A 144179-nucleotide genomic window follows, 5' to 3' on the forward strand; every position below is an offset into this window, starting at 1 on the left:
ATTCAAATATATAAAGTTAAAAGTTCAAAAGATTTTCTCCTAAAGGAACTCTTTCTCTGCAGTTCATATCTTTAAAAAAAAGCTTAGTGCAGCTTTTGTTTCAAGATCACTTCTTACAAAGGTTCAAAAGAGCACAGAGTAGAGTTAGCAATAGATGTTTTCTCGTAGGTTGCCTGACATGTTACTATTGCTCTTTTTTTATTTTATCAAGTTGCTTTTTCAATGAAAGCTTATTACTGAGGCTGACAAGAATGATGGATTTATCCCTCTCAGAAGATGTTCAGTTTAGGAGGAAGGGGACAATCTTAGATGGCTGTAAATTCTATTAAACTTTAAGATTTTTCAAAAATACAATAAAATTTGAAAGAGAATTAGGACTTTTAAAAATATGAAATATTGCTTATTATTTTACTGTGGACCAAACCATCCTTTGGATTAAAAGGTGTCTCTACTTTCCACATTTGATGTAAGATGGTCTTGGGGAGTTGGGATTGAGGGGGTAAGGGTTTCCAGCCTATTTTACAGAAGCTGAGAGACCACGTATCGATTCTATTTTTTTTTTTTTTTTTAATAAATTTAGTAAACTCAGATAAGGATAGCATCCTAATTTCCTTCTCTATAGGGAGACAAAAATGGGAGGAGTTAAACACAAAGGACAGACTAAGTATAACCTATTTGAAAACTTGTTTTAGGAGAAAAAATACGCATTTTGTTGTATAAGTTTCAGAGTTTAAATAGGAGAAATACATTTTTTTCTAGCCTACTCAGTAGTTTCTCCATTTGTCTGTTCATTTTCTTCTGTAATTTAACAGGCATAATTTTTAGAATCTCATATAAAGTAACACTTCTTCCACACTACGTAGATCAAATATCAGATCAGATTGTGTCTGGCTACATTGGCAATATGGATAATATTGTAAGAATAAATTGTGTATGCCTGGCAAACTCTCATGAAAGGCTTGTTTATCTTCTCTGCTTTTAAAGGTTAACTACATGGGCCTAATTTTATCAGGAGTAATCTAAATGGTTATATTTTCTTTTAAGGATTTGTATAAAGTAATATTTACCTTTCTTTTCAGATTTCAGACTAATTTCTAGTTACAACATTTTTAATAATAACAAGTAATAAGTGGCTGTTGAGTGGAGACAGTGCTTATACACATCTTTTCTAAGAGAAGCAGTGATTGGAAAGATTGATTTTCTTAAAAGATTCTTGAAAATTCTCTCAGCCTACACTCTTAGCCTGCCAATATCCAAGTGTGGGACATTATGTGCAAGTGATATGCAAAACAAGGAACAGCAGCAATTCTCACACAGCATGCTGTAGGATATATTCATTTTGTAAAAGAATTTATTCTGTCATCTGCGTTTTCTATTATCCAATTCCTTGAGAAGGAGGTTTCTAAATTTCGGAGTAGTGGGTCTTAACAATATTTTTCCACTCAGACTAATGACTCAAGGTCTAACACAAGATATATTTAGAAGGGATGATGTTGCATGCAAGAGCATTTCAAAGCTCCTTTCAACTCTGATTCTGTGATACTGTGCCACTCCATCCATAGCAGACATGAGAATGATTTGTTTTCTTCCTCTTTGCAGCTTGTCTGACAACTCAAAGATTCAAAGAAGGCCATCACTGTGATCTTTGATCCTTTTCTTTGCTCTCCTTTAGATTTTCCCCTGCTAGTCAAAATCTTTTTTGAACTGTTATGTCCAAGATAGGACAAGTACTGGCCTGGCCAGCACTACATAATTTGAAAGGGCCACTCCATTTGTCTTGCAGTTACATTATTTATACACACTGGTATTATTTGCCTTTTCTTAGCAGTGCCGTATCTGCAGTTCACATTCAGCCTTTGCTCTGCTAAAAATTGTATGTCCTCTTCAGCATAACTGTAATTTAGACCCTTACAGTCCTGTGAGAGACAGCTGATTATTTCTGCCTGTCAAACTCTGCATTTGTCCTTGTTGAACAGTATCCATCTTTCCAAGGATTATTGGTCCAATGTTAAGATCACACTGAATTCCAGCACTGTACTCAGATGTATGTGCCTGCAGTCACTTTCACTGGTGAAGCCTGTGTAACCAGGGTCTGTATTCCATGAAACAGCTACTAGTGACATTCTTGAATATCTTCCATCCAGATCTTTGTGAAATCCTACTTAGAATATCCTTCTAAGTTGACAAAGAACTTCAGAACTTGGTTTTATCCATCTGCATGCTCATCTTATGGCAGTTTCAACTAGCCATGCAAGATATTGTTAGAGATCTTAGTGAAGTCAGTTTATATGACAGAAGCTCATTAAATGTCTCAAAAGAAAAATAGATGACACCTGATTATAACAACTGCTTGGTGGTTCTTATTTATTACCTTGTTATCTTCTAGGTAATCAGAGATAATTTTTTTATTAAATATTTTTTCCAGGAATTAAAATTAAGCTAGTCTATAATTCATCAGTTTCTCCTTTTAAAAAGATCTGTCCCCCATGAGCACCTTCTTAAAGATAATTGTTAATGGACAGAAGGCAGCCTAAGACAATCCTCTGAGTATACTAGGGTGATTAAGTTTCTACCAGTCAGGCTAAACTGCAGTCTGTTGTCCTTTATCTGTGAGTTGAGTCTACAGAGTTGGCACAATCTACTCGATAGTAAGCGTGGGAATTGGTTATAGTTCAACCAGGAAATGATAGAGTTTAGCAAAACCTAATTTACTGCCCTCGTACAAAACTCTGTGCTGCTGTGGCTGTAGTACTGATGCGATAGCGGTCTTACACCTGGCCTGTGGTTCTGGTGTTCGTAGGCACTGATGCAAAATAATCCTGACTCAGTAGAAGTGTTCCCATGGCTGTCACAGGGACCTTTTGTCTAAAACTTGAAACTCACAATGTGAAAACTGTGTAAAGGAAATTCAAAGCTATTATTTACTTTACTTCTTTTGGTTTATTTGCTAGTACTTTCTGCAGTCCTTTCCATTAAACTCTATCTTCCAGTATAATTTTGGTGGTATTTTCACTAAGAAGAGAAAAAAATGTACAAAAAATGTGTACATTTGCAAAACCATCCAGTAGTAGCAGAGCAACTCAAAAAGACATGACTGTCTTGACTATTTTACAGTGATTAAATTTCAAACTGACAACATTTATTTTAAACCACACCTCCTGAAATTTTAGAAATCCATACTGGTGTCCTATGAAATTTTTTAAGGAGAATTATAGCACTGATGATGGTCATGTTGGAACAAGCTTAAAAGCATAAATAATGCTTGTTTAAATGCTTCAGAAATGATGTTAAAGTGTGAGCTAAAGTAAAAGGAAATAAAAGTTTTTCCACTCATTAGATACTTGCTAATTTTTGAAATACTAAAATGATACAAAATCATAGAATCATAGAATCGTTTTGGTTGGAAAAGACCTTTAAGATCATCAAGTCCAACTGTCAACCATGCCCACCAAACCATGTCCTGAAATGCCTTGTCAATGCATTTTTTTGAACACCTCCGGGGATGGTGACTCAACCACTTCCCTGGGCAGCCTGTTCCAATGCCTGACAACCCTTTCAGTAAAGAAATTTTTCCTAATATCCAATCTAAACCTTCCCTGCCGCAACTTGAGGCCATTTCCTCTCATCCTATCTCCAGCCACCTGACAGAAGAGACCAGCACACACCTCACTACAACCTCCTTTCAGGTAGTTGTAGAGAGCGATAAGGTCTCCCCTCAGCCTCCTTTTCTCCAGACTAAACAGCCCCAGCTCCCTCAGCCGCTCCTCATAAGACTTGTGCTCCAGGCCCCTCACCAACTTGGTTGCCCTTCTCTGGACACGCTCCAGCACCTCAATGTCTTTCCTATATGCACTGTGGGTTTGCAGCACCATTTATTAAGACTTTACCTATTTATATAAACTGAAAAAAATTCCAACTCATGTATTATGCCTGGGTAAGAAGTGCTGTAGCAAGGACAGTAAGAGAGGGCACCTTACTAGACCTGCCTGGGTGAGGCAGGAAAGCAATGGTATCTAAACATGGTTACCACTCTGCTCAGTAACACTTACAAATATCCCAGGCTTATGCTCCGCCAGAACCAAGTTTGTGAGGCATCCTAGAGGTACTTAGAAATTCTGGCTTCTACCACCTGCAGCCATTTGCAGAGGACCTTGAACAGCTCGGCTGAAGAGGAAAATCCCATCATACCCAGACAGAAAAGCCTCTTCCAGTGTCAGAGTTGGATAAATCAGCTAACAGTCTTTGTCCCAGACATGCCAGGAGCTTGCTATCACTTCCAAGGCCATAAGAAAATACATAAAGTAGCTTTCACTTAACTGTTTAGCCTTTACAATTTTAAAGACAAACAAGCTTAAAAAAGTAACATTCCTGGTGTACAACTCAAAAGCAGCATAATGGATTTTTAAATTAAAGAGTATGGTCACAAACTTCGAGAATTATAATAGTATAGTATACACTTATTTTAATACAGTGAAATTGCACTTTGCATCAAATAATACAAGAATTGTATTAGTTTATTCAAATGAATTGTCTGATCACACCTGGTATTCTGGCCACAATGTGAATAGTTTTAATTTACTATAAAGGAATGAATCTTGCTGTAACTTAAGTTAGTGGGCATGAACAAGAAGTAAATAAAAGATATTCTTCTGTTCTTCCCTGAGAACTTTCAAATCTGCACCTTATGAAAAGCAACCTGAAGGATAGAAGGTAGGAAAATGAATAGGTTATATATAATTGGCATGTTTGAACATCATTCACTGTGCTGTCTGATGGAAAAAAAATCAGTTGTTTTCCTTAAGGGGAGCATCTTTGAAGAACACAGGGTCTGCACAGCTCAGTAGTTTTCAAGTCCATCTGTCTGACAGAATACATGGAGAGTAGCAGCTCCAGTCCCTGATTTGAATTGCCAAACACTTAATGTTTCCTATTGTGGTGACCCCATCTTTGAATGAGCAGGTACAAAAAATCTCAGTGCAGAAAAGGTCCTTTCAGTCCATTGCTTTGTGACATTTTAAATTAGGAAAAATGTCTGAAACAGACATACCTAAAGGAAAGCTTTAGTATTCATATTCAGGCACCTAAACAGGTTGACTGTTTTTTCAGCATTACCCAGCATCTGCAGAAAGCAAATCAAATTGCTTTAATTTCTAGATAATATGTGACTATGAAACAAGAACATTTAGATACAGAATGAGTAGTGTATTTATCAACTCTATAGGCAAAGTAGGCTTTCTAGCTGGCCTACTGGTTTCATTTTAGTCCTATATCTCTTCTATGGATTTTCTGTTATGACTGAATGCATTAGCCCGCTAAAGTTAAAGCTGACATTTTTGACTAACCTTTTCACATGGCTGCTCTTGTTCTGCTGCCAATGTTCAAGACTCGGCCACTAAACACATACCCTGTATAAGCTGTGATGACATATGAGAAAAAAAGCTGAATATCCTTATTTAGTTTCCAGGGCTATCTTTATGCATAAACAATTAGGGGATACCCATAAATATATTTGCAATATTGTCCTTTTCCCCTGAGCTTTCTTGCCAAACTTTAAATGGGTGACTTAGCTGGAAAGATGACCCACATCTCTCAGTTTATCAGCTGCTGTCAGGTCGCTTGTAATGGGTAAGAACCCTAGCTGCAAATGTTAAGAAGAATTGTGTGTCTGAACTGAAATCTAGCACTCCCAAATTTAAGGTGTACAACCTTTCCTCACACAAGTAATTAGAGAATTGCAAGCACTTTATCATCCTTTATCAACCCTATATACACCATTACTCAAGAGGGCTCACTTTTAGGTCCAGAGTGAGATTCCAGGAGTGTGGTGTTACCCATCCATTCCTTCACCTCTCTCTGGAGATTCAGGCATGCTTATATCCCTACTGTTGCCTTGTGAATTGTACACAAGCTGTGAGCAGTTCAAGTAATGACTCTCATCTAGATTTCACACATTAAAAGCACTCCTTAGATTTCAAAATCCATGAGCAAAATTCCCCCCCCCCCCATCTGTACAGTGACTAGAATGCTGGAAATATAAGGGTCAGGGATACATCCATGCTAGAGGTAAATGATAATAACATATTCTTCCCCTCATATTACAAGGGAAAAAAGAACAGTGCAGATAGATATGGTGGACGGTTTAACTCTGAGAAACTCAAGTTGCTATGTTTGAAATGCAAACACAAAACAAACCTTCTCTTGATTACTGTTTGTTGGATTTACATGTGTAAAGGTCTATCAGTTTCAGCCACTGCACTACATTAGCTTCTCTCTTTATATACTCACTTCAACTGTGTACTGTGATGCTGCAGGAGCCAGGCTGCACCTGGCTGGAGAGAAAGCAGTAAATGAGAGAAGCCACCCAAGAAAGGGAGACTATATTTTCATTCTTTTTTCAGTCCAGATTTGTACACCAAACACATTGAAAAATTTTGAAAACACATAGACAGTTTTGGTGCTCTTTTAACCGAAATTGAGATAGCAGTTATCTATAGAGGATGCAGGACTGGAAGCGTCTTCATGGGGATGGACACTATTTGGAACAAAAGCAGAAAATGAATTGCTACGTCAGGTCTTTTCAAGTCAGTTGGTGCTAAGCTAACAGATGGTGGGACCAGGACCTCACACAACTTCTCTGCCATTGCTTACCTCAATGTCACCAGGTCCGTTCTCTTCCCATCACAAGAAACCATGACATACATTATATCATATTCATAACCTCAAGTTCCACGTAAATGTACTGCTTTACTTCCCTCTAATCATTCTGAAGGATTTTCTTCAAAATCTTTTAATTTCCCAATTAAAATAGCCACTTTTTACCTTCACTGAAGATGGGCTGCTCACTGTACTTGTCTGTGGCAATGGCAGATAGCACTGGAATCCCTCCCAGTCTTCTATCTAGTATGCTTTGATTTATTAATTCTCTTCTCATAAGGTAAATAATTTATTCACCCGATTATTTTAATGACCCTTTTTTGAATTCATTCAGATTTGGATTTATATTTGTTATGTAACATTCACTGCAACTGCCCACAGAATTCCAGATCAGAAATCAGTATTATAGCACTGGTACTTCATTATGTATCCTTGAAATTCTTAAGATATCACTTTTTTTTGCAGCCACAGCCTGTTACTGGCTCACTATAGTCTTACAATCAATTAATATTCCCAAATATTCCTTCCTGCTGTCAACTGATGAGAATCTTCCATATTTTTGCATGTTTCCTATGTCTAGAACATGAAAAAACAGGCTTTCACCTTTTTTTCATAGAGAAAAGGTGATTTTTTAAAATGGAAAGATAAATAACTAATAAGTAACTACTAAAAATAAATTTCCCTTCAGAGTATTATTTCTTTATTTAGCAAGAAACTAAATCAGGATCTAGTTCTGTGCATTCTATGGCATTTTTATGAAGTTGTTGAGATGTTACTGAAACTAAAATTGAAATCACAGTTTTACTGACATAAAACATACCCAGAGATTAAAAACATACATTATACCAAATTTCTTATATGGATTTGTTTCTCTATTTTTCTCTGTGCTTACAATAATTCATATGAATTTGAATGTTCTTAATGACTCATTTAGTGTAATTACTTCTTTACAAAAAGTCATCACTGGTTGGGGGTTTTTTTCAGCTGTTTATACAGTGGTCCAATCCTCTCATTTTGTGATGTATTTATTCAGTCTCCTTCTTGGAACAATTAGGATGTTTAATCAAAATGTTCCTTATCTCTGTTATAATTTGTCAAAATTTCTCGTCAATCTTCACAGCTTGTAAGGCAGGAAATAGTGTCCATCATTAAAGCAAACCACGGAACATTCTTTTGAAAGAAGAAATGATTACACAGACTTAGTCAAAAACAGAGTGCCGCTAGCTGACAATTTAAAGATCAAGAGACTAAGACATCTGGTTTTAATCTCTACACATCCATCACCTGCATTTGTTACACAATTAAGAACTCATAAATATCCACTGTGTGAAGAAGAGCTTTTCAGTTTCATAATTCAGAAATAATACTCTATAAACGAGTGCTTCTTGGTTTACTTCTATAGGCTATACATATTCATAAACACCCAGACTCACACAAACATGTGTAAAAATGTGTAAAAAGAAAAGCAATCTTTAATTGGGTAATGAGTAACAGAATGATTTACTAATTGGGTGTATTACAGAAGTGTGTTCACACTGCTGTACTGTAGTTAAAGACCTTGCCAGTGATTCTAGCAGAAGCCCACTAATTTAAGAGCTTACTAATTTGTGATTGTATAGCTACAGAAAATACAGTAGCTCTGATCTGAAAATTACCATTTGATGTAATTAGACAGTAATGCAGTCTAATTGCTTCAGATATTTTGTACATTTTGTTAAAAAAGTGAGCTGATTATCACACTAGACTAAGCTTGAAAAAGAGGATATTTACACATACACAAAAAAGCATAGCTGGCTAATATTCAAAAAGGTTTACTGTTTTGCAGGAAATTGATTTTGAATTGGAGTTCTGCTGTTATTCCATTTATATTTCTCTGTTTGATTTTCTAGTAAAATAGAAGGTAGTGGAACTGAGTATATTTTTACTAATATAGATATATGGTTTGGGGACTTTATCTCTCACATGTTGGTTTTTTTCTTGGACATCCAGTATCATGCCTCCACATTTTTGGGGGTGCTATTGGTGCTAGATATTCCCAGGAGAAGCTTAGAAGAACCAGCTTGTTAGTGATCACAGCCTGATTCTGTGAAGAAGCCACTCTTCAGTTCTTAAGTCTTATGCATGCCCACAGTTTTTCTACTTACCTGTAATCCTCACAAAGGAACTGCAGCACCAAACAGGACACAGTATTTCAAATTGTTAGTTTGTTTTCCCAGCAGGACAACTAGATGCCTTTAAAGGTATAAGAAGTCCAACATTTCTTGGTCTTATACTGAAAAAATTGGGAAATAAAAATGTCAAATAAATACAAATATTTTTCAGAACAGACAACATTTGATACCTAATGCTTTCCTTGTATCTTTAGAGGTATGTTGGATAATATAAACAAAGCTGTAAAGGACAGTAAATACAAGAATATTATTCAGAAGAAAATGTGTACAAAAGTAGTTTCAGAGCATGAATAGGTTTTTCAGGACAGCTTAGTTTGCTGGACCCCAATGTTTGCTGGGAAACCTGCATGGCTGGTGAAAAGGACTGAAGGCCACATATGCTTGTATATCATTCTTTCAGTATGCAAACAGGCTAACAGGTGTCTTAGAAGCCAGTCTAGATAGCTCAGATATGATCAATGAGGTAACTTCTGGAAAATGTGTACATCATTTACCTTTGGCATTTAACACTTGAGAATAAATAAAGGATTCTAGCCAGTATACCTTCAGCGAATTATGTCCTAGTGTCAGATTTCAAGCAAAATTGTGATGTCCAAAAGAAATTATATGGCTTCCCATGTTACCCCTTCCCACAGTGGGTGAGTTCTGCCCTCAGTCATGTTTTATACACAAGGAGAGAGTCCTGCTGGGATGTTACAGCTTCACCTTGTCTCTAGTGTAGGAATAAATACTCAGGTTGCATCATTTAACCTATTTAAACAAAAAGTTATCACTGTCAGTTAGTGCCTGTGTCTGTTCCTGGAAATCTATATAATCTGCCAGAAGTTCTTAAAACAAAACCCCCAGGTTTTGGTCACTTCTTAAAAGGTGAAAAAAACCAACCCGAAAACCCTTTGTGTATTTAATCTATTTTTTTCTATTACCAGTAATGTCTGTGGGTGTATAAGAACTGTAAATCAATATGCTGATGCAACATGGTTCAGTGCTTTCCTGCCTTTTCTGATATAGCAGTGATATAATTTAAAGTGGCACCATTAATCCACATTAAGCTGCTCGGTACCCTTTCCATTCTTAACCACACAAGAACAGACCAAAAGTCCATCAGTCTGGCACCTTGCCACTATGAGCAACCCCTAACAATGGCTTCAAAGGATGGTGTGAAATCCTCAGAATGAACCTTGCTAGATAGACTGTTTCATCAAGGAGACGAGAAGGCAATAATTCTGTTTCATTCCTTGTGGCAACTATTTTATCCCCTAAATCTCCTGGTTAAAGCTATTCTGATATTAAAGGTATTCTGATTTTTATCTACTTCTTTTTATCTATATTTCTAAAATAGCTATCACTATAACGTTTAAAAATTGTCATTATAGGAGAGAACCTTCACACTCTAGCAAATGTATCATCCATTCAGAAGACAAAATTACTACTGTATCTTGTTTTACTTATTTCATAGAGCAATTCAAGGATTTCAGATAGTGCCTGAAAACTATTTATTCTACATTACTGACAAACAACATGCAATATTTTGTTGTAAAAATCACTCACACCATCACAAAGCCAGCAATCACTCAAAGACAGCCAGCATTTATTGTTTTTCACCTTTATATTTTCCAAAGGGACAGCTGAGAGTTAAAAACAAAATTTTAAAAAAATTAAATTGCTTTTGAGCTAAGCACTTGTATGCCAAGTCTCAGCATGGAAGGAATTTTAGCTGCTGAGCAACCTCATACAATAGTGCTTTAGAATAGAAATGCCAAAGAACAGACCCTTAACTACAGTATTGTGGCTCTGGTATGGGTGCCACTGTGATGAAAGTACTCTGATATAAAAGTGTCTGCCATGAAAATAAAGACAGAGAGACGGCTTTGTAGGTGGAACTTGGGTTCTTTTATGTAAAGACTGACCCAGGCAGTCAGAAGGGGAGAGTAAGAGGGCAAGGACCATATTATGTGGGCACGTAGCCGCCTGAGTGGGGAGTCAGGGAAATAAGTGTTGTGCAAAAAGGGAATTATTCCAGGATCATTTCCCACACCTGTGGTAACATTAATGATTTTTCACAGCTTTTCTGTTTTTTTCAAAGATCAGAATAAGGTTATCTACATTGTTTTAAAACCTCTTAGCCTTCATGCAAAATGTTCAGCGTGGTACTTTTAGAAATACTATAGGCCTTAGCCTAGTAAAAGACGACTGAAAGGCATGATGTTTTAATAAAGACAAGTCCTTTGTCCTTGAGCAGTGTGGATGATGTCACATCAGCCTCATGAATGTATGTAGAATTACCTACTTAAAAAAACTTATGTGGAAATACTTGTGGCTTTCATGGAAATAGGAGGTTTTAAGAAGATTACAGACCTAATGAAGAGAAACCTCAGATGTTAGATAAAACAGTGACTCTAAAAAGGAAGAGTTTAGGATTAGCTGAGCCACTTATCACTTATTTTCCAATATTTTTTCAGATGAGATCTGTTTAGTTAGAAAACACAGTTTTAAAGGGAAAGCAGTAGCAACCACAAAGTTCTGTTCTGTTCTATTTAGCAGAGTAATCATGGAAGTATTTGAATTATTAATGAATATTCCAACCTTGCATATTCTGGATTACTTACAAAGTGTATTGTTTGTATCTCACATAAAATAACCCTAACTATATTATCAAAGTAGTAATGCTATTCATTGCAAAACTTCTGTTGGGTTACTGGAAAAAAGAAATTAGGTTAGTCAAATCTTCTGTTGTTTTTTTTAAGGAGGGGAGAATGAAAATTCTTATTAAGAGTTGAAGAACTTTTAAAAAATAAATTTATACCAACTGCTGAATATTTCTTTTTGTTGTTGTTGCCAGGTTTGTCGCTCAGTGCAAGCCAACTTCCTATGAATTCAGAAAATGATTTGTGTAAATGCGTGCTGTATTGCCAAAAAACAGTGAACCTATAAAACATCATCTGTGATTCTTTATGAATACATTAACATGCTTCACTTTCATAGGGCTTGGTACACTACTGTTTTGAAATAGAAATCTCATGCCTGAATTAATGCAAATATATGAGAATTCATGCAATTACACTGCCTGTTGATAGTCCCTATCTAGGGATACCAGGAAGTATGTGAAGATTTTGCTAGTCTTGTGAAAGAACTAGAAGCGAATACTGTAGGCAAGAAATTAATCAATCCACATAGGCTAAAAGCTAGACAACCTTTCGCGTTTGGGAATTTCTTTCTTGCCCCTGTTCTTGTCTTGCAAAGGTTATAGTATGTGATTTTAATTAATTTTCTTACACCATTTTAGGATTAGGAGATATTTAAGTTCATCTAGAGTGTCAGTGTCTGAACCAACGGGCTGTCTTCTAGCAGGGAATGTCTAATATCAACCACTTTAATTTTTACTGGGTGGAGTTTAAATTTTGCCACTTGAGGGCATCCTGTCATTATGTTCCATTATAGAGCAGCATGTCTAAATTTCCATAAAAATAATGGATTTCTGCCGAAACAGTGGTATTTGCCAAAAGTGCTGATGAAGCAGTGGAAATGGTAATTTGCCATACTAAATAGGCATTTCCAAGACCACAGGTCAAATAGGGTTGTATCTGAGGAAATGCTAAATCAACAGAGAAGGAGATGTACCACAGATGCAAGTAGATGGAATTTGGCTGGCAGATATCAACATAGGCTTCACAGATATGTAGAAGTTTTGACTAAACTTGCTTATGTCAGAGATAGTTTGACCTGTGGTTGCATGCACAGACAGCAGCTGGATTTACCTCTGTTCTTGCTAATTCATGTATATTTTAGCTTTCAGTAGTGAGAAAGATGGCAGGGGTTTCAAACTGAATGAGACACTAGACTGAGCTAATGCAATAAAAGGAACCACTTCAGTTAGTTGGGATCTTCAGTACTCCTGTAAGTGTAGATGTATGACAATTACATATAAAATGTCAGCTCTTAGGTGCTTGGAGACGTGACCATGTTTTGACCAAATTCTGTAGAGTCTGTCACATCCATCTCATGTTATGTATAGTTCTACTCTCTGGTGATATTCTAATTGTATCATTGTACAGATTTATACTAAAAACATCACAGTAAATTTTTTGCTGTTTTCTTTCTTCAATTTTTGGTCACTTACCTATGTAAAAGAATCAGTTTTAACATACAAGGTTACCTACAAAACTTGCAGTTCTTTACGCCTTTATTATATTTGGCTTCAATGGTATCTTAACACATTTTCTTTGTGCTGGCCTGCAAGTTTTGAAACTTAGGTACACAGAAGTTGCAGTCACCTGGGGTTTTGACTATAATCTGATAACAGATCCTAGTCATGAATTTACTAGCCTTGGTGGTAAAGCAATGGAACATGCCACATTTCTTTTTCCTCTCTGCAACAGCTTCCTCCATATTAAATAAGGAGTACTGATTATGAGCTGTGTCGATGTAAGATTTCCTCTTTCCATACTTGGCCCTCAGTCAGACTTTTTTCTCTCCCACCTTATAACTTTTCCCCACCTAGGTCAGAAACCACATGCTGTCCCTTTATTAACCTGCTATTTAATCAGCCCTTCTCACTAGGCCCATAAACACAACCCTCACAATAAAACTTTATGTGCAAGAAATGTGCTTCTATTTAACAGTCAGTTTAACCTCTCCTACCTTTCGTTTTTCTTTCCCCCTTCAAAAAATACTCGCATGGGGAAAGAGACTCATTCACGCTCTTTTCCACATGTTCCTTTCATTTCCAATCACACTGTTCAACTGACTGAAGTCCTCCCAAGGAGGATCTCTGACTGCCGTTTTATTCAGAATCCTCCAAACCACCCAACTACTTCCCAGTCTCCCCGCTAAAACCCCATCCCACAGCTGTAGATTGGCTGCTCCCTTTTGCTGTGGTCTGTTCCACATTGCTTGTGTTCCTACAGAAAAGGGATTCGGGAGAGCTGCTGCCAGGACCCTTCAGCTCTCTATGCAAGTGGAAGTGTTGACAGTCTTGCCAGTGCTGGGGTGAGGATAAGCTATTGTCAAGTTCCCATCTTCCACTGTGAAATGCCTCTGTCCTCCACCCTTTGCTGGGATGCAGAAATGGACTTCCAGCTCCACCACCCTACTGCACCATGCCATCAGCAAACCTCTTCTTCTTGGTATGAACCTGTCACTTGTCCTCTCTGTGGAGCACAGAATGCAAACGAAGTTAGGAAGTCCTAGGTTGGCACCTATCATTTAGATTAGGCCTTGCAATCCATGTCTTTAGCCTCTTGGTCCATGAGGTCATCCACAAAGTCTAGCTCTTTCTTAAGGCAAGCACATGCCCAAAGAGCTGTGGTATTTTCTTGTGAATTCTTGCACCTAAGACTTTTGAAAAGGGTATCCTGAAAGTTCAGGATATATAGCACTGCTCATATGAAAGCAAGCTAATATATAGTTCATTCGTCAGGGACAGCCTTGTGACGGTGCAGCCACTGTAACATCACCAACAGGGGAAGAAGGCTGTGGAAGCATCCTGGGGAACTCTCGCAGACTGTTCATCCCCTCCTCATTGCTCTTCCCCAGGCATCCATCACTGCTCACCATTGGAGAGATGGATATTTAGTATGGCCTTATTACAGTTGGGTTTTTTTCCCAGTGAAAGGAGGGATTGGGAAAAAAAAGTAAAATTATGCAGACATAACTTTCCTGATAAGTCAAGAGAAAAATAAAAATCACTTTATCTGTTTCAGAGCTTCTTAGCAACAGTTATCTAGAAAAAATGCCAGGGACGATAAGTGATTTCCTTTTTTCTGATGCATTTTATTGTGCACACAGGCAGAGCTTTAACACTGATTTCCTCTTGTTTCATAGATGTCAGCTGTAAATTGCCAAACCCTAGTGTTCTCTCTGTCTCTCGTAGTGGTAGGGTTAACAACATCTCACAGGAACCCTAAATCCATGCACAAAAATGTATATTTTATCATGAGCATTCAGCTAATTACAGAAGGGGAAAAAAACATGCTATTCAATGATATTGTAATGATCTGGGCTATCATATGCTTCCTGTTGCTTCCTTAACTGCCTTGCCTCCTGCTGTAACTGCACTGCCTGCCTAACTTAAGTATATCTGAATAGTGAGAGACCCTGAAAAGCTTTATTTATATAAATAAATGTATAAATATATAACATAAAGTATTAAGATATAAATTAAGATAAGATTTGCATTATCTACTGTCATGATAGGGTCACTCAGCTGAAAAGTAGCCATCCACCTGGGATTCTGCTCTGCCAGTGTCCTGCTGTGTTACCTCAGGAAAGTGTGTACCACAGATGTGCCTCAGACTTCTGTCTATAAAGAATAGGAACTTCTGTCTAAAGTGCTTGGAAATCTATCAGTCGTGAACAATAAATTCAAAATTCATATTATTTGTATGCAGGATCAAGCAGAATCTTGGCTGAAATATGCAATGTTAGTAAAATGGCAAATATCCTTTTTTCTTACCTGTTAGTTCAAGCAGAGTCTGAAGATTCTAAGTGGCAACAATATGCAGCATAGCTGTTGAAATAGATGCGGATAGTTTTGGTTTGGTACTTATTTTGCAGATATTTCTGGGAGAAAGGCTGTCGAGTATACAATAAAGAGTGAGGCAGCAAGCTTATTATGTGAGTTCAGAAGCACCATTATTTAACATTCAACAATGTATTTCGTGCGTGGTTTTCCTGTACCCAGCCATCAGGAGGTCAACAACCTCTTTAAAACAGTGTATTCCTTCTAGAAACATATTCACTCACTTTAAATATGACTGGTAGCAAACAGCAGCTGACTGTATTTAGGAAGGCTTATTTCAGTACTGTCTTCAGCAATTTTTCAAGCTATGAACTTTTCAATACTAGATTTATTTTCCCTGCTCAATACAAGTTTTGCTAAGTCTTAGTTTTTTTCATCTTTTGGATTATTAGAACCTGCAAGAACACCAGGAGAAGGTCACTTAAGGAATGTACTTTGTCAAGCAGTTATTGTTTTGGCTGTTTCTTTTTCCTGTTATCATGACTACTTTAACCTGTCATGACTGCAACTTCTTTCACAGATCTGAAAGCAGATTTCTGCTGTAGGGTGCCTCAGACAAGTGCCTTCACCCATGTAATGATGTGCCTAGATTTTTCATTTCATAAATGTCAGGCTCAGAGGTACCTGTTAGATTCCTATTCAAAATATAGAAAATGACACAAACCATTGGAAGTTAAAAACAAGAAGAAGTGCTGTTGGATAAAATCAAACATTTTACCTTTATGTGGTTGCCATGTGTGAGTGATTGAAGGATATGCTGCAAATGATAAGGAAGAGAGATCTAGTTCCAACCTTATATGCTGCTCTACAGCATGAGAGTCTGGTCCATCCTAAAATTTGAAAAAATATATCCAAATACTTGTAAAAGATCAGGATCTCAGAGCAGAACATTTGTCAAGAAAAAAAAAAACAAAGTTAAGCATGGCTATTGTAACAGCAAAAACAAATCTGCAAATAATGAGTTAATGGTAAACAATTCTTCTTTATTTTAGAAAAAAGTTTGTCTGGCCCATTTAAAACTCATTTAACATATTGCGTAAAAGATCTTTTCTCAGGCATCTTAAAATCTTTTCTAATTGAAAATAAAAAATTGATGAATGAGAATAAATTCTACCCCATCCAAGTAACAAGCTGCTCATTCTCCATGAAATGAAATGAATGCCACGGCCTTTTTAAGTGACGCAGGGGAGCTATTTATTGTGAAAAGAGATGTAGAAATAATTCTGGAACCCAGATAACACCTTTGGCAATAAATACCTTGCTGCACGTGAGCCCTCAGTATCCATTTCCACCTGAAAATTGTATCTCTTGTGTTTAGATATACTCTAAGAAATATGTTTATTCTCTTAAAAAGAAGTTATATACTGCTCTGACATTGGGATTAAGTGTCTCCTGGAATTTAAGGTCACAAGCATTATGTCAATACCTGCATATCTTCAGGAACAAGTGCAGGAACACCTGTTTCCAGCTATGTCATCTTGAGATCTTTAAGAACTGAATAAATAATTTTAAATTAATTTTAAATACTGTGAAGAAAAAAGTTATGGCCATGGTTATACAATGCTTGTATACGTGCACTTAACTGCAAGTGCATAAATAGTCCCACCAGCTGTAGTGTGAGAAGTCACTGATGGAAGTAAATATGACTGTATTCACAAATTTGGACCGCTAGTGATGAAAAGTTGCTGAGAACACGATAGGATTAGACCGCACATTACTTGTCAGTTTATACTGCCATGTGATTCTTCTCCAAACTTTTCTGTTGAGTGACACGCCCTCCCCCACCCCACCCCCATTGCCTGAAATTGGTACCTAAGAAGACTCTGTTCTGTGATGTACTGGCTCTTGCCTTGGCAATGGGATTCAAGTGTGAAAAGGTTAGTACATACTTGAGATCCTTTCCTGCAAAAATATAGATTCACCAGCGCACTCCAGAGAGGCCCTTAGAGTGGTATAAATTGGCTCAGGAACACAATGTGCACCTCAGTACAGCTGCCAAATATGATATAGTAGTGGTCATTACATATCTTTTCACTCACTGCTGACATATGACCTCCTATTATATTACCACAATGGCCAAGAACTAAATAAAAATAAAATGTCTAATCAAAGGCAAAGTGTTTGGTTTACGCCGTTGGTCACAGCATACAGCACTATGAGTATGTTGCAAATCTCATACAAACATGGAAACATTATTCTAGGCCATGTTTGTATACAAATGTTTGCTCTGTCTACAGATTTTCTTACTCTTACGTTTATCTAGAAACCTAAACAAGAGGCAGATCTAAAAATGGATTTTTATTAGTCCAAGGCTATATAGTTACACTAGAGACTGGAAATAGCACCCTATCTGTGAAAAAGCAATTCTAACTCTTCTAATGTATTTTTTTTTTAACTCTTAGTTTTATTAGCCATATAAAAAGAAGAAATGCAGCAAGAGATTCTCTCTTTTTGTGTGCTGATACCCAGATCCATAAGGATACACAATAAAGTCTTAAGAGGGACTGCACTATATGTTAAATTTTAAACATTCCTTTGTAGAGTGGTTTTATATGCTGACATGTCCCAACTCTACTCATCATATGACTTCTTAGGACATCAAAATATATGACTCTAAAATATTTCTTAAAGCAATGACTGTAAAGAAAGGGCAAATTTACAGCCACCTTCTTTTCCTATATGTGCATTATCTGCTGCTTTCTGTATTGCTCATGTTAATCATGAGCTGATAGAATGCAGTGTAAAGTCAGTAGAAATCATTCTATTGACATCAGAAATCGATGAGGAAAATTCCTAAACTCACTTGTTTCTTCTGGAAACACACAAAACTTTGAAAAAAGCGAAGGTCTGCACTCTGTTGAAAATTTGTCCTGGCAGGAGCGCGTGACTGGTGAACCCCATCATATCAACTTCCTCTGTTCTTCTACGTGGAGTTTATGGTCTCTGCAGATTTGATTAGAGAAAGGCATTCAAGTGACACATGGCTTGTTCTCAGAAAAGGCCACTTAACTGCAAGGCCATTGATCTGTTGGGCTTCTTTAACATAATACTTTCACTGTTATTAAATCATTTAATGCAATACAACTTTTCATATCTATCTGCCAGGCATCTATTCTTTATGTTTGGATCTTTGTAACAATTAACTAAATCCCCCTTTTTGATCTCCTGCTTCTGTCACAGAGCTAGAAATGTGAAGAGGACGTGCTTCAGGAACCCATACAAACAGGCTTGCACTCTGGGATGCTCTTTCTCTAAGGACAAAACGTGTTTTCCATGGCAGAGATGGAGCTCTTATCTCTCACCAGGGCACAGAAGACTTCGCTTTTGGTTTCATCCAGGTTCAACATAACCTTTTTTAACAACTTCACCATTCTCTCCAATTTTCCCCATTCATTATCGCTGTGGTAGCAGCATTGTGACCAGAGTATAATCCCAGAGAATCCTTCTGTACAATGCCAGTACCACATAAAAGGGAAAAATAAAAGATGACTAACCAATTTCAAACTGCTTTTTATGTCAGCAAAATTTCTTTGCTCCTTCCCCTTTCCAAATTAAAAAAAATATTAATGGCATGTTAGAGGCTGTTATATTCAAAATATTTTAAGTCACAGTTGCTCTTCTCTGAAGGTTTTTTTTGTTTGTTTGGGTTTTTTTATTAAGATGAAGCAAAAATTTCAACAGAATCCATACAGGAAAAAGAAAGTTGCTACGAGTTCAAACAGTATAGAAAACCTACATAATGTGGCCACTGAGCATGTGAAATACAGTTGTCTTCTGCATCTGGACACAGGCTGCCAACACCAAACCCTGCTTTAAATCCTTAGGATTCTGCTTTGAATGTTTTCTGTCTTGGAGAATAATTACAAATTAAACATAGTGATAGTATTCCTATGTTTTAATACCTTCTAGAGTAAACACCTCATTCGCTATTAAATGGAAATTTGTATTGTATTCATTGTGTATCATAACTGATTGTCTGTTGAACAAAAAAACAAACTCTGCTAGCCATTGATTCTATGCTTTATTTTACTAGAAAATCCACTTAAATCTATGTATGTTAATATCAGTCAATATGTTTATCCTGGTTTTGCCAAGGTGTCTTCCTAGTACCTATTGTGTTTCTAACATTTCTCCCATTTTGCAGTATTATCTAATTTTTCTTTTAAATTTTCTTTTAAACCTCAGGCAATATTAACTAACAGTGCCACAAAGGCCAAGTTCGTGACCAATTTAAACCCCTCTCAGCAAGATTGATTTTGAGAAAAATAGATTAATGACCTAAACAGTGGTGCACACAGTTTGTATCAGTGCAAAATTGTTGCCTTCAGAAGTTGTTGCCAACTACTGGCTTCACTGATCCCCTAAATTATTACCAAGAAAAATCTTGTAAAATGCACCAGTACTATCTGTTCTGAAGAATATAAAAATTAACCTCTCTTCAGTGTAGTGAACATCGTTTGTACCAACTTTTTCATTGTATGGCCTATCTAGCACTGGAAAGCATCTCATGGAATTCCCTTACAAACACTAAAGAAAAAACACTGGTATTATTTAAAATCTCAAAGAAATCACTGTCAATTATATTAAAAAATATTTTCTTTAAACTATTCTGTGATAAATCATAGAATGTAAGTTGTTTAATGTTGGGTTAGCTGAAATGTCCGACTCTCAATTATCAATAATTATGTAAATTATGACTTAGCTTTTCCTAATCTCTTTTTTTTTCTTTTCTTGTTTTTTTTCTACACCCCAGGTATACATCCAGCAATCTACTTCTTTACTAGTTGTCTTTATGTACATTTGTAGTCTCACAGTTTTCAATGCACAATGGATTAACAGAATTCAAGAATGAGCCCTCAAATTCCTTAATTTATAGGGTAATTAAGTACATGTAATAAACAGGGGTTAAGTAGCAGGAACTTGATACATCTGTACTTTCCCGTTACTTAACTGTAATTCCCATAGGTTTCGAAGATCTTCAGTTTCAAGGTGCTCAATCCTTTCAGCTGGAAAATGCAGAAAAAGCAAGTATTGGTTATTACTAAGAAAAAAAAGTATTATTTGACAGATGTGAATAATGTTCACATTTTTTTCCAGATGCCTATTGGAATATAAGAAGTAGATAATTTGGAAGATTACATACATGAATTTCATGACAGTATTCTGTAGTCCACAATTAAAGCTTTGTAGGGCCCACTGTAACGAGGTATTAAATACAGAGAGTTATTAGGGATTCAATCAGATCCTTTTTAGACCTTGTCTACAGAAGACCAATGGGGACATTCAATAGAACTGGAAGACAACAAACATAACACTAACTGGAAGACAGCAAACATAAAAATGATAAAAAAGAACTTTATATAATATATAATTCACCTGTGTAACTAGTACCACAAGATGTTATTGACGACAACAATGTAATAGATTACAGGAAAAGACGAAGTATGTGGATGAATAAAAAGAACGTCCTCAGTTGTATGTGAAAAGATTAAGAAATTATATAAACAATTGCAGACACACTGTGAAACCACTTTGTGAAATGACTGTTTCACTCTTTCATATAAAATCTGAAAGTCCTGGGTGATGGTTTGCTGTACAAGCCTTCTTTCACGCTGTCATGTGGCTCTATATCCTCACTATACTGAATGCTAGAAAGTCATAGCTTTTTCAGAAAAAGAATGGTTTTGGTGTGACAGTTTTATTGTGAAAACTTCCCTTATTCTTGTGAAAAATGGAAACACGCACAAATAATATCTTCAGTATCTACTTACTGATCAGGAAATTGATAGAGATGCATAAGCATCCTTGTACTGTGCTCATAAAATGTAGCTGTAGTGAGAGTACCAATGAAAAACAAACATGCAAATTAGTTTAATTTACCAAATAATGCTTTCTGATAGCATTTAAGTTAGATTTGGTTTGAGAGGAGACTGGTCCTTCACTTGGAATGAAAATGAATTTAGGATTGAAAAGTAAATCAGCTGTTGTTTACTTTTACATCAATAAAGCAGGGCATGTTTCACATCACCAGTTTAACAGTTCGTAAGATAAAAGTGATTGCAGACTAAAAGGGAAATGCCAGTGGAGATTGTTTTCTACTTTTTGGCTTGGAGATTTCAGTAATATTCCTTTCTCTATAGCCTGTGCTCCGCATGTCTCTGCTCTTTCTACAGTTCTGAGGTGAGAAAGACCTTTGCAGAGCATAGTGATCCTTTGAACTTCAGACACATGTGAATTTGATATATAATGCACCTCAGCTCCCCTCTGCTGTTGAACTCAGTGACACTTCTTTTACCATTCCCATACGTTTAGGCTACTGTGTTTCAAACCACTGTCTTCAGTCTCACATATTTTATCCCTGTATGTTTAAGCTCCTCAGGGCAACTGCTATATCCATCTATTTGTTTGCAAGATACCGAGTCCTGTCTAGAGCCCTAGTGTCATTACAACATGCATAAAAAATGGACAGAACTTCCTTCCCTACATTTCCATTTCTCCTTGACACTTTCTCTCTTTCTCCATTTCCCCTCGCTTCTGTTTTCCTTCCTGAGTTTCTGTTCCTAAACTGCCCTGTGCTACAGGACATGAGCCCTGTTCTGCTGCCTGCTTAGCCCCACATTCAGCATCCTGTGATAGCTCCCACAGGATTGAGAAGTCTATTCTCTGACCATAACTCAAAGCCACAATATCTTTCTAGCTCCCTCCCGCTCATTGCTTTTAGTAAAAACAGACTATTTTTTTTTGCTGTACTAACCGCAGTTGTGGAAATTATTAGTATAAGATTAGTCTGATAAAAAGAACACAGGCAAGAGATTTTTAAAGGACCTGAAGTGAATTGTAGGGTTGGATTCACAAATTCAGACACACTTTGTGGTTTCTTTTTAACACTATTGAGAAAGTTTGGCTATCATAAACTGTACTGATTTGCCAGTAACAAATTTCCAGTGGAAGCAAGCATTTTACAGTTCAGCTTTTAAGGTATAATCTAAGGTATAACATTCTAAGGTGTAATCTGGTTTTAAGTTATATATTGCTTATTTATTAAAATGAATAAATAAAGTGTATGCTAAGTGACTGATGTAATATTTTCAGAAATGGGACTCTGATTTTACGGGTGACACAAACTAATAGAGAGTAAGATCAGAAGTTATATTTTATATTTTAGCTGTCACAGATAACCTACAATATTTTTCTGGACCATCAGCCACAAAAAGCAGTGAAGTGTAAAACTTATTTGAGACAAATTTCACATCAAGCATACAAAATAAAAGCCTTATTAAAGTGTGAGATTTATTTATTAATTGAAAGGTAAACATTTAACATATATTCTTAAATTTTTGCTGAAAACCAGAAATTGTTCAAACATTTGTTATTAATTTTATCTAACCTCACATACCTAATATAGGAGCTTTAAGCAAACGTCTAGGTTTCTAATACAGTCATAGTAGAGAAAGCGAGAGTTTGCCATTGTGCTCTGAAGGCAGTGAAACCATTAGCTGAGTTAAAGACTTAAACTTAAAAAGTGTGGAGAGTCCCTGAGGATCCATTTTGGTGAAGGGAAGCATGAGCACACTGGATGGGAACGGGAAAACGTTAGTGGGCAGAAGGACCACCATGAGAAGCAGGCACATGCTCTGTCTGGGAATGTGAGCCAGGGGGATTGGAGCACAGCAAGGAGAGAGAGAATAAAGGCTTGCACACAAATTTCACCACACCCAGATCGAGAGAGATAGCAGCAGCAGCAATACTTAGCTAGAGCATTTTTTACATTCCTTGAGACTCAAAAGCCAATGCTAAAAGCATCTTCTTATAATGTTCAAAGATTCTTATCCTACAGAGCAATTACTTTCACAAATTGGTTTTGCTTCAACTTTTTTTTCTTTTTTTTTTCTGGGTATGTGGTATAGAGTCATTTAACAAGATTGGGTAAAGAGCTACACTAACATAACTGACCTGTTTCCAAAATTGATCTGGCCCTGGGAGGAGCTTATCCATGTCTTCTGGTTCTGTGTCAGAGATAATGAGCCCTCATGGGATCCATCTGGTACAAGTAGAGGCTGTTCTGGTAAGTTTGCACAGTAAGCTTAATTTAGTAACCCAACAGGTAAGTAGCCCATGGGTAAAGGAGACTGGCCATGTGCAGGAGGAATAAAACTACTTCTGATTACTGCAAATGAGATTATTTCCTAAGAAGGACAATTGTTGAAGGAACAAATTTTTACATGTAGTAGATGTAACCTTTGGAAGGGCCGCGAAATATATCCAGGCAACAAAAAGAAAACTCAAAAAAAATAGAAGCCACATGTTATTTTATCTGTATGTGATATACGTCATTTGCAAAGTAGACAAGGTTGGTCATATCAATAGAATGTAAAATCATACAGAAGACATGAAAATTTCCTCCATGTTAACAGCAGAACTTCCTCTGTGGAGATCAGAATCTCTGCACATGTGGTAACCAGGTACTATAAGTCACGGTCTGCTTTGCCATTGTCAAACTATGTTTCAGACAGGACTGGGAACTGCAGCTGTGTTCAAGAAAGCAGACCTCTGAGATAATCAATTCTGTTAGGTAAACTTCTCATATTATTCAGAGTTCTTTGTTGTGAAATATAGAAGAATGAAGGTCATGTCCAAAAAAATCAGATTTGAGGATGGCTGACGCAGTAGATTTATTGAATAGAGACTGTCCAATAGAAGTTATAGTTCAAACAATGGATCAGAGAAGGGAGTCATGGAGCAATTCCAACATGATCATCTTTTTTCCAGATCTGAAAAAAAAAAAAAATCTGAGAACCCAGATGTACTGGACAGACACAAAACAGAAAACATTCTACAAATCAAGCAAAGATCATGTTTATTTCTCGCAGGATGTTAAAGATAACAGAGGAGTCATAAAGTGCACTGGGATGAGAGAAAACAACAGGACTTGAAAGCAGAAGTAAAAATAATCTTCATTTATTATACACTATATCTAATTAGACTCATGTGCAAGTCAGGATGTCTTCAGTCCTGCTTTACAAAAAGTTGGATGTGCCATTTCAGACACTGATAAGCTGTGAGTATAAATACTTAGCATGGGCATGTGCTTATGCTTACTGTGCACTCCAATTAGGTGATCAAAAATGTTCTTTGTTTATTGCTGCTCTTTGTGCAAACTATAACTGAATCACTTTGTCCAAAAGAATAAAAAAAGGCTCAAAATATTGCTGCCGAAAATGGTAGTCCTACACTGTTTTTCAGTGAACAAGAGAGGGGAAATGTTTTTCTGTATCATCTGCTACATGGAATTAAAAGCTGGGCAGATAACACATATGAAAGTATTACTGCATCTGAAGTGTAGGAAGTAAGGCAACCAACAGAAACCAACATCAGTATAGTTCAGCTGCAAAGTATTGGCTTTCTCAAATATCCACTGATATAAGATTAATAGTGCAGTTCAGACCTCGAAAAAAAGAGAGCGCAATGGTTTTTCACCCTGTCATGAGCCTCGCCTGATGTGTGGTGGGCAAAAAGTCTTGGAATGAGAATGGTGGCACCTCTAAAGCCACCAGGCTTAGTAAGTTATAAAGTGCCAAATCTATGAAAATACTTTGTAGTCTATGTAAAAGGAAAATGCCACTCAGAACTTACAGACACAACCAACAGTCTAATATGGGGTCTATCAAATTGTTTCATAGCAAAATTGATCAAAACCTCTTTGTGAAGACCATGTTACATTGGAAAAGATCCCTAATTAATACTTTCTGTGAATCAAATCCCAGAGTGGGTTTTGGAACTGACTTCAAATTTCCTGTCCAAATACATACATATAACTACCTATTTTCTTTTGTAATAAAAAGTAAATAGGCTCAACATTTCTATGAAACAGTCAAACTGACCTCAAACAATTAGGTTGTTTGAATACAATCACATGCAAAATATTGTATATATAGCATTTTGTCCTGATTTTGGACCCTTTTCTTTAAACCCATTTTTTTTAGTGGGACAGAAAATCAATTTTCCAAACATCTCTTTTCGCTTTTGACCCTTAAGCTTCAGTAAAGTGAAAAACCTACAGACAGATTTTTCATCGAACTGAATAATGCAAGACATTTACCCAAGAAGTTAATTGCTCTTTCTTCCCACTAGGACAAGCATTCTGCTCTGTATCAAAATCAAAGGCTTACGATTTGATGTCCTGGCCAACGCAGGACTAAGCTTTCTGGTTAGTATAGGCAATTTCTCTCTTTAAAGTATGAAATTCACAGGAAGCCTAGGCGGCCTGCCCCTCAAATGACCAAGGAGAAAGGTGCATGATGTTTCAACAACTGAGTACACAGAAGCAAAGACCTTGGTAAAATTTGAAGTCTACAATTTCAACATTGACAGATTTGGCAGATACTTTCTCACATCCCAGGTCCCTTCCCACAGTTCAAGCAAATGTCTGATACAAGAAAAAGGTGATTTCCCTTATAAGAAAGCAAGTAATGGTAAAAATTCTCTCAGCCCAAACAGCATTTGCAAGCAATTTGTTCCTGATACCCAAAAGGACAGAGGAAGGAGTATTAATGTGTGATAAATCTGAAAAGACTGAATGCTGGAGTACTATACCAGTACAGGCGTTACAAGATGAAGAGCTCCGTCTCCTAAGAGACACCTCAACATGGGACAACTGGCTGGTGAGATTAGACCTGAAGGATTTCTTACTATCCTGCTGGTGAAAAAATGTCAAAGGTTCCTCCAGGCTTTGCTGGGAAGGAGAACTTTGGCAGTTCTCCAGCCTACCATTTGGCCTCTTGTCAGCTCCATGGTAGCAGCCTTCTGTAAGCGAGGGCTTGGGATAATAGTCTGTTTAGACAACATGCTGACTATGGTACAGAACAGAGAGCTGTTAGCAGCACAAGTTGATTTGGTGAAAACAATTCTCAAGAGCCAGAGTCGCTGAAAAATTACCAGGAATCAAATCTGGCTGCTGCCCAGAAAACAAAAGTTCCTTGGATTTGCAGTCCTGATGTCTCTGCTTCAGAGGCTTTTAGACCTTTCCAGGGTGTATCAGAGAAACTATTTGAAAAGTAAAATGGCTATGAGGAGACAGTCATCTACCTCAGGGGGACAGTTCATGTCAGAGTAATTGAATTTAGAGAGGCAAAAGGCATATTAGGTCATCCCATCCATCTTGTCACAGAGGGGAGGAAGATACTGTGATGTCAGGTTCATTTGTTTCCTTTCTCATCTTCTTTCAACATTTCAGAGTAATGGGCCCACTCCTTTGGAAAGCAATTCTATAACCTTGTTATAAGGTTTTTGTATGTGAAAATTATTTTCTTAATCTCTTGTACTGCTGGTTATGTACACATATACAATTTTCTATGCCCTGTATTGGTTAGCCACAAATTTGTGATAGTAAGGAACACTTCCCTCCCCACATTCATATTTGCTTACTTTCTCTAATACAAAAAAGTTAAAAATGCTGTAAAAAAATAAATTCTTACTTTATAAATTATTTTCTTCACCTTTTCAGCAAAGAAATACAGAAAAGCTCTTGCCATTTTCAATTTTTTTTCCAATTTTTAAAGCAAAATTCATTTTGTGATCAAAATACTGTTCTTTAAGAATTCCCCTTCTTAATAAAAACTTTTGTTTGAAAAATTGGCAGATGCCCTTAAGAATTAAAAGGTATTTACTTAAAAACCTGCCAGCATAAATATAACCTGTATTAGAACAAAGAATATGTCAGTACCTTGCTTTTCCTAATTGCGTCTCTTCATTGCAGTTTTGGTGTCTTCCGTAACCAAAGAAACAGTGACAATAAGAAATTTCAACTTAATATTTAGGTAATGCCACTTTCTATGCAATGGCTGGATTATATCACACATTAAGAAAAAAGTTCTGGAGGAAAAGTTCCTGTTTACACATTGCTCTCTGGATATATGTTGTTAGACCATTCAAGCACTGTAATGTTTTCTGTCCACAAAATTTGGATTCCCATAAACATATCCTTAGTGCCAGAGTAGAATGCTTCTTAAATGCAATTTGGGACATAGCACATAAACAGGGACAGAGAAGAACAGCCCATGACTTGTTTTGTCCTTAAAGAAAATCTGTGAATACTCATGACCTTGGCTTGTTCATTTAGATTCATGGAGTTCTTTTAATGTCCTATCTGGCTGCTGCTTTTAAATGACCTACCCTTACTTGAAAGCCTTGTGTAACAGGAACCAGAATGGGACATGCCTCTGGACCCAGGAGGTTGCCCTCATCAGAGTGCCTAAAAAGATTTAGGGAGATTTAGAGAGCTGACCTAAAGAGAAAATGGTCATACCCTCAGCTGATTAAGATTGGCAAAGCCCTGTTCTTCAGCAAAATGTTTAGAATTTAAAAAGTTGGGAAGAGGTGAAAAAAAGGTGAAGCAAATAGAAAAGCAGAGAAACACAAGCTGAGACTAACATACACACATTTAAGCATTTTTCAGTCCTGTCTAATCTAGTTCAAATAAACCAAAAGTAACAGTATATGAATGTTTGTGAAATGTAAAGTGGGTATTAAAAGCTGGACATCAATGGCATTGCATAAATCCTTTTACATCCATGTAAATTCTTAAAACATTATTTTAGAACAGCAGATATTCAGTGACTTTTTTCAGGTTAAATGCACTACAGATGTGGCTACAGTAATTTCACAGTTTAAGCCTTGGGCACATGGAATTTAAAACAGAACTTTGTCACTATAACATTACACAGTTCTTTCTCCACTGAAAAAGACATGAGGTAGGTACATTAACTCCAAACAATCATTACTTTAGTACAGTACTTCTTAGTGCTAACATTTCTATTTCCCTACTGAAGCATTATGTACTTACGTGGCCCCTATTATTATAGCTCTCTCAACCATTTCTTATGTATTTAGCTGCCCAATTACCCTGTGAGATAGAAAAAACCCACTTATTCCTATTTTATGAGATGAGGAAACAGGACTCAGAGGACTGGTGACTTATCTGAGGTCACAGAGCAGCAGCTTGAACTCAGCCTTCTCAAGCAATAGGCTCAGCACCTTCACTTCTGAATTGATCTGATACCCTGCTTGAAACAGTCTGTGCATGGTATCTCACTAAATATGTTATGAGATCAAAAACCCCTTTGCTCAGATTAGAGCCTTTTCTCACAAAATATTGATTTCAGAAATCCCAATTCTTTCAGAAAAGCAGACAAAAGCTCATTGTCTGGCCAGCAGTATCCAGTTTACTTGGAGAAGTACAGCATTATATAATTGAAAGTCTATCACGCCAAGTAACAGAACAGTAATTATTTACAGCATTAATCCATACTTTTCACTTTTAGTGTCCTTCATAGCTGTACTAGCAATGGGTGCACCAATAGTACCTTCACCCACAGGTTAGTCCCGGAGGGGAGGTGCCTTGTGCCCACGCAATAGCACACGGGAGATTTATCTGGACATCCCCAAAACTCCAGACTGTCCTGTGGCACTGCAAAAGCAGTCCTTTAGTTAATGGTCATTTTGTCCTCTTTTCCAGTGTATAACAACAAAATGTTCTATGTTGTCAGTATTTTCTTGATATTGTTCTTGATAATTATTAACATACACTGTCCTTGATTTTTACAGTATTGTCTTCTTAAATCTCCATTGTGTTATAAACACACTCACCCACCCACCCCCCACACCTCTGCTCCAAAAATTTTCTGTTGAGATCCCCAGCAGCTAAAAAACCTTAGAGCTGCCACTGCTTAAGATGCAAAGATTTCAAGTTTCTATCAGGGACACTATGGGAAAAGCATGGTATCACATAAATTAGTGAAACTACACCTGCTTTACAAGTCTCCATATCTCTCAGAACAATTAGATACAGTCAGTGTGCAACGTGTGCACACACAGGTGCTCATACATACACACATACTCTCTTGTATTTGGAAAAGCAGCATAACAATTTTGTCATAGTCATTACAGCTAATAAGATGTGATGATTTTTCATAATTTAGGAAATGATCTGCATTACATACATTCCTAATACTTCTCCAGTTTCCATACATAAATTACTTTCAGTTAAGAAGACTTTATGCTAGAAATCTTAATGTAGCCAGATTAGATAAGGAAACACAAATGGCTTGTACACTGGGTGAGATCTGCAGTCCCAAATTCTGCCCATGATGTAGAAGTTGGAAACAAATATTTTTCAAAAATCTCCAGAAATTGTCAAGGAATGCTGGAAAGTTCATTCCCAAGTTGAGATTAAACTTTCAGTTTACCTATCTTAAAACCAGGGAAATGAGTTTCAATGATTAAACAGAAGAATTGGAGTATAAATCCACATATATGTAAAAATATGCCCTCATTTTATGAAACTAATTCACATTATCTTATTGTAATGTTCTGCTTTTAGAAGGGAGTAAAAAAATGCTTCATCTTCACAGTTTACTTAAGTGACTCAAAGGCAGAACCAGATGCAACCTTCCTAATAAATGTATAAATTACCAAAAAGTCATTACCAAACCTTTCTAGTTACACTGCCATATTTTCTCTTGTTATGCTTAAGAGGTTCAGGAAGCTCTCTTCCTGGCATAAAAGAGAGGTAACAGAATTAAATTGTCTTAGAATAGTACCTGGCTTCCCTGAGATGCAGAGAAGGTGGGAGGCTTTCTATATGAGTATCACCACTGTTCACAGAGGTGGTGTAATGCTCCCTAAGCACAACAGGGCTCAGGAGGTGTGATTATGGATTAAATTCTCATTCCAGGTTACCCTCTACAACCTACCCTCTAAAAGACAGCTGGCACTCGAAGGCAGAAATCTTCGTGTTTCTGACTGTCTCTTGCTGAAGACTAGCAGGAGATTAAGTCATCCAAATCTAACTTATATGTTAGATTGTTAAAGTGAAATTCCAGAAAATAGAGGGCAACTGAGAAACTGCCAGGCACCCCATTTTGTACTGGGTCCTGTTTTTACTTCTGCCATTGACCTACTGTACATCCTCAATCCAGCTGTGTCACTTGATCACGCCCCTTTTACACCACCAATCCGTCGGTTGTCTATTAGTGTTTGACCAGTTTCATAGTGGAAACCGGTGCATGAAAGTTGCTTTGTAACCTTTTTTTTTTTTTTTTTGCGCCACCTTGAAATACAATGTTTGGTAAAAGACTAAATATAAACCATGAAAAGCAAGATACAGTATAGCATATCTGTTCTGCCATTTCCTTTCCTAATGAGTATTTTCTGAATGTCATTACATCACGTGATATGATTCCACACCAGCAAGAGTTGTTTTCAATTTCGTGCTGTTGTGAATGCAGTACCCTCAAAAGACATTGTGAATGAATACCAATTTGTGGAGAGATCTATTAAATTTGGAAAGTGTTCAGAATATTAACTATTTCCTTGAAATAATAGGCATATAATCTTTCCTGTACAGTTTCTTCCACCTGACAAAACAAATAAGAAAAAAATGAAAAGAAATTATCCCAACTAGGTTGGCTGACCCAGCTCTGATGTGAAAATCTTCAGGGGTTAGTAAAATTCATTAATAGTAGAATTACCATGAGAGCACATTCATCCCATCCAAAGCCATTTAATTATACCTTGAAGTTTTGAATTATATTTGCTTCAAGCAAATTTCAAATCCACTTGAGTTTTGGGTATAAAGTTCATCCTGTGAAATAGAGTGATTTACTTAAGTGTTTGTTTTCCTGGGAAGGTGCTTTGCAGAGAGCCTTCCTCCAAAACAACAGTCCTGTGGAGCTAGCCCTTCTTCCTGGCGCTAGAAAAGCCACCAGTAGCTTTTATGCAAAGTGATATCTGAAAGGCCACACACTGAGTTAGTGACAGAGCCAAGCTTGCTAACATGGGACATTTTTGTGTGTTTGTTTTCATTCTCCCGGAATAAAAAAAAAAAAAAAAGCCTGAAAGCTGAAAACTCCTCCTTGGAAGGGATGAGTAACCATGAGACAAAACTATTTCTCTTCTGCAAAATATTGGATGCAATTCAGCAAATGCTTTAGCCTGTGTCTGTTTTGAAGCAGAGGAGAATGTCAAGAACATACAGAAGGCCTTTTCAAGATGAATCTAAAATAGGAGAGTACAGGTAACATGGAAAAGAATTTGACAAAGCATCTCAAAACACTGCAAAATGTGAATCATTTGAAACCTATCTGCATGCTTTAAGTGTTTGTTCTGGTGTCTCACATTCCAGTATGCTATAAATCCATTGAGCTGACAGCATTGTAATGCTAGGAGACTGTTTACAAATCCATTGCAATGGCATTATGTTATGAATACTATTCTATTCACTCCATACTGGTCTCCAAATTTGCACTTAATTAGAAAGGTGTTTTTGCTTGCAAATACACTTTTGTTAATGTCAAATGAAGCTATAAAGAGATGATGTGCTTACAAAATGCATCGAACACATTGAGTCACTGTGAAGGAGCCTTCTCATTAATCACTACTGAGAGATAGTTCAATTAATGTTTTTAGGACCAGAGCTGCATTTGTAAGAAGAAGGTATGGCATGTGCAAGGCAACGTCTTGAGACATCACACCTGTGATGTTCCAAGACAGGAACAAGAAGAATAGCTCTAGGCAGTCTGAAGTCAGAGGTTGCCCCTACCACGCTCATTGGATCACCCAGTGGTTGCAAACTGCTTGGTAGGGAAGGGCACCTTGTCAATGGCATCTATCCCCCAGGCAGTCCCGTCATGTTCATTACTGTTGTCAGTGCCAGTGAGTGCCCTTGTGCTAACAAGAGGGCAGGTAGCGGGCTCCCAGGCACCAATACATTACACTGCAGGAGGGATCCCTGCTGCCCAGCACTGAAATGCTGACAACTTCTGTGCAGGGCATTTTGTCAATGTTACTGACATCTTGCCTTTTAGGAGTACAGCTGGTGTTTGGGAGAATGTTGAAGAGTCATCACCCAATAACAACCTGGGAAGCTGTCTGATGTGTAACAAATAATAACCTAATGCTTCCTAGACTTTTTTTTTAACATGTAGACACCATACACAATAAAGAGTTAATTAATATCCTATAACAAAATCCTCAAACAAATACAAGGATACATTATGGTCTTCTTGTTAATCATCAATCACTACTGCTTTGCCCTTGGAAGCCAGCTCAGCTCCAGCTGCCTTTTTTCTCACAGCTTTGGCTGACTTCTATTCAGTCCTTGAATTTTAACTCCCTAGACCCCCTATGTTTTCTAACGGAAATGCTATGGCTCAGCTATACCCTCCTGTACATCTCCATCGTTCTTTCATAAGTTCACAAATACTCCGAGCCAGAAAGCACAGTGGAGTTCTGTTTGCTACTCTCAGGTGACCTCTCAAATGGGCTTTCAGAGAGAAATCTTTCACTACAGCTTGTGTTTTTTTCTTCCCTGAAGGCAGAGTCAGGGACTGTGTGATGATGACAACATTAGCATATCCTGCAAGTGCTATCAGCTAAGGGACAGAGGCAGAGGAAATGGAAAGAAGAGCTCCGTAATCCTGAATGCATCTCTCACATGCCCCTGTTTAGGTGGATGTTGAACCGTTTCACTCAGGCCAAATTAAGCCAAAGGGATTTTTATGTTTACTAAAATAATCTGTGCCTAATTAATGCTCTGTAGGTCAATTCATGCGAGTTTACTTTACGCACTATTATCAAGCTGAGATTCACTGCTTAAAAATGGATCATTTGTGCCAAAAACAAACATAAAAATGAAGCTTTCAAAGGGCTAGAAAAGTAAATCCATGAGTATGCCTTTATGCTATTTGGAGAATTAAGCAACTTCTGGAAATGCAGACAGTCAAATCAATGTTGACCTGAAGTTTGCAGTGGTGAGAATTATTCATAAAAGCTTTAAGCTCTCATACTATTAAAATAAATACCCTGATTATTATCAAGCAAACTCAGAAATCCTTTAACCAAATCTTCAGACATGGGAACAGAAAAGCAGTAACCTTAAATCCTTATGTAGACAATAAAACAAGATTGGGATTTGGTTTATCAATTCCTTGCCTTCAGTTGTCTTTTTCCCCAGAAGGAATAGCTGGGAGTGGGATTCTCGCTCCATGCGCAGTGTAGGAGGAGAATTAGGCACCTAAGAAATACTAGCTGATAGAAAGGTACAAGTTCACTGGCATGCCATTTGGACTTAATTAGCAGAAGGAATTTAGGCACTTGAAATGCAGACACCAGCTTGAGAAATATTTTGAGGATCTTGATGAGTCTTGGGATTTAAACTGCTCATTTCCTTAGTTCAACCACTAAACAATATGGGCCAATTTGCTTATGGCCCATAGGTGCTGGACACCTTCAACTCCAAAAGACCACTTTACTTCTCCCTAAAGTATCTGTTTGGAGTTGAACTTCAAACAATTTGTTCAAAAACCAAGAATCTGGCTTGTCAGATGTGACAGTTGGATTGAAATGAAGACCCTTCCCCACCTCAGTAATCTATTTCACTGATATTTAATGTCTGAATTCCTACACCCCCATCCCTGCTCCCTATTTTTTTACCAGCTTAGCAGATATTTCATTTTGTTGTTCACAAATTGCTTTTCTAAATTGTCTATTTGACCATCTTTCATAATCTGCTAAAATTGAGTGCTAATTTTTTTTTCATGTGTACAACTTTTGCTTCCTAAGTAGAGGTAGAATATCTCTAAACAGACAAATTTGAATAATATCAGCCTGAAACTTCCTGCAGATTCGTAGTCACAAGTCTTTCTGGACACATTGTTTTTGGTGAAAATCTTCGCAAATTAAAAAAAAAAAAAAAAAAAAAGCAAAAGCATAAACATCTCTCAAAATAAAAAGTTTGCAAATATCATCAAGGTGATATTATAAATCTGATTTGAAGAAATGTGTATGAAATACTTTCTTCAGTGTTCACTGACCAGTGTCAATTTACCAGTGTCCTGTTTTCTTCCAGTGAGCTGTACTGCACTGAGGTTGGTTGCTGAAATCCCAAATTCTTTGTAAAATTCATCTCTGCTCAGAAACATGATGATCTGATCTCCTGTCTCATTCACGTTTGTGTTGCTCTGTCAGTAAATTAACAGGTGCAATAAAGGTATTATGGTGCACTGCAGTCAACTTCATAGGCATGGCAAGGATGGCTGCTCTTAACCATGCATCTGTATTAGATTTGTGGAATGTGTTGTTATCTTTTCACATCTGTTGAAAAATTATCAGAAAAGTGAATTACACGTTGAAATCATTGTGAAGGTCTCCACTAGAGTGACGGGAGCATAAAAATGAGAGAGGTTTATTCAGCAGGATTTAACAGGTGAATCTGGAAAGTAATGACCACAGATGGAGAAAAAAAAAAAAAAAAAAAAGATAGATTTTTCCATGAAGAAGGTATGCTGGAAAAGCTTGCTCTGGGCATGTTGAACTGGCTCCCATCAGGGTGCAGTGACCTGCTGTCCAAGGGAAGGGATGGGAGCCTACAGCTGGAATCAGGAGGACACCTACATCGTTCAGGCTATTGTGAAATCAGAGTCTGCTGATGGTTCCCCAGGACTGATCCTGAGAGGCTTAGGGACACAGTACTCAAATCAGCATTCCCTCCTCCCAGTACTATTCTCACTTCTGGATTTCACTCTTTTTGTTTAGGACATGTTGGATTCGAGAGCTAGTGACAAAACATTTTCAGGGAGTACTCTTGTCAGAGGATCCCTCAGTCCCGGCTCCTCTCAGTTCCTCTATTTTATCCTGCTTTCCTCCTACTTAACTATGCAGCAACCACAAATCAGTTGTCTGTCTTTTGAAACGACACTTTGTATGCAAATACTCTTGATGGTTCCGCTTGGAGATAGGGACCTTGGCGTCTTATAATATTTCATCTAATCAGTTAGTGGATATAAAATATATGTAAATGCATTAGAAAGATTCCTCTGTGCCTAATGCCTTAGGCAGCTAAAGTTCCTTAATCAGTCCATGGGCTAACTAACCCTATCTAGTCTGATCTGTTTAATTCTGTACATATAAATTGACCGTGGAAAATTAAGAAAACATGTTAAACAACACATATTCCATTTAAGCTTGGGATCTCTGTTATATTACCAACTTACTAAATGGAGATCGTGAAAAAGGATAAAAATATGTATAAGCTCACTGACAATTTGTTTTCCTTTTTTTCCTAACTAATGTTTTCTCCTTCCAGTTTGCTTCGCTTCTTGCTTTGTGGCCACCTTGTTCATTTTTATAAATTGTTTTGTTTCTTTAGGACTTGCCTAATATAAACTACCATGTATGTTCAGTGGATATGTCCATACCCACCCACCACACAGCCCTATTATAACAAATGTAGGCAAATATTAGTTTAGCAGAACCAGTAGCGATGACATTGTGAAAACTGGTCTTTCATTGTTGCACTGGACTGGAGAATCAGTGATGTGTGTACATGTGTATGAGTACATGAATATATCAAAAACTGTTTAGAAAATTTCTAATACAATAAAGGGATCTGTAAGAAGCTATTCAGAGATGTCAGCTGTACAAAGAATTGATAAAGTGTCTGTAATTTCAAGTAGTTTGAACATAATCACATATATAGTTGTGATTTGTGTATAAGAGCAATGTTACCCAAATACCTGTGAATTATTTTTTTTTTAACAACACAACTATGAAAAAAAAGGATGTTGAATATTTTGACTGTTTTCTTTAGAATATTAATTCTAGTTCATGTTTGACTAACTATACTATTAGAGAAAGAAATATTAGGAAGAAACATACTTTTGTTAATGGCAAAGTCTGGCTTGTGTTGAAATAAATACACATACACTTCTTCAATGAGGAGAAATCAATAAGGGGATGTATGTCCTCTTAGGATTCATAATATCTAACCATTTGGAATTAGCTCAGACTTACCAAATGTAAAGGGGTGTATGATCTCTATAGTTTTTTCAGCCGTCAGTTATTTTCACTCTGACAATGACTGGACTTCATTGGGAAAACTGTTTACCCTTTTACCAAGTTTTCATAATTTTTTGTAAGAGCTCTTCCTCTGGTCTTAGCTGCTTCTCACGAAAACAAGGGAGAAGATGCAATTGGTACCATTTTTCTAATTCTTACAAAAAAAAAAAAAAAGAAGAAAAGAGAATTTCAGAAAACTCAAAGAGCGGGATTTGAAAGCAGGCAGAGGAATTAGGAATCCCAAGAAGAATAGCAAGAGACAGAGAGAAGCATTATTGGAGAAGAGGACGAGCAAAGTAATGGAAGGGAAGAAAATTAATAGGAGACACATAAATAGCCATTAAGGGGAAAAAATCCATACATAGGAGCAAACACAAATTTGCTAGTATCCTGTTCCACTGTTAGGTTTTTATTCTAGAATTTTTATAAACTCTGAAGTAGCCCTGCCATTTTTCTTTTTCTTTCTAAACCCTGAGTTGCCATGTCTTGCTTTTCTTCAGTCCTTCTGACAATCCCTTTTTTTTTATGAGTATTTAAATCACTCAGAACCAATGTGTAGAAATAATAAAGAAAATAAGTGGTTCTTCCATGTCCATCAGACTGATCTTACTATTCTTTTCTTAATCTTGTGAAAAGTGTGAGGGAAAAGGTCACCAACCCAAAGAAATTACTGCACCTGGTTGTGCAAAAGTGTTTTCAGTGTCCAGCTTTGCAAAGTAGGGCGGGCCAAACACTGCTGCTGTATGTGAAAGTCTAAGAAAAAAATAATTTCATTAAGTGCTTGTGATTGCCCTTCCAAGATTTTTGATTTGTAAAAATAATGTCTACTATTTAGTAAAATAAATACCTGTAGCCTAGGTTTTAATAATGACCCACTATTTCTGTTCAAAAGTTTATGATTTGTTCACACCCCACACTTTTAAATGTTTAAAATTATGATTTTTTTTTTAGTTCTTTTTTTCAACTCTTTTTCAACCACACAGATGAGATGGTTGAATCTCAACAGACCTATGCAATATAAATAAATTTAATCAATAAACTCAGAGGACTAATTAGCTAAAGATAACTCTAGGATATTTTTGAAGTCTAGAACCATATAATTATGATGTGAGTTTGCTACAGTAATATCCCATGATTGTTATTAAATGAAATACAAACCACTTTAAATAAACAATGTTTCTGGCAACTCTATACATTAGCATCTAATCCTATAATGCCATTTAACTAAATAAATTTTGCCATGTAAAACAATGACCTAGAGGTCCAGAATCTCTTTAGGTCCTTATAATCCTTTCTGGAAAACCTTGCCAAAATATATTATCACTAATATATTTATAATATAATTTGAATGACTATACCTGATTAAGAACACAAATTTTATTTTTTTGAGTAGACTTGAGCGTATGGGGCCACATTTCTGAAATGTTTATTAAGCTTTTGCTTGATTCAGTCTTTTTCTCTATTTAAGTTCCAGTCAACAGTAATTGCAATTTTACCCAAGTAAAGATAAATTCTGACCATGAGAGCTCCTTCATGACTTGCCATAGGCATTTTTTTCTCCATCCCGCAGTACATAAAAATGGCTTATCTGAGCACAGGTAACTCTATTCTAGCACAGAGCATACACAACTTCAGAGTTTATAATGCAGGGATATCACAGGGAAGGAAGCTGTGATCCCGAAATACCAGCTTTTAGATAAATGTAGTTTGCACATTGATAAGAACAAAATTAAGGCTGAAATTCCAAAATGCTGGGAGAATTTTTGTATTTCAGTGTTTAGACACTCATAGGTGTTATTCCCTGTGCATCCAATTAGGGCATGGCCAGAGAAATTATTCTGGTTGCAGCAGATCTGTGTTAAGCCAGTAGTTACCTCCCCCTCCATGCTGCTGGTTTAACTATTCATCTGCTCACTAAACCCCACTCTCTAACACATGGCTTGAAAAATTGCCTTTCATCATCAGCCTCCAGAGATTTGTTGTTGCTGTTGTTGTTAGTGCTGTTCCCTCCTCTGGGTTGTCATCTCACCTGGCCATCCTGAAGGCAGCGCACCTTCCCCTGCATTCCACCAATGCACATGGTCATGAAACCGCTGCAACACTGATCAGCAAAATGACAAGGAACATACTAAATCCCCTTGAGTCTATGGCCATCCAGATCACTGCTGAGGGTTACGTGGGGTGGGGTTGAAGATTTCTAGAAAGAAAGGGGCCTTTTATTGCTTTTCTTCTCCTGATGTGTGAAGAATAACCTAAATATTCTTCTAAACCAGCCTTCTTGCTACTGATTTTTATTAAACAGGGTCCTCTTACAACCTGTCTTGAAGTGAAATGGTATCTTGTGAAAAGCAAGCAACACTTTGGGACAAAACAGAGTTGTGTTTAGACCTTAAAAAATACTATCCAGAACAAGGGAAAAGAATGGCAGGTGCTTTTAGTTATAGGAAAGGATTAAGCCAAGTGCACATTGAGGCAAGAGGAGTTCTGGTTTCAGGGGCATGGCAGATTGCCAGATGGAGGATGTAATTGAGATGAAGAAAGGAAAAGTAAAGACTGAAAAATTTCAGGAGTTAAATTAAGAATGGGATACAGAAAGCAAAGGGAGAATGCCAAAACAGTATAATGATAATTTTAGTCTTCAGTAATACAGAAGGGCAGTTAGATGTCATTTCCCTCCACTGTAGTGGAGGGTCACTACTGTGACTGTAGATAAATTGTTTGATTTCTTTGTGCTGCATTTCTTTGTGAAAGAAAATCTGTCTGCAGGACCGTGAGGATAAATAAGCTGAAGACTATAAGGCAGAGAGATACTCTAATAGTAGGGACAGTATGAGTAATATATCAACAGGAGAAAGAAAGAGATCTATCAGCAGAGCTTGAAGTGAAATCCAACTTGCAGGTCTCTATTTCTAAGCCAAATTTAGCAGTGCAGCTGAGTCTAGTTGGGTAATATGAAGCTGAAATATGTAAGAAGCTAAATTTGGTCAAAAAGATCAGAGGTGGTGCAGGAGTGAGACACTAACTTAAAATTTTATCTAGAAAAATATTTAGGTTATTCAGGATTCCTCATTTGAGGGAGGAGTTGAAGGAAGAATATTTAGAAGAAGCATTGCACTTTATTTCAAAATAATACACTCTTAAATTGCATAATTCATGAATGTATTATCTGCCACTAAACCCTTACACATAGCAAGTTGGATTTTTCTGTATATAATAGAAAAAAAATCCTCTTTCATGAAGCTAAATAAGTCACTATGTTGTGTGAAAAATGGACAGTAGACACTGATATTAAAGAGAGATTCTACTCACTTTCTTGTGAGAAGCCAGAAGGTCTTTACTTCATTGTTATGGAAGTTCCCATGAGATGCTTTTTGTGATCAGCGTATTCACAGTCCCTTTGGGACAACATTTATTATTACAAAAAGTATCACAGCATTTGAAATCAGAAGTAAAAAATTTATTACAGGGTTTATGAGGAGAATATGAATCTCTAGTGAATACAGTATGTAGAGAAGTGAATTTGTTATAAACTGTATAAAGAAGTACTCTTTTGCATACTTAACACACTGTTATGTCTTGTAAGTAAACTTTTCACATTAAATTCCAAAGTCCAGAGATCAGATCAAACTGAACTCAAAGACCTAACCTTTCACTATATCTGTGAATTATGGATTATCCATCTAGGCCTTGAGTCAGCAAAGTATTTCAGCATGAATTCAACTAATTTAAAATTCTTTAGTGAGCTAAAGTAATCACAGCATAATGCAGAATCCTGTTCTATTGAACAAGGTGATAAATAGTAAGTTTATCTGTTTACTTTCTACATTTTTGAAGAAAGAAGTGCTAATAACCAGGTTTGATGCTAAGGTTTTCTTTTCAGACTTTTTATAATAGGGCCTATGGCCCTCCTTTCATAAATACTTAATTAGTCAAGAATATATCCTCACATAAGTACTTTTTGCAAATCAGTAAAACTGTACATCTAAATGAGTATAAGAAATTACTTGTTTAAGCATATTTGAAGGATGAAGATGTAAATCACATGTTGAGTTAAAATTTGACTGTACAAAAAGAGACTAGTACTCTGTTTAAGTACTACAACTAATTCTATTAAGACTGACTGTTCCTGGGAGTATTCAATGGGAGAAAAATGTTAAGGAGAAAGACAGAAAATAATCTCCAAGAAGATGGTAAGTCCCTGACTCTTACAGATGACAATATTGACAGCATCAAAAGAGCTTTTGGATTATTATAAATATGGGATAAATTATGTATTTCCTACCAGAAATATTAAGCTTGCAATGGCCACCAGATGAATTTTCTCAGTGTCTCTCAGCTCCCTACACTGCTCACCTAGGAAAAAATTCTGTCGTTATCAAAATCAATAGCAAAATGCTAATTGTTAGCAGTGGAGACAGGATTTTGCCCTGGATGAAAAACTACATCTCTACACAGACGAAAGTCCTCTCTCTGGGACAAGAAAGTAGGGAAAATATTTCTGAGACTCATATTAAGTCTATGAAAGATATAGCTAACACCTCATGAGCAGATGACCCCATGCTCAGTTTTGCATATATGCCCAGCCAGCTATGCTGCTAAAAGGAAAATTCAGGACATATAGAGCCAGATGTGCTATGACATGAACTAACAGCTGCTTTGGAGTCTGCACTGCCATACCAGATAAAATCTGTCCCATGGAAGTCAGCACAACTGACCTCTGTGTGTGTGTGGCTCACAGTTCTCAGTGGTGAAGCCATCAGAGGTAGCTGGTGTAGCAGCAAGAGTCAAACACAGCAGAGAACGTGGTGCATATTGCCAGTCTTCTCTCACATTTCCGATTCCTTCCCTCTGAATGGGACAATAAAAAATAATTTAATTTAAACAGCAGTATGGGTAGGAAATGCAGAAGAACAGAGCAACGCAGTTTACAGAGTTTTAATATATTGTCTTTGAGTTACTCAGAGGTGGGTGGAACAAGAAAACTGTTCAAAATACAGCACTAGAAAAAGTAGATAGGCAACTGTGCTTATGTTACTGGAGAAAATATTACCCCAGCCACTACCTGCTCATGCACTGAAGGGAAGGACTTTTTAACCTTGCCATATTTTCATACCGTACCGGGCATTTATTTTTACACTAGTGCCTTTATTTTTTGTTCTCAGTATGAATTGAGATAATTTCAGTTTTAGTGAGGGTGAAACCTAAAAAGGTTGGCAAATGAGCTATTTTAGTGAAAGCACTCATAAGTTCTCTTGCTATGCAAACCTCTTGATTGTAAACATCTCTGGGAGATTTCTATAATTCTTTCTGGTCAGATGGTAAATACCATAAAATCAGCCTCTCACAGTGGTTTTCTGGCCTTGCTTGCTTGTGGTCCCAAAAGAGCAAAATGAATAAACAAGCTGACTGAAATTTTTAGACCTCAGGGAAGATTTCCATGAGATTAACTCACAAGAGATATTTGGTGGGTGGAGGGTAGGTTGCTATTTTGGCTCTGACACTTGCTGGTGGTGGAAAGGACAACTCATGGACTTTTGCAGTCCTAAAGCTGGTTCTGAAGCCTTGGGGTTAGCCAGTACTGGGTCGTGTAAACCACTCGCACAAGTTTCTGAGTTTTTTAACAGACATCTTTACAACTTAAAATTCCCTTCTAGAAAAGTAATTTTGGGACAGTGCCTCAATGCACGTTGATAGCTGCTTCTATGCTTCCAGGCTGGTATAAAGCCTTTGAGCAGCAGCCAGAATCTATATCTAGACTGATTCTTCAATTGTTTCCTCCTTCTTCTGTAATCCACAGTTTAGCCTCTGCTGTGCTGGTTTATATTTATTCTGCAGAATGGCTAAACATTCTAATTCTAAAAGAAATCTCCACATTCTCAACCAAACTGTTTGCCAGAGAGGTAAGTCATGAAATAATATACCTTTGCACAGAAGCCAAACATGTGGCAACCACCTGAGAAAGGAGGCTATGAAAGCAAGAGCATGTCCTGCTACTGCAACAAGAGCTTTAAAAAATTACTGTTGCCTTCTGGCCTGTAAAAATAATGCAAGTTTGAGCAATACTCTACAGTAAAAAGTTTGTCATTTTCCCATGGAAGTTTTATAACTTCTCTCTGTTTATGACTTCAAAGGCTCTGTTTGTTGAGCTTCCCAGTGTTTTCATATGCTATAATTTGTAGAATAAAATGAGATTTTTGTGTTTAATGTGGTTAATAATGCCCTGCTAAAAAAAGAGAATATCTGTACTTCCAGTTCAATATTTGTGACAATATCGCATTTTTCAAAGCAATGTGGAAGAATGTTCACTTCCAGTTGATTTCACTGTTAGTAAAGATTACATATTGCATTAACATTTCTCGATGTAAATATCCTGTAACCCAAATCTACAAATTTCTAGTACTGAGATTGTAATCTGCTTTGAAAACGGGGGTCATTCCCTAAATCTTATGATACCTCTCTAAGTAAATTTAACAATGAGTTTTTACAATTAGTGTTATATATGTGAAGCAAAACATTGCCACATTACTGTTATGGTTGCTGCTATTTCTTTGTGTTGTGACAGAAATGGAAAGCATGCATTAAGCTCACCAGGATGATGTTTGGAGGATCAGGTTATGTACTTTGTATTCTGATTATGATTCTGTGTCAATTCGCAAACCATTTGACCGATAGGTCTTTGTCTACATTTGTTTTCCTGCTTCCATTTTGAATTAAAATTCTAAGAGCTGCTAGCAAAACCTGAATATTAGAAGGCTGTTTCTAGTACTGGTCACACAAAGACATCCTAAAAATAGTAGTAGTAGTATCAGTAGTAGCAGTATTACAAGCAGTAATACTAATACTAATGCTAATAATATGGAAAACTGCTTTAGTACATGAACTATTTCTTTGGCAGTAGTCACCTAAAAGTCATCTATGAACACCTGTGGGTGCTGATCAGTGAGAAATCTAATAAAGGTCCTTGGTGGAACGAGAAAAAAAAAGTTTGAAAGTTTCAATATGAGCAGTTTTAATAAAAAGCAGGTACTCTGTCTAATATGATCTTTCTGTCACCTGAAAGCACAGAGACACAAACCAAAGCATTAGGCAATCTATTCTAGGACTTCACTGCCATTATGGTTAGGACATTTCCTTCTACTCCTGGACAAAATCTCTCTTGCAACAATTCAACTCATTGCTTCCTGTCTTGCACTAATGGACATGGAAGACTAATTACAAACCTTAAGACAGATATTTGTAGAGGAAACTTGTGAGGTCCTGCCTTGATGTTTTTATATCTACTTTTCAGTTCTTATCTTTTGACAGCTTATGTAGCCATTCAAGGCCTTTCCTGCAGCAGGTTAGCGTAACAATCCATAGAGTGTATGGAAGAATTTCTTTATGGTAATGTATTTGCTTCCCAACATCTCCAGGACCTTTAGCCTCTTTAGGTCATTGCCATGAACAAAACAGAAAAATAAGGTTTTTATTTGAATGTTTATAGCCTCAGAATGTTTTCTATAAATAGCTCGCCTCAAACATGTTGAGCCATTCTCCACTTTTACTGTATAACTGGGCATTTTTTTCTTGTTAGCTCCTGTCTTCCATTTTCTTATTGGAGAGAAGTGTTCTTACACAGGTAGTATCTCATTAGGATTAAAAAGATGTTGTATGTGCATGTTCAGCGGGAATGGAATTCTTATGTTGAATTCAAAGGGATTCAGCTGACATGTGAAGAGTGTACATGGGCCTGACTTAACATGTATTTCCAACTATGTCTATAAAGGTTTTTCTAAAGGTATGGTGAGAAAATAACTGTCCCACATGAAGCAAGTTGGAGACAACATGAACAAGTACACAGAGAGAGCACTTCACTAAGTAATTCTTCATGGAATAGGAAGCAATTTTTTTTTTTCCTTAATGCATGCTTTAAATACCATGTTTGTTGGCGAGAGCTAAGATGTAGGGGGAAGGACTGTATGCACCACAACGTTTAGTGATAGTATACAGTTCTGTACCTTTCATCTTTTCAGATTGCCATCTTTCATCTTTCTCTCCCCTATATCTTGCTTCTTCAATATTAAAAATCTGTGCATATTCTGTTCCATCTTCACAGTTAATTGCTGCTGTGGAAGAAATAAATCCACTCAAAAGACATGCAGCCAGCAGCACAGGAATCACATGCTTTCCTGAAGAGCTCTACCAAATTAATCAACTATACAAAAATGTGTCATTAGTCAAAAGGCTGAAATTAACCGAGTGTAAGTAGAAAGAATAAATAAAATACCTGCCTCTTTTGGAAACAAGTCAAACCCAAGACCAGCTTCTACCTCTTAGTCTAGATATTGTGCAGAGTTCTTCCAAGCAAACTGGGACAATAATATGTCAGGTTGAAATTCAGTTCAGAAAGATTGTGTTTATGGGGAGGGCAGGCTTTCATACTCTTCTTTGTTTATATTTCTCATTTCTTTTTTTTTTTTCTGTCTGGTTAGCAATATGAACTTTAAGATTTCTAGATGTCCATATAAATCTCATATTACTAGTCATAAGATACACAGAAAATCTACACCTCTTCTTTGAAAAGAAAAATTGGAGATGTTCATTGTACACAATAAAACATGCTGTCAATATTCACCAACCTTAGCACCTGTTTAAATTATTGTAATATAATTAATTATTATTCTACTATAATTAATTATTATTAGCACCTGTTTTGCAACACTAGGATGATAGCAACATGTCCCATGTAGACAGAAGAACTGTAGTCTTTCTACTTTTAATGGAGAAATTGGGGGAAAGTATTCTCTCTTCTTCAGTACTTAATTAGCTCTGTAAAAGTGAGAAACTTCGTTTATTCAACTGGTATCCAAAACCATTAGTCATGGACTAATCCCAAATCACAAGTTTCCACTTGGGACTATAGCTGAATAGTAAATCAAACACACATGACATAAACAAGTGTTCTTCATTACAAAGGCTTTCAAGTATAATTTGCATCATAAACCCAATCTGGCAAGCTGCGCAATTTTGCAGGCTAAGAAAGACAGTGTGCTGTTTATTAATTTTCCTCATTTTAAACAATGTTATTTCTAGAATTATGTGAGAAAAGCACAACTATTACCTAATGACTTCTTTTTTTCCCTAGTCTGTGGGTGTTGAATTACTCCAAACTGTTTTGTCAGAATTCCAGATCTTAGATCTTATCTTTGTGATAATGATACGATATCAGTGTGCAACTAGGCAATACCTTCGGTTTGTCCTGTTGTTTTTCCTGTGTTCTCTGCGTGTTGTTCAGTTACGCATCTCCTCTAGAACATAGAAAATCTTAGACCTTTATACTGCTTCTGGGAACTTGCTGCAAATATACTTGTTATGCAGTCTTGGAATTTCTTCCTAATTTATTCTGCAATCAAGAGGAAAGACAGTCAATATTCAGCAATTAACCTGGAAAACAAGTCAAAATTTCTTTGTTAAGCAGCCTGTAAGTTTAAAAAAAATCAGAGATTCCATGTTGAAAAGAGGTGGCAAGCTGTCTCAACTTCCCTTTGGCTGTGGAAGGACTATGACAGCAGATGTATGTTGTCTGCATGCCATTAATTTTATATTTCCTTGCTTTCCAACATTTGTTTACTTAAGTAGAAACTTCCTCTTGAATGGTCAGGCTTTCCAGCATTTAAAATTTGTGAGGTCTGTGGTTTTGTATTTTATCTATGTGCAATGTCCTTTTAAGGCATTTTCCAAAAAGGTTAGTTTCATGTCTGTTAATAATTTTTCTTTTCGTGACTGAGGCTAAGTAAAGAAGCAACATTCCAACACAGTGTGAAATATTTGGCTATGTTTATTATTAACAAGACCATCTTACAAGACAGTCTTGTTAATAATGCAAGTCACACACCAGTGCATAAGCTTTTCTTCTTGAAAAACTTTATTTCCTCTGATGTCTTTTCATCTTATGGGACTACCTTACAACTGTCACTCCATAAACTACTGCTAAATTATGCAGAGGAGTTTGCAGACAGTTTTACTGTAAAGTAAATTTTGCTTAACAATCAGTTCTGTAACAGTTTTTATGAAAAACAGATAAGAAAACATTTTGTGCATGTTAATGATGTCATATAAAAAAAAAAGTTGTAGGTATTAAGGGAATCACATAGCATAAAAGAATTACTGATTGCAGAGTGCATTACTATACTGACTCATTTATGTAGGATTCTCTTTTGAAATTAGGTCCAAGATTAAGGCCAGAGAAATGCTTTCTGCTTATTTCAGTGGGTCTTGCTTTTGTCAAAGATAGGATCTTCATACATTCATATAAGGTCACCTTGCCTGGTCCTATATCTCAAAATACTTCTGGTCCTGGTACTTTTTTAAGGTATTGTTTTAAGTATTTTTACTAACAAGATTAATAGTGATTGAAACAGGAACATCAAATCTCTACTGAAAAAAAATAGTCACATGGGAAAAGCTATTAAAATACAGTTTCTAGTGACACACACTTAAGTTAGAAATTGGCATACATGCCAGATTCACAAAGAATCACTAACTTTTTTAAGTGGCTGAAAATAACATCACTAGCCTTTGAAATTATAGCCACTGGCCTTGAGTTAGCCTTGTTACTGAATTCCTCAATGATCAGCAAGGACTGTCATTCTCAGCCCACCCTGGCCTGCTCCTGTCAACAACCACTCTGGAAATGAAAGGAGGAACACATCCAGTGCATTGCTGCTGTTTTTATCTTTTTGTCTTGTTGTGTTTCACATTCATATACTTTTCATTATTTGCAGGTGGAAAAACAGTATGCTATTTGAAGATGAAATACAGTTATTGGACAGCAAACAAAAGCACTTTTTTGTCAAGGTTCTTGAGAAAATTCTATGAGGAGTCACTTATACTTCCATACAGCATAAGTTAATCCCACACTAGATGAAGAGACTTGGGTAAAGCAGCAGCAAGACAAGGGATGCTTAGTCTGGCACTGTCAGAAACTTGGCTGACAACACAGATTACAAGGTGCTATTATTATTTATAGTCTTTTGTACTTCATAGTACTTTTCATAGAGGTTTTCTTTTTTTTCCTGTAAATATTGACTTATTGCACCTGTACTGGCAAACACTCTAAATCTCCACATTACCTACAGGATAGGCAAGGTAGGAATTTAAGTAGACACTGGTGATGTGACAGGATAGGAGCCATCGTGTTTATGGCCATAACCGAAATATAATGCAGAGAAGTTTTGGATGGAGATTCATCTTACTAGAGAGAAAAGGGAACTAGAGCTATTATAAAAGGAAAATTCTATTGAACCTTTTTGAAAAAATGAAAAAACTCCTAATTTGATGTATGTATGGTAAAGAAATAAGAAGGAGTCCCCTTGTGCCCTAAAGTTTGTTCAGCATGCAAGATGTGAGAAATGCTCTGTTATCGAGGCAATGGAGATCTAGGACTGTGGATATTCTTCCATCAACACTGGGTCAACATTGTACAGAGCAGTTCCAGATCAGGTTGCCAAGGGTAACAGAGAATGATGCCTTGCTAGGCACAGCTATAGTAGTTAAAAGAAGTTTGATGCAGCATGTAAATTCAGGTCGTCTTTGGCCAGTGATTCATTCCCAGCAAGAGAGATGATAAAGGCACCTCTTGCTCCAGGCATTCTTCTACAACTTTTAATTATTTTTTTTCATGTTAATTTTGTTCCAGCAAATTGATTCCAGTTTAATGATTCATTTATGGTAGTTGCTCACCAGCAAAAGCAATATTCTGGCAAGAGAAGCCTTGGATGGGTCTTCCAAATATGTCAGGTGTTAAAATACTTGCATTGCTTTCACTCCAGCACTTGGCTTCAATCCATACACAGCAGGAAGTTAACTATTCCAACTTTTCTTAAGCCTGTAATTCTTATTAATGATAGAACTAAGCTGTACTGATTTTGTGTGTAGTCCAACACCCTTCACTTTGGTTTCTCAGAAGATACGGAAAACAGCCATAACTTGTATACAGATCAAGGTGATGAATGGATATAGCCAAAGCCAAATATGCACTGAACATGCTGGACTCAGTGTGAACACAACATAAAGATGATTTAATTGTGCTTACAGTGGAAGCAGCAAAATTGCTGCTTTCAGGTTTGGTGTGTTGGTAGGCCTCTGTCTGTGTAGCAACTTTTCTTCAAAGATGACAAAATACTTCAGAAAATATTAGATCAAATCACAGAAGTAACAGAAGATTAGAAAAAGTTTCCTGCTTAGGAAATTGTGAGAGGAACTTAGGTCTTTTATCTTGGACGTCACAAAAAAAGTCAGGACTAGAATTTAATGTCTGGCAATGTGAAATTTGTGGATTCAAGGCATCTTTTTTGTCTTCTTCTGGTTTTGATTTGATTCCTTACATATGCCAAAAGTGCCTTGCTTTTTATCCTGATAAAAGGTAGATCTCGTTTTCCATGTGGTGGTCCAAAATCTGCAGAGAACTTAAACAAATGCTTTACCATGGCCTGATACAGGATAACACCTACAGAATTCAGTGGATGGATTCCTATTCAGCGGATTTTGGAGCACACCCAAGTGAAGAGTCACATTTATATTTTCCTTCTAAAATATGCAAAATGTTAGTGCTTTGATACTACTTAAAAAATCAAAAACAACAAAAAAGCCTTAATATAGCTAAAAGACAATAAGATTTTGTATTCAAAAGCAAAACAATGGAGTCTTACAAGTCTTTCCCCTCCCACCCTTGCTGTCTGTATGTCTATAAAATCAATGAAAGTTATACTGTACCCTTTTTCCTTAAGTATTCCCAATTCTCTAACAAGAAAATAGACCCAATTTTTCTTTTCCAGAAAACATGTTTAACTAGTAGAGATAACCATATTACAAGTGCCATTTTAGTAAGTCTAGGAAGTTGCTTTTGCTCTATATTCAAGGACCACAGGATATTTAGTATAACAGACATAAGAAAAAACATGATTGTTGTTTAAAAATGTGGCAGCTGCATTGAAGTTCACTTTTTATGCTTTGGTTTTTCTATACATTTTTCATGGCAATCTCACTTAGTAATAATTTCTTGTCATAGCACTAGTGTCAAGTCATGATCAAGACCCTTTCACTCCCCCTTTACACACATAGAGAAAAAGAGATCTTTATTAGAAAGAGGTTGATGTGACATCTACTGGCTTATTCATGATTAAGGTTTAAGTGGACACTTCCAAAGTTAAAACTCACTCCTCTCCACAGAAATGTAACTGATTCACACCTTAATAGGCACAAAGGAGGATAAATTACCCATTGAGAGATTGTAATAGTTTAAGTATAAAGGTTAAAGCTGACTTCAGTTAAATCAATAGTAAAATCCATTTATGTCAGGGTCAGTGGTGAACCACTGCAAGTTTCCCATGCAATAACTCACTGGTAAAACTATTAGTGGGAATAGGAGAGTAGAAAGTTTCTGATGCCACAGAAATTTTCAATAAAAATGAAAGAAACCCACTAGCCAAAATTTTATTTCTCTTTTTTTTTCAGGTAAACATCCATTATATTCTGCATCTAAATACAGCTACACTAAAAAAAACCCAAAAACTAAAACCCACAATGTTTTCAACCAATACTGTACCAAAATCCACATAAGTCTCAAACAAAAGGGAAACTCTCAGTGTGTAGTATGAAATGGAATAGTGAGAGAGAGAGAAAAGGAAGTGTTACATTAAAAGAAACAGCAAAGTATTTGCAGCTGCAATTTAAAAATATTTATAGTTAACAGGCAACCTGCCATTTTGCAAATGCAGGAGAATAAAAATGGGAATTACTGGTAGAGGAGTTATATAGAACTCAGGGTTAAGAAAGAGTTTACAAATCTCTCTAACGACAGTTTTCTCCCACAAAGATAATGTAATTTACTGAATGTCTGTTTATCCTCCATATTTTCTTTTCAAAATAGATTGTCAAAAAAGGGTGTTTCATACTTTTTGATGACATTTTATGACCTCAGATACTCTTCTTTTTCTGCTTGAAGGTTTCCAGCACTAAGAATCCCATTTCTTCCTCAATGCCTTATGCATCCATGAGGTTTAAGAGAATATTTTGCAATTGGTGTTGAGAAAATGGAGCTCCTGTGTCATTTTGATTGCTTCATTAAGCTATAGCAAGTGTTCGTCTTTTTCTTTTTTTTTTTTTTCCTTCAGAGTCTATTAATATTTCATTTTTAAAAAGCAAAGAAAACCTTCCTGTGTTTGGAAGTTGCATTCTACTCAATATCGTTTGGAGAGAATCAAATTTCTAATTAGTAATGGAGAGGACGTTAGTCAGTATATACACAAGGCCTGTTTTGCCCTTGGGCAGAACATGCCCTTGATTTAAAGACAGAATAACTGTGAGCAATAGAAAGTAAACTTTAACAAGAAACCTTTACAGTTTCTTATAAAAATCCCTAGAACTGAAGTGTTCACAAAATGTTGTCTGTAAGCTAACAATAGCTGAGCTAATGCTACCAATCTATGTTTTTACATCCCTTAGCAAAACAGATTTCTACCTGTAAACTGGTCACCAAGAAAATGTGAAAAAACAAGGCTGTATCACTCTAACCCCATTTCTCCCTCTTCACCATTAGTTTCATTTAGCAGGTGAATTTTTACGACTCTGATTGTCTTTTACTATATGTTTATATGGTATCTTATATAATGGTGAGTTGATATGATCAGGCTTTTTAGGAATCAGTATTACTAATTAGTATTTATTAGTCTTTACAATTATATATTTACAAGCACTTCCAATTAAGCACAATGCTTAAGATTCTGCATCCCCATAAATGAAAAGGCTTTTCTAGACTTATCTCTGAATAGCTGTTAACATGCTCAGGATGTATTATGCCTGTTGTCTCTGATGCCATAAATTACTGATGTGTCATTAAAGCACTGCTGTCACTTCCTAAAAACACGATTTTCTGGGCCTGTCTGACTGTATGTGTGTGTGTAAGAACAGTGGCTAGCACATTGTGGGTGTCACTGGAATACAAATGACTGTGATTCTATTGCCCAACAACTCAAAATGTTGCATTTATCATTATGATTAAGACTACAGATGTTCTCCTTAGTGAGTATCGCATAGTGGGAAGCCATACTGAGAAAGTCTAGCAGCTATCTAACATCTTGTTGTCAGCTGATCATAAAGGACTTTCCAGGGTTATAAATACCACAGGAGTCATTGTGCAGATGGGGAAATTGAGGCAAAGAAAGATGAAATGTCTTGTTTGTGAGGCTAGTGTTGGAAGCAGCAGGAGAAGAAACTGGAAACTCTTTCAGTAAAACTTTGTTTTAATTTAGATGTTTTAAAAGCTTGTATACTTACTGCAGCATCAGCTTTCACTAATTTATTAATACAGCTACTAACAAGCAGTATTAAATTTGCTACTTTTTTATGCAAACTATAGTACATTATTTTTTAAATGTATTGTAAATATATTTTCCTTAAGCACCAGACACTTAGGGCTCAGACTGACCTCTCTTTTTCCTTGTGCAAATATTATTGCTCACTTTAGAAATTAAAATTAAGTACAGACATCTCTTATTCCTAAAATAATTTTGATTTGAGGGATATTCAGAATTTAGAAGTACAAAATAGAAGAAATACATTCTCATATGTTCTTTACTAGTTTTCTTCAATGTACATTTTCACTTTTTTTTTACTTAGAAATTCTATATAACTGCCATTATTTCTATAGCTTTCTTCTACTTGTGACATATCTTTGCTCTCCGTTTCGCTGCCCCCAGTTCAGCAAAGACATTAAATGCAAACCTATGCCTCAATGACTATAGATGCTTTAAATACAGTCTTAGCTTAAAGCATATGTATAGGTGGTTTTATAGAAGATACAATAGTGCTGCAGGTTTGGAGTCTACATATAAAGTAGCTTTCTGCCCTGGAAATAACAATCTCATCCCCACTTTCTTCTTTCAAATTCTTCCTTTAAATATATTCCGGCAGTGAAACCATCAATTTAGCATCCTTGCAGACAAAGTTGTGTCTGTGAATACCTTTATAAATTATTTCTAAAGAATTACTGTGTCTATAGTCTGTTGGTTTCAGTCATGAGTAATTTAAATTTGTGGCATCATAAAAGCATGGCCATCTGATATAAATTAAAATAGCAATTTTTTTTTTCTACTTTTGTTATTGTCTGTATGTTAATACTCATTGTACCATTTTCTATGCACCTTCCTTATGTATATTTTAACTTTTTCTTTTCTTCTACACTATTTTGGGCTTCTGTGTTTGTTTTCCTCACAAGTAATATTTTCATTAAACATGAGTTTTAAGGCATCATCAGATAGTCTGCTGCTTTACTCTTTGGAATGAAATAATCTACCTAATATGAGACGTTATGTTAAATACTTCTGTCTGTACATTGTATGATGACAGTATTATGCAAATGACATTGGGTGAAAGGCTGTGGGAGGGTGAAGGAAAAGAAGGTGTTACTTATTTTGTCTTTTGCTTTGAAAAAAAGTCTGATTCTAATCATCATGTCCCTTAAAAATATGTGTTACTTTGACTGGGTTATCATCGATGTCCTAATGCAAAGCCTATTAGAAACCTGTAGGAGTCCGTCTACTAACTTTAAGGGCTATTGATTAAACCTCGAGTAGACAGTGTTTTGCAGTACTATTTCTGTCTAGTATTCTGAAAATATCTTTCTTATTACACTTCTTCCAAACTGTTTCTTTCTTGGGAAATAGCACGTGATTGGCACATTCAAGATTGCAATTTGAATTACACTTTTGTGTGGTTAAAGGTTACTGAGAAATCGGTCTAATTTTGACATTCAGGTTGATTTGTTGCTGCATATTTTGGATATTCTTACACTAATTGCTATGAGCCACCACATCTCCTTTCACCTGCAATCTTCAGTGCAGAAAAAGTGACCTTGAAGTAAACAGTAACCTCCAAGCTGCAAGTGAGTATAATCACATGGTATCTACATGTACGTGTGTGGGAATGCACACATGCAAGTACATACCACAGGTTGGAGCCACATTTGTATTTTGGTTCGAGGTAATGTAGTTTGAAATAGTTACAAGCATAAAAATGGAGCTCTGCCAATCATCACTGTGATGAACTGCTGGAGCATTTAATGAACTAGAGGCTCATGTGATAACATTTGGTCAATTCATTATATACCTTTGACTACAATAACTTTGCTGTGAGCACTAATCTATGAGAAGAATTCTAATGTTTCAAATTCCTAACCATTGCTGAACAAATTACTGTTTCTAACAAATAAAGCTCCAAAGAAATTTTTCTTCCTTTACTCAAAATCCACAATTTTTGCCATAGTATGATATTTGCTGATGGCTGAAAGACAGTCATACACAAGTGTGTTTGTTCACATACATGAAATCCTTACTTTAGAGTCAAAACCCCTAAATCGTTGGCATGCTAGCAGAAAAAAGAGATTTTTTTTGAGGGAAATAACAGATTATAATCTTTCCTGTGTGAACCAGTATTGTATTTAACTTCTAAAAAAGGTGCAGGACATTGGGTATTTTAAATAATAACATTAATAAGGTCAAGAAACCTAGTTTGGGATAATTTGGGAGATCTTTTATATTACAATGCATGTTTATTCCTCTTCTATTGGCCTCACGCTAATGAAAGGATGTGGCTTTGCAGGCAGAAAGATACATTAAACAATCCCTATACTTTTTAAAGACTCTCTCAAACAGTCTAAGATAGATTTTCTGTAGCATATGTGGCACATTCTATAGCCTTACTGATGAGCTGTGAAATGAAAATTGTGAGCAGAATGTGGTCTTTGTGAAACGTATTTTGAAAAAGAAATAAGTGCATCATTGTATTAGATATCCTGTGCACCAAAAGTCATGTTGGCATTGGCATTATCACAGCACCACAAGTGCCAAAGACTTATGCTAGCTGTGCTTACCCTTGTCCATGAGTCCTGCTCTGAAGGTTCCTGCCCAGCCCTCTTCCTTAGGAAATGCAACTGCCCACAGTCCCTTGCTGAGGACCAAATCCGCAGATGAGCCCAAACACCTTATTTTACATTTTTTGTGGTTTGGGTTTTAAAGCATCATCTGTTTTCCCATTACTAAGAATAGCATTATTTTTGCCAGCAGCATGACCACAATGGCTTTTACACTAATTCCTGTTTAAGTCTCATTGCTGTTTAAGCACTTTGCTGCTGTTGTTTAGTAGTTATAGGTCCCCATTTCCTGAAATGTTCCAGAAGTACAGTGGGCCATATCTCTAAATAAAATGCATAAAAAGGATTCTGCATGAGTTATGTATACTACATTGCTTTGTGTACCTTCCTAAGTTCTTTTTATAGTATAAAACAATTCTATATGGAATTGTATGTCTAAATCTCAAGTATTATAGTTTAAATCAAAAGAAAACAGTTTCTGAGAGGACAAAACAGCCAGACAATTCATGTCCCAAAATAACTGACCCAGAAACAACTCCAAAACCACCAATGTAGCAGCATCTGGAGATCTGTGAAGAACCAGATGCTGCTGCAAAAATATCTTCCACAGTTTGACATTTGGTGCTGTGACTGACGTCCAAAATACAGTTGTAAATATAATGGAACATACCACCTCCCTACTGCTACTCCTTTTTTAATAGAGAAAAACACTATATAACATGATTTAAGACTTCCAAGTAGTTTGGGAGTGGGGAAATGACAAGCAAAATGAGCATCTGTAAACAAAATAAAGCAATAATAATTAAAGTATCTTGCTGTGTTCTTGAGCTTCTAGTCATTTCCACATAGATGAACTCCCATAGAAACTCTAGATCTGACCCAAAGACCTTGAATTAATTCTCAGGTTTTCTCTAAAATGCCTCATGTCAGGATTTCCAAATACATTTGTCAAATTTCAGAATACCTTGGAAAATGGGCATTGCTTATTGCTATATGTTTACTGGACTTGGAAGTTTAGTTTTAGCTAAAGTCAGTAATTAAAATAGACTTTTATCTTAGCTGGCAATATTTATCACTGGTAATAATTTTTAAGCAATTTAAATAATCTTCCTGTTTTCACTGTGTTCCCTTGGAAATACTCACTTTCCCTTCTCCAGAAGCAGATCTCTTGATGAGGTATACTCTCTGATCTGTTTCAATTTTACCTATCCTGCTTGCTTTCTTCACTTTATATGAGTTTTTTCTTCTATTAGAGTCAATCTTGTGATCTGCTGAGAGAGACAGGCTGAAGGTCACCAAAACCACTCATCAAGCAGAGAAGAAAAAGAGACTGACCTTGATCATATGTTGTAAGGAGTGGTTTAGGTAGAAGAGGCTCAAAGTAGGATGAGAAAAAGCAGAATAGCATGAGCAGGATGAGATAAGCAAGTTAACAAACAGCTGATGTTTATCAGTTAAAAATAATGAGCATGCATACGGGAATATAGAGCCAATCTTCTCTGAACTCATTTGAACTAAGGGTTCAAAATTAATTATTAAGTTTCTGTTGTTTACCAAATTGTCATGCATTAAGTAGCCTTGGTAACCTGTGTATCTGCTCTGTCAGCCAACAACTATGAAATAATTAAAATTATTTTAGTTCAGAAAAAAATATTTACACCAAGTCATATTGTCCTGCCTTCGGTCCAGGCAACAACTGTGCAAACAGGCAGTTCCCATGGCTCAATCAAAGTGCTGTTACAAGTTAAGGCACAATCAATTATGCAAATGTGTAATCACTCAGGTTAGCTTGTGTGTGCTGTATGGACGCTTGTAAGGAGAGGGAAGTGGGGCCAAACCTTACTGTAAGCAGATCAGGAAATCACATTGGCACATTCTTAGCTTTCTTTCTATTAATTCCTGGTTTCTTTAAACCATTTTAGCCTTGAGCACATGCTTAACTTATTCTGAGTGGTTTCCTGAATAGTTAGAGGCCACTCTTTAATTTAGGAAGAGAAGGACTATGGCAACTTCCTATATTTCTAGGTAGCTCATTCATTGTACTCTGACTTACTGAGGCTTACTACGTCAAGCTTAATTGTCTTGCTGTTACTTTGTATTTTCCCCATCTGTTAGTAGCCACCTGTTATATCCCATGCTGATTCCTGATTAGGGCCTCTAGACACTGCTGCAATAAAGAATAAATAGCAGTCAAAATAATAGCAATGATTTTTTCAGGATGCAATGTATAAGTGCATCGGTCCTGCATTCATTTTGTGAGTAAAAAAAATCAAAACAAAACAAAACGGGAGATTTAAGAGAATCCATGTACATTCTTTTTTTTTTTTCCTCCAGTCCAAGAGGTGTTGACTGCCTTGAATATTAGCTCCTCATAGATGGTTGCACTTGGTGAAAACAATGCTAAGATCTTAAAAACTGGCTAATGATCTTTGGTTTTCCACTTGTGATCCTTTAGAGAGTCCTAAATGTGGTCTGGAAAAGAAGAAAAAAGACCCTATAAAACTAGTGCCTAAATTCACTAGCCATTTTTGGATAATCTTGGCCAAAGGAAATTCTCAAAGTAGCAATACATCTTAAGTAAATGGTTTGGGTTTTAGCAAAATCCAAATGTTTTCAATGATGAAATAAAAAACAAGATATTTTCAGGCATTCCTGGGACACTGAGATATGAGAAAAAAATGGAACTGACCTCATAAAACCAGCATATGTGGTTGCTTTAATCCAGGACTGAAGCTGAAGAAATGACTCGCCTCTGCACCCTCTACAATGTGCTGTGACTTAAATGCATAGTTGAGATGTAAGTTTCCCAACCAAGTCTCAGAAAAAAACACAACAGTGCCAAGAACAACTCCCCGTCTGCTGTCTGAACCACAGAACCACATTAAAAGTTTTATTTTGTTTGTTTGCTTGCTTATATTTTGACATTTTCCTTTTTTGTTAATAATTAAATTGGTTTATCATTTGACCATAAATTCATTTTTGCTTTATTTTTCCAATTTTCTTATGACTGAAGTAAACATACTAAAATATAACAAAACCACAATGAGCATTTTTATAAGTACAGCAAACGCACCCTGTGATTCTTTCCTATCTATAATTTGGAAAACTCCAAGTGGTAGTAAAGGAAGAGAGGGCCTGGGCTGAAAATATGATGGGAATTGGATCACCTCAAATTCACTTAGTATAATGGCCAGCATGGCTAACCTGGAGGTGGAAACAGTGGTAACTGAGGCTGCTGTTACAGGAACATGCAGAATGGTTCAAGGCCGAGACAAAAGGGACTTTTTGGTCAGTGTGGTGCAAATGCAATTTTAGAGTTTGAAGATTCCATAGTGGCCACTGGAAGGGTGTGAATCATCTGTCTCAACTGATGTTCAGCAGTCGCCCAGTGGGGAACGGGTCTCCTTCCCTGAGATTCAGGGCTCCACATGTGCTCCAGTTATTTGTCCCCATCTGACAGCTTTCATAGCTCTTTGGATGTTCCCCTTGCATACCGTTGTGCATAAACCTCCCTATAACCAGAATTCACGAAGTAAGTCCATATGTACTGACTCAGGGTGTGGTTTGGAAAATTGTTTTGGTGAGTTGGAAGTGTTAACCATGACAGCTGGTTGCAAGTATGTGGCCAGGTCTTTCTTTCCCAGTTGCACTGGAGGTCTTTGCTCATGCAGACAGAATGCTAAGTGTGTGCTCCTGGTCTCTGCATCTACAAACTGAAATTTGCTTCAGCAACAAAGCTATTGCACCAAGCAACAAAAACCTTGTCATCCCAAGCACATTTTATGAAAGCAGTATGATTAAAGTCCATCTTAATATGGAGGAAAAAGCACATAAGTTTTGTTTCTGAGCATGGTGTCATAAGACTAATATGTTAGGGGAAAGCCAAGAATGTAGTTTATCATCCTATCCCCCGTTGCCCACATGTAGTGCATACAACATCATCATACTTTTCATTTATTTATTCCCGTGTGTCTGCAAGAGAGCTACAGCATGGAAAAGTTATTGCATCCCCTATATATTCCTGCCAGACTGTGTAATCCAAGGCATATATCTCCATATCATTTTGCAAAGTCAAGTTCAAATGGGTAAATAATACCCATCTCTCACATCAGCTCTACTTGTCTTATCATCTTTTCTAGTATCTTACTATATCAATAAAAAAACCTGCGGTAAAAGCTACACAGGATGTGTGAACCTGAGAAGTTTAAGCAGTGCTTCATTCATCACACCCACCTGCAAATTAGAACAGTCATGCAAAATTTATTCGAACTTAGGCAAACCTATTTGGCTTGAAAACTAGGCTGGCAATACTGTGGGGACCAATATATTTTGTGGTATTTCTGACATAGTCACTGCCAAAACCTTGTAGTTCATGAAAATTGACAAAAACAACCAAAAATCTTGAACTTGAGGAAAGGTTCAAGTCATTTCCTATTATATCCAGATGGGATTACTATTCCCTAGTCACCGTCAGTGAACAATAAAAATACAGAATAGCGAGATGAGTAAAAATGAAAATCTGTGTGTTTGGAGAGCCAGATTTTCAGTTCCTCATTGAGGATCAACTCAGTTTCATAGAAAAACATTGTAAAACTTGATCTTCCAATGGTGCCTTGAGTCCCAATTAAGAAAGCTTGAAGGGCTTTTCTTGAAAGTCAAACTGGGCTGTGAGGTCCTGTTTGCCCACCCCCATGCAGTCAATATGGACCATGCAGCCACTTTCTTGGAAGATGTTCCAACTACTTGCTATTCCTCCTTGTAGCAGGATCTTGTATTTAGCTGTGACCAAATGTTTTCATTTTTCCTCTCCTCGTTCTTTCCTGAACTTGTTGGTTTATTTGCTCCCCAACGTGTTCATAAATTTTTCGTTCTGTAGGTGAGTGGCATGAAAATAACAAGATCAGTTATTTGAACAATATCTTGTCATATAGATTCATGAACTAAATTTCTCATTCACCAGTTTTGCTAATCTACTTAGTGAAAAATTCTGTGTTCAGTCAAGCGGTAGACAATATATTGTAACTAGGTAGCAAAGGGAACAGTTTGAGACTTTTCAATAACCTGAGGCTAATACATCACAATGATTTTGAAAATGGTTATGACTTAGCTTATATTTTTGGAGAAAGAAAGACTCAATGACAAAGAGATTATGTTTGCAAAAATTGTTACTAACAGTTAATATTGAATTCAAAATTCTAAAATGCTCCTATACGCTTAAAGCTAGGACAATATAGCAATTAATAGTATAATATTGAAGAAGAAATGAAGAAAATATTTCCAGAAGATTGACTGGTGAGAAACAGAATGGGAAAAGACACAGGAACAAGTGAGAAGGAATCTAAGTTAGAGAAGGTAGAATATCAATCTATGGAAAGTGAGTGAAATAAAAATCCAGAAAAAATACCCAGACATACTTTTAAAATATTTTAATATTCCATAGGAGGCCTAAGAGATAGTAGGACAGTGTGTAGGATGGCATGCTCAAGGGACAGGAGGACATTGTTAAGCAACAAGATTATTTTTTCATGTCAGCTTTCAGCAAAAAGGTGATGAGCTGTTAACAAATCCTTGAGCAATTTTTTGCAAGTATTTAGGTGAGGCTTTGTCAGAGATGAGGAGATGGTATGGGAACACTACAGTTACAATTGTTGTGTTAAATAGGCTGATGGGTCGGGGATGATGAGAACAGGGTGACTCTGAAGCCTTCCTGCCTTATTTTACATGATGAATGTCAGCAAGGCTATGTGTATCCCAAGCTGCCCCGCCACACGCATATTGTCAGAGCTGCTGTGTGGTAGGACTGTCCCCTGACTTAGAATCTCTCCAGATAGCAGTTTTCTGTTACCTTTTTTATCTGGTCATATTTTCTCCTGAGAGTTCCTTCCTAGGAAATATTCCTTATGTGTCCCTCATCTTCTTGGAATAAAAATAGAAACAGAGAATGGCCAAACTTTGGTAAATTGCCCATTACTGCCATTCAATGCCTTTTATTTTTCTAGGATTTATTGGTTCTGGGTTGGATTTTGGTTTGCAGCGTTTACATTTGCATGAACATGGTAGTTTAGTTTCTATGGTTTCATGGGGTTTGATGGTTGAGTCCTCTATGAGCTGTTAAATCAGCCTTAATCTTCACCCTCGGCATCCTTATTGCTTGTTGTCATTTTGGTGGTGTGTAATTTTTTGACCTTCTAACATACTGTTTGCATTGTGTGCTAACAGGATTCTCATTAGGTCACTCCCCCGCCCCCCCTTTCTTTCCCATAACTAATTGCTAACAATGTCTTTTACAAAGCCAGATAGTCTTTTGGTGTTTGTTTTAATTTTGGATTGATATTACAAAGAATTGTATTAGCAAAGTCTTCTATACCAGCATTGAAGCATGCAAACCCAGAAATCAACAACAATGCTGAACTCAAAGATGAATGTAGGTACGTTTGTCAGATATATCAACATTACACCATTCACTCAAGAGTTCCCTTAATTTAATTCTGCAAGCTACTGTACTGTATGGAAAGCCTTGACCTCACACCTGTTTTGGTACTACTTCACTACATTCTTGGATATTTTTATGCTACATACTCTCTTTAGAACATGAAATTTATAGCAAGTGACTTTGCTATTACACATTAACAGAAACATGATATAATGAATGATATTGCTAAAACAACATGCAGTGAGTTATTGCAATAAGTCCTCAGGACTCCTTGATACCCATGTGAAAGTTCTCAGCCTTGCTATGCTCTCAAAATACTCCGATCAAGTGCTGTGTTGGAAAGTGAGAACCCCCCTTCATTGCATGAACCTCTGAGAAATTACACTTACACACTGACAAGTTTTGCTTCATAATGAGGTAACTGATGAGGAAAAATTATTCTTCAGAAGAAAATTTACAGAACACCAAGAAATGTATAAAAACTGTAAAGGAAAACTATTTCTTTCCAATGAGCTCTTTTGAGGAAATAAAAAAAGTGGATAATTAGACTGAATAGTTACAATGTGTTAAGGTACTTTAAATCCTTTTGCAAAAATCACTCACAGCTATGTTTCTAGCTCATTTTCACACAAAGAAGAGATAAAGTGTAGCTATGCACTAGAAACATTAAGAGACATGAAAAATGTGGTGATAAATGACTAATTTTCAATGTGAAAAGATATAAGGGCGCAAACTGGGTAGTAATAGGGACAAGACTGTGTGTAATTAGGTGTGTATATGTAAGAAATTGAGACCATGAGGTAACAAAAGTCATAGCTGAGGTACAATATTTAAGGCAAGAAGGACTGAAAAATTCAGAGAATTTTGCTAAATTAATTAGCAGAACTAAGGAGGATGAAATTAATGTCATCAGTGTTCACCAGAAGGAAACACTAAGCTGCTCTGACATTGATAATCATAAATTAAATTGAACTTGATTAAATTTGAAATTAATAAAGAAAAAGGGTTTTTTTGTGGACAGCTCAGCAAGATATTGTCTTAATAAACTGATTCAGTGCCAAAAAAAAAAAAAAATTAAAAAAGAAGAAGGAAACAGGGGAAAAAATCAGAAATAAATGGGAAATTTGAAAATATCAAATTTAATTTATGCCCAAAAGATAACTAGGAAAGAACAAGAAACATATTACTTAAACACATTAGATCTGTTGAGCCCCTTGTGAAGAAAGGTTTACGAAGAATAATACCGAACTAAACAGTAATAAAATGGTGTTATTATTAATAACTATGGATGAAAGATCTATTATATTGTTTTATCTTACTTTATAACTTCCTCCCCCCAGAAAGAAAATGTCCAATAGAATAAAAATTGCAAATACTTGGGTCTAAATGATCAAATTAACTGTATTTTCCTATTGTATTTTATCTGTGAAAGTAGATTCAACAGTATTTTATTGAGAAAAATTGCTTAGAATTACAAAACTTTTTTTTGGAGGCATATACATTATAAATATTGTTTACGTACAATGAAAATAAATACATTATGTATCAGTTCTGGTGTTTAGGTCACAAAGAGAGTGATAACCGTCCTAGACTGGTGAAAGTATCATCAGATAAAGTACTGTAGAAATCTATTTTATAGTATGTGAAGTATCACTGTAGGAACAGAATAAGAGATCAGGATGATTATTTGACTAAGGTAGCATTTATATTTCTCTAAGTAAGAAGTGGAAGAACATATAGACAATTAAAAGTGTGTCTTCAAGGAAGAGATTAGGCAGATTTTGTAATTGCTGCATTTAATGCAATTGAAGGTATAGTTCTTTCTCTGTCAATCTTTTTAAACATGGATTAGTTTCAGAATTAATGGAATTAGTTCCTTTTAAAAGCATTCAGATTCAACTTATGTCCTTGAATTTGGTGGGTTTATCTGAGTAACAATTAGAAAGCTCCACTTAGGTTTGAGTCAAAACAATACAAAATTATGTGGCCATATAGTTTCAATTTTAAAATGATAAATACCTTCCAGGCTTACATAGACCTTCACAAGTGTTTGTATTACCCTTGTCTCAATGCCAAGTTGATAATAGATCTGTTTTGTTGCAAACATTTCAGACAGTTTACATAGTCAAAATGAAAAGCTTTTCAGGTTTTCCAATCACAAAATTTATTTTTGAATTGTCATTGTTTAGCTTCAGGATTGTACAATGCCTAATCATGTTTGAATGTATGAAGAAACATCCCAACAGTAACAGATCTTAGGAGGATCTGACTGTTACTGCTCCTGTGAAATCCTGATAAGACTCCTGAAAAGGCAACACACGCGCTCCTGCGAGCAGCAAGGTACTATTTCCCCTATTGCAATCTCCAGCCTGGCCAGCAACTAAGCAGCAATACTGGATCATCATTACAGCTGCTGCCTGCCTGGCACATTTTGTTATCTCTTATCCATGTCCCTGTGAAATGGATATGAAGGTTTCTTCCACCTAAGTAACTGAGGAGGAGGAAAGTTTTTTCTACTTAAGTGACGGAGGAGAGGCCAAGATCCAGTGCTTGTTTAACACAGATATATTAATACAGGTATACTCCTTAGAGTTAAATTTAGAGCATTGTATTTAAAAAAAACCCAAACCACAAGATTCTGGGGCAAATAATTTTAGAAGCCAATTTACATGGACCTACTCTGCAATTAAAACATTTATTTAGTCCATTCTTTTTTCAATTTGCTTTTTCCTTGTTTTCATTTTCTTTTTCTTTTGTTTTCTCTTCCTTTTTCTCTTTCTTTTGCTTCTTCTTTAGCTTTTGATTTTTTATTCACTTTAATTTTCCCTTTTTTCTTCTCCTTTTTTTCCTTTTCCTCTTCCTTTTTTCTTTATTATTTTTTCATGTTTTCTTTTTTCTTTTGTCTTTGCTCTTCTTTCTTCTTTCAACTTTCTTCTTTCTTTTTTTTTCTTTTCTTTTTCTGCAGCTGCATTTTCAGTCAGGGATTCATATTTTACCATTATGCTAGGATAATCCATCACAATTTTTCTGTATTCTATTTTAGCTTTTTGCTATAAATACAAAAATCATTAACATGTCACTATGAATCAGCCCAAGTCCAGAAAGACTGGACTGAAAATTGCTGCAACGTTATACAAGATCATACACTTTCAATAAGGACAGTATGGGAATGGTTATATTATAGCTATACTGTATGTATTGTAGACTACTAAATAAGAATATAGACATATGTTTGTTTCACATTGTAAGTTAGGTAAACTACTTTGTTGGCCTTCCTGACCAAAATCTGCTTTATTCATTTGTCATCCTCTAATTTGATTTTTCTTATAAACAGAAATATTTAGTTTTGCCAAAGTTTGTTTGAAATGAATAATTAACTGTCTGTGAAATAAATTTGTTTTGAATGAGTCCCAACAGATGTGGCTTGCTTTATTATCATCTTTAGTTTCTGTTTTCTCTACAGCAAGTCATAAATGAATGAAATGACTACAGAATGACTTTGCCAGGTGTAGCTAAGTAAACAAATGACACATCTTAGCACTTTGAAGTAAAAAAAAAAGCATAAGCATCCTTATTTTTTATTAACTTCTTTATTGATCATTTTAATTACAAATATGTGTACAGCAGTCCAAAGCATAACCATATCTTGTGTGGTTCTTTAGCTAAGAGTTTTGGATAGGAATAATAACATGACCATTACAGTTATGGGAGAACAAAGTTGAACACAGTCTGCAAAGCCCTGCAGGATAAATATAGGGTTTGATAACTATGCTTTCACCATTACTGATCAAACCAGGTGAAAGTTAATAAAGATATTTGTACCTGAGTTTCAGCAACACCCACACTGTCAACCACACAGATGTATCCTAAAAAAGAAAATCAAATATTACCACTGTCAGTGAGAACGCGTGTCTGCTCTGCAGTTTTCCTAACTGCAGCATCTCCAACAGCCACTGAGGATTTAATCCTTTATATCAGTGGTCGCCAAATCCTCTGACTTTTGTTGCACATACAGGAAATTAAAAAGATAAAACTGAAGCTAATAAGGAGAGCAAAGTATGACCACCTTCTATGAACAATATGCTCGCTATTGTCATTCACCAGCCAACAACAGTGGGTAAGTATTATTTTGATGAGATCGGGGCTTCAGGGATTTAAGGTGCTCATTTCCAAGTAAAATAAAATACATGGGAAAATGCTTTAAAGCATCTTATTAGAGGATAAAAATTGTGAGAAATTCACTGAGCACAACAAAAGTCATCTAAATAGGATTAAAGCACATCTTAACACCATCTTTGGAAGCTTGGGGTTTGGGGGTTTTGTGTTTGGTTTTTGGTTTTGTTTTTCCCACCAAGGGAATCTAGACATAGCAAGTCAGAATAACTGAACAGTTGAGTAGCCCATACAAAACACTGTAGGTGGATGTTATCTGATCTATATGTTTGAGTTATACTTAGCAAAGAGGATGTTCAGCAGATTCACAAACTTTGTGGCTAGTGTGGGAGATGGGAGTTTATTTTAAACTTTGTTGCTAAAAATTCAAGCTCACCACAAACAAACAGGTTATTTGTCATTCCTAGGATTAAACTATTCCTTTCTATTTCTAGCAGTGTAAGTGCCAAGAAATAGTACTGCCTCAAACTAGTGTCTACAAAAGTGCTCACTAATATTTTCCCAGAACTTGTCAGAATAAACTAGGTAAGTCAGATATGTCTTTATTGCTGCTACCTCTAGGTAGTATTCAGCCTTGACTTGATTTCTCAGTGGCTGTTACTGCATAATTTACATTTATACCTACAGGAATTAGGAAGCAACATTCCAAAAGTCCAGAAAAATAGCTTCCAGTGAAGGTGGTCCATGCACTTCAATTGCTGCTGGCTCTGAGTCTGGGTACAGGCTGGTTTAGAGGAACCAGAGAATATTCACCACAAGAATAAGGAAACATTCCTGTGTTCATCATTCCACCCTTGCTTTATTGTTTGAACATAACTAAGTGTAACAACAAACACTTGTTTTGCAGACAAGCTATTTTTGACAAGTGGTCTTTCTAAATTTAAATTTCAGCCCATGGGTCAAGCCAGACATGGATTTATTGCTCCACAAGAGGCCTTATTGTCCTAGATGCACAGGAAGAAAGCTAAGATTCAAGGCATGAGTTTAAGACATAACTTTACTAATTTAACTGCTATGAGAACAAGCAGTAATAATCTGTACAGTACAGATCATGATTCCTTCCTTATACATTTCCAGAAGCTGCTGGACTCACATCAAACCCTGTCACGCCTCAACTGGACCCCAAAGCTGTTGCTTCCTCTTCCATTTCTTCCTCACCATTCCTATATGTGCTGAGGACACAGGGAAATGGGTTTTCTTGTCTTTCTACACATTAGGAGCCCCAGGATCATTCCCTTTTTTCTTTAGGGGCTGTTTTCACCTAGGCCTGTGCTACCAATTTCAGATTGTCAAGAAAAAGGACATGGAGTAAGTGCAAATTGCACACCTGCCACTCGCACAGCTGCAACTTTTGAAGCTTGATCTCCTGGCTGTAACATTGGGTTCAGGCAGCTGCAAAGGCGGCTGCTCAGCAATGTGGGAAAACAGGTCCTTCCTTCTGCCATGGAGAGGCAATTAGTGAAGTCCAGAAAAGACCCAAAGACCTTATATTAAAGGGGAGCAGAATGTAAGAAAGAGCATGAAGCTGGGAGGAGGTGGCTTATACACCCTCTCTCCCATGCAGATACATCAGTGGTTTACCATCTATTTCCTGTTATCCTGTCTACATCACCCATTTCCATCATCAAACAAAAAGGAAATGAAGCACCCCAGCACAAAGACATTATCCATTTTAGTAGGAATTGAAATGGTATTATGAAGAAAAATGTTGCCATAATCTGTCCAGTAATGAGACAGGAAATCTTGCTGCATTATCATATAAAAGTAAAAGTGTAATACATGTACATTTCAGACCATCCATCACTGCTAAGCAATAAAAACTTACTGAGTGACAAGTCCACTGATAATAAACTATGCACTTTGTGTCCATGATCCAGTTAACTATCCAATCAAGTTAAAATCCATTGTTTTATTTGACCTTCTCTGATTTATCTGTAAAAAAATATTTAATAATTCTCACTTTATAAAGTGTCTTTATTTTATTCATTGTCCTGTGAAAAATAATACTGCGTAGACTATTTACCTTTTTGGCAGAGATAATGAATGGCTGGGATGTGATCACCCATTTCTGAGATCCAGAAATGCAGAATGCTTGATAATATGTTAGGTCTGATATTTATCTCAATATTGTCAGATTAAAACCAGAGTAATTCCATTTTTATAATTTAAGACTTGCTCCAAAGCATAATATAAAGGAAAAGAGGCTTTTAATTGATGTCATTCAATTTGGGATCAAGTCCAAAGAGCAAACTGTAGTTTTCACCTCAAGTGTATTGTTATTCATACCTATATCTTAGGTAACATCAGAAAAAATTATTGTGGTTGCAGTTTATATTGCTCAAGCTATTATTGATTAAAATAATTGGTGATTTATCAGAACTGTTTTAGCTTTTCTTGACAAAGTCCAGGAAAAGTAATAATTAGCTTGGTTAGCTACTGTTACTTCAAAAGAATATTAATTATTCATTAAAGGTAATATTGCAGAAAATGGTCAAAAATAAAGTGAATAGTTCAGATTTGAATAATAATATGAATCATACAGTAATTTTGAATACATTCAGTGTCTGGCATTTGCCCATCATTTTTAAGACTCTTGCACAGCCCAAATGGGAAGAATAAATTTGTCTCATTTAAATATGTTTTATATTTATAGCAATTAGACTGCTACGTCTAACTGCCTTTTTATAACATATAGTGACAATGCATTCTAAATTAAATAACTTTGTTTATAAAGCTGAGATCTTTGTCATCTCTCAATACATCATGACTTTGAAAGACGGTAAAAGCCTACGTTTTACTCCTCTGGAGTGACTCCATTCAGAGAAATAAGTTCTCTCACATTGTAATAAGTGGGACAGTGAACTTGTGTTTTCCATTTACACCTGACAAAAAGTCAGACTTCTACTGATAACATTATTTTAACTGTCTATAAGAAAACCAGTAGAGAGAATGCAAAGAAGAGTTTAAGTATTATGACTGCATTCATTCACATTTCCTTTCAGTTCCCCTCACTTCTAAATGTCAAAGCCAACTATTTCATATCAGTTACACTGATGGCAGGACCTTTGCCTGAAGAGCAGATGACTCCATCTCAGTCCAAGAGATTGCTGAATTATGGCTGGACACTACAAAGAGAAACCTGGAGAAACACTAGCAAAACCAGTTCCTGTTGAGGGCATCTCCCACAGAGCAAACAGTTCATGTTCAGTCCTGTTGAAATAGTTATCGGACCTGAACTTAAATAAAATAATTAATCAGCGATGTCCTAATTTATTTTCCATTATCAAGGCCTTAAAGGATATTATTCTCTCCTCTCAGCCTACTTTTTAGCTCAATCCCCAAATTCTTCCAAAGGAACTTTCCCCCTGAAAAATCTCTTTCAGGCTTTTAAACTGCTCCTGGATGTACAGCTGGTTGGAAAGGCTTGGAAAGGTGCCATATTTCTATTTAGGATATTGTAGGTGAATACTCAGTTATCATTCAGTAAATCTGATACATGCCAAATGTGAAACTTACCTGGCACGTAGAATAGATCCAGCATATCTTGGTACTCTAGACACACAAGTATCCTTGCCTTGTCTGTATTGTGCATACAAACACCTGGAGATGGATACAGTCTTTAAATTAAATCAAGACAAAATTTCTGGCTTGAAAGAGGACATGTGTCAGGGAATCCCTATGTAGTACATGCATATATGTGCATATTTGTATAGTGTAGCAAATTGGGAAGCATAGATCTTTGGGAAGATTCTCACTTTTCACTGTCTATTAGAAAGTTATTTAGAAACAGGGAGGGCATAAGAGCTCAATATTTTTGAAGAAAAATACTATAGTATTGATTGTGCAGCATGACCAAACAGATACTAAAAATAGATGGTATCAATATATTGCAGAAATGAAAACAGGAAGAAGAAAATTATTTTTTGTCAGATTTCAACTCATTCAGTAGCAGATTTTTCCAATTTCAAGGTAATTACAGATAAAGGGGAGGTTAGTCCAACACAGAAATTATCATTATATTTTAAACCTCTTGATTAGACTTTCAGTGAACAGATACATTAAAGACAAAAGAATACAAAATAGCATTAAAAAATCATCCGCTATCATAGGCAGCAAATCTTCACATCAATAAAACAAAAGCTGAAATTACCAAGTATCACCTTATTCTACTTCATGGCTGTAAACGGCACTACTCAGGAAAATTATCTGGAATAGTTCCTAAATACTAATGTGAAAGTAAAATTCAGTATTCAAGGGAAAACATACAATGCAAATGATTAAAAAAAAAAAAGAAATCTTTGGACACCTCAGTTAAAGGAAATATCATTCACATTTCTGTTTTGAATCCACCAGGCATTAACTTATCACTGTAGTTTTACCTGGGGCTAGTAGACCCAAAGTTGCTTAAGTTACAAGGACTGAAACGACAGGTAAGAGAAATACATATTACAAAATATTCCATTCAAGGTATTTTGTACATTGCTGGAATATTAACTAGTACACAGAAAAAATGCATGTGGCAGTCTATGATCTCCCTTGGTACGGTTATTCATGACATGAAAAAAATCTGCAGCCAGTAAACTCCCTAAAATATATTGAGAAAAGCCCCAGTTATGTTTTCTTCTCTCCGAGCCTGCAGTTTTCTCCACGTCTTGGAAATCAGGTGTTTCCAGATTTATATTTTTGGTGTACCTGTGTGCAGTTTGAAACACACACCAGTACTGGTGCATCTGAAAGAACTTCCCGGTTGGAGGTCATACATGCTCTGTACCTACATTTGTGTGTGGGCAAGATGTGATGTCCTCATAAAAAATGTGCATGCGGAACAGCAGAGCTATTGGAAGTCTCTCCAACATCCAAGATTCTCCCTAACGATGTAGCTGTCTGTGTCCACATCCTCTGCTGCCTTGCATCCTGCCCTCATATTCTCCTCTTATTTCAGCCATGGTGGCCATAAAGTTCTCTGTGTCCTTCCCTGCATATCACACACCATTTATTGAAAAATACTGTCATTTAATTTTCATTCCATTCCAGTCAACCATGAGCTGAATCAAATGAGGCTGCTCTGACATAACACTGAATAAAATCATAACTCCTGATGAGGTGGTCTTTCTTTCTCATCTGTACTATTTTAAATTCTTACAGCATCTTTCATCTCATAAAGCAAAAATGCATTTTTGTCACTATTTGAGGAGTGCCATTTGGGAAGAGACCAAAGTAGAAACACAATTACAGCAACAGTTTTTAGCCATCTGGTGGGAATAAGTCAAAGAAAGTTCTACTGCTTTATACCAACAAAGGTAAAAATCTATTAAAGTCTGCTTGTCCCAAGTTTAAAGAAAGTTCACAAGCTTTAAGTGGTTTGTTACACGTCACTTAATACATAGCAATGCAAGTCAGACAATTTGCTTTAAAATGCTGATCTTAAGTCTCACTTTTTCAAACTATCAGTATTCAATGTTCTAGTTCTTAGTTTCCCTTTTGTTCATCTGAGACTGTCTGTTCTTTTGCAAGAGTAATATTTATTGGTGGAATTAGGACTGATCTTGATTTCATAAAAATCTATCAAATATATACCAACACTCCCAGTGGAAAATAGCAAAAAATGTCCACAGCCTTCAGTTATTCCACACAAATAGATCACTTCAGAACATCATGCATGTGACTTCCCATTATAATCACAATTATTTAGAAACTTTCCATTTACCTCATAATTACCATTAACAAGCTTTGGGCGGAGTAGATTACAGTGATTAAATTATCAGCTACAGGCATTAATGTCTTCAAAACTCAGGAAACAATATTTTTTAAATACAGAATCACTTTGAAGGAACCATCTAAGCTTACATTAAAGTCCATATACAAAACACCTTGATATATATGAACAGTGTTTTCTGTCTTGTGAAAATCTGATGGTTTTAGAAGAAAAAAGTGTCAGATTAAAACAAACACCTCAAATTTAAAAGCATTTCCCAAACAGACCTCTGTATGCATGTTTCAAATGAAAAAAATCTCATGTTAATAAATCAAACAGAAAACTTTTTGACACTTTTTATACGTTTCTGAATGTAAATAACTATTCCAAAAGGAAAGTAAAGAATTTCACAGTCCTTTACACCTTCTCTAAAACACTAAAGTTGATACAGTATATGCAAAGTTTGGTTTAAAAACATTTTCAGACAGAACTATTTTGACAATTTGTTTCAAACTTTTTGTAGTAAAATCTAAAGGAACCAGAGCAGCTGAAATATTTCATTTTATGGATCTCACAGGAAAAAAAGCTTATAGATCTGAAGATTTTGTTGTTAATAGAGGGTTGTCTCAGACAGGGCAGCAAAATCTCTGTGACGTTCCCCCTCCCACTGAAGACTGATTCAGTTTCCCTGATCTAGATAATAATGGTATGGTTAGCAAATAACCAAAAATTGGGTGGTGTAGTGTGATGGGTTGATCGTGGCTGGACGCCAGGTGCCCACCAAACCCGCTCTATCACTCCCCTTCCTCAGCTGGACAAGGGAGAGAAAATATAACAAAAGGCTCATGAATTGAGATAAGAACAGCGAGAGATCACTCAACCAATTACTGTCACAGGCAAAACAGACTCGACTTAGGGAAAATTAATGTAATTTATTGCCAATCAAACCAGAGTAGGGCAATGAGAAATAAAACCAAATCTTAAAACACCTTTTCCCCACCCCTCCCTTCTTCCTGGGCACATGTAGTAAATAATGAAAACAGTTTACTCTGATATCATGGTCATCTTCGTTGTTCAGATAACTAGTCACAGGCCAAAAGAACAAAATGTAATATGTTCAAATACAATACGGCGTATTATTTGAAAGCAAAAGATGCAGGTTATGTCTACAGGGTGAAAGCCTCTTCTAAAAAACACTGAATCAGAAAAGGATTTACAGGTCATTGTAGATAAACATGACAACATGGACTCAGTGTAAAGCTGTGCCAGTAAGAGCTAACTGAGTTATAGAAAGTATCGTGTAGGAGCAGGGAAAAAATCTTGATTCTGTACGAAGCACTACTGACAGCTCAATCAAAAAACTATGCGCATTTCTTCTACCCATACTTCAAAGAAAGATATAAGTATATTCAGAAGAACTTCATAGAAATGATCACTAGGCTGAAAAAGAAGTCTTCAGCATATGAGCTTAGGGGTCTGAACATCCAACTGTACATTTGGCCCAGTTCTGAGCCCAGGGCTCTGGCCTTCTTAGCCTCTGATCCATCTTTGCCATGTCCACATTCAAAGGTCATCAGGCTCTGTTTTCACCTGGAGACAACAGCTGAGAGCTGTACATGCACCTTTCCTTAAAGCAATGGCAGATTATACTAAATTGCTTGACCTCTACACTCAAAGAAAGCAATGACTTGACTCATGTTTCCTTTCTTCACCAGGCATGTAAAAAAAGAAAAAGAAAAAGGAAAAGGAAAAGGAAAAGGAAAAGTTAAGGAGAAATGGAATACAAATTTCTGTTTTGCATTCAAAATACCCTTAGTATTTGCATTTAGAGAATAACTGTGAATAACTGTTGTGCTTCAGGGCAACAACTGACCATCCAGGAAGAATCCTGCTCTCAGTCTCTCTTCCTTTCTCTTTCATTTTCGTCTGTGGAGCATTGGCAATTGGCTATAGATGGAAAACTGAATGGGAAAACTGGCCAAGCTAGTACCAATAAATCTACGTTTCGCCATCTAAGTCACATAGTCAGAATCAAACTGATCACCAGATCAAGCCAGGTTCTTAACTTAGTTTGGCAGGAATCCATAAAGAGTATTTTTTTACCTTCTAGTGCAACACAGACCACAATCTATTAAGTAGGATCATCCCAGAATAAGACTAATCAATTCCCAGGGGCAGCAGTAGTGACTGTCTCTTTGAACACAACAAAAAAATGTTATTCTACTAAAGACGTGAATGTTTTCTTCTTACTGATGTTGTTAGAATCAGTATATTGGTAGCTGAGTGAATGACCTGTGATTTAGACAACATTCAGATGATTTAGCTGTCCCTCTGATTTTAAACATTGTGAAACTATTAATCCAGCTGCTGTCTATACTTTTAGAGATAGATATATTTTGTTTTTCAAGTCTAGAATATCTCTTTTGAATGTGTAAGAAGTATGAGATTTCAAAATTATCTGTTTTCAGAGATGTAAATCTTTCTTAGGCAATCTGCATTTACATTTTTGTTTAGCACCCCAGGCCGTATTTGTTATTTAATCTGCCTAATGTCAGAAGGAAGCACAGTTCTATAAAGCCATGTGGTGATGAATAACACTCCTAATGGAGTTATAAATTGAGACTAATTGGTTTACGTGATTGTTATTAAGTCCCATTTCAGCTGGTTAATGGAATTTTGTTTGGCAGGGGAACAGAGCTAATGTTATCAGATAATTTTCTTTTGAAAATGGCTTAAATTTCAGTCTTCCAGATCTGCAGGTTCTAAATAAGTCAGGGCCATTCCCCCTAAAAAAATCCTTAAATGTACCAACACAGCACAAGAAAATTACAATGTTATCAATAAAGTGGCTTTAATATTTCAGTGCATTTTCACAGCTTATCACCATGTCTTATGTTGCCTCCAAAAATGGCCAAAACATTCCAATCCGTGAAACATTTCAGCAGAGACTTTAATCCCATCTCACAATTGCTTGAACGGTTTCAAATGTCACATAATGAACAAATAAATTGACTTTCATGAAAACCAGATTTGGCAGGAATGCATGAGTGCCTAGTTAAATAAGCAAACTGGGACTTAGGGGTACTTCTACCCAATTTGTTGTTTTTCAAGTGTAATAGTTCCTAAATTAGTCTCAAAACATGGACTGGTTTGAAACTTGAAATCAATATCCACATGTGATTTGAAAGCTGATGGCTTGCCTGATCATATTAAGGTTCTGAGGACTTTTTTTTTTTAATTATCAGTATAATCCAATGTTGCAAAAACACGTTGCCAAGTATAATATCCATAAAGCAATTTGTCTGCATCTGTTACTGCTGCTTCCTTTGACCCTTGTTGGTAAGACTAAGACAACCACGTTTAAGATTACGTAGAGTGCAAAGTTCATGAAGATTAACAGTACTAACATGGGTTTCCCTATTTATAAGCCTTAACAAGTTTATACTTCAGCACATCATAATGCCAACACCACCAGGGCATAGTTTAACAATCACAGATATTAAAAAAAAAAAAAAAAGAAAATTAAAAAAAGAAGGAAAAAAAAGATTAATTTATTCCTATGACCACAAGCAAGAATTAGAACTTGCAATAATAAAATCTGGAATTCCCAGAAATAAAGATTTCCTAAATCAGCTGGGTAGGTAACATTTAGGGAACATGTATGGATGTACCTGTATAAAAAGAAAGTGTTCAAAGATATGTGTGTGTTCCCTGCTAAAGGAGAGCTGCATGAAACTATGTCCCCAAACATAGGCAGCTGTCCTTAATTGTGACAGCAGTGCAAAGGGAGAGTGAAGGTTCTCAGACACAGCATACTCAAACCAAGAAGCTATTTATAGACCACAGCAACATCTTGAAAGCAAATCTGGAGCCAATGAAGTTTAATATTCTCTCTATAGCTATCATCACCAAGCAACCTGGCCTCTGCATAGCACACCAGCTGTAGCTTCTGAATGGCCTTCAAGTGTCATCCCACATTGAATGAATTACAGTAACAGAATCTGGAGGTTACAAAGACAAGGATAACTTTGGAATGGTGCACACCAGAGAGCTAATTATAACCAGCACAATAAATGCAATTGCAGGGTGGTGATTTTACCCATGCATGCAACTGTGGGACACCAGCATGATAGGGGGAAGGAGGGCATGAAGGGAAATACTGGAATGGTAACAGGTACTGGCAAACCGTTGGGAAATGCCACTGACCTTGGAAGAAGCTACAATTTCTCCCACATTAATATGTTATGAAAATTTCAGCATCAGCTCAAAATAACTCAGAGTTAAGCCTCAACCAACATATTAGCAGCACAACCAAACACTTCTTTCATTGTATTTCCACCTGTTTCTTTTTAAAGTCTGTTTGTCAGTCAGGGGGCCTTTATCCATATCGCAGTATCATCTAGACCCTGCAGTTCGGATTGACACACCCTGAAGACTCCAAAATCCTACTACTAGTATTTAGGTTTTAAACCTTAAGAGGGTCCTAACCATTAGAAAACACTGCCCATATGGATTTATGTGTAAGTTAGAGTGCCTGAGTTCATGCCCCGGACAATCTTCAGATTGATGAAGCCAAAGCTGTTAAGAGACACAAGTCTGAGAATCAGTATTTTAAAGATACCTTCATGCACCTTGCTTCAGAGTAACTTTACATGACAATTCATCCTGAAAACTAGGGAACTACCTGAGCAGTCACTTTCATATTTGAAATAATCATTCCTAATTGTTTTATTAGATTCTGCATATTTCTTTCTAAACTTCTCTGCATGTTCTTTGAGAAACTTGTCAGACAAATAGAAATTAAAATACAACCTAATACATTAGAAATTCATTGCATTACCTGGTATTATTTTAGAAAGGAAAAGAAGCTGTCTCACACAAGAAGCAATTTCAGTTGCTTTCCTCATTCAAGACAAAATAAAAAAACAGTTTCAAAATACAGTAGTAAAAAAAAAATAATCATACTCTAGGTCCATTGAAAAGTTGCCTTTTAATTTTTTGATACTTCCAAAGGAAATCATGGTAAATTTTTTAGGTTTTTAAATCAAATAATCAAAACTTCTTGAAATTATAATGTTCTGAAATTATTTTTAAAGAAAATTAAATAAAAAGTAGGAATGATATAAAAAAAGCTAATTTAATCAATAATATGATTTCAAATGGGCACTTTTTTCAACAGAAACGGCTCTCTTGAGTGGGCTAACAATCTCTCACTTTCATAATACATATGCTTTTCTCAGGCATTGATAAAATTAATTTTTAATTTGCATTTTACAGTCCTTTACTTTGAATCTCTGAACATTAAGAATTAATACTTCAAGAAATCTCATCACATTACCATACTTTATCAGAAAATTGAAAAGTAATCCATTTAAAAATTGCTTGCATATTGTATACTTTTACTCCATTTTCTCAATTTGAAATTAAAATTTTGATGCTTATTATTTGATCGATTGGTACATTTTAAAAGATAGACAGCCTTTTGGATTTAGAGTACCTAATTAAAAGAGCATAAATCCAAGAGTTTATCAATATACCTGCTGGTCCCATAAAAGGTTCTCTCTGCTTATACTCTGTACTTTGTAATATTTTTACACCACCACAGCTATGACCAATGTCCGAGAATGATCAATGCTAGAATTTTGATTCTTTTTAAAACAGATAGTTTCATGTAGCAAAGAAGAAAGAGATTTTTTTTTTCCATTTTCTATAGTATTTTTCTGAGCCTACCTACTTTTGAATGTCAGTAATTCTCAGAAAATATAGGTTTTTTCAGTGTTTGACTGGCTCTTCCAAGTCAGAAGACTGTGGTTGGCAGAATAAGGATTCCTCTAGCCAGACTCCTGATTTTCCAAGATGCCAAGTGCCTTCTGTAACCTGCTGAAGGGTCTAAATGATCGGCCTTTAGAAGCAGACTCCATACGATCCCCAAATTCTTAGTTTGCCTGTTCTCCTTACAATATCCTTCCCCAAGGGGACAGTTCTACTGTTAAAATTTTAGGCACAAGTATGTTGATTTTCATGTGGTCACTTTCCATCACCACTTACTTTGACTACTCATTTTCAAATCGACATTGGAAAAGTTTATTCATTGTAATTATCCAGGAAACAGGACAGAACTTTTGGAACCAGTCTCAGTTAAGCAATGCAGTTGGAAAAGAGCGTTTCAAAGGAGTTAATTAAAAAGCTCAATAGTTCAACGAATAACATGGGCTATCAAATACTTTGAAAAATAATCATGATCCTTTCATCAATATTTGTATAAAAGAGAGAAGAATTCATAGCACAATGTAGTCAGACTGAATATCCATTATCCATTTGATCCAGTATAGATGGTGTTTTTCTTGCATGGAACAATCTAAATTGTTTAACCACCTCAAAACTCTTAATGAAAGACTGTACATGTGACTTGAAATACTCTTATTACTCCTGACTTTTTATATCATTGCAAGTGAAGATAAACATGTGAACTTAATATATGAAACAATTTGAGAGCAAGCATGGTAAGTATCATTTGACTGTCTCATTGCCCTCCCACACTATAGCCTGTATCATGACTTTTCAGATAATAACCTGAGTTTATACAAATAAAGACATGTTAGCAAGAAATAATGAACACTCAACTCCTGTGCTAATTATTCTTGAAGATCGGCATCTTTTACAAAATACTGATTCCAAACAAATTCAGAGAAAACCAGTATCAAATCTTAATTTAAAAGTCTGTTCTGCTCTCTGCCTGGTTGTCACCTCCACATCTGCCAGAGACCAAACAGCAAGAAGGCAGGCATAGATGATAAAAGAAGGAATTGAAGAAATTATAACTAGAACTGGATTTTTTCTCTGTGTGTGTTATTGATTTGCACTACAAGCTGCAATGGGGGAGGAAGAAGAAAAGAGAGAGGTTCATGTTGGTTCATGTTGAAACTAGACAGAAAGGTTAGAGATTCTGGCAAAAAATATTTTTTGCAGTTACTGAACTCTTATGTTTAACCTGGCCCGTCCACCCTCATCCCCCTTTTTTTTTCCTCAGGTCTCTTTCACTTCTTTTATTTTAAATAATTTCTGGATTTTGTTACAGTGTCTGCTGTAACTCAGATCATTCACATTCTTCATAACTGCCTGAGGACTGAGTACAACTTCACAGTCCTCAGGGTGCGATCAAAATTTATATCGGGAAAAACAGCAAAGGATATGCATGAGGCAAAAAGAAAAAGAGATGAGTCAGAAAAGAAACACAGCTCGCACAGGAAGGGAGATTATTAAAAAGATTGTCTTTTTGTTTGGAGGAGGGAGGAGACAGGAAAGGAAAGGGAAATCAGTAATTTCCACTGGGTCTTTAGGAAGACTTTTTTCTGATATTGTCCATATTTAAAAAAAAAGTCTTATTTGTCTTATTTAAAAAAAAATCAAGCAAAACCAAAAAAAACCAAACCCAAAACCTGAAGAGGGGTTAGAGATAACTGTGACAGTTTTTATAGTATCTTTTGGCTTCCACAGATGTACTTTTGTACTAAAGTCCCAGGTAACTTTAGGGTTCCTGTTAAGACCCTAATTGTTCCTGGAAGTTCAGCTACTGTAGCTCTTTCAGCCAGAAGCTTTTTCATTTGTGTTGGGTGAGATGACTGCACCTCATTCTTTGAGATATAAACTACCCATGTCTTGGTCACCATTTAGCTAGCTTATTGTAATGTGTTTTACATGCAATTACCTCTTGCTGTCATTTGGAAGCTGCAGGCCATATTTCCCACCATGTCTATTTATCAAATTCACTTGCTCTGCACTGGATGCCACTCATTTTTTCTAGTTGCAGTTTAGAGTACTGATTTTAAATTTCATAGACACAGTAATTCTGAAATCTGCTTATGTGGGACACCATGTTTCTTTTGTGGGATTCTGCACTCCTGTCAGAGAAGGCCAGAAGAAGAAATTCCATTTGGTATCCTCAACTCTGGAACTTGCTTCTGGTCCAAGTCTTTTGATTTGTTGAACCTGGCAAATATGCTGCACAGTTGAGCTTTAATTTTTTGCGGGGACTTGTGTAATGGATGAGTTTGTAATATGCAGGGATTTTAGTATTGTAGTAATGACTGTCCTTGAGTACAACATAACTCTTTGTTTAATGAGTCAACACTAATTTAAAATTTGCTTTTATTTTTAATATTTTGTACCTAATTTTTTTAAGCACTCAATGTAATTGTTGAATGTTTTTTATAAATTGAAATAAACAGAAGAAAATATTTTCAGATATTGTGTTTGTTTCTTCCTTTCATAACAAACAGAAACTTCTTATTTATTAGTATTTGTCCTCCCTTCCTTGACTCCTGTGCTGAAGGACGTTTTGTATTTCATCTCTGTGCTTCTGGATTTTCACTCTTTTTCTAGTAAGAATGTAATCATCAAGTAATTTTTCATTTATCTACATTAAAACTATTAGACTCAGATGAGAAAAAGCAATGTTGGATTACTACATAAAAAATTGGTTTATGCCCTGCATTTCTTTCTGTTTATAAGCAGACACAGAGTAAGACAAAAGCAAAGTGAGCATGAATAAGCAAAGTGGAAATGCATAGCTCTTGGGTTTTCTTTTCATTTCCATTTGTTGTGCGTAAGGTTTTGGAAGGACAACCTCTCATTGCTAGGAAATCAGCCACCATCCATCGCCATTTCCTCCTGTCTTGGTCACCTCTCAGCCAGTTCTGATTCCCTCCTGGTCTCCTCCATGTGCTCCTCCTCTCAGAGGTGAGTGCTCATGTTTCAGCTGTGATGCTGGGAGGTTGGCAGTGGAAAAGCCAGACATCTCCAAAGGCCTGCAAATCTCCAACTGCTCCCATTTGCCCTGCCTCGTTCTGCTCCTTGGGGCAGCGCTGTGTCTCTAGGAGACATCGAAACTTGTGCGTCCCACAAGTGGAAAGCAGAGGTTATTGAATTGTAGCACGCGAGCCATAAAGGTCAAGTTCCAGAGGAGGGAACAACAGGCTGTCGTAAGCCTATGTAAACTCACCGTCCTGCTGCTTCTCCCCCAGCCACCTCCAAAATGGCTGGCTGACCCATGAGGCACGTCCTTCACGTGTTCTCAGAGCAACCGGGTGGCTGCCGCGGGACTGGGGACACCTCGCAGGTGCAGGCCAGCGCCGAGCATGGGCTGCAGCGTGGCAGGGGCTCCCAGGGCCCACAGCAGCCCCCGCTGTCCCCAGCACACACTTCTCCCCATGCTAAGGGCCACTGGCTGCCGGAGGGTTTCTCGGTGGATTCTCTGGTCGGTAAGGAGGTGGCTGAACTGTCACCAAACAGCCAACTATGAAGTTGCTTCAATAGATTTCAGCTGTGGTGCAGAAACTTGAACAAAGAGGCGAATGTGGAGCTTAGAGAGGAATGAAAGTCAATGCTACCTGGCACTGAAAATGTGCTTGGCTGAAGCTGTGTTCTACGTCATATATGTTATCTCTGCATTTTTTCCAATAAGTCCATTACCACAGGACATGGGAGGTCTCTAAAACATCAGTTAAAGGCATAAATAACTCATAAACATTGCAGCACCACTTTGATTGCCCTATTTTAATTGTTCCTCCTGTTGTTCCTTCAGAGAATTTTTATATTTAAAGAGAATTAGTGAAACAGAAAGTTTCACAATACTCATCTGTCTCCTTTTCCTCCGCATTTTTCTGCCAAATTACTGGGAGTGCCTGAGTTCTGGCTAGGAAGTGCTCTGATCTCCCTGGTAAGAAACCATACAGCTACAGAAGACATATATAAATAGTTTACAACTTCTTTAATCTGCCTTGCATGGACAGCTTGCTGTTACCAATGCTATTCTTAGTCATGCATCCCCACAAATGGGACCAACAAGTGACACTTTGACCCTAAGTAGATTGATATTACTGTCTCTTGCTAACACGCCAGAGTGATATTTAATGTAGCAGGGAGTCAAACAGATTAGGATTGCATATTTAGGAAAAACTGGGTCAGGCTGACTCAGTACTGAAAAGTGCAGGATCAGTTTGGGTATTTAAGAATGTGTTGGAAATAGGGTGATTTTTCGACAAGGCAGGAAACTTTGTGGAGTGACTGATGTCAACAGCAGCAGCATTGCCAGTGAACCACACCCACTTCTCTTTTAAGGTATTTAAAATACACTGAAACTCCTCTTTTCTTTAACCCTCAACAAGAAAAACCAAAAGAGAGTTTCCTGCAGTCTTCATAATCCTGAAGGGCAAGAATGTCCTCCAGTAAATTCACTGCACCACACCAATGCCATCAGACTCTAGAAAGTGAAAAGGTTGGGGGTAGTTAATGGATCAGACAGTCCATGATCCCAACTGACAAGTGCAACTTAAACTTTAAAATATGATGAATGAACAATCACAGATGAATCACAGTGGTGACTTGCCTGTTCCCATATTTCCCTGCTGTCGTGATTTTACATGGTACACCATGGCAGCCATGCAAATCAATTACAACTGGAAATGACAACTCTTCCAGTAATGCATATCATCATTGTTTTAAAGATGCAAAAAGCATTCCACAAGTAACATAAAATCTCTTGCCTATCACTCCACAAAGAAAGTAAAAAAAACATTTCTACTATGCATACAATTAAACTCATGAGAACCAAACATAAGTAGTCAGGATACAGCATTTCAGAATGTTAACTCTACTATGTGAGTCACATGGTTGTTTACATGGTACATACAGAAATAACACCGAAGAACTAAACAGTGGGACACAAAACCTTGTACTACTATGAGACACAAAATACTCATTTTAATGTGGAATAGAATCATTTTCAGGTAACTGGGGAGGCAATAACAGCAGTTGCAAATATAAATCTCATTCTGATCATAACTATGCACACAAGCCTCAGATGTACAGTATTTTAAATGAGGGTCTTTGTAAAATATCAACAGGTGATCACCCGCCTTGTTGGATTTTAGAATGTATAAAATGAACCACCAGGCATAGTCTACTTCTTGTACAGTGTACCAGACATGGTCTACTTCATGTCTGGTTTTCAGATCTCTTATACATAAAGTAATAAATAAAGCTGTACAATATTTTCTTTATGAAGTTTGTCTTGCAAAGTGTACCATGTGATGTTCTATAATTTGCAAACTTTCTCAGTTTTATTACAATTTTATTACTATAGGATTAGGTAAATCAGTAAATTTTCAGTTGCCAAGATATTTTTGCCCCAAAATGGGGATTATTTTGGTCAAAATCAGATGCGTTTTTATTTGAAAATTAACCTGTGTTCTCAGGAAATTAGGGGGCTATTTTTGCTTCAAACTGTTACAACTCTTAGGGAAAACACCAGGATAAAAAAAAAGGTGCACTTCCAAATCACACAAAAGGACAAAAATTCCTTAAATTAAACAATTTTGTATTTAATTTCTATATTTTATGTATTTCCAGTATTCAGAGCTTATACAAATTTGTCTGATAGGCAACCTTCCCATGACATTACATAACATGACACACTGTCATCTTCAAAGGAGGCCTTGTCTGCATTGTTTTCCTATTCTAAAGCCAGAGAGCTAAAAGGGGGTTACAATTTTTCAAAGTGACAGGGCTAGAATATATAATTTACCATTTGCCTTTCCACTCCCACAGAAGAATCTCATGCCTGCAGTGAACCCCTGGCATGTATAAATATTTAAAATAAATATACTTCTCTCCTTTTGGCATTTCTTCAAGCTATGGTTTCCAGCCCAGATATCCAATATAAGCCATGACGATTAAATAAATATATTGTGTCTCACCAGTGGTTTTCACCATGTGCTCTTAGAGACACTTTCTGCTTATGATGACTGTTTATCAAACTCTTAGATCCAGAATCCAAAAGGTCAGGTAGTCAAAACTATACTCCTCCATCTGCACAATAAACAGAAGGATTTCATCTGCCGACACTTCAGGTGCCCCACAGCTTTATTTCTTTTTTACCTACCCCCCAAAAACAACTTTTGCTTTTTCTTTTGTAAAGCATCTGTGCCTGAGAATAAACAAAGAAAAAGCTTGCTCTGATTCTTCCCCCAAACATAGTTACAAAAGGGCTGAAGGCCACAGATCTGACTGCCTATGCTTCACAGACAGTTACACTTCCCTTACTTACCTGTATTCAGAATGAGAGCTATTTTCAGCCCTTGGAAGATTAGAGAAGTGTATTTCTCAGGCAAAACCAGGGTAGACCCATGTGCCATTAATTGCCATGGCTGCTCTAGTGCTAGAGGATTGATTAGGTGAGAGATGCCTGCTAGGATCATCTGAGCAAGCTACTTTCAAGGCTGCAGAAGAAGGTAAAAAATTCCAGCCTTGGAAAAAATCTTCTTGTGAAAGTCAGCTGCACAGAAACAATCTCACAATCCTCAGTAAATGGGCAAGTGTAGAATGCTCACCGCTACTGAGTCTAAGGAAAGACATGCCTTTAAGGCACTGCTTCTCATACAGTGTCTTTGTTGTAGCTCCAATTTATCTTTTTTCTGATGTCCTACATGTTATTTTATAATACCTCGTAATAAATTTTCCATGGTTGCTCTGTGATAAATAAAGACTAGGTTTGAAAAGTGAACGGTCTAAAAGGTTTTTCCAAGCAAATATCTGTACAGAAGCTAGTTAGAATTACAGCTCACTTTTTCTTCTAAAAAGAGGGTTGAAATTCCAAGTTACATCTCTAAATACGTATGGAGAAACTGTAACCAGGGAGAAAAAAAGGCTAAGCCTGCTGCAGCACACAGGAGAGATTATATAAATGTAGAGGAAAGTTTAAATTACACATTGTGACAAGGACTGAAACAATGCCCAGAATCTTCCCCATATTGCATCTTCTATCCCACCACCAACATATTGGTTATTCCACTCTTTCCAAGTTCTGCTGCAGAACAAACTCTGGGATCGTGATTTGTTTGGCAAAGAGCTAGCTTCTCCTTGTTCGGATAGATTGATTCAGAACCAATGAATCCTATTAGGCTTTACTTGATGGTATCATTTTGTATACTTAGGAACCTTTAGCTCCTTGTCTTGTTGTAGGTTAAAATCCAGAGCTGGGGATAGATAATGGCAAAGTATATAAAAATAATTTGTAAATCCTCCTCAAATTAATAACCTTTTTCCCTGCTACTCATTCTGCTCTTTTGGGGAAGTATGATTTTCCCACTACCTCAAAACAAGCAGAGTATATTGCCTTGAATATATGAACATATTTTCATACATGTGACTTGAAAGATATCTGCAGACACAGTCACAGGCAAACAAGAAATCAAAACTAGCTTAATCATAGAATCATAGAATGGTTTGGGTTGGAAGGGACCTTAAAGATTACCTGGTTCCAACCCCCCTGCCATGGACAGGGACACCTTCCACTAGACCAGGTTGCTCAAAGCCCCATCCAACCTGGCCTTGAACACTTCCAGGGATGGGGCATCCACAGCCTCTCTGGGCAACCTGTTCCAGTGCCTCACCACCCTCATAGCAAAGACCTTCTTCCTTACATCTAATCTAAACCTAATCTTTTTCAGTTTAAAGCTATTACCCCTTGTCCTATCACTACATGCCCTTGTAAAAACTCCCTCTCATATTAGGTCACATCTAAGATCCATATAGCCTAGTATCCTTTTTCTTACAGTGGCCAGGAGCAAATGATTAGGGAAAATTTATTAGAAACAGGAAATAAAACAATTCCCCATGACTGTTGTTAGACCTCCAGGTAAGCACCCATTTAAGAACTTCCTGAGCTGGAGTTTGCATCCAGGCCATGGTATTTAATATCCCCACTATGCTTTTCTACTATAGTTTTCTCTATCATCTTTTTGAGTTAATTTGTATTTTGCCTTTCATAGCATCTCATAGCAACAGATTCCTCAATTTAATGATCGTTCTTTCCCAGTCCTTCATGATCCCCTATATCATTTGCACCCACATTAGTTCCTGAAAACTGTACTGAATAAGGCACTGTGCTAGCTTTAAAAAATCTACCTTAGTTTCCAGAAGCAGTCTCTGTGGCAGCAAAAAGCTATAAGCTAGTTTTCCCACTCTCCTGTTCTTTCTATTTTTCATTCCTTCTGAGTTTTTCCTTGTTATTCATCTTTTAATAAAATAATTACTGAAAACAAGTCCTGATTTTATAATAGTAGTCCACAGAACATCAGCTTAGGTTGGAAACATGTCCCATTCACCCTGGTTTTACACAGTGGGAACAAAAAGCCCTTACATTTTTATTCAAAGTCTGTTTCTTTGGTTTAATGAGTAAAATCCCTTTATTCAACCAGTATTTTGCGAACAACCTAAATCTCAAAGCATGAGATTAGTGAATATTTCTTGTAAATCCATTAATATCCAGAGATCCTTTTTCTTTTCAAAATATTTGTGAGAACTGAGTAATTTCCACAGCAAATTATGCATATGTGCTGTACAAGGTCTCCAGCACAGCTCAGCCAGTGCAAATCCTGACCTTCCAATGCTCCTGCTGTTCCTGCTCTGGGCTTCTCTTCATCAGGCTGCCAATCATATGTTACAATGCCAAGTTTTGCAGTGCGGATAAGTGTCCACTAGAAGCCAAGATAATATCAATGAGCTTATTTACACAAGAGGACTAAACTTAGATCCGAAGACTCATATGCAGAAAGAAAAAGCTTCTGGACTGAATTAATCCAAAAGTAGCTAAGCTTGTTGCAAGGGTTGCTAGATAAAATCTGCAGTCACGTTATGCAAATGTTAGACTGGATAGATCGTTGGGTTAAAGGAGAACATTAGAATGATGAAATATATTAACTTCTTTAGCTCCTTACCACCTGCAATTAAGAAAAAACTCCAAACTATTAAATTTTAATTTCCACTACCAATAAAACATGTCTGGGTATGTTGTACCCCACATACGGTTCATACTGTAGTAGTACTTGAGATCAAGTTGGCCATTAAATGGCAAATATGCATCTTCAGAACTGTTGTATTTAAAAAAATATGTAATTTTTGCATGTATGGATGCATTTGTGCTCTCCTAGGTGGATACCCAGAGGTATTGAAATAGTTCAATGAAAATAAAAACAGCTATGCAGAAAAAAATGTTACATCATGATAGACAGTATTAAAATAATTTGCCCTTGAAATCTTAGTCGGTTCTACCATTCTGACTGGAAAAATGGGAATCTATGTTGATTTCATCTCTCTAGATGACTGGAAGACATCAACTTATTACAGTGCTGAGTTTAAACTTTCTAAAGAATAATGTGTAAAAAGATCTATAGAGATGCTCAAAGTTTAGATTTTATGCTATTGCTTTCTTTCCATAAGAGGCCAAAGAGGGAATCAGTGAAAACTCTAACAAGGAGTTTTCCATTCTTTGTGAGGGAATTCTCTTCCCTTTTTAAGAGATTGTGCAGAGAAATGCTTTGTCTCTACTTGTTTACTGTCTACTTTACTTAATACTAATAGACATTAAACTGCTGATTTTCTTCTCCTGGCTTCACAGATATTTTAGGTGTAGGATTCTTTTGCAATGACAGAAAGTAAGTTCTGCTGTCAATATGTGTAGATCACTGAAAGCAATGGAATTCACACTCTTCAACATCTTATTTGCTTCATAGGAACCTGCACAAAGAAACCCCTGTACATCATAAAGCTTTTTTACTCTAAAACACTATAGCATATAAAGTAAAAGACATACTGGAAGGATATTTGGGCCTCAGAGCAGTAATAGAATCTAGTGTAAGGTTCTATCTATAGTGCACATGGAGAGTTAATCAATTCAGGAAAAGGATCTAAACCAGCAAGAAAGCAGGAGGGCAAACTGCTGTGAAGCAATAGAGAAGTGCTGAGGAGTCAGGTGTGTCTTAAATCCACTTCTCTGTGGAATTTAGATGATGTGCTCAGGGTTGTAGGGAAATACTTTTGTGATCTAACCCCATATCCACTAATATTGCCTGCTCCACTACACAGGTATGATATCCCCAATGAAGTTGTCCACCAAAAGGGCTCAAATTGACTACAGAACAGCAATGTAGCTGTAATGTGAGTAAGAGAGATTCACTGCCCCCTAAAATGTCCCTGATCTAGCTTTCCTACCTCTACTGGTTGTGGAAATTTCCCTGGTTCCCCCCAGCTTCACCCAACTTCCATCATACCACAGCTTAAAAAATATGTATAAATTCATTAGCATTCCGTTGCTGGCACAATACCGGATGCTGCTGCAAAGCAATGAGACTAAAGTAACTTGCCATCCTTGGGATGGCATAATTGTTTTTGCTTACTTCCCAGAGCAGCTTGCTCTGGCTGACTCTCATTGAAATTTATTTCCCTTTCTTCTTGAAGGACTGAGACTAATAACTCTGTTATGTCCTTGAATGTATTGCCTTAGTCACATCTATAGGTAAATGTGAACGTAAAATACTTTCACACTGGAGCTCTCCCATTCTGATAAAACTTACACAAATTCATTGCATCAGAAACAACACAAGATCTAGCAGGACTCCTTGTAGGTAAACTAGTAGATGGAGAAAGACCTTGGAACTGAGGGAAGTCCATAACTAGTCCTTCGGTAGAATTCCTTACTTTCATTCTAGCCACATACTTTAAGCTGAATGTTACATAAAGGAGTATTCTCATCCTTCCCTCTCAACCCACAGATTTGGAATTCCTTTCTGCGCTGACCCAAACTTAAAAAACCCCATGAGAACTGCATGCTTAGAACGGATCCTTGCATGATGAGTACCATTTTCCTCAGGGAAGTGCTGAACCAAGGTTTAATCCTTAAGACAACAAAAGGATACATGACCTGAACTTCTACACCTGTATAAGTGCTGAATCTAACAGCACGTGAAAGCTGTAGGCACCACCAGCAACCAGAAAACAGTAGTTCAAACAGCTCACCTGCTGCAGTGAACCTCTCAAAGCAGCTGGATGAGGGATCAGGATAAAAACCAGAGCCATTGGGATACAAGTTAAACACCAAGCTGCTTGGCTCTGACACGACTAGGGTGCTTAGGAACTTTAAAACCGTAAAAAGAAAGGCATGTAAAGCTACAGTTTTCAGATCACAGTTCTTGACTAAGATACTGAACTTCAGTGCAAGTCCCAATTTAGCCACCTGCCTTTTTTTTTAGGCCTTTAAAAGCCCTAGATCTCACCAGAAAATCTTTCTTCTGTTGTAATGAGCTTTGATCATTACATGCTCCTTAGAAGCAAAGCATTTATGTTAATAGGAAGAAAATCATCCGTTTCATCATACCTTTTTTTCAGCTTTCAGCTGATATGTTATAACAAGCCAAGGACTCATTTCATTACTAAAAAAAACCCCACAGATAATAAACTTATTCCTTCTCACCCACTTTTGTGAACTGGCTACAGGAAGTGGCAGTATTCTGCAAAGCGCAGCACAGTATTGGCAACAGCTATTGAGAGCTCAGCCTGTACCTTTGGATGAATTATCAGCTATGTGTTGTGTTTGTCTGCTTTGTGTCAAAGTGCTTGCAAATGGGAAGCAGGTTACCTTCATATCACTTTCATAAACAGCAGTTTCGTATAAAGTGAATTAGTATTCTGCTTTTCAGTAGATTCTGTTCTGAGTTATGTAATAGCTTGCAGAGGAGGAAACTAAAAAGTAAGTGCAGGAGGGATCCATTACTACTATGTAAAACAAATGAATGATTTTAATTGCAATGTGGAAAGGATTTTTTTTTTCTGTTTAAATAAAGGGAAAATACAGATGGTAATTACTTCTAGTGAGTTCACTTTCAGATTGTGCTTCCAAAATACTGCATTTAGCAACTAACTGGAAGAATACTTTTTATGATATGCTCCAGCTAGACAGATAAACACCTCCACAGTTCAAAAGCATCAAGAATATTCACAAACAGGCACACTTTGTGACTGAGCAGCTGTTCTGTACTTTAATGCTGCTGAAATTTAAAAAGGCAATAGCTCTCCTTAAAAATGCCATGCAGTTTTCAAGAATGATAACTGTTCTGCCTGGGTTTTCTTTACTTACGTTTGACATTTTAAAACAGTTATAATTGACATTATAACTGACTACCTGTCAGAATCGAATTGCATTTAGCTGCTAAACAACATTATCCCTATTGATAGTATTGTCCATCACTGACTAGCATTACCTTAAGTGTTTGTACTGCCTTACAAACTCTTGTAATTAATAATGGCCAAATTGCCAGAGTTTGAGATTTGTTCACATTTGGAGAAGGACCAAAAACCTCATCACTTGAGAAACTTTCCTAAGACGGTTACACCTGTCAGTCATTCAAAAAGTGTCAGGTATTGCAGATAAGGCCACCCATTGTGCAATCCAGGATATAGGACAAAGTATGGTTACATCTATACTGCTCTGTGACTTTGTTTCTGAGGCAATTTCCAGCAGAGGCACCCCAGCTTCCATCCATATCCACACTGCAGACCTTCAACCCCTTTTGGCAGCGCACAGTGCTCCCACTCCTTGAGGGATTTGTTGGGCCCTTCCAGTTCAGCAACATTGTTCCTGGTCAGACGGAGAACCCAGGCTGTGACACAGGAAAGGCCTGTGAGACATTCTCAAAATTGTCAGACTGAGTGAGACCAAACTCAAACCTCCTGGTCATCAGCTTCTCCCACTACTCCTTGGGTGGCTCTGAGGATAGACAACAGGTAGGACATAGGAAATCAGTTCATTCTTCCAGGAAGGTCCACAGCCAGAGTACACAGATGTAACACCCTGTGCTCTGTTGTTGACCTCTCTTTACCTTTCATCCTAGGTCTCAGAGGCCTTTTCCATGTCCCAAAATCACCCAACAACAAGGATGTGGAGAATGATCCTTCCTACATCTAAGTATGATGGACAAAAAATGTTCCTTCCCCAGGGGATCAAATCAGGAGGCAAACATCAGCTACCTACTGCTTTATTTCTGGCAAGAGCATTCACAATCATCAAGAAAGGGTGCTCTAGTAGGATCTATGTCTGCTGGTCCTGTAGAAGCAAACCCAGATGTTTGATAGAAAGGACACCATCTCTTTCATTGCTCTGGAATATTTTATCAGTGTCCTTCTGAAATGAAGCCAGGCTTAGACCATCTATACCAATGTTAGATAGGCAATATCAAGAGGAATTTCTGCACCAAATTAAGTCTACTGAAGTGCCAACAGCTTCTGACACTAACCAACAGAAATCTCAGAAAATCCACAAGCTTCTTCAACTGTCCAGCTTAACTTTCAAATTACTATTGAGCATGTATGTCCAGCAGTCCAGCAAACACTCCTCAAGGAATATTGGCCTTGGCCTTTGCCCCCTTTCAATCTTCTTTTCCAGTCTCAAGCTCCTGAGTCATCCCAGCCCTGTTTCCATGCTTGCTGACAATATTTCAAAGCAGCTCTGCAAATATTCATTATGATCATCCCAATCACTGCTAAATGTTTTAAAGAATTTCTTTGCGTTTTTTCAGAGGCAAAGAAACTTTGCCCTTCTTTTGGGAAGAGCAAGCCTGTGAGGTGTGACTGAATACCCCTACCTCCATTCTGCCCTTTCTTTTTCTCCAACATGGCAGCTTGATGATGAGGCCCTGGGACAGGGAAACTGGGGAGGAGATAGGAGGGAGATCACTAGCTTGGAAGTGGCCTTGTTATGTCCATAGAAAGAACAGGACAATTGGGGAAGACAATAGGTTCTTTGGGCAAAGAAATTGCAGTGCCAGAATTGCTGCCTGCAGAGTAATTGTCACTGTCCTCTATGTGTTTAGCCCCTGAGGTCATCAGACTCAAAAATGTTAAATTTGAGAATGCTGAGAGAATAAGAACTATGTGAGTTGCTGTGATAACCTTTGAGTGAAATGTTTGTGTGTGTCCACCCTTCCTTTAGAAGGAATAGATGTTTCTTGCACTCTGTTCTCCTCCAGAACTCACTCAGTTTGCTATTGCTGCTCTGTTTGCAGATATCTTTCACAGTCAGAGATACTGGGTAGGCAGTAGACCAGGTGCCCCTATCAAGCTGTTAGGCATATTTCTGAAAGAGCTGGAAGAAAAGGTTCAGTTGTTCCTGCTATTGCAGCATAGAAAGCAAGACATACTCAGTACAAGACATGTGCTGTGCCTCCTCTTCCTACCTCACGCTGGGTCAGCATCACTACCCCAGCTCTTTCTTGAAAGTTTACTTTCAATGGGCTAATACACATGTAAAAGCTGTACCAGCTTATGAGTGGACGTGTTCTCAGTAGAGATGAAGGTTGTAAGAGCAACACAAAGGTAGCAAAGCACGCTTACAAGTAAGAAGGTACTATGGGGGTTGTCCATGTCTATCCTAAAACTATACCTTACTGGGACAACCTAGGCTGCACTGAGTTGTGTTTCTTCTGTGCAAAACCAAAGGCTGAACAGTGGGTGGTCCATCTTGCAGGATTTATCTTACTTCTCTTGTAGCTTGCTGAAACTGTAACCAAGGTCAGGAGTGTGTGCTCGATGTTGGAGGAGGAGAATAGCCTGAAGAATATTTTGTATTCAGGAGAGACAAAATGGGAAGCTTGTGTAAGCTTTACAGACTTTTCCTTCTGGGGTTTGGTTTTTTTTAATTTTATTTTTCCCCTTCATTCTTCTCTTCTAGCATGTTCTTTCAGCACTAGTAGCTCGAAAACATTGCTGCTGTCTGAAGCAGCCTGTTTTCGCTGTGGCAAGAGAGGAAGGACAGGAATGGTTGGATGAGCAAACACAGCCACACCGGGTAGTTTTCCAAGCGGTCTGATGGTGACAGGAGCATTCATGTGTGCAGAACAGCCAGCTGGAGCACTGTGCCTGGCAGGGCCGTTCCGGGCTCTGCCTGTGGCTTATAGCTGGGAGATTTGGATCTGCTGGCAGCTCTCATTCTGAGGCTTTGCCAGTAGTGTCAGAGGAAAGACTCCAAGTGAAAGATGGAGAGCTGTAGCTGTGCTGTTCATCATTTGGGCAGTTGTCTAGTAATCCTTGCGAAGATGAGGCAGGCTCTGACTCTGGTCATGGCTGAATGTCTGAGAGTTTCATAGACAGTTTTGTGTAGGGCTCCTCTGTGGTGGATGGACAAATGTTCTGTTGCTGTAAGGCAGTGTACTTAGCTCTACTGAGCCTGGTGCTCTTCTGTGCCACCGTGATTTTACAGGTGGCTTCACACAAGGTTTTGCGGACCACACAACATATTCCAGTTTATCAGATGATAAAAGATATGGATTACAGTAGTGTCTGCATGAGAACAACGTAGAGTAAAATATACAATGTCTTGATACATTAAGACCTTGTCTATGAATGATCTCTACGTTGTTCTTTTTTCCCCTGTGGGGCATAGAAATAACTGGCCAGGTCATTAAGATCAGCTTGACTGAAGGTTATAAAATAATAGCAGAGGTGGATTTATTCCCTGAAGATGTAACATTTAAGGATTGCTAGACCATAGCAGAATTCATCCATTCATAAAAACCATTTGCTAACGGTCCCAGCATGCTTCCAGTGTTTTAGAGAATATGTTGAGGGAAGCAAGAGCAAATCAGAGAAATGCTGAGATTGCCACTTCAGTCATATTCTAGCCCACTTCTACCTACACATGGTGCAAAAACAACAACAAAAACAAATCTAGCCCAGTTTTCAGAAAAATATTTTCTTTGTGTATTTTCCTTAGCCAAGTTAAAGAATGTCATTCAATGGAATTTCTTAAAAGGTGGCTAACCTAGTAAAATAATTGATCAATTTTTTTACATCTGCAGCAGAAGGAGTGACAATAGGGAAGTTTTTAAGCAGCAGTTGTGGGCTGCAGTAGACCCAGAAAGAGAACAAAGTCTTACAGGCAAAGATAAATTAATTAATGTTGCAGAAAGAACTAGCTGAGGGAACCTAAGAAAAAGTCTAAGACAGAAGAAACAGAAGTCTAAAACATCACTTGCAATTTCTTTTTGGTGTCTTTCTTCGTTGAAAAGATTACCTCAAGATTACTTCAGTGACATCCCTGACGTATGATTTCTCCTTCTGGATTCACTGTTGCAAGCATGTAAAATCCTGACAGTGCAAATGGTTACTTGGAAACATAAATAAAGTGGTACATCTAGATAAGAGTATGCTAACCAAAGTAATGAATTAAACTTTAAGCTTTTTAGTTCCTAACCTAATTTTCATGGCATAATGTTGTGGCAGTTCAACCAGAGGAAACACATTGGGTTGGGTAAGGTTAAAAAAATATCCCTAGAACTTGGTAGTTGGTGTCTTTAAGCTTCTAAGCACATATGAACAAATGGTCTCACATACTGGGTGTATTGTCCCATGGCACTGATTTGAGTAAGACTTTGTGGCTTAGAGGACAAAATTTTCTCTTCTCCAATTCATCTTGGCCAGTATGTTTGGACACAAAGCATGAAAGTCTTTTTAAATAATCTTCTGACTTGTGACTGTTCAGAACCTCCTCCTGACACTTTTAGGCTACTTGACATCTCATAGGACTACCTGGCCAGAGAAATTTTGTACTGTTTTCTCATGAAAATGATCAGCAAGGGGTTAGTGACTCCACTGGAAGTTAATGAAGACTTTGAAGACAAAATAGATGAGTTGCTGTATTTTTAAAAAATAAATTAATTTAGTCATTTACTCCTCCAAAGTACAAAAATAAAATCCTCAATATGCCAGCCTTTGAGCTGTTTTCTTGATTATTCAAAAAGAAATTATTTGCTGCATGTATGATGGAAATTGCCTGGAAAATTATCTATTCTTTCCCTCTGCCCAGAATATGCACTGATCCTGGAGTACCAGTAAGATTTATCAGCAGTTCAGAAATTATTACAAACAAGTTCCCAGCTGCCCACATTGATTATCAGGACTTCACAGAAGTCCTGACTTCACTAGTAATATGACTGAACTTCCAGAGTTTCAGAGGAAGAAGTCTTCAGAAACAATACCCCCTCAGCCTACAGGATGCAAATAAATCATTTGAATTCATGAACTGCCTTTGAGAAACTTAAACCATTTTGAATTGTAAAACTGAAAGTAACAAAAAGTGTTTGAAATGCCAAAAGGGCAGCCCTCCAATGGAAAGTTTTGCTGGAGGGAGCCAGATAAAGACTCCAGAGGAAACTGTCACTACATGATTAGTGTCATCAAGTTACTGCTCTGTGGACGAGTGACCCAATCACCACAGAAACAATGAGGGGGAGGAAGAAACAAAAACTATAGTAGTTGGTGAAAAGATGTATGATATTCCCCTTTCTCCTTCCTACCCATTTATTTTTCATCCCACTTACCCATAAAGCCTGTTTTGCAAAACATTTTTAGTCTTCTTCCACTGTAGAGAGCCCAGAGTCTTTTTATGGTGCCAGGACTCAGCTCTCTCTTGGCCCAAATTTTCCCACACTCAGATTCTTCTTTTCCCAAGAGTTTTTTTCTCCTCAGACATTGACTTGTTGTAGCTATTAAAACTCTCCTCACCAGAGTATTTCCTCCTGATTTATCATCCTCAGAAAAATACAGTTAAGATTATATTAAAAGCATGAATTAAATGCTACATTACTAGGCAGTTAGCATCCGTGTAGATACTCTCACATGCTGTTACTGTTCTCATTCCAGAACCTTTGTTATTTTCAGTATCTCTCCATCATGCTACAGTCTGCCAGTGTAGACATGCCCTGAGATTGATTAGAAACGGCTGCCTCCGCACTTAATTTTCACAGATGTTCCATTCTTTAGCTGCCTCTCTGCTTCTGCTACAGCCAAGATATCTGATTGTAGCTTGAAGACAAACCTGAGTTAGTTGTAAAAACTCTTGAGTATCAATAGCAATATAGAGAGCAACATCAGCTGAGTGTCTCAGCAAGTATGAGTATTCGATGTGACTCGAAGTCAACGGTTCAGACATGTCTTCATGGGCTACAAACACTACCCTGACTTGGGTGATCATCAGGGTAGGTATGTTCTTAGAGAGAGTGAAATTCTTTTGGTCTGATTTGGGTTTTAATTCAGGTAATAGCATAGTCTCTCACAGAGTCTGTGTGGCAGGTACACCCACCCTGACAGGAAACTAAACTACTCCGGGCAGGGGGGAGAGGAAAAAAAGACCCAAACCCTAGAGGCCGGAGGTTGAAAACTGAACTGACCAATCTGACATGCGCCAGGTACACGGAAGTGTTCACCTTTCGGCCAATGGGGATTAAAATGACCACAGATCAGATTTGACAAGGGTATAAACAGGCCCCCTCTGAAGGACATTTTGAGTCAGTCCTCCTGGGAACAGCGGGTCCGCAGAGTCAGGGACGCTCCCCTGGGGTTGGGACACTGCCCTAGGTAACTCCTCAAGGGTGAGAGCCCTCATCTTTTAGGTGAGTGATATGCACATTTTGAGTAATTTTTAAACCTTAAGAATTCTTAAGTCGGCTGTGTAGTACTAATTCCCCTTATATCATTGAGCCTGCGGTTTACTAATGTTATCGGAGTTTTAACTAACTTTTTTTACTGAAGAATAAATCTGACTTTTAACACCTGTTGAATTTGATTGTGTGACTCTCTGTAACAATCTGGCAGATTTTCACTGCCTTCCTGTTCCTCATTGCATTGTCTGTGGGAAGGAATAGGCTATCTGTGAGATCATTATCCTCATGGCTTTCTTGGATTATCTCATTTTTGCAATGGAAGTTTATCCAATTAAAAACTGAAGAAAATACTAAGGGCCTGTTAGTTTTTAATTTGTTATTTTCTGAGCTCTTGCAGTGATGTAAGAGTGCCAGGGCATACCTCTCAATGGTACTCAGTAAATCTGGCTGAGTGACTGAGAGGTTTGCATTAGAGTGGCAGGACACATTTTGTTTCTTTTTCTCAAGATTCTGTATCTGTTAGAATTAAAATCCAATTTACTTCAACTGTAGGGTTGTAGTGAAATCCATTACATTAAAAATCAAGGCATTTAGCTGCTAAGAATAGGTCTTTATGAGAAAGATATTTATTTACAAAGGTATGCTTTGTGATAACATTGTAGCAGACAGCAAATAAAAATATGTGCGATGGATAAACTTATTTCAAAATGTATTGAAAATTATTGATTTCTTTCAGGTACCAGCAAAGCAAATATGAAAAGAAAGATAATAATCATATACAGCATGGCAAGCATGTACTTTCACTGACAGTAAATATTTTATCTTAACATTTTCTATTAAAGGTGCGCATTGTAGTGGTGAAGGGAGAGATCCATACTGATTTATGTCCTTAATAAGCTATTGGCTTTTCCTGACAAAGAAAGGGATAGTTGCAAATATCATGCTTTATTGATCAGTGTTGATTAACAGATTTAGAGTATTTTACTTGGTAAAGGTATTCTTTTTCTCTGCATAGTGACTTTCATATGTGTTAATTAAAACTGTTTAACAAATCAATTGTGTAAACATATTGCAGATATATTGTTGGCTAATTAAGTCACATAGATAATGATTTAAATTAATATTTTTTTGAATCCTAGGTGGTTGATGCACAATCATTCTTTTTTTCATCACTATTCTTTAACTGAGAAGATACCAAAACAAGTTCTCAATGAATGCATGTACCTAAGTGTCTCCATCATTCTCTATAATAACAGATTTAACACATTCTTCTGTCCACACCAAGGATGTAAACATATCATGTAAGACCCTTAACTTTACAAACAGCTTCTGGTTTTAACTGAAAACAAAAAAAAACCCTTTTTTTTTTTTTTTTTAATGTGAAAGCAACAAAGGAGTTTTCTTTATTAAATAACTCTTAACTGCAAGCCTAAAAGTATCATGCCATAACTACTTACGGTAACCAAACTTCAGTTAAGTGGGTTGTGAACACTGGCTAGGAACTGAGTACAAGCAAACAGATCTAAAACTCATTTATCAGTACAGTGCCTTGGCTGCTATGTCTGTTATGATTATTATCACCAGGTATCCTATGGGAGACCATTAGAAGACCCTGATTCCCCATCCCATTAGGCAGTCTTAATGTACTTGTGCTGCACATGGATGAAGAACACACATTTGTCCTTTGAGTTCAAAGGAAAATGTCATTGTCCTGAGCTTAGAAATTCCTCCTTATACATTGATTTTATTATCATAGGAGACACAGAGACAGTTGATATTAGAGCGCCCTGGGCTTGTAGAGTAATCAGCTCAGCTAGACTGATGTATCCGAATACCCTTGGTTTGTACAGATGTCAGGTAACTACCATAGAATCCCTTTGATTAGGGAAAACCTTAGCCTCTTAAGGAAACAATTTAATGAGAAGTGACTCCTTGAATGCTTTATTTTCCACAAGAATATATCTAGAAGAGAAAACAATGAATCTTAGTCCCAGTCTGAAACTTTAAGCAGTGAGATACCATTGAAAATCTGGCCCTGAGTCAGGAGAGCAGGGACAGGCTGTGAGGCTGCTTTATCTTCATAACGTAAGCAGAGAAAACAATCTCTAAAGTATTATGTTTTCCATGACACAGATCGGGTTTTTACTTTTCCTTTTTTATGACATTAATACTTAAATCAGTGACAATATGAATCAGTCCTTTGTCCCAAAGATATGAGGTAACCCTTAAAAACACTTAGATGTAAAATCTCAAGCCAAACATTTGAATAGCCTGTGTTCTAATCAGTTGGCTATTAATTGTAATCATCCTGCCCAAGACAAATAGTATTCTCATTTAACTAGTATCTGATTGGTTTTCAGTCAAACTTGATCAGTGCTCAAATTGTCATTTGAACAAAATGAGCCTTACCACTTCAGAGAAATTTAAAAACAAAACAAAACAAACCTTATATATGAAATAGACCAATTCTTAGTTTATTTTGGAGGTTCTTTCTCATTGGGGGTGTGTATGTTTGTGTGTTTGTTTAGTTAGTTTTGTTTTGAGCTAGACCTTCAGTTGGTATAAATCAGGACAGTTGTTCTGGTTTTAGTGAAGCTATGCACTTTTACCTGGTTGCCACACATAAATCATCTCTTGGTTAGAAGAGCCATCATTCTGTGTAAAGATGTTGCTGAGGTTATTCTCACAATATTAAAGAAAGTTTCAGGTGACCAAGAAGAGACATTAACATATATTGCAACTTCCTACTATTTAATGGGTTGTTTCTGTGTTATTGATAGAAAATAGCACAGAAATGACTTCACAAAGTTGAGCCACAATACAGCTTTGGTTATTTTTTACTAGTATGAGAACTTTCACACTGTTAACCAGCTATAATTCTGTACAAACGTGAATAGAAGTACTAAGAATAATCATCAAAACAAAATCAGGAGAGAAAGAGAATGCGATCAAAAAATTAGCAGGGAATTTGGCTCATATGTGCTATCTCCCCTAGAGCAGCAAACAAAATTGATGAATAAATTCATATATTTCTTTTTGTCAGATTACTTGTTAACACTAGCATCTAAGCCTTGCAGTTTTGATTCAAGATTCTCATGACAGTCTTGAGGCCAGGAAATCACACAAAATTAATTTCATTCTTGTAGGAAGAACTGAAAAGAGAAGAATAAATGGTAAACATCAAATACATTCTCATGATAATTCTAATGCTATTCTGATTACTGTCATATGGTCTTTCTCAGGTGTCATACAGTTACAAAAAAAGAAGATGAATTGTTGATACGATCTCTGATAAAATTCTTTTTACCATATCAACATTAACCAACAGTTTAAATGCATTACATCAAGAAAAAGTTAAAAGGTATCTATGCGATTATGTGTTACCTGGGATAAAATAGTAATAATGGAACATTATTTTCTGAACTCCCAATTTTCAGCCATCTGCTGAAGGAGAGATTCTTGGATGTTATACTTGTTAAATTTAGGACTTTTTTATGTGTTTAAGACTTATCACCTTCTGTCATAAGAAAGGGAGGAAGATCCTGAAATTTGACAACCATTGCCCAGCGAAAGAACACTAAAGTGTTTGCTGAGTGCATAAAGCTCTTTCAGCAGAAAAGGAAGATTGAACTAATGTGTTTTTCCAGTTGTGTTTAAAAACATTTCAACAAGAAATAGAGAAAATATAAATTCTGAGTTGCCGAATACCAGTTAAAGAAAAAAAAACACTTTTAATATTTATTTAATGTATATATAAATATTCTCCAGTAAAATTTCAGCCACACTATCTGCCCAAATCTTGAAAATGCTAAAAAACTTCTAACATTATTTGTGTAGAGCAAAAAAATTACTGGTAGGCTTAGTTCAGCTGTGAAACTGTGAATCTACTCTTTCAGGTCAGTAGTAGGCCATGTTTCATGAAATGTTAAAATTGTGATTAGAAGTAGTGACCTTCACTGGATTCCATCCATTGATTTTTTTTTTTTCCCTCACTGGGAATTATATATCTGTTTCATATACCAAAAAGGCAGCCATATACAGTGAAATACTGTAACAGATTCATATACGTGAACACATGAAAGTCTTTGAAAGGACTGTTTCATTGTATTTGGTCTTCTAAAAGCATAGGCATCACTAAGTAGTTATGTGAATAAGACAAATGTCTCCAGCCTGCATTTTAAGGAACTTATATCCTAGAACTACGATTATAATTGGACCATAATCATGGTCCAAGCACTTGAGTGCTAATCAAAAAGTGCTAGTAAGGAAGAATCACATTGAAGTTCTGTTTCTTATGTCTAGCTGTCATTTTTCCTTACACTCATTTAATTGGTGCTAAAAAAGATCTCATTTCATACCTTCAAAATCACCTATATCTCCTTAAAGCTGATCTTTACAGTTGATTGAAAACCTGCTAGTTAACATACACAATAGAGACACATGCAAATACAAAAGAGTTTTGTTAAGTAAATCAATGCAGGTGGAACAATGATCATACCCTATAGTGTAACACTACACTACAAATGCTGAGGCAGAAGGCCAGGGCGGAGGGAGATCTAAAGAACTGTAATTCATAAGTCCTTATCAGGAGACACACAATATGTGTTATATGGCAATGTACCTGACTACTTGATGAAAATAATGGGCCTCAACTGAAATGTAAAGTTCTTAGTGTTATGAAAAAGCTGTAGCATTCAAAGGATCTCATGCAAGAAATGAATCTGTGGCAGCAGAAAATTATAGCTATCTTAGATCCCATTTCACAGTAGAGAAATGTGTGAAAATTTATGGCATTTAGCACAGAGGTATGTGAGCTCTGAAAACAATTTTACTGGAAAATGAGTATGCATAAAGTTCTCCAGCTTTTTTTGTAAGATCTTTTAACATTGAATGATAACTCCAACTCCTTCCAGAATAAAATAAATAAAAAATTGGACCTTTAGGTTAACAATAAGTGAAACTTCAGAGGACCCAATCCAGATCTCCCAGTGAGTAAGGGTTTTTTTACAGTCCTCTCTCCTACATGCACAGAACCTGGCCTCTGAGTTTTCTGAGTTCAGCACCCATTTATTTCACCTACTGGCATAGCACTGAAATATACTGAGATGTATTCTGCTAAAACATTTGTACTTGCAAACATACACACAGCCACTTTTCCTTGTCAGGAAACCAAGAGTGTAACACCATCACTATATTTACTACAGTCCAAATTTGGCTATGCAAATATGGAGTCTTGTTCGATCTGCACAAAGAACTCCATGGCAATGAGTGGGCAAATGTCAGCAACTTCAGCGGATGTTACAAAGGGCAGACAGCACCCTGTGTTGTACCTATGCAGCACGCTCACCAATGCTAAGGGCAGAAACTCCTAAGAACTACTCCGGCCCTTCTATGGCTGTTTCATACAGGACTGTGACAGCAGATTTTCTGTTAAGCTGTGTAAGAGATTAAGCTACATGTGTTTGCCCTTGCTTCCCTTCAGGTGTTTGCACTGTAGATGAATGGACTAAAAGCAGAAAATAATAAAAATGACTGACTGTAGACATTTCCAAATCAAACTCATGTCAATGCATGGGGCCAATACCAGGATTTGTGGCAGGATATATAGTATACCAAATCCTGTCATGTCTCTCAGAATACACGTGTATTACCACGTGGACTGAGCAGTACTTCAGATGACACCTTGTCACTGAGTCTGTATCTTAGTATCTAATCATGGATTGCAAATGAAAAATGTTATCCTTTGGAAGCAATATTATTCATGAGATAATAATAATGGACATCTCATTTACTTTTAACATCTTCTTTGTGCTCTTTGTCTTTTTACTGTTTTCAGCTACAATCTCCTTGGTAATGCCAGTGGTGCTGTTTGCACTGACGTCAGTGGAGTTATGCTGCTGTAAATGAGACCAGAATTAGGTCTGTGACAGAGCAACAGTGCTGCAGAGCCCACCAGATGAACGATGATATTGTTTGCGCTACGTATGCTTTTCCTACAATCATTTAATGTGGAAGACAGTTTCAAACTGTGGCTTTTGCTGATAATGTTATCAGCATTCTTTCCTTCCCAAAATAGGGGATTTGGAAGAATGAATTCATTCCTATAACTTTTGATGCTATGAACTTTTGAGGAAGCATTTAGGTTATTTATGTTTTTTAAGAGGGAACTTCAAAGAAATAAAAATCTTTATCTGAATAAATAGTACAGCTAATCACATTTTAACAAGAAAATTGCTAGCAAACTTTTATAAAGAATAAATCTTGAGTTTTAACATCTAACAAGCACACAACAGAATGTTGCATATCCAGGATTTTTGCAATGAGACCACTCAGGGGCTTAAAATTAAGCAAGTGCTAAGAGCTTTACTCGACCATAGCCAAAATGCTCAGAAACCATGCAGATTCTCTTAAGGTTTAAATAGTTTGGAGATATTTCTTATTATACTATTCACCATCTTCCCCTGATAATTGCTCAATATAACAAAAACCATTGTACTCAATACAGGAGCATGAGATTTCCCACTGTTGACCACTTTCCATGCTGGAAATTAATAATATATTCTTAGTCTGTGAACTTGATTCTCCTCTTCATTTATCAGCTTTATGCCAATGGAATTATAGTGAATAGCTTTTTATTCCAAAAGATTTTGCAAAAGGCTTTCTAAAAATCAAAATAAATTACATTGACCTTAGCTTATAGCCTCTAATCACTACTTTTAAATATGGGTTTACTCCTTATAGCCAGTATATTTTCAACCCTTTACACGGTTGGTAAACAATTCTTGCTGTAATCTCTGTAATGCTGACATGCTCTATGAGCCATGAAAATTATCTAAATATAAGAACTAAAGCTAGAAAAAAAACACACCAAAACCCCAACTCCCACTTCCTGCCGAAATCCATAGTTACAGTGGTAGCAGAGTAGGAACAGGTTAAAGCAAAATCAACATGTTTGTTCATTAAAACAATCTGAATAACTAGAAGTAACCATGGCATCAAATTAGTAATTTAATGCCAATTTGTCTTATCTTCAACAGAAAAACAAAACAAAAAACGCCTACAATTTTTCATTTCTAATTTATAGTGTATCCATGTGCTAGTACCATAGCAATTATCCAGACACTCTCAAGAATAAGAAAAAATATATTTTTTCTTCCTTGGCAACCTTTAGCTTAGCACTTCAGAATAATATGCTCACTCTAGCACAATTAGACACAATAAATATGAGAATGACTATTCTGATACTTTTTACAAAAAGAAAAAAGATATTTTTCAGAAGGAAAATGCAATATGATATGGAATTGTCATTTCTACCTTGCATATGAAAAGAATTTCAAAAGCTTTGAGATGTAAACTATCAAAGTAAAATCACTCAGAATGCAGCCAGACTTAATGGATCTGCATATTTGAACAAGAAATCTCATGAGGATGGGCTATCTTTGGCGATTCCCTGCATAGTACTTGCCATACAAAATCTGAGTTGCCCACAGTTACTAGTCAGTAACAAGATTTTAAATTTTGTTCCTGTGTTTGGAACAGGAGGTTGTCACCACAAAAAATTCCGTGATGGACACTTTGGTATAACGTATTCCAGGTGCAGAGGAATAGCATCAACTCTCTGATGTCTTAGTTGCCTTGAGTTCAGGTAAATAATGTTAAAAGCAAGAGCAGAGAGACTGGAAAAGAAGTGGGAATGTGCATGGAAAAACTGCAAGTCTTAACAAAAAGATTAATATTGCCCAAGCTTGGCTTGGTGCAACTTAGGGATAGTTGCTGACAACTTGCCTGGAAGAGTGGTGGTGATAAGGCCCCAAATACATAGAAAATTAATTGATTTGAACATTTTAAATCAACTTAAAAGTATAAAAATTTGGCCAAACCTGTAGCCAAAGAGGCAATCATGGAAAAGAGTATAGCTGGAGAGCAGAAAGATTGTTCACTGGGGATTGTCCAGCAAGAGAAAATAGCTGGGTGACAGTTTCAGCGCCTGATCTATAGCCCCCTGAAGTCAGTGGGAGTGCCTTAATGGGATTTAAGGTCTGGGAGAACAAATTAAAAGCACAAGCCTGGAAGCTGACCTGCACTGTCAGTATGAGGGTCAAAGGGTAGCCCTTTGAGAGGGAATGGTGGACCTTCAAGTGGCCCCCAAAAGCAGTGGAGGTAGAGTATGCAGGTGGATTTTCTCACAAGTTCTCCCGTGCAGATTCGTGCAGGGGGACACAGGACACCTCAGAAACCAGTGCCTCTGGTATTTCATCATCAGTGCTAGCTGGTCTGCGGAGATCTGCTGGTACTACATGCCGATTGTGACAGCTGCTATCCCGGTTGTCATACGGGCGACTGGAACAGGAGCTCCAGCACTCAGAGCAAAACCTGCTGAAGCTTGTAATCAAGCTTTCTGGTACAGATTAGTACAATCACATCCTGTGGAGAGTAAGCACAGATGGAGACCTGTAATACATGTTCACCGGTGAGTTACACAGACACGGACAGGATGTAGCTGACCTCATGCTCTTGAATTTGTCAAGAGCCACTAAAATTATTATCAGTGAATTTGTGCGTCTGACTTGTCCCCTGAGAAAGAGAAAAGCTCTTCTCTTCAACCACTCATTCACCATCATAAAGCATATTCTTTAATCCCATGAGAAATAATAGCCTGTGGGTTTAACTGCGTGCCTTACTTAAAAGTTTGTAGGAATTCAATCTTCATAAATTTACCATCAGAGCAAAGTAACTTGTTCTGGGGAAAAAAAAAAAAAAAAGCCATCCCAAGCCACTTAAACACAAGCATGACCAAAATTCAGTGGTGATAGCAGGGCTTGCTTTTTTACCATAGAAATGTCAACAGGCCTTATTGGTAACAAAACTTTATTTCCTGAGTAGTATAAGATATAAACTTACAGAGAAAAGGTGGAAAGAAGAGCTGGCGGATGGGTGGTCCTCCATCCCTCAGAAGAAAACCTTGCACAAACGAGGTTTTTTCTGAGAGAAGCTCTGTCTTGCTTGCTAATTTCCAGAGGAAGCATTTATTGTACTACAGTCTCTTTTCCTTCTACTTAGTCTTTAAGTGCAGGACAGTTTAATACAATGCTCTACTGTGTATATGTGTATATTTTTAACTGCAATATATCTTAATGGAATGTATTTTCATATATTAAATAGCAGTAAGGTAACACTTATTTCATCCCAGGAATAAGGGTGCACTAAAAATCTAGTAATATTTTCATTTTGATGTGTTAATATGAATGAGAAGAAAGCCAATACCTTGTTTTAAACTGGTGTGACATGTATGTGAGAAAACTTGTTCAGCTGATTTATACAGAAATATGTAAACACACATAAACCCACCCAAACATTGTCATGAACAGGCTTGTAATTTCCTTGGGCAGTTCTGACTAGTGACACAGTTCAGTTTAATGTTAACCTCATGTATGTTGATGAGAGAAGAACTGGCCTCCTGGAAGTAAGTAGGAGATCACCACATATTTACACTGCAGCAAGGCAGAAGAGCTGGGGTGAGCAGGGAAGAATAACTTTTCAAAAGGTTTTGTCTGTTTGTGGCATGTGAGATAGATACTCCAGTGTATCCCACCTAGTGTCCAGCTGCTGGGGCAGAGCTCATGTCTTGGGTAGGTGCTGTGTTGTATCTGCCAGCTTAGGTGATTGCGCTAGATGCCCCTGTTTAAGTCCTCTTTGCGTTCAAACACAGCTGGAGATCTAGATCTCACACCTTGGAAAGGTCACAGCTGGGTGCTGGCTCAAGGCTTATCTTCCTTCCCAGCATGGTGGAAAGCACCCTCCCTGGGCTGCAAAGACTGCATGATTTCGGTCCAGTGTGAATAAGGTAACTTTCAGAAAAGTCTGTCCAGAATTTCCAAGTTAATACTCACTGGACACAGATGTATATCACTATTCTGTTCCCATTTTCTCTTCTACATTTAAATCAAAACTTGTATGTAGTTTAAGTGCAGTTGTAGCAGTGTATCATCTTTTTTTTTGATCCTTTCCTCTCCAGAGAAATTATCCTTTCAAGGTAATAATGACAGGATATTTCTTAGTAAGATATTACTTCAAAAATGAGGTGTAGTTCCTCTTTTTGATGGTTCTAAAGGATAGGGTATTGAGAGGAACTATGTCCATTTGACCAGCTGGAGTTTTGCCTAACTGGTCACAGGAAAGTATTACACAACCTGATGTGTCCAGTACACAGGAAAATATAAATGTTTCAGCTTCCCAAAACTCTGCTAGAAATCATAAGACATTTTAAGCTTTTAACTGATACAGACATTTCTTACTTAAGATACACATTTTTAGTTCAGATTTATTAACAAAATTTTAACAGCTTAATCATGCTCAAAGTCAAAATATTGCCTCTGGGAGTCAAATGCTTTCTGTCCTGAGCCAAACCTGACCTGTGTGTGTGTTCCAGATAACATAGGCTCACTGCTTTCTGGTGGGAATTCTTTGCAACATGCAGCTTTTATTAAGGTTAGGAGTTACTGGATCAAATGTTGATGTAAATTCTCATCCTAAAAAAATAAATGAGAATGCCTATTTTTTAAAAAAAAACCACAACATTTATTTTACTGGAAACATTTGTTTCTCATTTTAGATGTTTCTGGTTTCACATTGTTCTGCCTTGTGAAGTTTATTTTCTTAGTATTGACCATTGCAGCTTCTAGTTGAGTTTTGTCATTGGACTATATTGAGAAAAACCTGTATGTCTTTGCTTTAACCAAAACCGCAGGATGTGAGAGAACTTGCTAAAATCCATCAACAGCAGCCTGTGTGGTTGTAGGACACTGCATATTAATATGCTAATTCATCTGTGTTGAAAACCCTCCAAGTTTCTACCAGCATATCTTGGAAAGAAAATTGTCTCTCAGCCATGGTTTTGGTTCTCAGTTTGATTCTGAGCAGAAAGCAGAACCATTATGGATCTTGCTTAAATTACATCAAAATACATTTGATGTTAATACTTATGTTCAGGAATGTTTGAGAATAATGGTGCTAACATGAAAAGAAAATAAGAATTCTGTCCAAAAGACATTTTACAAGGACACTTTGCTGCATTATTTCATTTTTACGCATTTCCTTCCAGTGGTTTCTCAACTTTACTTGTGATGGTAACAGGAGTGGTGATATAATCTGAGCAAGACTCGTGCAGTCACCAGGACGGAGATATTGTAGTCTTGTTAAGTCTTCATGAAAACTGAATGGCTCTTGATCTAACTCTCAAGCAGTAAGTGGAATTCTGCCAAATGGCAAGGGTGAGATATCTGTACTTACCCAGTCCTAGGAGGACTCCTTGTTTGAAGCTGACAAGATGCAAGGATTACAGAAAAATAGAAGGCTATTGCAGAGGCATCCCCTCAGGCTTCCTATCCAGAAGAAACACCAGCCTTTTCCAAGGTCTCTGTTGGCAGCTAACTGGTGGAATAATAGTTTTTTATTTGCAATTGGACAGATTTTATTTTGTTTTGATTCTCTACAGACAAAACAAAACATTATAGTGAAGGAAATAGGTTTAGATTATTTTATTTAAATAAATTGTCAGATGAATGTCATAAAAGCCTGCCATTAAATTTTATATTGTGTATAATAATGAAGGAAAGTTTAATTTTGTATTAGTTGGGTAACATCAATTATTTCAAAGTCTAAAAATTACCAGATATAAGAGTACATTCCAACAGGGTTTGGCACATGAAGTTCCCATTCCAGCACCATAAGCAGAAAGTCAGGTTTTTCTAAAGAGGGTTTATCTGTTTCTGACTACTATATGAAGTGGTCAAATTTATTGCATAATACCACTGAGAATAATAAAACTGTTTCATTAACATGCTCATCTGAAAGTGCAACTAATAAATTTTTTTTTTAAAAAGTATATTAAGGAAGTGTTTCCTTTCTCCATGCATTTCTGCATACATTTATGGATGACAGCATAGTATTCACACTGAATTAATCAAATATAATTTACACTGAGGATCTTATGTCTTTCCTGTGTCATGTAATCTATTCATAAACTACTGAGGGAGTGTAAAACTAGTGGGATTACATAACATGGAACTACTGTGGAGAAAGCTAGATTCTGAACAATAGTCAGGCTTAATTTGTGTTTGAATTTGTTCAATAAAGATGCAATAAAAGGAGAAAAATTAGTAGACTGATATTCAACTCTAATTCATACTCATCATAGATAATAGCATGAATCAGTTGCATGGGTAACATGAATCACTAAAATGCAGTTTGCTCAAAATATCAAGATATGATATAATTACAGAGCTGTTTTGATACATGATGAACTATAAGGTTTTCATTATTGCTTAGAGTTTTTATTATACTAAAGGTTTCTTCTTTTGATTTAGAGCCTATATATCATAAATTATAATTACCCTTTTCTTACATTAATTTGTCCATCTGCCCTTCATATATCCTTTCATATAAGAACTTGACAGGTCACAAAAGCATCATGAAGCACAGCAGAGGTCATCTGAAGTGTATGAGCCTTAACTGGCAGGTGGTTCCAACTAACGGGAAGAAACAGATATAAATACTTTGTCTGTTTTTGTCCCATTTCTCAGGGACATAAGTGCTGATAAGGTCAGTAGCAAAACACTACAATACGTGAATCTGAACATATGTTGTTTGTTTCTGATTAAGGCAGAAAGTGTAGGAAAGAGAGCAAATATAATTCAATAGTCTGTATTTATTTGTATATGCAAAAACCTACCTCTGCTTGGATGTATGTAAAATATGTGAATCCTGTACTGTGGTTAAGATGAAATCCAGGGAGTACTACATCTAAATATAACTCTCCCTGCACACACAAAGTCATTGTGCAGGAAACGACTCACATGTATGTGAGAAAGGATATCAAAGAAATAATACGCAACTTCAGCTATGCTTCTTATGGTGCTTTTTAGCAAGCAACTCTAAATAATCTTTAAATTGAGTCTCTGATGTCCAAGGTGATTGAGTCCAAGGTGGATTTAAAGATCTAGAGCCTGACTGAACCAAACCCTCATTTGTTCTGTACTATGCAACAGCTTACAAAGTGCAGGTTTTTGGAGGTGCTTAATAAAAGCCCATTATTATCTCTCACATATGAGCAATAAAAGATATAAGAAGGGAAAGGCTACATTTTTGTGTTCAGTTCCTTGGCAAATAACTGGAATGCTGTCATCTATATCCAGTCTTGATGCAAAATTTGCAGATGAATAATGGGAGTTTTGCCTGTTCAAGGACTTTAGGCTGGGTCTGGTTTACCAAAAAGCACAGCGCAACTCATGCTGAAAAGATAAACAAATAAGGTAAAGGGTAGTTCCTACCCCATACTCCTGCATCTGAGCATTCCCAGAGTTGAGTCTGGGGGGTAACTCTTCTTACGACAGAGTTAAAAATCAGATCTGAATTTGTTCAAAGCATTTGGATCTGGTAATTTGGGTCAAACTCATCTCTATCTAATGCTAAAGTGCACTGGATTTCCTATGACCTCCTTTTTTTCTTTCAGGCCTGCCAAAGTCCATGGAATCAAAATCACTATAAACAAATGAACTGAAACCAGAGACAATGAAAATTAGTTACTCTCCAGATCCCACACAAGATGTTTCCAAAAGGCCAGGCAGGTGAGAACTATTTCTCAAGAAGTAGAAAATGGGGGTAGGTGAATTCCAGACTGATCAGTTATACCAAGATTATGAAAACTTCTAAAATAAACATAAATAGCCCTGGAGTGACCACCGAAAGCAACAGGCTGAAAGACACTTTGGCAGAAGAAAATGCTCAGGCAGTTTATAAAAGTCATACAAAAATATTTCTTAATACTTTCTAAGTCCTCTGTCAAACTAGAGGATCGCTGCTCTTATCAGCACAGAACTTGTAGTGTATCATGCAAAGAGCAAGAAGTGGAATGGGGTTATTATCTCAACTTGTGATAGAAAACCCAATAAATCTCAGAGAAAAGGCTACAAGTGAATTATGAGGGCCTTATTGTCTTATTTATACAATGTATTTTTCTTTGTGTGAGAATGATGGTGTTGATTTAAAGGTGTAGAGAGAAAGAGAAATGGAAATTAGGAAAAGTGGAGGGTTTTTACCTTCTACCAAAAAAAATAATGCTTACTGTTTTCTTTTCACACCTCAGGAAAAATTTAAAAAGCACAATTTTATCATTTGTGGAAATGATGACTGTGGTACAGCAGGCAATGTTTTTAGTTTTTCACAGCCTTTAGCCATGTAGCCATCAAGATACGCTGTCCTATGTCTATACTGGGAGCTTTCTGAGCTCCCTGGCATTGTCATTTTCGTAGACAGGCTGCAGCTCAAGCATGAGAATCCCTAAACTCTAGTTGTCCACAAGTGACTGGATTACAAAACACTTTGATTCACACATCTTCCCAGTCTAGCCAGGCAGTTTAAGTGTACTGCAATGAGAGTCCTACTCCCCTCGGACAATGGCTGAACTTGGGGTAAGGCAGTTTTTGAAATAAGCCCAAAGTTTACTTGCTGAGTAATGGGTGAGTGTGTTCATGAGACAAAGCTTGAGCCTGCCTCTGTCAGTGTAGCTAAAATCTCGGATGTCTAGCAAAAGCATGCCTCTCCAGGGAAGCATGTGAATAACAGTTTTAAAACAAGCCACACCTAATTGCTCTGCATTGTGGGGAAAATGCAGTAACCATTCTGGGATTACCTGGCTTCTATTTCATGGACCATTGGAATGAAGGCCACGAGAATTTCAGCTGCTTCAGAGCAGGCGCCTCCTCAGTTCAATACTTTATTCTCCACTAACTAGAATCATTAAGCATGTACTTCAGCCTCATGATACTGAAGCCATAGAACCAAGCCAAGACCAAGACAGAAAGATTAACGAAAAAGAGACAGACAGGCCTTCCTAAAAATGGAAAGCTTTAAAGGAGTAATATTATTTTATAGGCACTATATTTTTGTAATTGCTACATATAGACTTACCTTCCCTTAAAAAATACCAATGTATTCTCACAATTTATTAGCAATTAAAATACAGGAAATAATCACAGCTGATATAGTATGGTATATTGCCACTGATATAACTTGTACCTACTAAAGTTCTGAGCAGTATAAGTACCTACTGAATTCCAGAGACACCTATGCAGTATCTGAGATACCTACAGCCTCACTGACATAAAGTTGGGTCTCTGCACAGTTATATTATCCCCTCTGCCAAATTTCTTCCTTAACAAGTTACAGTATTAATTTCTGAGCACAACTACTGTGCTTGAATGCATAGGTGGATGTTCAATGTGTCTCATTTACAAAACATTTACATTTATGTTAAATGTGAGACTGTGGCTTGTTTTAGTTTAAGAAAAAGCCTGACAAATATTTTTCCAAAGGATTCCACTCTCTTATCAACAATAAAGTACTCTAGGGTGTCCCACAAAAACTTACTATGTTACTAAAATTGCATACTGTAATATTGAGATTGGTTCATTTTAGCCTGTGGACTGCAGCTCCGGGATGGGTAAAAGGATTCTGAGATACTATTTCCATTTTTCTTTGTCCAAGCTCTTGGAAAATACACTTAGTTTGCAACTTTCAACCAACCTTTCATAGATGCCAGGAACCACAGTGAGATGTTTTTAGGATGCCTGTGAGGAAGGGCTGGTTGAATGTGAGGTCATGATATGAAATATGTAATCAACTCCTTTCCAACTAGAACTCCATCCATTTAAAACATAAAACCTGTGGTTCTTAGTATTGCCTTTTTTTTTTTTTTTTTTTTTTTTTAAATGCTTCCTTTGCAGCAAAGCCAAGCTGGCTCTCTCTCCTACTAAAACACTCCCCCAGAACAAATGAGCATTTTTGTTAAAGCATGGGGATAGTGGCAGAATTATGATTCTGTTGGATAAAATCTTTTTGTTTTAAATAGTTACCATTTTTCCATGGAGAAATCAGACACCTTGTTGGTGTTTTCTTATAGTAAACATAAGGTCACTGAAAGGAAACAGGCTAGATGGAAGATCACCATGGTATTAAATTACTTCCATCTGCAAACACTGTAAATCGTGTAGACATAAAAAGAGAAGTTATGATAAGAACTCTGAAGTGTCATGTATCTGGACTTTAAAATGTTCTTCTGCCTAAGGACTTTATTCTACTGCCAAGATTAAGAAACATGAAGTCATGACTCAGGAGCTGGGCCCTGTCAAAGGCATTCTGCTCTAGAAATGTACTCCTTCCTCTTGAATTTTCTTTTTCATTCTCTGTAGGAAAGATGATCTCGGAATACTGACTGTCCATTATGATTTCTTATTTAACATTTTCTTAGTCCCTGCCTTGACACTAGTTCTAAGAAAGACTGAACCTGGGGAAAGTGTTAGAAAAGTACAAGCTTATTTTCTTTTTCTATTTGTTAATTGCCCCTAAACAGACATCACATTTTCTTATTTTTACTTCAGCTATATCTCAGCCTGAATCCAAACAGACTGTTTTCTATCTACACAGTTCTGCAAGTGCTGACTCATATGTGCAACTTTAAGCACCTAAATTACTTTGCATTCATAGCACTTACATTAAAAACTTGGTTTTCCAATTTCATCGCAGGTGTTTTGGTCACTCATTTCACATGGCACTCTCTTGCTTGATGAATATATGACTTCTAAAACTATACAACCTTTCAAAATTGCTCTGTAAAGATTTTTACTGTATCATGTCATGAAAATATATGTTAATTATGCTTCCTTCAAAAACTGTGTCACATACAAACACAAGGTAAAATGAATGCAGTTCAAAAATTTTGCAATTCCTTGAAGTATTTCTGGGAACAATAATATACAGATCAATAAATACATTTAATCTCCATTCTTTAATCACTAATTTCACTACTACAAAGAAAAATTCTTATCTCAATTGTGATTTTCTTTTTTCTTCTTTGTTTCCTTTAAGGGAATTTGCTTACAATTCTTCAAAGGTGCATTTTTATACAAAAGGATTAATGTGTTTTGTGGATTTCTATCAGTTTAGAACAGCATGTTCACTGCAGTTCATTGCATGCACTGAGAAAAGTAGACATGTGAATTAAAGTTTTTTCTGAAGGAGGTCCTGCATACTTGCCTAACAAAATACACTACAAATGTAACAAAAACATATATGCACAGACCACAGATATAAACATTTTACAAGGGTAACTCCCATTCCTGTCTGTCTTCTCCTTGTGTATCAAACAAATTACTGTAATGTAACAAAGGAAAGGCTGTTCCTTAAGTTGCTTTTCAGTTGGAGCTTTGTCTTTATCTATGCACAGAGAGAACAAAAATGTTTATTTATACATGTGGCTCTTTATAGCTGCTACTCAAAAAGTGCTGCGTACAAAACATCCAGGATTTCTCCAGCAGAAGGAATACAAACGCACACATTGAAGATAATGACTATAGGTGAAAGTTCCATTTGGCAGTTGTCCACACAGCCTGAAGATATTAACAAGGGGACTTTAGAGAGAGATGCCAGATTTCTCTTCATCACTACCCAAAGCATTGTTACAGAGATGTCTGGCTCAAGGTTCAAGAATTTCTTTCCAGCTAAAAAGAACTCCAGGAGTTTTCTTTGATTCTGCCTTTGATGGGCCCCCAGTAGCCCTCCCAAGGAGATGATGATGAAGGACAGTGATGAAGAAGGTTAGACATTTTTTAAGGAAAATTACCCTCTCCAAAGACCTTCAGTCTTGAGGACTAAGCTAAGAAAAGAGGAAGAAAAGATATAGACCAACGGGTCCCTGAAACTGATGCCTCTGACTGTTGGAAGTGTATCAGAATTACACAGTAGGAACAGAACTGTTCTTTTTAGTCAAACTGTTTTTCATTCAAATTCTGTCTTCTTCCTGGATATTTTAGCAGTATAGAAAATACCTTCTCTCTTCGGTTCAAATTGTTTGATTCTGTCACTTTTCCCTACTTTGGTCTCTTCCACAGTTGATTGGTTAATAACACTTGAAAAAGATTTACAGGAAAGGATCACTGAATCTTAGGATTTCCATGTCATTTGAAATAATTGGAAACAAAGACATTTTCCTTCATTCATTTACCTGAAAGGCCCATCTACCTTCTTAGTCAATACAAGAATGGTTTTTAGTCTGGTAAAACCATACGGTGAAAGCTAATGAAAGTTATTTCATTTAGTTGCCAGCAGAAAAGCAAGCTGTCTTTTAGTGCTTGCAGGAGACATATTGGAATATTTTCATGCCAAAATAGCAGTTGAGATATTCGTATAAAATCTTGTAACTACTGTAAATGGATCATGAAGGAGAAAGGCAAAGTATTTTAGAAGTGGCCAGTCAGTGACCTGTTCTTTTATTTGTAACTTCTGAAATTTGTTCCAGCTATTGAACAGTTGAAATATTTATTCCAACTGTTACACCAACTATTACAAACCTTTGTTTCTTTCCAACCTGTTGTTTAAAACAGGTGAAAAAAAAGGCTTTTCTTAGGATGGAAAGAGTCAGTTACCTACTGAGAAATCCTGAATTTTAAGCTAAACATCTCTATGAAAAACTATGGGGAAAATAACTACCCACAGAAATATGGCCAAGTGATCCTCCTGTAAATTTTTTACCTCTTTTAAATCAGTGACAGACATATTTACCATACCAAAATATAGATATCCATAGCACAAGTATTTAATCTGAACTTGCAGGCCTCAAACCCCCTTATGATCACTGAAGAAGATCAGCAATTTTTTGGTGAAATTAATCTCAGCCTATTGTAAATGCCAAAAAGAAGTAAGAAGGTTTTCACTCTTAATAGACTATTTCTCCTTTCTTAATATTCTGGGTCTATTTTCTAGTGAAAAACTGCTGACACCATAAAATTATGAGCTTGTCCAGATTGTTGCACTTGTAGTGCTATGTTAATATAAATATAAACTGAATGAAACTGGAAGGTAAACTACAGTAACAGTGTTCTGTCTCCTGTGGTTTCCTGTGTGTTTGTTGTACCCGATGTTGTCTTTTGCCTTCCAGTATGTTACAGCTCTACAGAACAGAGACTGACTCTTTTGAGCTGTATATCTACCATAGAATGATACCTACTTCTAGCTGTGACTTAACAAAGTCATAGTAATATACCTCCTATCTGTAGGTGGTAATGAATTGTTAGTCAACACTTTGGAAAAGGCAATTGAAAGATATATGGGGTTTTATCTATTAATATCTCAGTATTTACAGAAAACATTTTAAAGTAGACCTTAAAATGCAGAGCACTGGGAACAAGAACAAATTGTAGAGTAGACATGAGAATTCATGTAGTTAGAAAACTTAAGTAATGATTTTTGTGATAAGAAAAATATTGTAGGTAGCCTATAACTGGTTTGAATTGGAAAAGATTATAAGTATTGGGAGATAGAAAATAAATATGTAAAGATAGGAGGTGGGTTTTAGGAATGACTATATCAAAGCTAAACAAAAACTTTATTTAAGGATGATTTCACTCCAAGGGGTCAAATAGATACAGCTGCAGTTTTCGTGTGTGTGTGTGTGTATATATATATATGTATAGGTATACTTTATATATACTATATACATGTATACATATGTATGTATCTACCTATTACTTGACATATTTTGGCAGAAAAAACTGAGTCAACTTTCTGGGGATTTTTATTTTAGAATAAGTATTCTTTTTCTCAGTGATGAACCTTATTTCAACAGCACTCCTCTAAACCATAGTGCTTCCTCTAACTCAAAATCTTAGGATCCAAAATTATAAGATACAAAATCTTAAGTTCTCCTCTCTGCTTGCCATTCAGACTGTAATGCTGTCTTCCCTGAGTTACTTCCCCGAGTCCCTTAATTCCCTGTAATTCCTTGTTCTCAGAGTTTCTTCCCCGCTTTTTCATTCATGTCAACCCCCCTCCACAAATTTTACTTTTCTTTTAAAGGCCCTCAAAGCTTAATTTCATTAATTATAAGTATGAAGTTAATACTTACATATTTATCAACTTTATACACATAATTAACAATTTCTTAGAACAATGATCTCTGTCTTTCTTTCATCTTTGTTTCCAGTATTTAATTCATTAATCCAGCTTTTAACATTACACAACTTCGTATTTTCTCTTACACACACAAAGAAGAAAGAAGATATGGAAAAGTATCCCACTCTCTTATACTCTGCTTCAATTATTTCCTAAAGACTTTTCCTTAAGACTAACTTAATTATTGATTGTTACTCAGCAAGTATCAACTATCACTCTCCCTTTGCTGTGTTTGTCTCTCTTACTCTTCTCACTCTTACAATTAACTCTCTTGAATCTTCTTCAAATTAAAAAAAAAATGTACATAAATAACTAAAATGTATAAACAAAACACTAAATATACACAGAACTGTTCCTGGTTTTCCTCATTTCTCTTTTCTTATTTGTATCCTCATTCTCTAGCCTTTATTTCATTGGTGTCTTCTGAACTTCTAACTGCACAAGGCAGAGGACATTTTATCATCCAACCCTTAGAGTTACCTAGCTTTTACTGCAGTCCTCACTCACTATCATGATATAAGCATTTAGTATTAACATTTCTTTAATGACTAAACAGTACTTTTACTCTCCGATCAAATAGAGAACTCTGTTATCCAGAGCTGTCAATACAGTACCCTAAGTAAAAAGTTAATAATCAGTAGATTAATCAATTAATAACAAGTAATCAGCACCTTAAATAAACAAGTAAAATAAATATTTTCTTTCTCCCTTACTCTCTTAAGCCCATGAATTCCATAGGAAAGGCATATAAAGGCAATAAAAGTTTATTATTAAAATACATGGGTTAAAGGGGATTAGAGAGAAAACGAATCAAAGACATGAAGTGTTTTCATTGTGCCTGCTCCAAGTTACTGCAGAATTTCACTTTCTGTCTTATTTATTAAGCAAAAGACAAATTACCCTGATGTCAAGGAAATATAGCAGGGAGGAAAATGAAACAAGTGGCCAGTGTACTTAAGTATTTCATGTTGTTTCCCTGTAGATACAATTTTCTTTTAAGTTTTGCTTTCACATTTCTTAAAAAAAAAAAAAAAAGAAAAGAAAAAAATAAAGCAGACTTTGTGGAAGCACTTCAGCAATTAAAATTCCTCTTTTTCCTGTCAGCTTTAACAATCAAGGTTTGCAGCAGCACTGACATCAGTTCAGACTTATTACCCCTTTGGCAACTTGTGTTTTCTGGTATCAGAGAAACGTTGTAATAAAGTGGATCATTATTATATTTCCCTCGGTTTTTTTTCATAGGTTCATAGAGATTAGCACTAGTAGGAATCAAAAGATCATCTTGTCTGACCTGTTTTATATCATAAGCTATTACCTTTCATACAATTACCCTATTTTTAACTCTACCACTTCTCTTTAGTTAAAGTGTGTTTTCATAAAGCATCTCATCCAGAAACACATCCTGCCATGATCTGAAGACAGTAAAGAAATCCAGTGCAGAATCCACTGTTTTGTTTTGACAAATTGTTTTTCAAAAGTGCTAATAATTCCAAGCAATTTTTTCTAGATTTTCCTCAAAACTTTGGATGCCAGTTTTATTTTCCAATATAAGACCCATGCACATGTTGGTATAAAAGTCCTAGACTGATTACTGCTCATTTTTCCTAATTCATTCTTCCAAGGCTTCTATTATCCCTTATTGTCACATGTGTCCCAAGACCTCCCAACCTGTTGTGACCCCAAGTGTTTTCAGAATTAATATTCCCTATGTCTGCAGGTAGGACTTCGTTCATCATTCTTAGATAATTTTGTTTGCATAACCCAAGTTGTCCTTTTTCTTTATTATGGATTTATAAATTTTCATTCATCTAGTAAACTCATCTTGAAAAAATCCTACTTCTTATTCATACTTCTCTATTTAGGTGTTCCTCTGTATCAAGCATATTCCTAATTTTCATTAGTTGTGGCAAACTGCCTCCTTTGAATCATGGCCTATTTCTGTTATTTCTGTTGATTTTCTTTTATTTGGTTACACTGAATAGAAGTCATGATCACTAGCCAACCATCAATTTCTAGCCCAGTGATTATTACATTGTCTTTACCTCTTGTGATGAAATTTAAAATAGTGTGATCCACACAAATAGCTTACATTACAATACCTTTTGCGTTAGAAAATTATCCTGTACGATTCCTTAAATACCTTAATGTTGTTTTACTACTGCCTGAAACCTTCAATATTTCTCTGAATGTGAGTCCTCCACTGTACAGTTGGGTTTTTTTCTGCACAGTACAGAAAAACAATGAACACATCATGGTTTTAGTATGAGTCTGTGATCTGTCATAAACTCCTACAGATCTCCTGTTCTGGACAACATTCATGAGCATGCTTATCTGCAGCTATTCCAGTATCCAACCATCCAAACTATTAATAGTTTTACAATAGGTAATACCTGTCATAAAGAATGCCACCTTTTATGCCCTCTGTCTGCTCCGTTTTTTCTATAAAACTTACAGCCCATGATTTTAGGGTAACAATCATATGAGTCACTCCAGCTGGATTCACTGATTCCATCCACATAACATTTTTCTTTCCAACAAGAATTTCCAATTTGTCTCACTTGTTACCCAGATTCCTAGTATCTGGAGGCTGAAAACCAATCTTTTCTTTATGTTCTTCATTGTTCATGATGCTCCAAGTCTTAGTTTTTACGTTGCTTGCCTTCCTCATAATTTCGTAGTGTGTAGTTAGGTCTTTGTTAAAGGGAGTTTACAGCATAAAGTAAACAAGGATGTCCTGAAAATATTCTTTCTCTATGCTCTGGTAGCAATGCCCACCTTTAGGATATGAAGACTACCAGCTGGCCTCTGCTAGGCAGGAGAATGAGGCTGTTTTACTTAAGTCAAAAATCTTGCAGAGCATCTCAAATGAGTAAAGCCCTTTAACAGCTCAAGACACAAAAATAACTTGCCTCAGACACAAGAAGAAAGAACTTTTAAAGTTCCCCTGATGTGGAGGGAGAAAACAAGTACTCTGAAGACTAGTCTTAGATATCAGGACTTACATACACCATTTTCCACCTCCAGCACTTCAATGAAGAACAAATGCTGCTGAGTGGGGTACACTGCCTGAGGGCCCCTAGAAGATTGCTGGATGGCTTAGTGTATTTCTATGTAAAGCATTACTTACATTCTGCATTAGAAGGTCTCTTATCCTGCTACACACTTTGTGTGCTTTTGCCTGTTGCTTACAGGGGGCCGGGGGCATGGGGAGGAGGAGAAGGTGGAAGTGAAAAGCGAGACAGGATGTTTGCTCATGAACTGCTTACCAGAGAACTTGTCTTTCAGTAGCCACTGTCAGAACCTGGTAAAAACATGCCTTTGATTTTTCTTTTCTCTCATGAAACATGAAATGTTGCCAGCATACATTTTTCTCTGCCAAATATCCAACATATTTTGCCTTTTGTGGAACGACTGAAACTGAAATCATATCCCTGTACGACTAGGGTGATGTTCCCTACATTTTCAAATTGATCTTGGACTTCTTCCATAAAGATGTTATCTGATTTACGGCAGTGCCTACTGTGATGCCTGTTAGGCACTGACTCCCCACCTGACCGTCGCCAACAGCTGCAGAGGAGCAACAAAACTGGCAACCTAATTCCAGTGAGTGGGAGGTCAATGCAACATCTGTCTTTCTTATCTTCTGCTTATTTGCACATGACTGCACTTTTTTTTCCTCTTTTGCTGGTCAAAGAGTCTCTCAAGCATTTCAGTAATGCTTGCTTCACTGCAGGTTTTGTTAGGCTGTCAGATTTCTGTAGCCCATTTAGAACTTGTTTTATTTCAAACAGAGTGGGTAAAGTAGATGCAGATTTTTCAGCTTATGTATTTCTAGTATGTCTCCTAGAGTTTAGATTATGATAATAAAATCAGTAGGAAGCAGGTTTATGCAATTTATGTGTATGAAAAAATGAGTAAATGTAGTTGCTACTTCTACTGAGATACATAGTCGAAAGCACGTCTAATACAGCAATAGCAACACTAAGAAAGAGAAGACTATATAAGTATATACATAAGCTTCATTGATACTTGCCCGGTGTATCTTTTTCCCTAAAGACTTATACTCTGTCAGTGCTATGAACTGATAAAGCAGTGTTTCGGACATTAAAACAGAGGAATCTGGGTAAAATTGCTCACATCTCACCATTAAATCTAAAAGGAAGCCGAAGTAGCCAATGTTAGAGCACACACATACCTTCAGAGATGATTTCTGGATTCTCCATGTTAATTCAAAAAATTTTGAAATTGCTGAAGTTTAAATAATAACAAGTTTAATTACCATTGTTGGTGCTATAAGCTGTGAAAAAAATCTACGATTCTCTGCCTCTATATTGTCTACAAAGCACAGTTGCAAGGATGTGGTAAGTGCCAGACTTATCTCTCTACCCGTGAAGCATTCAATCAATGTCACTGCTCCTAGGCTGCCCCTCAGAGCAAGCTGAGACGTGGGTACTTGGTGCATGGTCCATCACATTCACAAGGCAGCAATGTGAGCAGAAGCAGGGGCGAGGACTTGCTTCTTCCAGGGTCGACACTTCCACTGCAGTGCAAGAGAACGTGGTGATACTGATCATTCAATGAATTATTGTTACACCTTGATCTTGAACTCATGTGTCTGTGGGGTATAGGGAGTTGTGAGATAAAGTGTAAAGAAAAGGTAGAATAACATGTCATTATTTATTTTTTTTAAATTGCAACTTCATATGATACTTTGCATTACATTATCAAATCAGCACCAATTAAAACTAAATAAAATGTATTATATTTTAAAAAATAGTTATTATATTAAACTTAATTTTACATAACTAAAACATTTACATATGCCAAAGTTTCTTCAGCGTACTTCACTTGACAGGCATTTGTATCGGGTTTGCATGGCAAGGTTTTGGTTACTGGGGTGTCACAGGAGTGGCTTCCGTGAGAGATGCAGATGGGTTCTGTGCCCCTATACCCTGATGGCACCAGCATACACCGTGCGCCAGTGTCTACCAAAGTCTTATGCTTCTGTGGGGCTGATGTGCCAGGCCATTGAATCCACATAGTCCAGTATACCCGGTTATCCCTTTCCTCCTTCTGGCCAAAGGCAGGGATCCTCTATTGCTGTTCCTCATCAGAGTATTCACTGTCTGACCCTTGCAGTGCCAGACCAGAAGTCCCCTTACCAAAATCAAGGGACGTGATTTCAGTTCTTCTATGTCTGGGATATCGCTGAGTGCCTTCTTGGGTCTCTACAGCAACTACACTGACAGCCTTCTTGGGTGACCCTTCTTAACAGCTCTCTTCCTTCTCAGTTCGTGTACAAGGGCTTCCAGCATAAAGGTGGGTTCACCATCCCACTTCCTCATGTCCTCCCCTTGGTCACACAGGAAGAACCAGAGTGCACCACGCAGCATATGCCTTGGGGTCCCTTTCCCTCTGACCAGGGCAGGAGAGGACTGATTTCTTAGGGCGTCCCTAACAGCCAAGGCACAGTCCCATAGGGATGAGGAGATACAGAGGTTTTCTTCAAAGTTTTGGAGCCAAGAAGACACTCTCTCCACAGTTGGTGTAACAATATCTGGGAATACATCACTGCCAAGATGTTAGAATATGATGCTGGGGCACTTTGAATCATGTTCCTCCACGTGGCCCGTGTGCACAGGACATCCTCTGGATCTTTGGAGACCTCATCATCATCTAGATCACTGTAGAGGACTTACAGCACCGCTAATTCTCTCAGGTACTGGATGCCTTCATCTGCAGTAGTCCACTTTCCTGAGGAGTTCACAAGATCTTCCTTGAACAGATATCTTGCCCTCACACTTGAGAGGAGCTGCCTCCAGAGACTGCAAACTGCTGCCTCTTTTCCAATTCCTCTCTCAATTCCCTCGTTTCTAGCAAGGGATCACAGCTGTTGGGCTTCCTTACCTTCCAGCTGCTGACTGTTGCCCCCGTTATGCCAGCATCGGAGCAGCCAGGCAGCAACCTGCTCACCTGGCTGGCGACTGTAATCTTTCTGCATGTCTCGAAGTTCTGGTGAGATCAGGGACCGGGTAGTTTCTGCTTTTTGTCTAAGTTCTCTCACTCTTTCCTCCAATTTCTTTGTCAAAGGACTGGCTTCTTGATCAAACCTTTCCTCTCTTCTTCCCTTACTAATCGATGATATGGACCTATTGATCTCCTTGTCCACTGTTTCTTTTTCACTACTGGGGTAATTACTATAGTTGTTGTTGTTTGGGTCCCTATCTCAAGCATTGTGTCCTCAGATGCAGTTTGGGTCCCTGCCTTAACCACAGTCCTCTGAGAGTGCTGAACTGTGGCTCGATAGGCACAGGCCAGGCCCTGGTACAGTGTGAGAAGCTGCCCGTTTTCATTGGGGTAGGCAAGGCACCCCTCTATCAGGTGGTGTGTCAGTTTGCCAGGGTTGCTTGCCTGTTCGGGTGTAAAGTCCCAGGTTATGGGAGGTGATAACCATCCTAGCAATCTGCCCAAATCTTTCTATACACCTTGCCACCCAGCGACCAGCCGCTTGAGGGCACATTTCAGTATCTTCTCAACTAAAAGTTGTCTCCTCTTACACCAGGAGGAGACCAGATTCCACAAACCCCATAATATGTCAACAGTATTAATTAGTAGTATTAAACAGCTCACAGAGGGGTGAACAAGAACCTCGGGAGCCTGCATAATAAAACCATCCACATCAGTTCCAGGTAGGGAGAGGGAGATGTATTCCCCCATCTTCTCCACAAGACAGCTCCACCAGCACAGCAAGGCCATCAGTGCCAGGGCAAAGCACATAGCCATTATTTGTATTAACATGTTCCCAACCTCAGCAAAATAAAGACATAAACAATGCAGCCAACAAACTCTATGACCCACACAGGAGCTTACCACTCAATAACTATTATAGGTATAGCACGCTTAATGCAACACTGCCGTTGTCGTGCCCCACATTGGATGCCAAAAAGGACTGTGGTGGGTGAACCCTGGCTGGACGCCAGGTGCCCACCAAAGCCGCTCTATGGCTCCCCCTCCTCAACTGGACAGGGGAGAGAAAATGTAATGAAAATCTCGTGGGTCAAGATAAGGACAGTTTAATAAAGCAAAAGCAAAGGTTGCGTGCGAAAGCAAAGGAAAACAAAAGATTTTATTCTCTAATTCCCGTCAGCAGGTGATGTCTGGCCACTTCCTGGGAAGCAGGGCTTCAGTACATGTAGCAGCTGCTCCAGAAGAGAAACATAAATAACAAATGCCCCCCCTTCCACCTCCCTTTACTTAGCTTTTATGGCTAAGCTGACATCATATGGTATGGAATATCCCTTTGGTCAGTTTGGGTCAGCTGTTTTGGCTATGTCACCTCCCAAGATCTTGCCCACTGCCAGTCTGCTGGTGAGGGGTGGGGGAATGTTGGAGAGACAGCCTTGATGCTGTGCGAGCACTGGTCAGCAGTAGCCAAAACGCTGGTCTGTTATCAACACCTTTCTAGCTATAATGCAGAGCACAGCACTGAGGGCTGCTATGGGGAAAATTAACTCCATATCAGGCAGACCCAATACAGCATTACATAAAACAAAAGAGAGGGAAAACACTAAGGCAAAGACTGTAGGTGAAAGCAAATGGGATTGGAAAGGAAAAAAAAATCATAAAAAATACAAACTTCTTAGAAAAAATAAGGAAGTCTGTGAACAGAATAATGAAACAGTAAGGAAAGAATGGAATTTACCAAAACAAAAAGAGAGTTTGAAATTTGAAATTATTTTGAAATTATTTTGACTGAAAAGCAAAAAGAAAGAGGTATTCTACTGAGGCTGTGTAAAGAAACCAAAGCAGCTTTGAATTAAAAGCCAGAGTATATAGGAATTTCTCTACTAAACATTATCCAGCTATTTCTGCATTTAGTTTTTGAAAACAGGTCAATACTGGCAGTCAAGGGAATCCACAAGCTGCACAGTACAAGACATGCTAGAAATACCTTCCTGATAGTAGTGGATGGTGTCCAGAACCTATTTTTCCAATGAGAAAAAAGAAGGTAAATGCAGAAACCAAAAATTTACGCTCTATGCCTGGGAAATATACAAGTATTACATGTTTTATTATTTGTGGAGAACAGTCCACCTGAGTAAATAATTCAAAATTCAATTGAAAATAAGAACAAACAGAGGAGTTTTGAGCAAGCATAGGTGAATACAGGTAAAGAGGAGTAAGGAAGAAAGAAAAGTGAAAAGTAATAACATACCTATAAACCTGTGCAGAAAGTATAGGTCTATGTACCTAATAGACCTATACAGGAACCTGTAGCCTAACAAAGCCAAGCACAAACAAGGCAAAAAGCATAGAATGACGTAGGATAAGTGCATACTTAAAGATTTGAATGAATTTGTCTGTAATAGCACAGAAATTGTTAGAACTAACAAAATTATAGTGTTGGTGAAATATTTGCTAAAATGTGTGGTTTAATAAGGCTGGCTGAAGGATAGCAGAAAATTTTTGGAGAACATATGGCATGAAACCAAAAGATAGTGCTGCTTGAGACAAGAACTAAGTTTGGCTGGCTTGAGCTATTTATGATTGAAAAAGTAAGATTGACCCACACCTGGCTGAAATAATTAGGAGGTTTTTTATTAATTCCAATGAGTTTTGGATATGTTTTAATGAGCTGGTAAAAATTTGCATGACACAAAACCAGAAAAGATGTCCAACACAAAATGAGAGAGAGAGAGAGAGACTAAATCCAAAGAAACATAGGGAGTATAGGAACAGAAAAACATCTTGTGCAACTGCCTGCATGAGTGGGGAAATGAAGGAAGAAACAATTCTTTCAATAGTCACCCAAGCTGTAGAGCACAGACCAAGCACACTTTAGTCATTACACTTTAAGTTTGCAGATTTCCAAGTTAGCGTATAAGACTGATAGAAGTGACTGATGTGAATTTCTCTGTAATCTGCTCTACAGAAACATCAATGTTAAATTTTGTTTAAACCACATCCAATAAGACTTGTGGAAACTAATCGACTGTGAGGAGAAGGTTGTAAGATTTTACTGAGGTGCCAGGATACAGCTTTGATTAATAGGATATTAAATAACACTCGGTAATTTGACTGGTCATGAATTAATCTCTTTTCTTCCTGTTGATAGATCTCATACCTCACTTATCACTATGTCAGACAATTGATATAAGGTATTAAATCATTTTGAACATTTTTTAGATTACTCAATTATAAACCTTGTGACTGTTTTATCTCATATCATTTGTTTGATGACAGCCCATTACATTAAAAAGTCTAGAGGAATCTAATGACTCAGTTATGAAAATTTTGCAGTTAGCAGTAATTAGCATGAACACCTGGTTGTAAGTAAAAGACAGAAAAAAAGTTTCTTAGAGAGATGCCCTCATTACAGAAAAGAAGAAATATCAAGTTTTGCTGTTGGAAAAAAAAAAAAGTACAAATCCAGAGAGACCACTGAAAAAGGTGGAAAGACACATTGGAGGACAGATCATATTTTATCCCGTAGTGCTTTATTATGACAAACCATGAACAGAAATAATAAAATGACAGAAATATGTGTCCATGGAAATGTCCAGAATGTGCCAGAGTCTATACGTTCCCATTCAAGGACAAGTCCAAAAGAAAGGTATTTAATGGAGGAGTAAAAAGTGCAGTGAACATGTTATTTTTCAAATAAAGCATGCATTCATATTAGGCAGGTTATGTAAGTGAGTGGATACACTAATTTTTCAAGTGAGTAAGAAATTTTCAGCTGTACTAAGGTCCACAGAATTTTGCCTCTCTTTGAGGATAGTTTTCTTAAGCATGGATTAGATATGTAGCCTCTAATCTTGCATTTTAATTGACTTCAATTGGCTAGATTTGTCCTGATAGATCACCACTGAAATCAGCTAAGCCTGCAAATATTTATATAGAATGAATTGAATGACCATGGGTTTTCTGCCCCAAGATGAAAGGCAGGAGAAGGGAAACAGAGGAGAAGCATGATAGGTCCTCATTACTTATATCACACTGCATTGTTTCTGCAAGGGGATCCGGAAGGGATCTAGTACTGCTCCCAGAAAGAAAAATGAGAAACCAGGAGACCCACACTCATCTATTTGCCCTGTAGGCCCAGGATCAAGATGTCATGGTAATAATTGCCAGTAAAGAGAATGAAAACATGTAAGAACATAATTAAATAGGAAAAGTAAAATAGTATTAGAAAATCCGTAATAATAATGACTAACGTAACTGACATCTGGCACCACTTTATATTTGTATAGAGTAATTGAGCTGACTAATTGAACTTGTGTTTCTTACTTTTCAAGACAAGGCTTAGTATCTAAAATTTAAGCAAAGGAAATTTTCTGAAAATATAAAAATATCCAGAATTTATATTATAATTTCCAGGAAGCACTGGAATGACTCATGACCTTGTGAGCTTAGTAGTCCCAAAACATATAATTTGATTATATAGACAGTAAAATTACAGGCCAAAATTGTCCTTGTTTTTATCTCATTTCACCATCCAAACTCACAAACTTCATTTCCATTTTTTTCTCCTTTTTGCTGTCATGGGGCTGGTTTTACTTTGTGCAAGTAAAGCCAAAGAGAGGATCTAGGCCTGAGAAAATATTATCTTAGAGCATAGTGTCCAAATTCAATTTCCTTAGGCAGTATCAACATAGAACTATGTTGTACTAGTTTAGAGGCAGACTCTGATCTTGAGCTTTCGATGTCCAGCTGTTCTCCATTTCCTCTAGAGAAGAGGTGGTAATCCACCTTGGTGTGTGTCATTTCGAAATAATTTGAGTCACACACCGCTATTATGATAATCAGAATCTGGAATTAACTGTTTAAGATGTTCTGCTAGAAAAGGAGAAAGTAGTTTAATAGTGTATTACATGTATGATATTAAGCCAAGTTAAAGAGGAAATCTACTGCAAACACCAGTGTCAAATTTCAGCAGATAGTGACTGACCCCATTCTGAGAAACCCATAACTACTTAATACACAGATATCTTCCTGGAGTATCTTTCATACATATAGCTTCCTCTCTGTTAAGATAACTAGGCCAGCCTAGCAACTTTTATGATAAAACATTTATCTCCATATAAATAATGCTAAAAGTACATCTACACAAGACCACAAGACCGCAGGCTCTTTAGCATACAGCCACTAGTATAAAAAAAAAAAAAAAACAGTAGCACATAAACAATGATTCAAAGAGAAACTCTGTTCACCAACCACCCACAAACAAACACAGTTCACTGCCCCCCTCAGACTTAATGGAAAACTTACTCTCATCCATTTCCAAACTCCCAGACAACACACACATTTTGCACTATCTCCAGAAGAGGCTTTTAGTAGTATGTGGGGAAAATAAAGGCCCAAATATGTTGAACTTCAGGGAGAGGCGATATAGCTTGATTGTTTGGGCTCTATACAGCTATAGTAGTATGGCAACAGAAGAAAGACTACTCCTTAGTAAGGGCATATGCTTTATGGGTCATAACGAAAACAGCTGTTGACAAAAGGATATCCAGCTCAGATACCAAAATGTGTTACATGCTCACACAGGAATGCTTAATTCAAGGTCAAGACACTGCATTGTGGAAGAGCATAGAGCTGGGAATGCTTTAAAACTATATCTCCATGTTGATTTTTTTCTAATCTTGCAATAAGGAAGTCATAGATAATATGGCAAAGTTATCTGACAGATTATAATTTCCAGTTAGAAGCTCCAAAAGCTAATTAGGTGTATTGCAATATACCTTCACTGAAAGTAGCAAAAGCCAAGAGCTGTCCTGAGTTTGAATTCTTTAAACTGATGAAGAAGACACGTTCAGTGAAATGATTGATATCCTGCCTGTCATGCTCCATGTACTACCCCAAACCATCCTGATCGCATCAGTCTTATAAAGGTCAAGCTGGACTCATTTTTCTCCCACCTCTTGAACCACCAATGAGAGATTAGATTGATCTTTCTCCCAGCAATTCCTGATACAAGTAGATGACAAGGTAAGCCAGTACGGCTTCACGCAACAGTGAGCAGAAGGCTCCTACTCTCCCAAGTCTTTCATCCGGTGTGCACTTACAAGGTGTAAAATTACAGAGACAAATTTCTTATGCATGATACCCATGGTACCATTTAACACACAGAATGTGGCTGGAAATAACAGAAGATAACAGGCTAGCAGGCCATATTCCAAAGAATACACAGTCTTAACAAGGTTACAAGAAGGAAAAGCTTTTGATGTAAGGTTGTGACATACATACCTCACACCTACATATAAATGAACGTAGTGTGGCTCTGTAGCAACACAGTTTAGTAAGGAATATAAGTTCTCCCTTTTGAGGCTTGTGGCAAATCCACAACTGAAGTTTATGTAGTCTGTTTTAAATTAATTATTCTATGTATTTGTATGTAACTCCAAACTTAAAAGACAGTTTACATTAAAGTACTATTACATTAAGAAGAAAAGCAATTAATTTTAAAATAGTTATACAGAGTGCATAATTACCACTCCAGCTGCTCAGGGATGGGATTCAACAGAATCAATACCACCTTAGTGTAGTCCTCAAATCCCATTTAAACCCTTGGGATCATAGTATCCACTGTGAAGGCTCTTATGGGCTGACTGTCCCTGAGCAGCCTCACCTGGGCCTCCCCCCACCCTGCCCATGGCCCCATTTCAGCCCAGCTGGGGTCATCCGTCCCTGCCCCAGTGATGCTGGAGGACTGCTGGTACCAGATTCTTGTCTTCTGCTCCTCCTGGATGGACCCTGGGCCTGGTTTCTTGCCTTGCTGTGTCTGCTGTGGGACCTTGCCACTGGCACCCTTCTCTACCCATCGTGGTCAGGTGCTTCTTGGAGCACCACCTGTGCTGGGTAGTCCTTGGCTCCTGGCTCATCGTCCCACATGGAGCAGCCCGGCACTCATTGATCCCTGGCACACTAGTCCAGGTCCTTTGAAGTTGCCAGGAGCATAGACTTTCAGCCACTTGAATCCAAGTCGCCTTTGGGGGAACTTAGAAAAAATCTGTCGAGTTCAGGACTGGGTATACACCTATCAAATTTCAAACAGCTCTTCAGTCTCCTGTAGGATTTTTAATTTCGTTTTGTTCTTCTGGGGTCGTGTTAACTCCCAATTCTTTGATTAGAAAGGGAAGTAGGAAAATTTGGTACTTTGAATACTTTTCTTATGATTCATCAATGAATTTATGCTTTAGGATACTGTTTTATTTACAATGTGCTCCCTCCTCTGCCTGAGACGCATGTTCTCTGCACAACAATTCACAACAAAAATATTATAAACTGTGAAAACACCAATCTGACAATGTAGCTTATTGCCATTGGTATGTGATTGCTGAAGTAACAGGAAATATTTGTCGCAAGTGTTTCTTCTATAGTTGTGAGAAGCCCTGTGGGATACTTTCCTTAAATGGGGTTAAACTACAACATCACTAAGATGAACTGTTACTTCATAAATAGTCTTAGATGTAAAATGTGTTGCTTGATAAAAGGTCCAAGCGTATGCCAGAGAAATGATGAGAGAAAAAGGAATGACGTTACTTCAAACAGCTTCTAGCAGCTGCTGAACAATGAGCACCCTGAAGCCCCATTCTTTAGCAAACTCTCAGACTGCATATCTTGTAGGGTTAGAAAGAGGAGAGGCTTGGAAAAGAAGACTGAATGAGACTTCCCTTCAGCCAAGAATAACACAGAGAACATACAGCAATGTTATTGGATTCTGGATACTTCAGCACCAAAAGATTTCTTTCCACTGTGCTGAATGGATGGAAGAAAGAAGGAACTTCTGCTCACCTTGATGAGCTAGGGTGAAAGCTCATTAAAAAAAAGGCAAATCAACTCCTCACCTGCCCTCTGTAAAATTACGCTCACTGGGATGAACAGAAGACATTCCTACTTAGAGGAGGGAATATTTCTTCACTGTTGTTGTGTCACCTTTGGGTCAGCAGTAGGGCTCACTGGAGAAAGGTAGAGGCAAGTGTCCAAGCATTGCCTGTGAGGATTCTGTGTTTCAGGGGTTGGTGCATCTTTCTACATGGGCCATAGAGCTTCCCACTCTTTCTCCCTATACCTTCTCTTCTTAATGGCTAGAATATAGGACATGCAGATAAAAACTCACATATTTTAACAAAAACATTTTACTTCAGTAATCCCATTTTTGTTTTGTGGTTGTCTAGCTGACTCCTTTTACTCCAAACTCTCTCCGTTAAATCTTGAAAACGATTCAGTTTAGCTTCAAATTTAACATCTAATGGTTAAAACAAAGAGCAATAGAATTATGTGTTTGGCAGGGTGATAATGGTGGAGGAGGGATCATCTAAATGTCCTGTACGTGTTTCTTTTCCTCTCTTAGTGCTAAGATTCAGGAACAAAAACCTTGCCTTTATTATAAGGAATGAGAACAAGTAAACAGGATAAAAGGGGAAAAGGAAAGCAGAGAACTGTGCAAAAGCTTGTTGGCATTACAGTGAATGATATTACAGTTTTGTGACCCTGTCATGTTTGTTATTAATAAAGTATAGTTTTAAAGAAGTATTTTAGATATAAACACATCTGTTGTATTAACAATGGATACCAGCTTTGACTTCTAGTTCACTCCACAAGACACTTTCTTAAACTTAAGGGAAAATACATTATGCCTACTCTTTCCTATACAAAGGTGAAGTTTACAATGAGAAAATTAATGCCATCTGTTTATAGTTTATTGTACTTTGTATTGCTAGCAGTTGGTTTATACTCACAACAGAATATTAAACACTGATAGAGCTGTGGACAGCTGAGCCTATTAGTGGTTATACCTTTTAATGTAGTTGATTTGGCTATAGATTATTAGGAAATGTTCTGTCACCTGTAAGGCATGGAACATGAAATGGTTACCGTTTGAATCTTTGTGGACTATTAATATAATACAGTAGACTAAATGTGGCTACTATGAGATTGCCTCCAGCTGTGAAGGAACCAGGTTTGATATTCCTACGTTCCCTTCCATTCTTATGTTCCTTTGTTCACTATTTTGATACACTAATATAGATGAGACAGGTTTACTGAAGTGTAATGTTAAAGGAAAAAAAATCTTTCATTCGTTGATGCATCTCAGAAGGAAAACGCTACATTTCCTGTTCAAGCCAATGTAGATTAAAAATTCCATTCATAAGAACTAAATATATTGGGGGGAGTATGATAGTGTAATTTGGTTGATATTAGTCTTTCTGCTTCTGTAGTGGGAACTGACAGAGAGATTTTAAAAGTTCCTCTGATGGAAATCAACTATTAATTTATTGTGAAGACCAAAACCAATCACATACTTTACCAGAGCCAGAATATCCACACAGAGGAGAGAACTTCTTCCTTCTGCATAACAGTTACAACTACACCCCAAGGTCATTCCTACTACTAAATTCACTAGGAGACACATCAATAGTCTTTTCTTAATGCAGAGAGGGATTTTCATCATTAGAAAATGCAATAGCATAAATGACTGCCTTGTCCTACTCCCACTGAACTCGATGGTTACAGTAAGAGTGGGAGTGGATTTATATTTGAAAATCATTCTACTGTTTATGTCTTTGACACTATTATCTTTTGATCTCTACCAGGTTGGGGTTTTTTTGTTGATCTGCTATATTTATTTAAAAATAAGATTATTATTAATATTGAAACTCCCTAGTTTGGTAAAGTGGCTTCTTTCAGAACTGTACTGTTGAAGATATTAAAATTTAATAAACCTTTGGTTATTAGTTGTTCAGCTTATGCAGGGACCCAAGATTTTTCCTATACCTTGGAATTCAACTTTGAGGTTCTTGGTCCTCTTTATGTCATGATTTCACAACATCTTCTATGATGAAAGAGTCTCCTGAGCCTAATGGCTTAAAAAAAGAGACAAGCTCTTTCTAAAGAGCAAAGAAAATATGCCTACTCAAACCAACAAAGAAATCATTAGGTTTATGTTTTTCTTTACTAATAACCTTGCATATATTTGAAGGGCTACATGTTGAATAAATAGGAATAGACATCATTCTAGACCTCCCAGGAACATGCCTAACCTTGGCAAAAATTATTAGGTTAGGTTATGTGACAATTATTATTTATTTTTAGCATATTTATTACTTTATTAATATTTTTTAAGTTGCATGGATGTAAAAATTTAAAATCTGCATCTATGAATTTATCAGAATATTTTTAAAGTAACTTGAAATACATTTTTAAAATGTTATGGCATTTGTCCTTCTTTGGTAACAATTTCACATGTTTGTTTTGGAAGTTAATGGTGTAACATATGCTTCTGTCAGTGGTATATCAACAGACTGTATTTATACTGCATTGTATGTTCTCCTAGCCCACCACAGCTGAGGTCTGATTGAGACTATAGCCTCAAGTGACTATAAACCAAACAATTATTTTTGAGACTAATGTGTATGCTTCCTAATGATTCACAACATTAAACTCTCACTTGGCAAGACAGGAAAAAACCTCTCTTTTTTTGCTCTAGGCATAAAAATTCTGTGGAACATTTTTTTAAATGGTCGTGGGTGACCAAAATGCAATTTAAAACTTCAATGGTATTTGCTCAGGGTTGCTTGCTTACTTGTAATTGTTTCCAGAATGTTTGTTTGGAAATTTGTTAGATTATGTATCACACGCAATAACTCTATATGCCAAATTCACTGCTGTAATACTTGGCCCTGCAATTGGTTATGCTTATTTCAGCACCACTTAAAATAGCTAGTTCTTTATGTAAGCGAGAATAAAGGTGATTTCAGCCTATGGTTCTTTTTTTTCTGCATGCTATAGCATTACATGAGTTGCAGCAGGAGTTATTTCTGACTATAGGTTTTGCAATTTATTATGGTCACTTTTTCTTCTTGATAACAAAAGTAAACCTCTTCCAGCCCCCTTTCTTTCTTTTTTGCGTTTTTTTTTTAATAGATTTTTTATTATTATTATTTGAAGTTATTTTTATTTTTGTGTCTGGAATAGACTTCAGATTATTGTAACAGAGAAATCATTTGCACATAGAATATATCTCAAACCTAAAGCAAGTTTCCTACCACCTGAAACTAATATACCTCAGACATGATTTTAGACTATTTGATTTTTAGAGAACAGCAAGAATTACAGCAACATAAATATTAAATTTGAATAACAGTTTGTGAAAAAAATATATTTTTATGTTCTCTGTTGATGTTCTGAGCAACAACTACATGTCTGTTGGAATTCCTGCTGATATCTGAGTTTATAGACTCAGAGAATCATTTAGATTGGTAGGTACGTCTTGAGATCATCTAGTCCAATCCCCCTGCTAAAGCAGGGTCAGCTAAAGCAGGCTGTCCAGGACTGTGTCCAGATGGATGATGAGTATCTCCATGGATATCAGGAACTTGCGAAGAAATCTCCTAGGGGCAGGTTCATACTTCCAGCAAGTTAAATCAGCTGGTGAGTGTGAAAAAAAGATGCTCACATCTTCCCCAACATCCCAATGTCCAGAGAGATACCATTACATCGTAGTAAGTGGCCCTATTGCAAAGTCTGGTGTTTTTTTCTTTTGCTATCTGGAAAGACTCAAAGGGTATTACCCTGCCCTGACTTGTATTAGTGGTGAAGAAAAGTGACTTTAAGGAGGTCTTTACTTTCCTCCCCTTAATACTTCAGCCAGCCAACCCAAGTGGGAAAGTGCTAATTTACTCCTCTTTTTTGTCTTAATGTTGTAAGACAATGTTCCAACAGCAGGTAAATGATTAAAGGGTGCTAAATATTAGCACAGAAAAGCTGTGGTGGCCTTGCTTAATCTTCTTGATTATAAAGCTAGGAAACATTTCAGGTTTAATGTCTTTGCTCAGTCAACCTGCATCCTTAAATCTAAGGGGGGGCGGGGGTGGTGGTGGTGTCTGTTTGAAGACATCATAGGGGTGGTGAGGCACTAGAACAGGTTGCCCAGAGAATTTGTGGATGCCCCATCCCTGGCAGTGTTCAAGGCCAGGTTGGATGGGGCTTTGAGCAACCTGGTCTGGTGGAAGGTGTCCCTGCCCATGGCAGGGGGGGGGAACTAGATAATCATTAAAAGTCCCTTCCAATCCAAACCATTCTATGATTCTATGATTCTATGGGTGGAGACTCCGCAACATCTCTGGGCAGCTTGTGCTAATGTTTGACAGCCCTCACAATAAAAAAGTGTTTCCTTGTGTTCAGGTGGAATTTCATGCATTTTAATTTGTGCTTCTTGCTTCATGTCCCACCATTGGACACTGCTGAGAACAGTCCAGGCTGAACAGTCCCGGTTTTTTCAACCTCTCCTCATATGACAGATGCTCCAGTTCCTTAACCATCTTTGTGTAACCTGCACTGGACTCCAGTAAGTTCAAATCTTTCTTGTACTGGGGAGCCCAGAAATGGGCACAGGACCCCAGATGTTTCTCAGCAATGCTGAGCAGAGGGGCAGGATCACCTCCCTCAACTTGCTGACAACTTTCTTCCTCATGCAGCCCAGGATATTATTGGCCTTTTTTGCCATGAGGGTGCATTGCTGGCTCATAATCAACTTGTTGTCCACCTGGACTATGAAAGGTAGATATCTATGGATGACCTAGTTTTCCTTGGGAGAGATTTTTCACCTCAGCCTGAGACAGAGATCTAAAGAGGTATAGATGCATCATGTTTACAGGGTTTTATTCCTCTCTCTGTAGAAAGTCACTAGACAGATAAGTCAGGTTGTAAGGATGTTGTACTGGTCTGGCTGGGATGGAGTTAATTTTTTTTCATAGGAGCCCATAGGGTGCTGTGTTTTGGATATATGACTAAAACAGTATTAATGAAACATCAGTGTTTTGGTTATTACTGAGCAGTACTTGTACAGCAACAAGGCTTTCCCTCTTTCCCACTCTGCCCACCCTGGTGAGCAGTCTGAGGGTGGACAAGAAGTTGGGAGGAGACACAACCTGGAGAGCTGACCTAAACTGGCCAACATATTCCATGCCATGCTCAGCAATAAACACTGAGGGGAGAAGGTTTTTGGCAGGTAGCCATTGCTTGGAGACTGCCTGGGCATGTCTGCTTGTGGGAGGTGATGAGTGACTACCTTCGCATCACATTATTTTTTTTTTCCTTCCGCTTTCCTTCACTTATTAAACTATCTTTATCTTGACTCATGCTTTTGCTCTTCCTGTTCTCTCCCTTGTCCCACTGGGGCTGGGGGGAATGAGCAAGCAGCTGCGTGGTGCTTACCTGCTGGCCTGAGTCAACACAGCCCAGATGTCCACACTGTAAGTCCACATTTCCCACCCCTGCTACCATTCTGATTTCCAGGTAACAGAAGGTTTATGTAGTTTGGCTTATTAATTTCCTGCTAAGAGCATGGAGTTTCCAACTGTATAAACATTTTATATGAACAGTAGCTTTTAATAAGGAAAATCCAGATCTTTTAATTAAAAATAATCACCAAGACTTAGAGTGGGAAACCTTCGAGTGGTATCAGGTAAGACAGTTTACCTTCTCTGTCAAAACAACTAAAATTGTAGGCAATTTACTAATGTGATTTGCATAACTTTTCAGACTATGCTAAATAAGTTAAATATGTATTATTCATGATAATCTACTGCAGAAACATTATTGTCAAATAGACACTCTGTTGATCTGCCACTGTCATATTCACTTCCATTATAATATTTGTAATACAAACTTCAGAAATTCTTCAGAATATAACTATTCAGAAAGAATAGTTATAAAAGGAGCCAGAATGGGGTACTTCCCTTAAGAAATCTAGAACTTCAGTAACCTAGAGACAGAAATTTAATTAACTAGATAATGCATTAGGTGTTCACTATTCCTAAAGCTGTACAATAAAAGTTATGAAGAAAATAAATAAAATGTATGTGTTTTAATGCAACACAAACCTGCAATATGTTTCACCACTTTATTGGTTCTATACAGCTGAAGAAAATTAAGTTTTTAGCTGAAAGAGAGTAAAGCCTATTAGATCCAGAATACTGTATCTGTAGCCTATCAGGTTAGGAAATTTTACAAGCAAAGTGTCATGGTTTAACCCCAGCCAACAACTAAGCACCATGTAGCCACTCACTCACTCCCCCCCACCCAGTGGGATGGGGGAGAAATCGGGAAAAGAAGTAAAACTCCTGGGTTGAGATAAGAACGGTTTAATAGAACAGAAAAGAAGAAACTGATAATGATAATGATAACACTAATAAAATGACAACAGTAGTAATAAAAGGATTGGAATGTACAAATGATGCGCAGGGCAATTGCTCACCACCCACCGACCGACACCCAGCCAGTCCCCGAGTGGCAATTCCCTGCCCCCCCCTTCCCAGTTCCTAAACTAGATGGGACGTCCCATGGTATGGAATACACCGTTGGCCAGTTTGGCTCAGGTGCCCTGGCTCTGTCCTGTGCCAACTTCTTGTGCCCTGGCTGGGCACGAGAAGCTGAAAAACCCTTGACTATAATCTAAACACTACTGAGCAACAACTGAAAACATCAGTGTTATCAACATTCTTCACATACTGAACTCAAACCATAGCACCGTACCAGCTACTAGGAAGACAGTTAACGCTATCCCAGCTGAAACCAGGACACAAAGAAGGACAAAGCTTAAAGGGCTCTTCTTGCAAGTTGTACTCAGGACTGCTCACCTGAGAATATCACTTTATGAACAATAGATAATCAACACATGAATGCAGTTTTCTTTTTCCCTATTTTTAGATAATTTTAGTCCTATCTACACCTTAAACTAAGGGAATTGAAGGTAAGCATTAACACTTTTGTCCATGAACACAAATGAAACATAAAAGTAGAAGCCAAGCAAGAGTTAGTACTAAGTAGTGCAAAATCCTAATTGTGAAATATGGTTTGATTTAACAGGAGTCAGTCAAATGCAGAGTAGAAAAGATATTAATAAGTATTCCTCTGAATGACAAAGGTGAAAGTAACAGTTCTTTTGATCTATTTTATCTCATGAGGTATTTACTATAAACAAGTTCTCATCTTCTATTACAAGTTACATTTCTGCAAATGATTTGTTTTTCCAAAATTGTCTACAAACAAGGCTGCATTTATTCATACATGGTATTTATATATGAACTGATACATTACTGTGAGAGCAATCATAGTAGAATGTACTCACTTGTATATTTTGTACAAAATTGAAAATGCAAAATATACAAATTGAATATAAATGATGACTTTCTCTTTGCCTTAACCAAGAATGCATCAAATATGTTTAAATGTGATGCATGAATACAATTGTAATATATTTCTACCTGAGCAAAGGAAGATAGGAACACATTTTAAATATTCTGATAGTTCCAGGTGCTGCTTATCACTTGCCATGTTGCATTGTCTAATGAACTTACACTTGCATTTCTCGTTATAATGATTAGGTCCCTTTCTCAGTGAAGGTATGACCAAGCTTACAATTTTTTCTACTGACCATAAGCTTTCAATTTGAATTCCAGCTACTCGAAGCTGAATTACCTATCAGGCAAAGAACATTTTTCTTAAGAATAATGACAAATACATTTATATAATCCACTATCAGTCTATAGGTAACTGCAGAATATGCAATCAGTTCAAGTGCTCAGTTTCTAAGGTTGTTGACACGAATCCCCCTCTTCTTAGAGCTGTGGCTGCTGGAGAATTTACTCTGTGCAAATTGTGTGGCTGGGATTGAGTTAACTTCCTTCATGGCAGCCTGTATGGTGCTGTGCTTTCCATTTGTGGCTAAAATAGTGTGGATAACACAAATATTCTAATATTTACTTTCCCTATTAAACTTTCTTTATCTCAACCCACAGATCTTCTCACCACCTTCTATTTTCTTCCAGTCCCCCAGGAGAGCTGTACAGTGAGGCTGGGTGGGTGTTCACCAAGATCAAACTGGCAGAGTTACATGATTTTTAAGTAATCTGCAAATATCCTATGACTGGGGAAGAGCAATACCTCTATTCATAAATAGAAAAAAAAAAAAAAAAAAAAAGGGTTCCAAGCTATTCTTAGTCTGTTAGCTTGACTTCAATACTGTTTTAAGTCATACAGTGAATTTTGAAGGAAAGAGTAATTTAGAATATGATGGTAAATAGAGTATGACACATTTTCAGCATGATTTTATGAAGGCTATATTGTATCTAATAGTATCATTTTCTCTGGTAAGATTTGTTAGATGGCTTAATACTGTGGAGTTAATCTACCTAAATTTAGGTACAGAAATTAGATAGTGCCCCGTAAGAGGTTCTTATTTCAAGTAGAAGTGTCAGGTTTAATATGAGTGCTACAAAACAGAGACGGTACCCACAGAGGGAAATAGGTGAGAGTTTTTGTAATTTGTGGGAGTTTCCACTAATACAGAAGATGACAGGATCATTGTGTAGGAGGAATTAAATGAAGGTGTCGACTAGTGCAAATTAGAATGAAATTTAACAGTACTAAGTGCAAAGTTATGCATTTTCTCTATTTTGTGGAGACATATTTACATGCTTCCATGGCTTCGCTTCTTAAAACAAAGGCCTTAAGAGGAGAGTATGATGGCATTTCAAACACATTTGGAGGATAAATATCAAGATACAGATGAACTACATAGGTTACAAAATAACACCAGCACAAGATCAAAAAAGTTATAAATTAGTCATGAATATATTTTGACGGCAAATTAGAAGACAGTTTCTAACCACATGAAAAGTGATATTCTAGAAGCATACCAATTAGATAAAGGAAATCTGAATGATTTCAAGATGGAGTTTGATATACTATGAAAAGGGTGAAAAGAGGTAAGAAATTAAGTGTACAGTGTGAGCCTTCAGATAGCAAATCTAAGAGGTTTGATTTAGAGACTGGAACAATGGTGTTACAATCAGGAAATACTGGAAGATGGTATTAATCTCATTTGAGTATAGAGCATGGTCTACTTCCTCAGTTAGTCTGGGAGATTTGTTAGCAAATTCTTCACCTTTGTGAGATCTGGGACATTAATGATAATTGTCATTTATTCTGTCTTCCTATGATACATTAGAGTTGTGACTTTGGTCTTTTACTGCATGTTTAAATTTGTTATAGCATGTTGGGACATGCTTCATGGCCATTCTTGTAGGATGCTGAATAAAGTAGATGTTTTGTGGTTCTTTCTAAACTAGACATATTGTATGGTTGTTGGCCTATAGCTCGTTGATGCAGGTTCTCTCTTTCATTCTTGCATTCTTTTACCACCAAAGTTCATCAACACTATCAAACTCTATCAAGTTCATCATCTACCAAAAAGAGTGTCATGTGATGGATTTGTTTCCCAGCTACAAGGAAATTACACATGAAAACAAAAATATAATCTTTTCATCCAAGGTGAGATTTTATTAAATACTCATCAGTATAATACTTAATTGACATTATTTATTATTTGTACTATAGTACTAAGGAGATGGGAGCAAGGATCAGGATTTCTTTTTACTACATATGGTCTAAGATCCTAACTTAAACCAGTACCTTTTCAAAATAATTTCTAACAAAAATACAAAATGTGAACACAAGCTGTTGAAGAAGTGGTACTGTGAGATATTACCTAGTTCGGTTTTGGTTTATTTCATTTTTCACAGAATAGATGCATTTTTGGAAATCCTTACCCAAGTGTTACCTGAGGGACAAATAGATTTTGGAGTCTAACAGATTATTTTACTTGTAGTCTAAACAATTTTGAAAATGCTGTAATCACTCAGAATTGTTACATATTTAAAGAAATAAAAGGTAAATAATCTCTGAAATATAGAAGCTATTAACTTTACTGAGCACTTCCTGCCAACATTTACATGCAGATATGGAAGAATGTTTGTCTTGAACTTAACACTGAAGTCAGAATCTCTGCTGAATGAGAGAACAAAAGGAAAATGTGCATCCTTATGGCTAGAGTGGCATTCAAAGAAGTAAATATTTCCTGTAATGTTATGCAGAAATGGAAAAAAGCTTTACTTACCCTTTCTGGATTTCTTTGTTATTCCTACAGTATTCTATTTTGCACAAGTACAAAGGGTAAACAAAATGTATACTCCTTTAAATGTTACCAGCCTCAAAAAACAAAAACCCAAACAAAATCAAAACAAAAATACCCACACCAAAACACCCACAAAAAAAATCTGTCATCAATTAAGCACATTTTTAAAACTTTTCACAAAGATTTGTCTTTTATAAGCACAAAGATATGATGGAAAATATTTGGGGCTCACAGAAAAGCTATCTCAGATGTCTACTATCCAGCAGGAATACTTGATCAGCTATACAATAATTACTAAATTTGTAAGCATATGCATCGCTGCTCTCAGGACTGCTCAAGTGTAAGTCTTAGGCTTGTCAATAGTTTGAAATTCTCTGAGACCAGTGCTATAGATCTGTGCCTTAGAAGACAGATTATCTGCCTTGTGGTCTAGCTTATGACATGAAATTCCCACCTTGCCTGGTGTCTGGCATGAGTAAGAGCCATTTCTTCAGTTAAAGCTAGCAGAGCACAAAGTCAATGCATGACAGAATTAGTACCCTATTTAGAGCTGGACAGTAAATTGTTAGCACTGTGTAATAGCTAATATAATAATTTAACTGAAGTATTCTTAACATAATATGGGCTCATCAGTGACTACAAATGTTGAAGGTCTCTGATTTCACAACTTGGCTAATGAGAAAACACCTTCTGGGACATTGGACTTACACTGGCTACATAAGATGATGTAACCTACTGAGTCAACAGCACCAATCTTTCTAGGTTTCTCATGTTTCTTGGAGAACTTTGCATTGGATTTACACGGCCAGGTGTTGGCAGCAGGGGGGTTGCTGGGTAGCCTCTGTGAGAAGCGACCAGGGGCTGCCCTGTGCTGGACACAGTTGCTCCAGCTGACTCCAGTGGACTCACTGCAGGACACAGCTGGGCCCATCAGCCACATCGGTGGTGCCTCTGGCAAAACGTATTTAAGAAAGGGCAAAACATTGCACAACAATGTGAGGAGTGAGAAAAAAAGTGTGAGAATTATAGGGGGAGCTTCGAGGTCAGCGAAGAAGGAAGGGGAGGAGGTGCTCCAGGTGCCAGAGCAGGTATTCCCCGGCAGCCTGCAGAGAGGACCACGCTGCAGCAGATATCCCCTCTGCAGTCCATGGAGGACCCCACACCAGAGCAGATGGATATTCCCTGCAGAAGGCTGCAGCTGGTGGAGAGCCCATGCAGGAGCAAGTTCTCCTGACAGGAACTCTGATGCACAGAGGACCCATGTTAGAGCAGGTTTTTCCTGAAAGACTGCAGACCATGGAGGACCCATGCTGGAGCAGGGGAAAGATATGAAGAGGAAGCAGCAGCAGAAAGGAGCTGTTATGGACTGAGTACAACCCTCATTCCCTGTCCCCCTGCACTGCTCAGGGCAGGGGGGACGTAGTAGAGGTGGGAATGAAGGAGTGAAGCTGAGCCTGGGAAAAAGGTGAGGGATGGGGGAAGGTGTTTTAAGTTTTGTCTTTGTTTCTTACCATCCACCTCTATTTTAATTGGCAATAAATTACATTGATTTTTCCCAAGACAAGTCTGTTTTGCCCATGACAATAATTGGTAAGTGATCTCCCTGTCTTTATCCTGACCCACAAGCTTTTCCATCTTATTTTTGCCCCCTGTCCTGCTGAGGAGGGAGAGTGAGAGAACGGCTAGGTGGGCATCTGGCAGCCAGCCCAGGTCAACCCCACCACAAACTTAAACTCAGATATTAATGATTTGTGAAACTCATAAGTGGTTTTGGTTTTTTTTCCTGAAGCTGGACAGATCAGAGACTGTAAAGCTATAAAATACTATAGATCTAGCAAACCTTGCACAGGATTCACATGCCAGTGTTTATCAACAGCATTCAATAGCCTGTTGATTGTAATGTGGAACAGTAAACATGCTGAGATTGATTGTCCTAATTATGCTTTTCCTAAAATAAGAAATTCACACTCACAGTATAGTAACAAGAACGTGCAAACACATACTTGTACTACAGAAACCCCTGATTTAACCTAAAGCAACTTAAAACTGTATTTAAATAGAAATATAGAAAATTTAAGTGCTCTTGGACAAAACCTGTGGCAATCAAAGACAATTTTTAACAGCAGGTAGGTCCTTTGCTTATTGAAGTAAATGGGAGAACTGTTATTTACTTGCCTGAATCACCGTTTAGGCCCAAATCTGCAATAGTATATGAGAGTGAATTCAATATATTTTGTTTAGTACCCAGTAGACCCTGAAAACATCATGTTTGTCCATGATGCATAAGGTTAAAAATATACCTATTTAATTAACACCTAGACACCTTCATTACAAAAAATGTCTTTACTGACCCACAGCTTATTACCTAAAGAGAATGATAACAAACCTCCTTAGCCATAATGTCATGATAGGTGTGGCAAGAGGCTAAGTGAAAAAGATGGGGTGAGGTATAAAGCAAAAATGCTCAGTTAGCAAATCCTTTGTTACTCTAAGAAAAATTTGAGAACTTCAAGTGTTACTTTAATAATTTTATTTCTTTAGATAAATTGATTTTTGTTTTCCACAGCTTTCCGTATAAAAAAATATACTTTTCCAAAATACATAATTTCTTATTTATGTCATCATAGTAGGTCCAAAGGAAAAATGTATTAATTTTGGAAACATACTGGTTTGGATATTCTTTACCTAAACACTCAGGAAACAGGTTTTGGTTGAATACAGTTTTCTCTGAAATGACACCTTCAGTGACTCCCAAGTGATGTCTTGCCTTTCTTCTTTTGAGCTTTTGTTTCCATGTCTCAATTTTGTTCATTCCCAGCACAATATTAATAACCTGGAAGGGAGCCAAGAGGTATGTCCTTGGTTTAACGAAGTAAAGTAATTAGAATATTAAAAGCACTACACTGGAATAACAAGATAATCCGTGAGAATTTTTTCTAGTTCATTTATGGCTTGATAGCGAAAGTAAAATATTGCAGTACATCACAATTTTTCCTGATCAGAAGAGTGAAAATCTGCAGAAAGTTTCTAATCTTTCCATGTGATCACTTTCTTGTGGGCTTCTGGTCTTAGAAAAATATTAGCACGAATCCTGGGAATGCTCCATTATCCTGAGTTCAGGGAGCTCTGCACTTCTGTTAATTTCTTTGCTGCCTTTCGCGTCTTAATCTTTTTAGCCACCAAAAAAAATTCCATATCCTGGACTAAATTCAAAACTTCTGGTAAAGTTTACAATTCACTGTATTCACCTGTATCTCATTGAAAAATCTTACTTGTGTAATGCTCCCTAAAGCTACCCTGCAGGGCAGGAGGAGGCGTAGGATGGAAAAGAAAACCATTAACAAAAGAAAGGAAGAAAATGGGAAAATAGTAATTTGAACAACAGGCAAAACACAGCTTTTCTTTTTCTTTTTCTTGAATGTTTTAATCTACAAGATAGTGAACGTCCTGAGCACTCAGCACTGGGGAAAATTCAGATTTAAACTCTGCCTTGAAGTTTGAACCTCGAGCCCATCTCCAGTCCAAATGGATACTTCAGTGGCCCTCCTGTGCTGAGTGCCACCCTGGATCCTCCCACTATTCCTACATACACACAGAGTGCAAAAGCAAATTTTCATTTTCAGTCCTGAAAAGCCTGCCAGAGCCAGTACAACGAATTACGGGGTAAACAGCTGTTGTGCTCCTAACCATGGCAAGCAGGAATGACATGCCTGCTGCCTTCCCCAAGGCACGCTGCCATTCTCTGACTGATAACTAATGGGAGAGGGGGGAGGAGGGTTGCTCCAGCATGTCAGCAGGCTTTGCCCACTCAGCCCAAACCCAATATAAGCCACTCAGTCAAGTGAGACATCACTGGTCTGTAAAACACATCTGTGTCTTTAATTACTAACTTGGAAAAAACAATAGTGACCATATTAGTATGCTGGCTGTGGAGACATAAACGCTCATTATAAAATGTTCAAATGTAATAGAAAAAAGAAGAAATGGCTTGTGGTTAAAAGGCTTCCTCCAGGCTATTGAAATCAGAATGTAATACTTTACCTTGGTGGAATTAATTACTTTGTTCTCTCCTTTTGACTGAAATGTTACTTATTAATTTATTAATTATTAATTTATTAAATTTAGGGTAATAGATGTTTAATGTCTTTCCAAACAGTGCAAATAGACCTACACAAGGGGATTTCGGTTTGTCTTTGTGCATCCATTTTTCTCTCCACAAGATCCTGAAACACACTTTTGTAATTTTATTGTTATTATCACCATCATTATTACTATTGTTTGTGTAGTGTCTAATGACTCTACCCCTGTCTGTTTGAGGCAATGAACATCTGTAGCAAAAAAGTATGGACTTTGCCTCCAGAAGCTGTGTTGAATGAAAACAAAAATGGACAAGTTGCATTACAGCACAGAAGTTAATTTTGGGGAGAACTTCTTAGAATGTTCCTCATACTGAAATAGCTGCTCATTTTAAATTTAAATAAGGCTGATGAACCCAAGTGGAAGGCTTTCTTACAGCACAACTTCTGTGAATTTCTAACTGAAAGTGTGGCTAAAAACTGAACTTTTAGAATGAAAGATATATGTCCCTGTTAATTCTGGCATTCTAAGGCAAAAAGATAGCAGTACTGATATTGAATCAATGCTATTTAATTTTGTTTATAAATCTTACACCCCTCATTATCTTCCTGGAGTCATATAGTTCTACCAATTTCTTTCGTCTTCATTTTTCCCTGCTATGCCCTCATCTGTTCATTTAAAATATCATCCTAAACTAGATGAGCTCCAATAAGGAGCGCAGCCAACATATGCAGCTTTTACAACCAAAAGTCCTCAATAGGATTAGAATACCCTAACTGTCACAGCTATGCAACACAGGATATGGAATATTCCACTCTCTCCAGCTCCAATATATTCATAGCTTAGCTTTGACAGTATTCATAACAACACATTTAAAGTATTACTTATGTCACTCAGGAGGCCCACAGAATTAGGGGATTTAATAATACATAGCTCTATATCAACCACATTATAGATCATAAAAATGCCATATCAATAGTATCTTGCTATATTGAAAGATAAGATAGTTTACATTATCATGTCCACATAATTGTTATATTATATGGCTAGCAAGACAATGTATATGTATATATGTGTGTGCACACAAGCACATACATAGATATGTACACATAAAAGCACTTTTCACAGCTCAGAAAATTTATGATCATCATCTCTAGTCTCTAGATACCAATTTTGCATCCTACTTCACTGTCAAGTCTGAATAATCTCTGCCTAAAATCATCACTGAACACCAGTATGAGACAAAACCTTACTAAAACCACTTCATTATGCTACATAATTAGACAGCATTATCTGAATCCTGTCATTTTGGCTATAGATATTGGTAGAGTTTCAAAATAGGCATGTGAATGTTCTTAGCACACCTAGCACCTTTTCCTTCAGTGAGTGTACAACTGCCTCCT

Source organism: Haliaeetus leucocephalus, unplaced genomic scaffold (assembly GCF_000737465.1).
Source record: "Haliaeetus leucocephalus isolate CR32 unplaced genomic scaffold, Haliaeetus_leucocephalus-4.0 Scaffold545, whole genome shotgun sequence".
Taxonomy (NCBI): domain Eukaryota; kingdom Metazoa; phylum Chordata; class Aves; order Accipitriformes; family Accipitridae; genus Haliaeetus; species Haliaeetus leucocephalus.